Consider the following 121578-nt stretch of genomic DNA (forward strand, 5'->3'; position numbering starts at 1 on the left):
TGAAAGTAACTAGGCTGTTCTATCCTTCTGATAACCATCTCCTTCCAAACACTTCTAACTCCTCATCCTTCTCCAGATTTTAATCCCTTTACCCCTTCCCATTATCCTAGTCCTCAGTCCTTCAGTACCATCAGGAACTTCTCTAACCAGCTTTGTGGGCATGCAGCCTATGCAGTGGCACAGTGCCTGGCACTCTGAAGGGCCCCCTACTTAGTTCAGTGCTCTGTTGTTGCTGTCTTAAAATTATTAATAATTTTATATTTGAACGTGTATTTTGTAAGCAAAGTCTGACCGGACAATGGAGCATGCATGTGAATTAGAGATGTGTGTGATTCATGTGCCCACCATCCCTTGCCGCCCCCTTCCCATAGAGCATTCACAACACTCCATGAACACAGGATTCCAGTGGATCCACAATGCGCAGAAGTTTAATGAGACTCAAAGTAAGTACAAAGTGAGTGTGTCATGTCTATGACTGAGCAAGCACGGTTCCTGACAGCCCCTAGAGGCCATATTTTCCACTGGAACCAGAACTCGTTTTGAATGCAGAAAGATGACAATGGCATTCAAAGAAACACAAATGACCGAGGAACCTCATCATATTGTTTCTTGCTCCTGTTGCTACCCTGTACTAGCCAACCACTTACACTAAATATGATGATATAGAAGGAAAGGGAAAGATAGGGTAACCCATAGTTCTTTTTCCTTTCGGACTTTTCCTATTTATCAGTAAGCAAAGGTAGAGAGTGTTATTAGAATACACACATATCAAGAAGTAAAATAAAGACAGTTGAGTTATCTTTGTGTAGCATTTCCACCATTCTGGTAAGAACGAAATATTAGATGTATGCATGAGCTATGAAATACAAATTATGTAATTTTGGTGATTCTACATATGAATTAAATGCTCTTATATTTGCATTTAAAACTCGCATTGCACAATACAAAGATGAGTGGCAAAATTCATGCCATTATTTAAAATTTTAATTTTTCTTTGCTTAGAATGATACTAAATAGCAAATTAAAAAATACCATGGCAAGTTGAGTGAGAGACCCAGAAGAAAGGAAAAAGCTTTATATTTTAATACCTTTAATAGCACTTTTTTCTTGCTTTATGAATAAGTAGTTCTACATTTTCATCTTGCACTGGGACCCTCAAATTTTATAGACGGCCCTGGCTACTTCTTTCTGTGTGATTCTGAGCAGCGCTTCCTTCCTTCCTTCCTTCCTTCCTTCCTTCCTTCCTTCCTTCCTCCCTCCCTCACTTCCTTATTTCCTTCCTTCCTTCCATCCTTTTAACGCTTTCTGATCATCAGTTTGTCTGTAAAACGGAGATAATGCCAAATCATGCCAACCAGTATCAAGTGGCCTCTGCTGATGGGCAATCATTTTATTCATTTCGTATCTAACTTCCATGGAGAGATCCAGAAAGCATTCTGGAGGGGTCTGTGGATAAATGGGGGAAAAGAAAATCATATAAAGTTGGGGGGCAGACTAAGCCTTTGGCAGTTATTTGGGGGGGAAATCCATTGAACAGTTTTTTGTTTGTTTGTTTGTTTTTTGCGGTACGCGGGCCTCTCACTGTTGTGGCCTCTCCCGTCGCGGAGCACAGGCTCCGGACACACAGGCTCAGCAGCCATGGCTCACGGGCCCAGCCGCTCCGCGGCATGTGGCATCTTCCCGGACCGGGGCACGAACCCGTGTCCCCTGCATCGGCAGGCGGACTCTCAACCACTGCGCCACCAGGGAAGCCCCATTGAACAGTTTTTTGGTGTTTGCCTTTTTTTCTATTAATGGAGACTTTTGCATGTTTGCAGGTAAAAAGAAAGGAGTTGGTAAAGCAGGAGAGATAAGATGCTAGAAAGAATGATCATATGAACTCCTTATATGTTTATATGATTTTCAGTGCTCAGAGTATATCACATTTAAGCATTCCCATGAAGAATCCAAGGCAGGTGTTGCTATCTCCAGGAATTGAAGAAGCCTAGTTCTCAGAAGAGACATAAGATGGGAAGCAGGGGTTTACCTTGGAAAGGTGTTACGGGTTAGCACTGGCCATCAGCACAAATTATTCCAGCCTTCTTGGGATGCTATTAAGTTACTACCAGCAGGTGGCGCTTCAAGCAGGCCTCTGAGCCCGCTGTTGTTTAAGAACTTAAAGTGCACTTGCAAATTAAAGTTTGTTTTTATTGAAGTACAGTTGATTTACAATATTGTGTTACTTTCAGGTATACAGCATAGTGATTCAGTATTTTTGCAGATTATACTCCATTATAGGTTATTACAAGATAAAGGATATAATTCCTTGTGTTATACAGTATATCCTTGCTGCTTATTTATTTTATATGTAGTAGTTTAGGCCCCATATGGAAAGGAACTGAGGCTTCCTGCTCAGAGCCATGTGAGCAAGCCACCATAGAGGTAAATCCTCCAGCCCCAGTCAAGCCTTTAGGTGACTGCAGCCTCAGCTAACAACTTGATTGCAACCTCATGAGATAAACTAAGTGAAAATTACCCAGCTAAGCCATTCCTGAATTCTTGCCATTTCAATAAAACTGTGAAGATAATTGTTTATTTTAAGCCCTTAGGTTTTGGGGTAATTGATTACATAGCAATCGTTAACTTGTACAGTAGAATAGCTGTTTTTCTAAAAATGCAGCTCTCATGAAAGCTCCTGCATTCACTGCCACCACTAATGGGCAATTGCCCATTAGGAATGGCTTAGCTGGGTAATTTTGGCTTGGGTTCGGGTTCTCTCAAGAGTTTGCAATCAAGTGGTTAGTCACCGAAAGGTGTGACTGGGGCTAGGGGATTTACCTCTACAGTGGCCCACTCACATGGCTCTGAGAAGGAGGCCTCAGTTCCTCTCCACATGGGCCTCTCCATAGGCTACTTGTGTGTCCTTACAGCATGGTGGCTGGCCTCCCCCAGAGCAGGAAATCCAAGAGAGAGCAAGGTAGGAAGGGCAATGCCTTGTATGACCTACCCTCTAAGGTCACACACCTCTGCATTTGTTGTATTCTATTGGTCAAATGGGCCAACACTGATACAGTGTGGGAGGGAACCATACAAGGCCATGAATATCAGGACATTGGGGGCCATTTTGGAGTCTGGCTACCACATCCAGCCATTGGATGAGTGGCTGAGTATGGATGCGTTACAGGTATTAGAATTAAATAAGAGAGCTTATGCCGAACAACAAGTAAGATTGTCTGAAAAAGTGTGGGACAGTGAAGCCAAAGAGGGGGTTAATGGGAGAGTGGGCACCTTCTTGTATTTTGTCTCTTTTTGTTTCCTCTGAAGAAACGCGCCTAACTGCATTCCATCACAAACACTTGATTTTCTCTTTGGGCCTTATTATTTTCCACTTCCTCCATATTCTCTCCTCAGAAATCCTCCCCTATTCCATTACTGAGTTAGGAACCTGCAGTGGCCTTTTAGGACGTGCTATTCCAACCCACTACTCTGGTGACTTCCAAGAATAGTTTGAGCAAAAACTTTCTTCTTTATCTTTCTTCAGTTATCATTTGGAACTTAAACATAAAATCATCCATCCTTGGATCTGAACTACCGTGCTCCCTATGACATGACTTATCCAGTTTTTCTTGGCTCTTCCCTCCTCTAGCCCTTTTCAGGTAATCTCCTCAATCTGCCATCTGCCTGGTTGCCTCTCCAGTCAGTCTCAACCCTACACCCTTTGAGGTAGGGAGACCCAGATATAAGTCAGAGTAGTGCTTCACTTATGTCACACCTATTCCCAACTTGTACCTTTGAACCTTCACCTAGAATGTACAGTGGTATCTAAATAAGAATCAAAATGTGTGGACCAGGCTATAAATTCTTAAAGAGTTTACAAAACAGAATCAATCACAGACGAAAGAACTGGAGACTGTCAAAGAGAAAGGAAGACTTCAGCAGGGCTTGGTATCTCTCCCTTCTTTTTCCTACTGATCCCAACACAATCAAATCCCCATCTCTGCAAGTTACTAGATGTGTTTCCTGAGGCAAATCACTATATTTCTCTGAACCCCAGTTTACTCATTGGTCACCTGAGGTCATAACAACTTTCAGAGTGGTTGTGAAGATTAGGGACAGTTTATATAAGTTAATCATTGCAATACCTATGACATGGAGCTAATAATTGGTAGCTATTGTGTTATTATTTGGATGAGCTCTTTAAAGGTTCAGAACATGTTCTTCATGTCTGAATCACATATAGCACCTGGCAAAATGCCATGGCGTTTGTAGGTCTTGTTGAGATGGTGAATTAACATTTATGGCCTTTCTTCTTAATCACTATACTTATTCCTGGAAGTAAGAAAAATGTGTCAAGCAATATCTTTGTTACAGAGAGAAGAGGCTCTTTTTGAGTGTAGACCTTTTATAGCTTATGAGATAAAAGTAGGAGGGTACACATAATCTGCTAATGGCAATCAATGCCATAAACAAGAGGAAAAATAATTGAGTGCCTTCTAAAAAGGATTCCGGTCCATGGGAGCCTTTTTGTGCTCTTTCGCTCACTAAGTTAGAATGTTAGACTCTCAGGAGGTAGCAATTAGCCTCTTAACAGGTCAGTCATCTAATCTCTGACCCTTAATTGACAGCAAACAAACAAACCAGAAAGGAAATAGGGGCAAAATTCGCTGGGCTCAATGATAAAGAGATTCTTTCATCCTGAGAGTCATGAGACTGTTAGTGTTGTGTTCCGCCTGGCTGCTGCCAGGAGGGTCGAGCTACAGTAAATATAGATTGGTATGATCCTATGCACATATACATGTATATATATATATATTTTGCGGTACGCGGGCCTCTCACTGTTGTGGCCTCTCCCGTTGCGGAGCACAGGCTCCGGACGCGCAGGCTCAGTGGCCATGGCTCACGGGCCCAGCCACTCAGCGGCATGTGGGATCTTCCCGGACCGGGGCACGAACCCGTGTCCCCTGCATCGGCAGGTGGACTCTCAACCACTGCGCCACCAGGGAAGCCCCATATACGTGTATTTTTAAAGTAGAAGATCATGACTATGTCTTAAACCAGTAGTAAATAATAGCGACAATTTTCAGGTTCATGCTACGTGCCAAGAGATTTATATATATGTCCTTTCATCCGCCCATCAGCGCCATGAGGTATTATTGTCTTGATTTTATAGATGACAAAACTGATGCTCAAGTTTTGAGTTTTAAGTTGCCCCAAATCACATAGGTTTTTATACAGACACAAGATTTGAATTCAAGCCTGCCTCACTGCAGACCATACTTTCTTTTCAATGAAATATTTCAAACTTTTAGGAAGCTACAGCGACTAACCTCTCAAACACCGATATAACTACCACTAAACTTTACTGAATTATTTGTAAGACATTGCTATACTGGCTTCAGATGTTCCTTTAAAACAAAAGGTAATAGATACAGTGGAAGCATATACCTCTTTCCTATCCCAAATTTCTCCTTCCCTTTGCAGACATAACTACTATTCTGATTTAGTATTTACCTTTCACAATCATATGTTTACGTCGTTATTACTGGTATAAGTGTCTATAGATAATGACATTGCTGTGTATGTTTTTGGTTTTTTTTTTGGCTGCGTTGGGTCTTTGTTGCTGCATGCGAGCTTTCTCTAGTTGTGGCGAGCCGGGGCTACTCTTTGTTGCGGTGCACAGGCTTCTCATTGCGGTGGCTTCTCTTGTTGCGGGCTCTAGGTGCGAGGGCTTCAGTAGTTGCAGCACGCAGGCTTAGTTGCTCCGTGGCATGTGGGATCTTCCCTGACCAGGGATCGAACCCATGTTCCCTGCGTTGGCAAGCAGATTCTTAACCACTGCTCCACCAGGGAAGTCCTGCTGTGTATGCTTTTAAACTTGTGTAAATACAAATGTTATTATGTTTTTTTGTTGGTTTTACCAACCAATACTGCAAGTTGGTTTTGCCAGCCAACATTGCATTCCATGGTATGAATATACAGTAATGTATTTATCATTTTTCTGTTGTTTTAGGTTGCTGCCAAATTTTTGCTATTACAGGTAACACTACAAAGAGCATTCCTATACTAGTGTCTTAGGGAGTTGTGTGAAAGTTTTCTGGGGTATATACCTAGAGTGTCTATTTTCCCATTACCCTCTAACCAGGTTTCCTGCAGTCTGTGGTGAATTCCTGATTTGATGTTGGGATTACAGGGTCTTGGATGTGGGATACAGGTATAAGATTGTAAGAAAAATGGGTCATTTAGAGGGCGTGATGTTGATAGCCCAAGTCACTTGAGAGAGGAATTTTAACACACAGCTAAAGCAGTGGATCTTAGACCCAAGGAGAAAAGAGGCTGGTTTCTCCTTTGGCCTAATCAACAGAGCTGGACTTGGGGATGTTGGAAGAGGGAAATAAGGAATGGACCAAGTGAAACAGGGACACGTGGAAGAGGTTGTTTGGTGCTTTCAGTTAATGGTTTTTAAACCATGTGTCCAGGGACTCTAGGGTCCCTACGGAGCCTCCTTAAGGCCACCTGGGGGTGCATGCTGGCAGAGAGCAGGACCACCCACTCTGTTCACCTGGAGCATCTCTATTCTAACTAGTTTACACATTGGACTTCCCTGTAAGACTTTGTTTCAGTAAACTTATTTTAGCTAAATGTCTTTTTTAATTCATTTAAATATTTAGGAAGAGAAGTAACTAATGAGAGGCATTTACTTATAAGGTTCCATAGCTGGATGTAGTTTATATCCCAAGATTCCCTTTCTCACTGGTGTTATGGGTGAGCACTTAAGTAAATTCTGAGTGAGTTGCATTCTGCAGTGCCAGTAGCAGTAACCCATATATAACCCATGTTTCCAAAGACACACAGAATTGAAGGTATAAATAGGTTAAGAATAATAGTAATAGTATTGGGCTGACTGTTACCCTGCTAGGAGCACTTTTATGTCATGGTGACTTCAGAGAATAAGTAATTCAGCTAATTGGCTGCAGTGAAGAAGAGAAGCATTTGAGGCTGGAGAATCAAGCAGGACTCAGATCAGGAGGGGCCTTGTGAACTAAGTGAAGTCATGTAGGCTTGATCCTGAGGGTTGAATTGAGGTAGCATTAGCAGGCAAGTCGGATGACCACCAAAGTTGCTGCCAGACCTGGATTCTCCTCTTTTAGAGATGGAGTATCTGTATAAAAACCAGATGCCTCCAAAGGTCAACATTTTAAAATGTAAAGAAGAATCCATCTTTGAGCCATGTTTAGAAGGCAGATTAAAAAAGTTTAGTTAAAGACAATTGAGAATCTGTAAGTTGTTGAACTTCAGTTCTATCGAGAACCTTTGAGATCCATCGTTTTTTAAATGTTTTCTATCAGAGAAACATGCCGATGGTTAGTGATTGATATCACTTATCAGTATTGACTCCATAATACAAGCAAATAAGTGTCCTTCACTTCAGATATCATCTATGATCATTTGAGTGTTCTCGCTTTCTCCTAAGTATCTTTTCCCGAAAATGATGGCAAAAGTACTTTGTTTGTTTTAACTTGACCCATCTTTTGTAACCCAGTTTAATTATTTTACAAATTTCCTTCTGAAACAACTAGGTCAGACAATAGTGGCAGATTTTTGCCATTTCAATAACATATGTAGAGACACTGTTAGTGAAATTTGTATATCAAATTTTCCTTTGTGTGCCTTTTTTCCCAATAAACTCAGTACGAAAGTGTTGGTAAAATAGAACCTTATTAATTCAGAAGGATTGCCAATGTGACCGTAAAACATCTGAATTATAGTAAAATGTTTAGAGAAATCTGTTTTACTATTTTAAAATAGAGTACTTATTATATACTAGGCTAGAAATGAGTGCTAGTAAAAGGAAGGTAGTAAATAAAAACTTTCTCGTAAGCATAAAGTATCATAAAAATCTTAAAGATAAAATTTTTATTTCATTCTAAATTAATTACTAGACTCATTTGTCATAGGAAGCTTTGTTTTTCTTGTGCTCTTATATTAAAATAATTTAAAACCTCACTGAAAAGTAAGTTTATTTTTTAGAAAATAAAGATATTCTGTGCCTGAATGAATGCAAATTTTGAATTTGTGCTTTATGAATTAATAGATATTGCAGGATATCCATTCCCCACTAAAAACTAAAGAATTTGATTGGTCATTTATTCCCTAGAGAATGATGCAACATCCTCAACATGATGTTTTCATTGCCAGTCACAATCTTTTCTCTACCTAACATTCAGCTTCTTCTCTAGACTGGGACAGACCAAGGAATTATTCCATAGACTTCCTTTGCAGATCTGTCTTCTCCTTCCACCATTTCCAGTGCCAATGACACTACTGTTCAGGTCTTCTCTAGAAAGACACCTCATAAGCCCTCTCTAAACCAGGCCCATTCTAAAACTACCTCAGTGTGAAACTGAATCCAGGTGGGTCTCCATCTGTATCAGAGGGCCTCCAAAGGCATGCTCACAGATGATAAAACATCAGAGCAATTGCCTGGTTAAGAGATGAAAGGCCAAAGACAATGCAACTTACTGGTTTCTAATTTTGAGCCATTCATTTCAGTGCCAAACTCTTACGTTAGTATCCTTTTATTTGTATTCATCAAAATAAATTATCTAGGTGTAGGACTCTATAAAAAAATCTCCTACTTTTATACCTGGGCATTAAGGGGTGTTTCAGTTCCAATTTTACTTTTCCTACTTAGAAGTCCCTCTTCTTGACATTAATAATTAACCAGTAAACCAATTTACCCAAGTTCTTCAATCTCGGTTTATTTAAAAGGAGAGTAACTTCAGGAGCGTTATATCCATGGTTTACTGCTACCTCCAGCATGGGCCTGTGGGGCATACTTTGTTTTTTAATCTTCGTGGGGAAAAGTTGGGGACAGGAACAAACGTAAGTAAAACAACCCATCTTTATTTTTCAATGCATCTTATTAATGTGATGAGTGAAAAAGTAAATTCAACAGACTGTGTTAATTTGTTTTTTTGTTTGTTTTCTTTTTTTGCGGTACGCGGGCCTCTCACTGTTGTGGCCTCTCCCGTTGCGGAGCACAGGCTCCGAACACGCAGGCTTAGCAGCCATGGCTCACGGGCCCAGTCGCTCCGCGGCACGTGGGATCTTCCCGGACCGGGGCACGAACCCGTGTTCTCTGCATCGGCAGGCGGACTCTCAACCACTGCGCCACCAGGGAAGCCCCAGACTGTGTTAATTTGTAAATAACTTTCTACTTCTGGGAGCACTAAGTGAATAGTCTCACCTCTGAATAAGAAAGTCATGTAGCATTTTGATTTGATGAGTGGCTAACGACATGACAGTTTTAGGGGATTGTTACTTATAAAAATTTACATAAGTGATTATTCAAATTCCTCTTCAAAACAGCACAAACTAAACTCAAGATAATAAACTTTCTTGGTGTTTCTGGCTTGTTTCTATCTGGTGCAGAGTTTTCTTTGTTTTCCGTGTACTGTACATAGTAAAGCAAGGGTTACTTGGGGTTCAATTCTAAGCCTGTGGTTTGAAAAATCTATGGTTATAATTACTTCCAAATTTATGAGCTAATGCTTTATAAATTTTAGTGTTATTATTGAAATAATGTGTATTTTAAACTAAATCTTTAAAATATTGATATCATATCGAGAAATAACATTTTAGTACTGATAAGTAACTGGAGAATATCTAATCAAACCTACTCATTTCCTGTAAGGATAAATCCAGAAAGAGAAAGTAACTTGCCAAAGGTCACACCACTAAGAGAAACAGAAGTAGGACTTGTATTAAGGACTCCTCTTTACCGCTTCAATTTTTTCCCATTTTGTTATAAATGTATACTTTAAATATGTAAAATATATTATAAATATAAATGTATACTTAGGATGTCATAAATTTATAGCACTCTCCCAACCCTAACCTGATTTTCTCACATGGCCACAATCACCCCATTTCCTGGTTAGTTTTCGTTTATTCCTTCTTGAAAGACAGCCGACTGAAGTTCAGAGAAATTGGATTAAATGACTTCAAATTAGTGGTAGAACTAGGACTAGAACCTGGGTCCCATGATACTTAATTTTTTCTACTACACTGTACTGGCCCTTAATAAACATCTTCTCTCTTTCTCTGAAAAAGTGGGAGTATGCCATTTACAACATGGGAATCAATAAATTTAATTGATTGATTCAACAAAAATTTTTTGAGCACCTACTATGTGATAGGCACTGAGGATATAGTAGATGATACAGAGCTTGCATTCAAGTGGGAGAAGAAAATGATGAACCAATGAATGAACCAATGAGTGAATGAGTAAATAAATAAGGTCAGGTAGTTATTGGTACCATGAAGGAAAAAAATAAAGGAGAGTAAGAAGATAAAGAAATGATGGGGCACTATTTAAAAGTGTAGACAGGGAAGGTTCTCTAAGGAGGTGACACTCAAACAGAGCTTGAAGGAAGTAACAGAGCAAACCATGCAAATATCTGGAGAAAGAACATTCCAGGTAGAGACCAAACTAGAATTTGTGCCTCTCTGCAAGCTCAGTGGCCATATTCTCTACAACTATTGAAAGAGAATAAGAAAAGTATGAAATACTTTATAGCTACTAATGTATCAGTAAGGACAAAAGTCTGTATGAATGAGTGGTTCCAGAGCTGTCTTTTAGGGACCTGAAACATGAATTATTTTATATTTCACCACCACCACCACATAGACAATCAAAAGTAAAACAATACTAAACTGAAAAATATAAAACTTCTAACAATACCAAAATTAAAATAGCTTTTTTTTTCTAAATTTCTCTTGCAAAAATTCTTGATAAATTCAGTTTAGCCTAGCAATTGAAAGTGTTAATTCAGGAAACGGGCTGCTCGGGTTCAATTCCTAATTCTGTAATTTAATAGCTATGTGACCTTGGGGAAGTCAATTATCAGTTTCTTCCTCTGCAAAGTCAGAGTAATAGTAAGACTTTTTTCATAGAGGGGTTGTCACAACACAGTGAGTTATATATATATATATATATATATATATATATATATATATATATATATATGTCTTAAAATAGTGCCTAACACTGAGTAAGATTTCAGTAACTGTACCTTATTATCATCAAAGCTGAACATTCCTCATTTTCTGCTGTTCCTGGGTAAGCACATGGGGAATTGAGAAGATGAAATTATCGCAAACCACAAATAAATGTTGATTTAAAAATATCATTTTAAGTTGAGAATATGTGCCTATTTTATTTATTTTTATTTTATTTTATTTTTTGGCTGCATTGGGTCTTCGTTGCTGCGGGTGCACTTTCTCTAGTTGTGGTGAGCAGGGGCTACTCCCCATTATAGCGTGTGAGCTTCTTATTGTGGTGGCCTCTCCTGTTGCAGAGCACGGGCTCTAGGCACATGGGCTTCAGCAGTTGCAGCACGCGGGCTCAGCAGTTGTGGCTCGCGGGCTCTAGAGCGCAGGCTCAGTGGCTGTGCCACATGGGCCTTGTTGCTCTGCGGCATGTGGGATCTTCCCGGACCAGGGCTGGAACCCATGTCCCCTGCATTGGCAGGCGGATTCTTTTTTTTTTTTTTTTGCGGTATGTGGGCCTCTCACTGTTGTGGCCTCTCCCGTTGCGGAGCACAGGCTCCGGACGCGCAGGCTCAGCGGCCATGGCTCACAGGCCCAGCCGCTCTGCGGCATGTGGGATCTTCCCGGACCGGGGCACGAACCCGTGTCCCCTGCATCGGCAGACGGACTCTCAACCACTGCACCACCAGGGAAGCCCTGGCAGGTGGATTCTTAAACACTCTGCCACCAGCGAAGGCCCCAAATGTGCCTATTTTAAATTGAATCTCTCAAGTGAGATTTAAAAAAAAATCAGAAGTATAACAAAAAATGTCATATAAATATACTGTTCCTTCTCTTTTCCTATTTCAACAGGTATGTCATTTCAGCACCAAAAGTATTCTGTGTTGGAGCATCTGAAAATATTGTAATTCAAGTTTATGGATACACTGAAGAATTTGATGCAACAATCTCTATCAAAAGTTATCCTGACAAAAAATTTACTTATTCTTCAGGCCATGTTATTTTATCCACAGTAAATAAATTCCAAAATTCTGCACTCTTAACAGTATGTATTTATCCTTCAGTTTCTTTATATACATAGAATATTCTCAGTAAAATGTGTACCAAGTTTGAGTATTGATAACACAGAGATTTGATCATTTATACCACTCTACCACTGCGTGATTATTAGATGATGTCAGTCACTAATGAGTCATAAGCACAAGAATATTATACTTACTTCTAGGTTTGTACATATTTAAGTAACATTGTACTAAAAATAGTTTTTATTATATTGCAAATAATAAAAAGACAACACTGAGAGTCCTCCAAAACATTTTATCCTTTAAACGGGATCTGTGTATTACTCAGGTTTGAGAAACGCTGATCTAAATAAATTCTAACCAAATGTAGGAATTCTTTGATTAATGTTCTTGATGGTAAATGCTCTAACCTCTTAACAAATACTTCCACTTTTTAGGTTTATTAAGAAATACAATTCAGTTCCTAAAAGTAGACACTCTTATCTGATGCCATTAGCCACACACATGTGACTGTTACCTTTAAATTTAAATCAATCAAATGTAACTAAAATAAAAAATCCAGTTAATCACTCATACTAGCCACCTTTCAAGTGCTTAAATAGCCACAGGTAACTGGTGGCACCATACTGAACAGCTCTCCCTTATCACACAGAGCTCTGTTGAACAGTTCTAACTCAGATGGCTAATTGGAAAAGTAAATTAGGGTGGGGAAATCATAAAATTGATGCATACCTTAAGCATTTAACTTTATCTTAACGTTACAATGTATCTTTATTTGCTAATCATTAAATATTGTGCCCAGGTCTTTTCTTGGGTCCACTGGTTGGAGCAGAGATTCTTATTTATAATGTGTCACAGCCTTAACGAATCATTTGTTCTACAGTTTCTATTTCCTTAAAGTAGAGAAAGAACTTAGATACTTGCAAAGCAATCTGAGTGCAGAATCTTTATAGATTTTTACCGTTTTCCAAATTTTTACAGTACTCTCACATATCTAATTTAACATGGTTTGTTTTAGTGATTAACTTTTATCTCATGTTTTGAAAGACGAAGTTTTCATAAAAACACTTTTCTGGGCTTCCCTGGTGGCGCAGTGGTTGAGAGTCCACCTGCCGATGCAGTGGACACGGGTTCGTGACCTGGTCCGGGAAGATCCCACATGCCGCGGAGCGGCTGGGCCCGTGAGGCATGGCCGCTGAGCCTGCGCGTCCGGAGCCTGTGCTCCGCAACGGGAGAGGCCACAACAGTGAGAGGCCCGCGTACTGCAGAAAAAAAACCAAAAAACACTTTTCTTTCTTCTGTTACTTTCTGTGTATTAAATGTGCATATCATGCAGTGTAAAGTGGATCATTACAATTACATAGACAAATTGGAAAGCACATTGCTCAACCCATGGAAGCAGAAGGATGTAGATAGGATACAAAGTGTCCTGAACATCAGTCAGGATGTTGAACTGAGGGGATGGAGAACATGGGCTAATCCAACAAGCTGATGAAGTGAAAGTTTAAGAGAGCTCCTATAGTAGTAGTTTTTACTAAATGCATGTAAAATTTGGGAAGCACAGAACCAAAAAGATTTTTTTTGTGTGTGGTACGTGGGCCTCTAACTGTTGTGGCCTCTCCCATGCGGAGCACAGGCTCTAGACGCGCAGGCTCAGCGGCCATGGCTCACTGGCCTAGCCACTCCGCAGCATGTGGGATCTTCCCGGATCCGGGCACGAACCCGTGCCCCCTGCATAGGCAGGCAGACTCTCAACCACTGCGCCACCAGGGAAGCCCCCGAAAAACTTTTAATTGCTTAAAGCTAAATGTTGATTATGACATTTGATATTGAAGGGCTTTGGGCAAAATTTATTTACTACTTTGGCTCCTATACTACTTTTTAAATAACATGTTTTATATCCTTAAAATTATTTTACTCTTTTCCATCAACATTGTCTTTTACAGATACAACCCAAACAATTGTCTGGAGGACAAGACCCAGTTTCACATGTGTATTTGGATGTTGTATCAAAGCATTTTTCAAAATCAAAAAAAATGCCAATAACCTATGACAATGGATTCCTCTTCATTCATACAGACAAACCTGTTTACACTCCACACCAGTCAGGTAGATTATAAAATGCTTCTCTCTCTGGGGGCGGGGGAGTGGGATTGGGATTGACACTATACTGTAGAGGTTTTTGGGTTTTTTTCCCCAAGCTTGAGCAGCTGGGTAAATGATGATGGCATTTATTTAAACTGAACTCTGGATGTGGGGAAGAGTTTTTATTTATTTATTTATATTTTATATTGGAGTATAGTTGATTTACAATGTTGTGTTAGTTTCAAGTATACAGCAAAATGATTCAGTTATACATATACATATAACTATTCTTTTTCAAATTCTTTTCCCATTGAGGTTATTACAGAATATTGAGCAGAGGGCCCTGTGCTATACAGTAGGTCCTTGTTGGTTATCTATTTTAAATATAGTAGTGTGAACACTCCCAAACTCATTCTATGAGGCCACCATCACCCTGATACCAAAACCAGACAAAGATACCACAAAAAAAGTAAATTACTGGCCAATATCACTGTAGAGCTTTTTAAAACTTGAATTTAAGTGGAGATAGGTTTCCAACTTGCTCAAAAGAGTCTCAATTCCCAGTGATTTTTACACTTATAAATATCATTTTAATTTTAAATTCATACAGAAATTGTTAAACAATTAAACAGAATTAATTTTAAATTTGATTTTAAATATAAATCTTAAATTCATATGGAAATGGCAAAAATTAACAGTTATATTATCTACCTCATCAGTTATTCCCATGTAGAAAAAAAACTATTTAAGAATTGTGAAATGTAGTGTTAGGTCTTATTATTAAACAAGTTTAAGATGTAACTGCAAATATTATTTTGGCAATGAGAAGATAATTTATTATAAAGCAGTGATCATAAAAAAAGGTCTATTACTTTGGAGCTAATCCTCAAATTCAGAAAACAAATCAAACCCTAAGAATCAGATGTTTCAGCAAAATATAAACTAAATCACAGAAATATATGGATATTAATTTTCTAAAGGGATCTGCCTAAAGAAAGTTCCTATTAGAACATTGTTTTGTATTCTTGGTTTATCTGTTAGAGGGGGAAAGGGCAGGATAGCCAGTCAAAACTCTGGGATTGACAATTGACTGGATTTATTCCTAAGAAACCAACAATAAACACAGAAAAGTGTGAATGCTGACCACATATGTTCATGTGTCTGCAAAACCTTCGATTCCTCCATCACTCCTTGTTACCAGAATTAACTTTTGAGCACATCAGAGATGGAATTATGAGAGAACTGTATGTGGAAGGGGGAGGTTATGGAGTTTCAATAATGACATTATTGGTGAAGGAAAGAGGAAGGGAGGCAGGACCAGCCAGCTTTGTTGAAAACATTTCAGGTAGTAGATACCTGCTGCATATTGGTTGATGTTGATAGTATGGGGTGGAACAGGCCTGCACCACTACCTTTTTAGCAGGAGCTCCTGTTATGACCAGCTCAGAAAGGAAAGGCCTAGAGAGGGTGGGGTATTGCTTTCGGCTTGGACAGAATATCATAGCCAGAATAGTACTCTCTTGACTCCAGGATGACTTGGTGTACATGGAGATAGTCTCTGCCCATAAAGCTTGGGCCCTATTTAAACATCATACCCAGAAACAAATATATCCATGCCCTTGTGTTCCTCCTATGTTAGAGGAAGCTTCATTAATTGGGTCCTGTTGACACTACCTACTATTTAGCATCCTCATCTTTGTCCAACAAGTAGTCTGATACCCAGAGCCTGGGACCTCTCTTAGCTATCAAGGCTTTCCTTAAGAATAGCCTTGGGACTTCCCTGGTGGTACAGTGGTTAAGAATCCACCTTGCAATGCAGGGGATGTGGGTTTGATCCCTGGTCGGGGAGCTAAGATCCCACATGCCTCGTGGCCAAAAGACCAAAACATAAAACAGAAGCGGTATTATAACAGATTCAATGAAGACTTTAAAAATGGTCCACATCAAAAAAGTCTTAAAAAAAAATTAAGAACAGCCTCATATGTTATTTCTTTGTCAGAACTTTAGTGTAAGAAGATGTGGTATCCTCATCTATTCTAATCATAGAGGAGAACTAGAGAACTTTCTTCTAAATTTCTTTTTTTAATATATTTATTTATTTATTTTTGGGTGTGTTGGGTCTTCATTGCTGTGTGCAGGCTTTCTCTAGTTGTGGCAAGTGGGGGCTACTCTTCGTTGCGGTGCACGGTGGCTTCTCATTGCAGAGCATGGGCTCTAGGCACGTAGTTGTGGCACACGGGCTCATTAGTTGTGGCTTGCAGGCTTAGTTGCTCTGCATCATGTGGGATCTTCCTGGACCAGGGCTCGAACCAGTGTCTCCTGCATTGGCAGGCGGATTCTTAACCACTGCGCCACCAGGGAAGCCACTCCTCTAAATATTGACTCATTGGGACTTCCCTGGTGGTCCAGTGGGTAAGACTCTGCGCTCCCAGTGCAGGGGGCCGGGGTTCGATCCCTGGTCAGGGAACAAGATCCTGCATGCATGCCGCAACTAAGAGTTAGCATGCTGCAACTAAAAGATCCCGCATGCCACAACAAAGATCCTGGGTGCCACGACTAAGACCCAGCGCAGCCAAAATAAATAAATAAAATTTAAAAATTAAATAAATCTTTTAAAATAAATAAATAAATATTGACTCATTACTGAGAAGTAGTGAAGTATAGTGGTCAAAAGCAAACTCTGGAGCCAAATTGTTGGGTTCAAATCCCAGCTTGGGCTCTTATTAGCTCTGTGACCCTGTGTGAGTTAATATTTCTGAGCCCCATTTTCCTCATCTGTATAATGGAGATAATAATAGAACTTATAGAGTTGTTGTGAGAGTTAAGTGAATTCATATGTATCAATACTTCAAACACTGCCTACCACAGAGTAAGCACTAGGAAAGTATTTCCCATTATCATTTAATCTGTGGAATAGCGTAAAGCCTTATTTACACAGAAGAAAAAGAATGATTGAGAAGTAATTCTTTTAAAAATTGATTACATCTTGCTGTTTATAGCTCTAATGTCCCAATGCACACATTTAATCTGAAGATCGTTGAGGGATTTTTCTTATAAGCATCTTTAGGATAGAGGCTTAAATCTTCAAGCCTTTATAGGACAAAGGCCTTCAGAGTATTGACCAAAATCCTTCAATTTCACACAGCCTGTGTCCTGCCTTCCCCTCCAACCTTATCACCCACCATGTTCCCCTTCATCGGTGGACACCAGCCAAGCTGACCTCTTTTCAGTTGCTTTCTCACACCATTTTCCTATCCACAGTAAAGCTTGTGTACCTCTTCCTGGTATATTCATGCCCCTTCCTTGCCTTCTTAACTCCTACTCAACCCTTACATGCCATCCCATAAAGGGCAGCCTTCTCTGCTTCAAAGCTCCCTCTTCCACACTCAGAAAGCCAGGGAGTGTCTTTTATAGCACTTCCTACCCCTGGAATTTTACATTTACTTTGTGTCATCTTGTGTTTGCCTCTCTCCCCACTCCATTAGAGGAATTCCATGTCTGATTTGTCACCACCATATCTCTGTGCCTAGCATAGTATCTGCACATAGAAGGCATTCAATATACATTTTTAAATTAATAAGCTATATCTTTGGTACAAAAAAATTATTAATCTTACCTTTGATACACCATTGCTATGAAGACAAGATTAATTTTCTAACCTAACACAAAATGGGTTAGAAAGTGAACAAGTAGTAGCCATAGAAGTAGTATAAAATAAAAATAATAAACATTTATTGATTAGTTATTATGTGCCGGGTTATGCAAAAGCTTTGTCTCATTTAGGCTCACATACTATGAAGCAGATACTAGCAATCCTATTTTACAGATGCAGGAACTAAGGTGTAGAGGGATTAGGTATCCTGCTCTGGGTCACATTAGAAAGTGGCAGAGGCAGGAGTGAAACCCAAGTTTTGAACTCGAGGGCCTGAGCTCTTAACTTTTGTGGGATACTGCCTCTGGCAGCATCCCAGTGATGCTCAGGCCTGGACCAGGTATGTTCATAAAGCAGGAGGGAAGACTCGAGGAGAGAGACAGGGGTGAGGGGACAGCAGAGTGGAGGGATTTACTGAGCATTTTGCTTTGATCTTATGGTATAGTGAAACAAATTTTAGAGCGCTTAACACGTGGCTTCTTGTGTAGAGCTTTGCATAATACCGACCCTTTAAAAGGTTTATGGCATCAGCTCAATTTTATTTTGTGGTTAAATTTTGGCCATGAAATGATTTGAGTATCAGTAAAACCCTAGAGAAATTATAATATGTCATTGGAAGGAACTAGATCAGCAAGTCTCAAGCAGCTATGAGTTAAAAGCTAAGCAGATGCTTTTTTTTAAAAGGTGGGGATCTATTAACTGACAGAAAGAAGTGGAAGAGAACTAATTGTTATTGAGCCCCTGCCATTATTCTTTTAACAATGAGAGAACAATTGTAGGATCTGCCTCAATAAATATAACAAAACCATAGAATTCAGTGCTATCTTTAGTAACAATAAGAGACAATTTGGGGCCTTGTTGTAAGAGTGTATAATGTCTGAAACAAAGTACCTAATTTTCCATTAAAATCTTCAACTTTAATATGAGACAATTTATTATACTCCCATATAACCATATGGTAGACATCACTATTTTGCTACTATGAAATTCTTTTTTTTTTTTTTTTTTTTGGTCCATGCCGTGTGGCATGCGGGATGTGGGATCTTAGTTCCCTGACCAGGGATCAAACCTGTGTCCCCTGCATTGGGAGCGCAGAGTCTTATCCGCTGGACCACCAGGGAAGTCCCTACTATGAAATTCTTTATAAACAGTGGTCTAATTACAGATATAACTAATTTTATACTATATATTTATTCCCAAAAAGATGTATGTAAATATATTTTAATAAAATGAACTGTACTTTAAATTCACTAGAAAGTAGCTCTTTAAAGGAATCCAAAAGGATTCTCTTTAAAAGAAAAAAATCATTGGTATGTATATGTCTACAAACTAACTTTTCCTTTCTTTTAAATATGGATTTTCATGTATGACTGTGTATTGAATTTTTAAAATGAAGCTCATCTCTTTTAAGGGTGACTATTGTAAAAAATCAAAATACTGTGCTTAGCAAAGTTTTTGATGATATCAATTATTCTTACAGTAAAGGTTAGAGTTTATTCACTGAACGATGACTTGAAGCCAGCCAAAAGAGAAACTGTCTTAACTTTCATAGTAAGTATGTTATTTATTTGGATGAGATACTCTGTTCCATAATCCTGCCCTCACACCATACTAACTCATTCAGTGTTCAGGAAATGGTTGTTGAACACCTTCTGTGAGTATAAAATTGTAGGTTTATACCTCTACAATATGTAAAAACCTCATGAAAATGAAATCTCAACAAGTTATGTTTTGAACTAAATCATTTAAATATATCCTTCATGATTTATATCTTGAAGAACACTGATCAATCACTAAGAATTAGTTGAATGCCTATTATGTCTGAGATTTTTTATTTGTACAATACACTTGAGCACTTTAGGCTTTAGTAACTAACATACTAACACATGAAAAATAGTGCTAACCCATGAGATAAAGATCAGCTGTTATCAGCTTTTCATCAGCCATGACATATGTAACAGATGATATGCACATGTGAAATAAACTTCCATGGTCTTCCCAGTTCGTGTCACAACCCTACAAATTTTTGTGGGGAGATAACTGCTCACCTATTAACAGTAGGTGTACTAGTAATTGGTCCTTCACTATAGGTTGCAGTACCTTTCCTCCTACTCAAATAACCAAAAACCCGAAAACCTTAACAGAGCACAAATGAAAAAGAGGATTGTATCGGAATAACCTTGAATCCTTCATAACTTACAAAAATCATAAAACTTTCACAAACTTTAACATCTGACTATTTTATAATGAATTAATTGAGAAGCATCCAGAGTGTTCCAAGATTGTGGTGGATAACTATTGACATAGACTGCAAACTTACAAAATGTCTAGCTAATAAATGCATTTTACAGCATATTTGCTTTGGAAAGCTTCAGATGAACACATACAGAATTTAGATTCAGGTATCTGTAAAGCATGTAAGTTCATATTTCATACATTATAACATCAGTTTTTGTCATACTTCTTTTTTTTCTTTAGTTGTACAATAAAGAGTTGAATCTCTTCTAGATAACTGAGACTAGGATACCCAGGACCCTGATTTACTCCCCCCCCCCCCACCCCCGGTGAGGCAGGAGATGGAAGAGGGTCCAAAAAGAGGGAGGGAAGTGGCTTAAATTAACCATATTTGCATTTCACAACATTTAAATGATTTTCCTCCTTCATATTTAATTTGAAGACATGGATATTTGTTAGTAAATATTTCTGTAGATCAAAGACAATATAATCGGGCTTCCCTGGTGGCGCAGTGGTTGAGAGTCCCCCTGCCGATGCAGGGGACACGGGTTCGTGCCCCGGTCCGGGAAGATCCCACATGCCGTGGAGCGGCTGGGCCCGTGAGCCATGGCCGCCGAGCCTGCGCGTCCGGAGCCTGTGCTCCGCAACGGGAGAGGCCACAGCAGTGAGAGGCCCGCATACCGCAAAAAAAAAAAAAAGAAAAAGACAATATAATCAGTTAATTTTAAAAATGTGATTTGAAGTTGTTTGTTTTTATTCAAAGGATCCTGAAGGATCAGAAGTTGACATGGTAGAAGAAAATGATTATACTGGAATTGTCTCTTTTCCTGACTTCAAGATTCCATCTAATCCTAAGTATTTTAAAGTATTTGTTAATAAAGTTTTCTCTAAAAAGCACATCTGAAACTTTTGGTTGTGAGGTAGATAACCAGTCAAATGGAGCCACCTAGTGTTAACAAAGGGTAGGTGTGAAGGAAATGAGGATATACAAACTCCTTTCAAGTCTAATTAGAAGCTAGGCTCAGGTTCTGGCAAAACAAACAAACCACTCCCAATACTTCTTACCAATCCTCTTTACGTATAGAAATTAAAATTTGGAAGAGGCAAAAAACAGTCCCCAGTCCTTTTTTTTTTCTTCCCATCAAAACCGTCAACCCTCCACCCTTCAAGGAATCTAATAGACTATCAGTCTAAAAGGCTGGTATTATCCCATGCCTAGCTCTGAGAGTTATAAAAATATTGGTCCCCTGTAGTCTTTACTGCACAGAATACCAGAAGACAGATTTCAAGAGGGAGGGTGTTATTAATTTCCTCCATTTGGCCACATGCTAAAGGATTAAGAACAGAACCCAATGTGAAAAAAATTTAGTGAACACATTCCTGGTATACGCAAAGTACAACGAGAATGAGAAATTCAAAACAGAAATAAAGAATCCACAGTCCCTGTCTGCAAGGAACTTAGAGGAGAACAAATAAGATAAGTGCACCTATAAAATGACTACAATATCACTTTAAAGCAAAATCTTTTTATGGTCATTTTTGTCTGCCCTCTAGAATCGAGTTTGCAGTTAATTCACTGTACTGAAGATTTTCTAGAAATTTGGATGAAATTGGGGGATTTAAATAATTTGGATAATTTTTAAATTTTGTACTTCCTTTAAAATATTACACGCTCCATAGCACAGAATTTATCCAGTTATTTTATAATTATTATCATTTCTCCAACTTCATCTTCTGTCATTTGCTCCATGACAGATTATGTCAGCCATGACCAGTATTGTCTTACCCCAGTACATTTGCACATGTTGTCCCTTCTGCTTAGAATGTATTCCACCTTGCTCTTTACAAGGCTGGCTTCCTTTCATTCTTTAGGACACAGGGTAAATGCTCCCTTTTCAAAGAAGTTATCCCTGGATGCATGATCTAATGTAGTCTCTCTCTTCCTTTTACTCTCTTGTTTATTTTCTTCATGGCACTTATCTCAGTTTTGTAAGTAATTATTTATTAATTTACTTGCCTTTTATTCCCCACTAGACTGTAAACTCCTTGAGGACAGGAGTCTTGTCCATATTGGTCACTTTTGAATCACTAGCACCTCAACATAGCAGGCACTTGATAAATTTCTTTGTGTAAATGATGATGATAACCATAATATTAAACTTTATTGATTGCATAACCAGTGTGCAAGATAGATTTTATTTTTCCCATTTCACAAATGAATCTAAGTAATTTGCTCAAGTCCAATCTGCTACTAAACGTAAAAGTGGGGATTTGGACTCCCATGGACTAGTAACTCTGGGAAGACAGGATCTCTTCTATCTTGTTCATTTTTTATCTCCAGTGCTTAATCCAGTTCTCAGTCAATATTTTTGAATGAAGGTTGTGAAACTCAGATCATTTTCCTATTTAAACAAACCATATTTTGTCCCCAACCAAAATTTCATTTATGTGAAGTGTGAATTTTATCATCTGGATAGGCTTGACCTGTATTATATGTTTCTAGAGACATTGTTATGGATTTTCTACTACAGGGTGGATTTTAGTATTATGTTAGTATAATTAAGCTCCAGGATTAGTAAATTTTCAAGTATCATAAGCTCTTCAAATCAAAGCTATTATATTGAGATAAAAATACCTGAAAAAAATCACAATGTATGAAAACTAATTACTAAATAATTTCTATTATCTTGAAAATGCTCAGTTATTTCTGTTTATTGCTTTAAAATCTGTTGTCAAAAAAAAAGTACGTAGGCTATATACATCTTTACCTACCTCTCCCTCTTTAAAATGGGAATTGATTAGATTTTCTTTGGGTGAATTAAAAACATTTGATGACTTCTGTAATTATAAATATTTTGCTTCCATAGATATGGTGTATGGACAGTTCGAGCTAAATATAAAGAAGACTTTTCAACAACTGGAACCGCATATTTTGAAATTAAAGAATATGGTAATTTCTTACAATTAAAAGTTCACCTATAAAGAGTTAGTATTTTTGCAATAATTCTTTTCATGAATGAACTTAATGCAAAATCACTCCCAGATGAAGATGAGGCCACTTGCTGGTATGGTTAGAAGTACTGCTCAAGGGGGTGGGCAGAGTTGTCCAAATGCCTAGGCTCTAGTTCTAGCTGCCCTTGGTAACACTGAACAAGAACACCAGTCTCTCTGGACTTGTCTTCCTCTTTATAGAGCCTCAAGAGACGTAGTCCCCTGAGGAACTTGACTAGTTAAGGTCCTTTCCAGAATTATGATTTTAGGAGAAACTTAAAGAATCAGAGTTGAGGTGAGCAGAACCTGATAAGACTAATAGATGATTTACTGAATTCATTACAACCAGCTAGTGACAGAACAAGAACATTTGGATTTCCTTACCCCTAGTCCAGTGCTATTTTCCTTCTAGCTCACAAATTCCTAATACATTGATCCAAAATTTTAAGATATTCTTATTTTGAAATCAATCATATTAATGGATTAATAATTAACATATAAACAGCTTAACCTTTCCATTTCTTGTGGTTGTTTACTAGAGTATTTGTGTGCTCTGATATCAAATTTAACTTTCTTTTTCTTGAAGTCATTTTTTTATTCCCCAGGAGACTCATAATAATGTGGCAAATAACACGAATTTTAACAATTAACAAACGGTGACAAAGCAAATTTATTATAATGAAACTCAACTTTAAAGATTATAGGCTCTAAGTAACATATAATCCTGACTGATCCCCCTTCCTCCAAGTGTTTTTGCTGCTTCTTGTAGATAACTAAAAATTCATCCACCTCTTATTATCTGCAGCCACACATTGATTTTACCACCAGGCTCCCTCCTGGTCTACTGCAACCCCCACTAATTGCTATCTCTGCTTCAAAGATATTCTCTCTTGGTATTAGCCAAAATAACCTTGAAATGCAAACTTTGTCATGTTATTTCTCTATTGAAAAGTCCCCAGTATCTCCTCATTCCCACCTCTTTTTCAGCCTCATTTATACCACTCCAGGAATGGTGACTTTGCATTTGATGTTCCATCTGCCTGCAACACCCTCCCTCTCCCTCTTGCCTAGCCAACTCCTACTCACCTTTCAAGTCTCAGTTGAAAAGCCATTTATTCAGTGAAGTTTTCCCTAAATTCTTTTTCCTGGGAAGGATTCCCTGTACTTATTTATATCAGTTTTCATAACTGTCATCTGTCATTTAGGTGTTTGTGTAATTCTTTGCTTATGCCTGTCTTCCCTGCTTGACTGTGAGCTCATTAAGGGCAGGGTTTGTGTCCTTTTCATTGGTATATCACTGTTGGCAGGAGTATGCAGGCTACATGGCACCTAGGTACTGGATGAAAGGATGAAATATTTTCCTCTACTTCATATCCTGGGGAGAACACATCTGTCTTGATCTTTAATAACATAGGAATGCAGCCCAGAGCAACAAATTGCATTGCTCTTTTTCTTCTGTTTTTCACCATTTAGAAAACACATAAGCCCTATCTGAAGCCAACTATCTCACTTACTCTCCCGTGTCAGTCTTTGTCTACAATATCAAGGTCATACAATCACCCAATTTTCTACTAACTGTTGTGCAGGTTAATAGAATTAGAATCTGTAAGCCTCAGTACACAGTCTGAGTTAGTATAAAGAGAAGACAGTGCCATTTTGACAGATGAAATTGTTTTCTCTTGGGCAATCAAGATACCAAAGAGAGGAAAAAACCCTCCTTCCTTTCTGCCCTAATTTTTAATTTTTTATGAAGGTTCTTTCTTGTAGCTAATTGTAAGCTCTCTCTTCTTGACTAAAGTGAGAGTTTTATGTTGGAATTTGGAGACTGGATGGATTTTTCTACTAGATAAAAAAAGGAAATATTAAATAAGCAAGAAATTTCTTTTTCCATTTTGAATGTAATAAACATTTGTTGAGCACATACTATATTTGCGATTCATGAGAAGGATGGGAGGGGGAGACATACAAAGATAAAGAGAGAATAGTCTTTTTTGTTTCAAGGAGCCAATACTCTAGTGGAGGAAATAATCGATTGCCTATAATAAGTGCTGAAATCAAAGTATAAGTGAAGTGTTTCCAGTACATAGAGGATGGATTGACCTCTGATTGGCAGAATGGGAGGCTCCCCAAAAATAGTGTTGTTGTTGATGATAATGATGACAAAGTGGATGTTCTGCTGATGTAGCAGCTTATCCAGCTAATCCAGAAATACAGTTGGTTGCTATGATTTAAAGACTACTCTAAATTAAATGGTAATGTTGCCTCTTTGTTTTTATTTTCAGTGTTGCCACACTTTTCTATCTCAATAGAAACAGAAAATAATTTCATTGGTTATAAGGACTTTAATAATTTTGAAATTACTATAAAAGCAAGGTAAGAAAGTTTTTTTTTTTTTTCAGATTATCTAGCTGAACTGAGTTCCAACTCTGGTGACAGTTGCCCAGAGTGAGATGTGTGATCTTTTTCCAGTTTTACTGAGATATAATTGACATATAACATTGTGCAAGTTTAAGGTATACAATGTGTTGAGTTGATAGATTTATATATCGCTGAGATCTGTGATTTAGTGGCAATATCTTCCATTACTTTGAAACCGACTGATTGAGAAGACACTATGCCTATAGTTTATTAGCTCATACTGATTTTAGCTGATTCTGATTTTAGCTTTGTTGGTTATTCACCAGAGGGGGGGTGGGAAATCCTAAAGATTTAAGTTCAATGTGTATGTTTAGGAACCAGCATGACTTAGGATATTGGGACTGAGATATGAAACCTTCACTTCTTGTCATTTTTAATGGCTTAATCAGCCAGCTAATGCTGCATAACTGCTCTAAGATCTAATGCCTTAAAACCATAGCCATTTACGAGTCAGCTGGGCAGTTCTGCTGATCTGGGCCAGGCCAACGTCAGTGGGGCTCGCCCATGTGCCTGCAGTCAGTTGGCAGGTCAGCTGGGGGCCAGCTGGTTTAGGGAGGTCTTACTCACATGCCTGGCAGCTGGCTAGCAGTTGACTGAAGCTACAAGGATGATTGGACCATGTGTGTTTCTCATCAACCAACTGGCTAGCCTGTAGCAGCAGCAATGCTCAAAGAGAGAAAATGAGAGCATAAAAGTCCTCTTGAGGTTTACACTTTGAGACTGGCACACCATCACTTCCAACACATTCTTTTATTTTTTTTCTATACGCGGGCCTCTCACTGTTGTGGCCTCTCCCGTTGCAGAGCACAGGCTCTGGACGCGCAGGCTCAGCGCTATGTCCCCTGCATCGGCAGGCGGACTCTCAACCACTGCGCCACCAGGGAAGCCCCCAACACATTCTTTTGACCAAAGCAAATTACAAGACCAGCACAAAGGAAATAGACTCCCTTCACACCCAAGGAGCTGCAAAAGTGGTGGATACATGGAGAGGTGGAGAATTGGGGTTATTTTTGCAAGCAATCTACCACAAAAGCTTAGGTCATTTAAAAATGACGATATACTGTAGTTATTAATAACATTAACCAATTTATATAACTATATGTGTCAAGCACTTTTGAAAGCACTCTGTACATATTACCTCATTTAAGCTTTACGAAAACTCTATGAGGTAGATACTGTTACTATCCCCACATTACAAATGGAAAAACAGAGGTACATAAATGTTAAGTAATTTGCCCAAGATCATACAACTAGTAAGTCACTTGGCCTGTCTCATTCCAGAATACATGCCCTCAAATGCTACCCTATACTGCCTCTCTTACTAGCATTTATTCCTCAAATAGAGTGTTTGTCCCTTAATCTAAACCAGCATAAAATGCTCACTTGACAGAGAATTGTAGAAATTGACTTCTTTTAATGGAGAGACTTATTTTTTTGTTCAAACTATGAATAAGGAAAGTTAGCTCTTGCTATAGTATTTGCTGTGCAGAAAGTTTTCTTTATTATTACTTTAATTCTAAACTAAAAAAGGAAGTATGCAGTTAGAATTTTTAAAAAGAACATATAACTCTGAGATCGGGCATGCTGCTTTTAAAAACATAAAAGAAGATAAAGAGCAGCTCTCCACTGGTATCAAAATCATTGAGCAAGTGATGTGTCCTGTAAGAAAGGGCCCCAGACCTGACTCTTTTGATCTCCTCAAGATCAGTTTTTTTCATCTAGCACATAGTAATAAAAATCTGTACTTTGGCTTTATTATTGTAGCTTTATGAGGATGAAATATAACAGTGGATGGAAGGCACTTTAAAGTGTATCAAATGCTTTATGTAATTTTGAATTGTTATATTTTATCCAGATTTTATTATTGTAACCCTGTTAGCAAAACAATTTTATGGTATGATTGTTTGACAGATATTTTTATAATAAAGTCGTCAACGAGGCTGACGTTTATATCTTTTTTGGAATAAGAGAAGACTTAAAAGATAATCAAAAAGAAATGATGCAAAAAGCAATGCAAAGCACAGTGGTAAGAGATTCACTTGTACCTAAAGATCCGTCATGAATGCTAGAGATGGAAAGTGACTTAAAATTCATCTAGTCCAATCTCTCATTTTAAATAGGTGTAGAAATTGAAACTTAAAATCCTCTGTTGGTTTCTCACTATCCTTAGGATAAAGTTCACTTTCCTTGGCATCAGCTCCCCTCACCAGCCCATCTCTCCCTTTCTTCTCCCTTGCACTGGTCACTTCAGTTTCTCAAAATTACCCTAGTCTCTCTTGCCTCCAGGTCTTTGCAGAGTTGCTCCTTCTGCTTGGGAATGCTCTTTCCCTTTGTTCCCTCCTGCCTCTTCTTTGCCCAGGTAATTCCTTCTCATTCTTTGTCTCAATGTGGACACACTTTCTACTCCCTCAGACCTTGAGTCGCTCTCAGTGGAGCACGTTTCACACTTCATTGCAGTGGTTCTCAACCAGGGATGACTTTTACCCCCAAGGGGACATTTGGTAATGTCCAGAGACATTTGTGGTTGTCACAACTGGGGAAGAGGATCATACGGGCACTTAGTGGGTAGAGGCCAGGGATGCTGTGAAACTCCTTCAGGACAGTGCCCCACAACAAAGAATTATCCTGTACAAATGAAGTCAATAGTGCTGAGAAACCCTTCTTATTGTATGGTTTATTTACTTCTCTATCATTCTCTACACAAAACTCTTTGGGGGTCTGAATCATTCCCATTGTATGCCCAGAGCCAGCCTCGTTCCTGGCAAAACGTAGGTGCTCTATAAAAATTTATAAGTGAATGAATGAACTCACTGGGAAGTTATTGGTCCATGGTCAAGGGCTAGTGGTTGCTGGAGCTCAGAGTAGAGCCCTGGTCCCCTTTTCTCTAGTTCAGTGTTCTCTACATTATACTGTGGATGGTAAGGGTTCATGTCATTTTGCTCACTGCTGCATATTCACATAGTTTGTATCATCAGTAATTTAGCCTTTGTTCTTTCAAAATACAGTTTTATTTCTTTAAGATATAAATTAAATGCCTCTTTTTAATGCAAGATTCTATGCTAGACACTGAGATTTAAAGCTACATAAGACAAAATCCCTGGCCTCGTAACACTCAATTTCAGAAGAAAAAAGAACGCAAAATCTATTTTACTGTTGTGGTTAATAATTAAATAATATCATGTGACTTAACCCCATATCCCATTACCCATTGTGTGTTTTTAAATTAGCGTTTCAATATGTAAGCAGCAAAGTACAAAGTAAATATCATAAAACCCCATAAACTCTCAGTTAAGAGCAAAAGTAAGCTGAGAGGTCTAGAAAGATGATGACTCAGTGATTGGAAGAAGTCATCTTTGCCAGCTAGTACAAAAAAGGCCTGTGAAATCAAATGATATTTAAGACGCTTCCGTGTCAAAATTCTAAAGAAATAGATTAGAAAATAACATTCTGGGCTTAACTGTGGACTCATTTACTCACTTTAGTGGTGACAATAAAGCATTCCTCTGACATTTGTCTTCAATTGAGAGGCTAGTAAAGACACATTTTGTTCATTTTTTCCTTATAAATTCTTCTGTGGAATAACTCTTTCATTTTCCCCCTTTAAACAGTTGATAAATGGAATTGCTCGAGTCACATTTGACTCTGAAACAGCAATTAAAGAATTGTCCTATGGCAGTCTAGAAGATGTAAACAACAAGTACCTTTATATTGGTGTGACAGTCATAGAGTCTACAGGTGAGCTTGGTTTTTTTTTTTAAACTTTCTCTTGGGAAATATTTAGACAGCATTTTCAAGGTATAAATAATTTCTACAGTTCTTTCACAGTTTACTTCCTTTTATAGTTAAGTTTTATTTTTTACATCATTAAAAACTTGGATTAAAGTATAGCTCTGCCACCCCCTAGTCACTGGGTCTCTATTGCCTCACTGGCAAGAATGGGATAACACCTGCCCATCTGGTATTCCAAGTGGGTCTGCAACTTATTTGGCGTGAACATCTGGCACCCCGATTTTCTCACCCAGTAAGAATCAAAATCAAAGAGATTATGTGTGTAAAAACATTTGATAAATCACCATGCAAATGAAAGTTATTACTACTATCATTGTTTTCGTCCCCTTAGCTGTACAATGATGGAGTTGAACAAAGTGCATCCTAAAGCCCTTTTCTTCTGTAATAGTCAGTAATTCTATTTAAAATTGGAGGTAATGTTTCTAAAATAGATCCAATAGTAGTATATCCCTCATAGGGTTATGGTGAGGATCAAAGAGTCAGTATATGCAAAGCACTTAAAACAGCACCTCTTCTTCCTCCTCCTCCTTGTCCTCCCCCTTCCCCTCCTCCTCGTCCTCCCTCTTCCTCTCCCCCTCCTCCTCCTCCCCCTCCTCCTCCTCCTCCTTCTTTTCTCCACCTACTTCTTTCTTAGCATTCTTAGCACCTTGTCTAGTACTCTTAATCCTCACTCCAATGGTTTTAATAGTTATTAATTATTACTCCAAGTTGGGTTACTTTGTCTTACTTCTGATATGTCTTGATTACTAATGTAACTTATATTTTCAGGTCTATATTGAATCCCCAACCAACCTTGAACAAATAATTTAACCACACTGAGGCCACTTTTTTTTTTTCAATAAAATGACTGTTAGACCAAATTATTCCTAAGTCCCCTTCCACCTCTTTAAATTTTCCTTCTGGGTAGCAGAATGAAGAATTGAGGTAATTATCGAGTTATTAAGCACTTTGTATGCATCTGATGCTCAATAGATGTGGGAGAATGATGATGACTTTATACTCCCTGCCCTGGCTGTGTTTTTGACATTGTTTTAATGTTTCTTTGTTACTTTTATTTTTCTCAATTTATTACAAACAAATTCAGCTTAAGCAGTATTTATTAGATATGCAAAGAGTGCTGCTAAATATGCAGGCTTACAAATATTAATGATGCGTAATCCCAGTACTCAAGTGGCTTACAAACAAGCATCTATAAGACAAGTAAACAAAGAACTCTGAACAAGAAGGCATTCCACATGTGCTCTAAGAAAAGTGCTTAATGCTACTGACCTTCAGAAGAAGATGAGCTCCTAGGTGATTGTTGAGCAACCAAGAATGGTGTCCTGAAGATGATTGGTCTTGTTGTGAAAGATAAGTAGGGTTCTGAGGCAGGGATAACAGCCAGGATGAAGTGGGGCACCCTTCACAGAGTGAACATACCAAGAGTGGGAGGTGAAACTTGATCTTTGAGAGTAGCAGATTATTCCTCTCACTGAAGTATAGGATATATATGTAGGGGTATTAGGGATGTAATACTGGAAAGGAGTTTGGGGATACTAGAACTTTGTATATCATTCTTAATAGTTTAGCTTAAGTTTTAGCTAATGGGTAACAAACACTATTGGGGTCTTGCTAGTAGACCCTCTGGGCTCTCTCTACCTCAAGCTCTCCTTTTATGTCTTCTCCACTTCTCTCCATATCCCTGCTTTCTAAAGGTGAATGCCCTGTAAGGCTTAGTCTCTGGCCTACCCTTTCTTCTCTCCTTAATGCCTTATACATATTTAACTGAAACTCAGGCCACTGGTGAAAAGTGGTGTCCCTTCCTTGAATTCTTCCTCAGTCCAATCCTATTGCTCTACTTCCATAAGGACCACCTCTGCCCACAAGCCTTGTGCGTAAGGCTTTGGAAACTCCTGAGAAGAGTTTAGACTCTTCTCTGCACTGCCCCTCTGAACCAAGACCCATATCCTACTTGCTGTTGGTAAATGAATGAGTGCAGGAATGGAGTGAATGAATGAATGAGTAGGTCTGTGGAGACATATGAACACAAAATAGCTCCCCACACAGATCAGTACACTCCTAATAAAGGTCAACATAATCCTTGTCATTTCTTTAGGTGGATTTTCTGAAGAAGCAGAAATTCCTGGTATCAAATATGTCCTTTCTCCCTACAAACTGAATTTGGTTGCTACTCCTCTTTTTGTGAAGCCTGGGATTCCATTTTCTGTCAAGGTAGATGATGGGGGGAAACTGCTAAATGTGATAACCTTTTTCTAAAAATATGGGGGTGGCAAACAAAAGAAGGATGATGGAGAGGCAAATCACAGAGGGAACTCATTCTGTGTGTGAAATCTGCCCCTCCGACTATGTGGTGGGTGGTGGGAAACTGCAGACCAGCTTCAGCCTTGGGGATGATATCAACCCTTAGGGCAGTATCACTATTTAGTAAGATAGCCTGTGTTAAGCATTGCCTAAATGAGCATTGCATTAAATGATATGTAAATAAAACCCCATAAGTCTATAGTTCAAAAAACACTAAAGTTTAAAATTATTTGGCAACGTGCTCTTTAAAAGTCTTAAGACAGAGATAGCATTCCTTGAAAATAAACCCCTTTCTCTCACCATTTTTTACTTCCTGTGTGTCTCTGAGGGTGCATTTCTGTGCTTTTCACTCTGCATTCTCTTTGTACATAACTGTTGTCTGATCTCATCTCTTTGTATTGTTCTCCATCCTTTCCATCTTGACACTTTCTGTCTGTCCCTGACTCTTTTCTGTATGTTTTTTTTTTCTCCTTTACAATATTTTCTCTCCTTCCTCCACTTTTCCTTTTTAAAATGCTGATAGTATGGAGTTAAAACATTCATTTGACCTTTTAATTATATTTTATTGTAGATTAGTATTCTATATCTTATTATATATAAAACATGCTTTATTACATATATGTTTTATTATATTTATAAAATGGAAATTTTTATTCCCTATCCTTTACAAAGCTAGAGTAGAATTTTTTTATTCTTTGAAGATGTGTTGCTTTTAAAAATCAACTTTAGGATAATTAAAATGGGTTATTTATTACTTACCGTAGGTCACTGGCCTTTAAGAGAAAAAAATTTACTAGACCACAAGCAAGCTTTGGACATGCTTATAACTTCTTAGTATATATACAACATATTTAATAATATATAACATATTACTATATAATGCATATGGTAATTTATAATATATTATGGAGTGTATTAATATATATAATACAAGATCACAAAATATGTCACTATATAGAATTTATTATTTTAAAATATATTTTATATATTTCATATCACATATACAAATAAATAATATAAAATATATCTTTGTGGAAATTCTATATGTCCATATGCATGGCAATGAGAGGTAGAGTTTGAGAAAAAAGAAGATGCACTTATTGTTTCTCATATCCAAGAGAATCATTCCCAGAAGTGATTGCCTCATTTTTTCCTTTATCCAGTTCTCAACCAACTGAACACACACAGAAATTAAATAGCAGAAGACCTTATCACATCTACTTGGCAGACCTAATGTGATGATATTTATATTCTGAGTCTTCTCGATATACAGGGGAATCCATTCAAGAATGATTTAACTAAATAAGATTAAACCTTTCTATATATAAGCTGAGAGCATGCTTCTTTTTCCTGAATTGAATATGAATAATTTATACATTGGTGAGGAGGAGGGAAAATTATTTCAGAATTGTTATGCTTTAAAAGAAGTGATGAGCTCTTGAAATGAATTTGGACTGTTCTGACAAACAGGTGCAGGTTAAGGATTCACTTGACCATGTGGTAGGAGGGGTCCCGGTGACCCTGAGTGCACAAATGCTCGATGTAAACCAGGAGACAACTGACTCGGAGTCAAAGCAAAGTGTAACACGTTCCAGTGATGGAGTAGCTTCTTTTGTGGTGAATCTCCCATCTGAAGTGGTGGTGCTGGAGTTTAAAGTGAGCTGAATTCTTCTGTTAAATTTTCTGGGACAGTGTGTACTTTTGACTGTGTGTTTTGGCCAATGTGCAGAACAAATGCGGCAGATTTTATACATGAGTCCAGTGAACAGTTCCACAATTTTGCATCCAAAAAAATAAAAAAAAAGCACCAGAGGCAATCTGCAAATTCACTGAATGGTCCTTGAGGAAGATAAATCTATCAATTTTTTATTTGGGGTGAATTATATCTGTAAGACTGTATTAGAATCTAGAAGTATCAAAATAGGTATAGCAGTGGAAATCAGTGATAGAAATATTCTCTGTTTCCTACCCCCCAACTTTTTATCTCTTTTCAGGGCCACAAAAGAGCCAAACGTGGAAGCCTCTCTTTTTTCCAGCTGTATGAGTCACTCTACCTTAGAGCTCACTTAATATTCTTCTCTCCTAGCAAATAATATTTAGGTTCCCAATCCCAAATAAAAAATGAGTAAGTTAGTAATGCATGTCAATGACCCCAGCATGCATAGATTCACCATCATCTACTGAGCCCGTACGAAGTGCTAGGCATTGTGCTAACCATTTTGCAGCTGAGGAAACAGAGGCTTTTAACCTTTCTTATGGTTAAATAACTTATCCAGACTTAATAAATGATGGTACTCAAGAGGCAAACCAATGCCTGTCTCACTCCCGAGCATGAGCTATTAACCAACCCCTCTGCTGTCAAAGGCCGATATTGGTGCCATGATATCATTTCTGCCCCACTCTGTTTGTAAGCCCTTCTCTGTGCCACGACTTCGCAATGAAACTGGGCCAGAGAGTCTGTGTGATGTCCATTCACGACTCCTGTCCCCAGTCTCAGGACCTCCCCACTGCTACCCTTCCAACCCATAGGAAAAGGAGTCCCCAACTCACCATGACACTTCAGGAAGGGTGTCAATATTTGTTGCAGGAGCATCTTTCTCTCTTCACTTCACCAGACTTTCCCACCATAGCCTACAATCCCATATTATCCCAATTATTGTCCATAGCCTTTGTAAAGTTACTTGATACCGCAGCTGTACAAACACTTTGGAGTAATGGATTTCTTTTTTCTTTAGAATTTGGTGTTGTGAATTTTAGAAATTTATAAAGCAAAGAAAGGAATTGAAAAGTTATGTTTCACAGAAAACATTAAGTCACAGTCCATGTATCTTTTTTCACTTTTTTCCTTTTCAGGTCAGGACCAAGGACCCAGATCTTCCAGAAGAAAATCAGGCCAGCGAAGATTACCGAGCAATAGCATATTCATCTCTCAGCCAAAGTTATCTTTATATTGACTGGACTGAAAACTATAAACCTTTGCTTGTGGGAGAACATCTGAATATTGTTGTTACCCCCAGAAGTCCATATATTGACAAAATAACTCACTATAATTACTTGGTAAGTATATAATGATAGATTTACATCTATCTATTCCCCCACCTGATTTTCCTTTGCTTATAGAAAAGCGTTAGAATGATCCCTTACATATATTCTTACAAAGCACTTTCAAAAACATCATCTAATTTGATAATCAGTTTTTCAAAAGCCTTTGAGACAGGGAATGATTTTCATGACTACTTCACAGATGAAGAAACTGAGGGACAAAGAGGTTAAAGACTCACTACAGTCACTCAGATGGGAAGAGGAAGGTTGTGATTAGATTAGACCTGGGAACCTCTGACTGTGTTATATGCCTTTCACCAAAGACAGCCTGATTCCTCCATAGAGAGAGCTTGATTAAATTCTCACATTACCTCTGCTCTACTTCATGGCCAAAGATTACACGCCTAGACCCATTTAAAATATGTGCATTTCACTGGAAAAAAGAGGGGACCCAAATCCTGCTCTTAAGGGTTGAGTCATATCATACCTGCTCCAGCAACATCCCTGTTACATCACTTAAATTAATCGGAGGTGTCAGTCAAGGCCGTCAGTGAAAGGTAGGAAAGAATGTAAAAAAAATGTTAAGGGCTTCCTGACAATTACCCAAGAAATGGAATTAATTATTCTGATGATCAGGCCAAACAGGTGATGATGATTTTTTCAACGGTTTTGAAGAAGAAATTAAAAAATAAATGAGGACCATACTGACTGATGAATAATTAGGGGACTTGTTTAGGGACTACGTACCAAAACCACATACACAGTCCTGTTCTCTAAGGACAATTTAAGGGATCTCTGAGGACATTTTGGCTTCATATGATTTTTAGGGTTTTTTTTTTTTTAACCTCACACCTCCAGTTTAGAACCTAACCTCTGGCTTTAAAACTTAAGGCCAGAAATTAGGGAAAAATAAGATGCACTCTACCTCCTCATCTACATTTTTTAATCAACTAAACAAGTAGATGTTAATGACAGTGTGATGACTTTAAACAGATTTGGGGTCAAATTTTAGCTCTCTGAATTCGTAGCTAGGTGGTTTTGAACTGAAATCAGTATGACATTTAATTACTTCCTGAACCTCAGTCCCTTTATCTGCACAATGGAGATAGTATTCCTATCCTTCTGGTTATTACGGGAACTAAAAGAGTTAATTAAATGTACAGTTCCTGGAACATAGTAGGCCCATACAATGTTAACTTTCTTTTTCTTTAACGTAATTTCTACTCCAGCTCCAAGCTCCATCCTGAAGTAAATGTTTTGTTTTTGTAATTACCGTTGCTACTGCTGTTTATTTTTAGATTTTATCCAAGGGCAAAATCGTTCACTTTGGCACAAGGGATAAACTTTCAGATTCAGATTATCAAAGTATAAACATTCCAGTGACACAGAACATGGTTCCTTCAGCTCGTCTCCTGGTCTATTACATTGTAACAGGAGAACAGACCGCAGAATTAGTGTCCGACTCAGTCTGGTTAAATATTGAAGAAAAGTGTGGCAACCAACTCAAGGTAAGCCACAAACTGTAAGTCACAATCCAACTTTCTTCTGAATAAAGGGGCTGTAAATGCAGCTATCTGTGAAGTTTTTGTGTCATACAAATGATATTTTCTTTTTCAAATGACCTTATAGGTTCATCTGTCTCCAAGTACAGATACATATTCCCCTGGCCAACATGTATCTCTTAATATGGCAACTGAGTTGGATTCCTGGGTGGCTTTAATGGCAGTGGACAGTGCTATATATGGGGTGCAAAGGACAGCCAAGAAACCCCTGGAAAGAGTTAAGTAGTGCATGGCCTTGGTTACTGGGGTGGCCCTATGCAGTGCTTCACAAAGTGTGGCCACTAGGGTAAGTCGTGGGGGAAGAATTAAGGGAAGACTAGACCTGCTTTTCTATAGTCTACTCAAAACAGTGACTCTTAGGAAGGTAAGCCATCCTCACATTAGTCTCTAAAGCCCAGGTCTATCCATTTTTACTTTTCCAAGTATGGAATTAAGTACTTTAAAAACATATGCCATGATAGCAATTACATTCATGGGCAAAGTACCATTGATTGGGAGGGTTTGGAGATTTGGGAGCAGGGAGCTTTATAGTAGCAGCAACAGAGAAGAATGAATAGGCAACCACTGGGGGTTTTTTGGGTTTTGTGTCCTTTTTCTTACTCATTAAAATCTGTGGCCCAGAAGAATCTGAAAATGATTCACTTCCCCTAAGTTCCCATTTATCTCCCCTAAGCTCTGCTTCTATTTTTTAGGCTTGAATTTCTTTGAAGGAGGAAGAAAGAACTGAGAAACTATTAAGTTAAAAACATTCAGAAAGGAAAAAATGTTTGGGGTCAAAATTAAAACTGGAAAAAGCCTCCCCCTGCAAACAAGTTCTCACCCACTTATAACCTAGAGCCCTCTTCCTCAAAATACAAGAGATTGTGCTCTTTTTTCTTTTAGCGACTTAAAAATTAGCTTGTTTATTAATTCACTTATTCATATATTCACTCATTTATTCTTTTTTGGACATTATATTGATTGCAGTATGCATTCTGTGTACAAAACAGCATGGGGTCAATTTCGAAGAATCACCTCATCAAAGCTTAAGACTTAGTTCTTGATTTAATTTTGAATAGGTATGTACTTCTAAATACAAAAGGACAAAATAAAGGAATGAAGTTGGGAAATTTGGTCTTTGACCATTTGATAAATGAGTGGGCTGTGCATTTCACAGATTTGTTAGAACCATGTAACAACTTGTACCTTTAGTTTTTCAGAGGAATAATTTCCATATCTGAATAGGCTCACCGTTTTGCCTTTAGTTAATTCCTAAGAATTATTAAATTAACTAACTACCTCTGGACAGGTATTTCAAACTTTAGAGAAGAGTGACCTGGGCTGCGGGGCAGGTGGTGGCCGCAACAATGCAGATGTATTCCACCTGGCTGGACTCACCTTCCTCACCAACGCAAACGCAGATAACTCCCAAGAAAATGGTAAAACACTCAGTACTTTTTGTTTATTCTTCAAATTGATTACTGAAATTTACATGGATGATTTGCCTCCCAGACCTCAGTTTTGTCCCTCCTCCAGAATATTCTCTAAACTGATCTTATAATGGCATGACTAGGTAACTCCTCTGTATAAAATGTTTCATTAGCCTTCAAGATACAGTACAAATTCTTTACTGTAATACTCAAGGCCTTCCACGATCCTCTCTCCAGCTCTTTCCAGCTGTTTCTCATCTCACTCTACATGACCTTATGTCTAAGCCATACAGAACCAAGGTAGTTATGGGTGGCACTATTTTACATCTTTGGGCCTTTCCTTATTAGGACTGCTTTCCCTTTTATTAGCCTGAAGAAGCTAGAAGAAGAATCATCTCCTTGATTTGGCCGCTTCCCCATATAGAATTGATCATTGCCTCCTCCTTTAATAGGGGGAATACTATAGGGAGGACTAGATGTATTTATAGCAGTGCATCATTGTACATTCTTACACTTAATTACACACCTTGTCTCAGTCACTGCACTGGGAGCTCTTTAAGGGCAAGGACCACATCTGAATCATCTTTCTGTGGTTTTAAAATTGTTCATAATTATACATGATACTATTATTTGTAATAATGTAAACACCAAAAATAATTAAAATACCATACCTAACAGAAACATGGCTCACTCTAAAAGCTTAGATATTTCCTTGTAATCAGTGGATCAAAAAGGTTGCAGGATTAAAAACCAAATTCATATCAAACAAGTCAAACTGTGTGACAATAGATTGTGAGCCCCTCTAAAAACAAGTCATACTGAGATGTGTAGTGTGCGGTGCCTAGTCGAAAGCAGGCTCTCAATATTTGTTGAATGAATGACGTGAATGTTTTAAAAAGTTAAATAATTTCACAGAATTTTGTGGTTTTTGAGATTTTATCTCCTTTTCTCCCTTCTTTTTCTTTATCTTTTTAAAACAGATGAACCTTGTAAAGAAATTCTCAGGCCAAAAAGAATGCTGAAAACGAAGATAGAGGAAGAAGGTACTCTAAAAGTTTCATGTGACTGCCAAAAGGTTATGATCGTGTCATTCAAAAGCTGGAGAAAAGTAAACATTATCTAATTTCTCCTAATTCAAATAGAATGGGTGAAAAGAAAGATATGTACAGACATCTAGCTCACCTCCCCTGGAAAGGTTAATCCAAATTAATCGAATAGTTCATTTGCCATAACCTTAATCTGAGGGAAATAAGTCTTTGTTATTTCTATCTCTAAAATATAAAAGATTAACTTTTATTTGTCACAAATATTTCCTCTCTGTAAACTTCATCTAGTAATTAAAATCATATGCTTCCATTTTATTCTAACAAAATCCATGATTTAAGTAACTTTGAGATATACCTGGAAGTCTATCTCTTCTTGCATACACTTAACAGTTAAGAGTATTTTAGATAATTTTGGGTGGGGAAATAATCCCAACAGAAATTATTTTTAAGTATTATTTAAACAGAGATATGATAATTGGCAATGCTACAATAGAAAGAACATTGAGCCAGCAGTCAGTGCCCTGAGCTCAACTAATAAAGATGTTTATAGTAGTACAATAATACTTTCCATCTGTATATGAGTCATTTAAATTCTAACCTTCATTCTAAGTTTTAATGATATGAAAAGAGAGATACTGATTAATCGAAGCACTTATGATGAGGAAAGATGCCACTGGTGAAGAAATGTTTGAAACCACAAACCACAAGAAATGTTTGAATAAAATAGGATTTTTAGCTTGAAGAAGAACATACTTGTATAGTGATGATAACTATCTTCAGATTTGCAGGCTTCTCAGATCATTAACTTATTTTACTCAAAGGGTGCTGAACCCAAGGTGCCAGTTTCAAAAGTCAGTACTCAGCTTAGTTGCAGGAAGCCCTTAACCATTTAGTGCAAATCAGAGTGGACTACCTTATGAGGCCATATTCTCCCATTCCTAGGGTAGTTCCAAAGCGGGCCTGGACAGTCAACTAGCCATGGCTCTTGTGGGGCTGGGGTCCTATGACAGCAGAAATCCAGTATCCCTCAAGAGCCTTTCTAAGCCTGAGATGTTTTGACTCTATGCATAATCAAGGGCACTTGAATTATTACCATTTCAGCTGCTAAATACAAAGATAGAATGTTGAAGAAATGTTGTCGTGATGGAGCCTATCGTAATGATGATGAAAACTGTGAGCAGCGAGCTGCTCGGATTAAGATAGGCCCAAGATGCGTCAAAGTTTTCAAGAACTGTTGTGCCATCGCAAGCCGGATCCGTGCTGAAGAGTCTGGTAAAATTATCCAATTGGGAAGGCTACGTAAGTTTGACATTTTCGATTGGAAAATATGGGGAAATTGATGTAATTTTATGCTTCCAAAAAAGGTGGTTTACATGCTCTATTTAAAATGGGAAGTAGAAAAGATAACTTGCAAATGCTGTTAAGAAAAAAATTTTGTTGTCATTTTTGGGAATCAGAAGAGGTATATATAGTACAGAGCAGAGTGCACTAGTCCGTAGTCAAGACCCAGGCGAGTTTGAAGCTGACTCATTCTATAAACGTGAATGATTATTTATCCTCTCTGAGCCTCAATCTCCTCATTTTTAAAGCAAGAAGCTTGGGCCAGGTGATCTCTAATATGCCTTTGAGTTCTAAAATTCCATGGTTCTGTGATATTACAACCATTAAAAATTCTGTTTATACCTATACTGACCACATATAGCAAAGATTTCTAAATGTAGCATAACCTTAAATGTACTCACATAAAGTTGAAATCTTATTTCAATTTCAACCACAATATACGTTTTCAGAATTTATAGAACTCTCATTAACATGTTTTCAGAACTTTTAGGACTTTCAATTCATTTATATACAGTCAAAACAAACAAAAGCAGAGTGACAGATCCTGTTTGATTGTTTTGCTTAACAGTATGTCTTTTTTTGTTGTTGTTACTTTTTTTCTTTTTTTAAATATTTATTTATTTTTGGCTGCGTTGGGTCTTCGTTGCTGTGCACGGGCTTTCTCTAGTTGCGGTGAGCGGGGGCTATTCTTTTGTTGTGGTGCGCAGGCTTCTCATTGCGGTGGCTTCTCTTGTTGCAGAGCATGGGCTCTAGGCGTGTGGGCTTCAGTAGCTGTGGCACGCGGGCTCAGTAGTTGTGGCTTGCGGGCTCTAGAGTGCAGGCTCGGTAGTTGTGGCGCATGGGCTTAGTTGTTACACGTCATGTGAAATCTTCCCAGACCAGGGCTCAAACCTGTGTCCCCTGCACTGGCAGGCGGATTCTTAATCACTGTGCCACCAGGGAAGCCCTTAACAGTATGTCTTAAATGTCATCATTCTGAGTGGATACATTTCTGCATAAATAAATTCTTGTGGCCATTTATCAAAACCAGGTTATTAGATATATTTAGGTTGTTTTCAGATTTTTGCTTATTACACGCAGTATTTTTTATGAACAATCTAGTACATATCCATTTTTCGTGGTCCAGTTTTTCAACTCTAATCATCTGGGTTGGCATCAGCTGCCTGGAATTCAGCCTCTGTAGCTCCCTCCTCTCTGTCCCTTGTTCTAGACAGCTTGGCCTCCCAAATTCCCATGGGTGGTGTTGCAACTCTGCCAGGGTCTGTATGCGTTTTTCTCCCTGCTCTAAAGCCTGTAAACTGCCTCCAGACAGTAAACCTGGATAATTTTAGGGTTCATCCAATCTGTCTCCCTTTTCTCAGGGATCACTGTCCTGGCTCACTTATGCTCTAATATTTGAAAGCTGTTGTGTCTGGTTTTCTAGTTTTCTTAAGGCAGAGGTGTAACTCCAGTCCCTATCAGTGCATCTTGGACAGAAGCAGACATTCTGTCCATTTTTATTATAGAAAATATAAATAAATTTCTGAGGTAAGGCAGAGAATAATATAAACCTGCCTATTTTACAAAATAAAAACAATTATTGCAATTTTTAAAATGCAAATAACTTTATAGACTAATTCGTATCTTATATAATTTTCCGAACATGAAACATTTAGCAATTTAAAACACAAATTATTAAACATATTTTTATGCTTTATTCATTTTGTCAGTGTCACTAGTGGAGAAATCCTAAGGCCTTTATTGTTCTATTTTGAAATCACTAAACAAAATGTTTCATTGACCTTTCCGAAAATGTTTAAGCTATTGATTAATGTCCATATTTTAAAATTCAGCTCTAAGTAGAATTTGTGTTGTTTTTCCATTATCAAATGTATTTTTCCCCCAGATATAAAGACTCTTTTACCAGTAACCAAACCAGAAATAAGGACTTATTTTCCAGAAAGCTGGTTATGGGAAGTTCATCATGTCCCCAAAAGGTATTATATTTCTTTGACTTTTCTCTGAAAAATATGGGAAAATGCAAATATTCTGACCAAAAATCTGGAAACTACCCATTTCCCAATATTTTATTTAAGAGTTAAGATGATACCACCATTGGGTCAAATTTTATTTTACTTCTTTTTTTTTTAGTGTGTGATTTCTTCTAATAATTGGTTCCAGGTCATGATTAACTCTTGGGGAAGAAGGGTACCATTCCATTCAACTTCATTCCATTTCAGGTAGTCTTTACCGAGCACAACTGTGTGCTTTACACTGTATTATGCAGCTGTTTTCATCCTGAAATATCTGTAACTACAAAACATTGATTAATAGGGAGAAAGGCTCTTTTCTTGTTAAAGTCCTTTATTCAACACATGTTTATAGAATGCCTACTCTGTACCAGGCACTGAAAACAGTGCCCCTTCCCTGAGTGTCATCCTTCCTCAGGTCGTCCGGCGGGGGGAGGGGGGGTTGGGGGGGCTCAAAGCACAGACTTTCCAAGGAGCCATCAAGGCAGTGAGTTCCGGCCCTGACATCTGACTTCTAATGGGTCTCCTGGCCTCTACCCTTGTCCTGCCTGATTCCTCCTCCACAGTGTTGTCCACTTCATCTGACATTGCCCCTTGGCTAGCATTTCCCCTCGCAGACCTTTCCACCGCTGTCCCCCACCCAGTGATTGGATGTACTGCCCCTCTCAATTAACTCTGTTGCACATATCACACAATATAATAATGTCCTGTTTACCTGACTGTCTTCCACATTAAAATGTAAATACTTCCAGGGCAAGGACTAAATTCAGGTTAGTTTTATATTCAGGACCTGGCATAAGGTCCGGCTTCTAGAGGCACTAAAATAAATTTGTTGAATCAATGCATACTGCCTCTGAACTTTTAAAAAGTTTTATTGGTACAGTTATTACAGTGAATCGCAATTTATATACTGAACTATTTCTTCTACTAGACCGTGAACTGCTTGAGAGCAGGACTGTATCTATGAGAGCTGTGTACTCAGTATTTAGTGCTATGCTTGACACAAAGATGGTGCACAATAGCTGTTTGTTGAATGAGTATAAGCTTATCTTAATCAGAAATTTTTAGTTATATCAACTTCGTTATGAGCAGTGTTAAGATGCATTAGTATTTTGCTTCCCTATTTTAGAACATACTACACAATAAACATAATTTTTTTCTTTGAATTGTATGTTTTGAATTTGCAATGTTTCAAAGACATCCTTCTGAATTTGAATTCTCATAATACAAGTGAAATATCTAAAAACATGGAATGAGTATAAGAGTTACTGAATAAACTTCTTGCTTGATTTTTCTTTAATACCTGATGAGATTTTGTTCTGTTGTGATTTTTTTTCTTTATTCTAAAGTAGTATGAAGCAAGAATTCTGTTAATGCAAGCTGTCAATTTGGGTTAATCAATGTTCCTCTGTATTTGAATATATCAACATTTTAACTTTCAGAAACCAGTTGCAGTTTGTGCTACCTGATTCTCTAACTACCTGGGAAATTCAAGGTGTTGGCATTTCAAATAGTGGTAAGCAAATTGAAGTTATATGCTCACGTAAGGAATGATTTGATTTGGCAAAATGCAGTTTTTTGTTATTGTCTTTTTAGTTTACTCAGGACTTAAGTGGTGTCATTTATTAAAACCTATTTTTAATGTATTACAAAGAGACTTAGATGTGCCCACATCATGGACTGTATCAGTTTCTTCTTTTGTTCTTCTATTAGCCATCATTTTATAAATACTGATGTGAAGCCCCCATTTTCCTTTGTATTTTCTCAGTGAGTAGAAGATTCAGTAGAGTTAGAGAAAAATATGTAATTTCTCTCCTGGACTAGTGCCCTTTTGTGGTGATTTAGTGCAGACACTTTATAAATAATTTCAGGCTTGGCTTGTTTGCTCACTATATTTTGTTCTTATAAATCTTGGTTTCCACAATCAAAATTTTATGCCCATTAAACGGAACCAATAATGAATATCTAAAAAAGAGATTTGGTGCTTTAGTTAATAAACATTCTCATGCCTTAAATAGAATTAAATATTTGTTGGACAAATGAAGTTTTCTGTTAATACCAATAATTATTGAATGAAGAACAGTGATAAAAGAATAGATCTTAAAAGTTCTTACCACAAGAAAAGAAATTTGTAATATGTGTGGTGGTGTATGTTAACTAGACTTATGTATACAAATATCGAATCATGTTGTACACCTGAAGCTAATATAATATTATACTTCAATTATAGCTCAATTTAAAAAAATCAGTGAGTAGAAAATTCAAGGACATGGGGTGTTAGGGCAGAGAAAAACATCATCTAACTTTCATTTTTTCCTTGAAGCAAAGCAAATCTGAGACATTTTAGTACTAATAAGGCATTATGGGAATTCCCTAATATGCTTCAACTTTGCTTTCACTTTGGGCTGAAGGTATTTGTGTTGCTGATACTCTCAAGGCAAAGGTGTTCAAAAACGTCTTCCTGGAAATGAATATACCATATTCTGTTGTACGAGGGGAACAGATCCAATTGAGTGGAACTGTTTATAACTATAGAACATCTGGAATTCGGGTAAGTATTTATGGTATGTTCAAATAAATGGAAAAAATGAAGACGTCCCTGATTTTCTGAGAATTCTATTAATGGAATTATCACGTACACAGGCACACAAACTCAACTCAGTGAAGGAAAGAAGAAAAGAAGAAGAGTTAAGATAACTATTCATACAACTCCAATTCAATGAAGAATACAAGTCCTTAAGATAATCAATGTGCTGTGGAGGCTCAGAGAAAGATGAGATTACATTTGGTTCATTCATCACCCTGATCTCCTTACCTCTAACAACCCTTTCCTTTCCTCCATTTTAGCCATTCACACTCTTCACTTTGCAGATCTTGTCTTCCCCCCAGAAAATATGATTTCAAACATCTCACCAACTGACCACCTCCTACCTATCCTTCTGACTCATTAACCTTGTTACTTTGTAGCTACAGTTCTACAGCATCATTGAAACCTCCAGCTCTGTGACTCCATTACTTTTTATTCTTCATTAGCCTTCTTATGCTAAAGTCTTTACTTCACTCCTTGTTCAGGTTAGAATTCATAAGCCATCATTATAGCCTCACTGATTAAAAACATGTCAACTCCCTTGATCCCCTTTTGCTCTGGGGTACACTCTGTGAAAAACTCCAGCCATGGCCAGACCCACCATTTGCCTTCTTTTTGCCAACACATTTCTAAACAGAGTTATACATTAGGCTGTCTGATTTCAGTTGAAAATCACAATCACAAAATTTTATATAGGAACTCAATGCAGTCTGAAAATCTGACTCTTTTTTTTAAAGCTCTAATTTTATTCTTAGACATGAGTATTTCAGTGGTCTCCAAAAATTTCGCTTACAGCTCCCTAAATCTTTTTGGAAAAACTAAGTACCCCATTGGCACATTTTAAAATTGGCATCTAAAATTTTTCATCATAAATTCAAAAAAATATGCAAATTTATAACTCTGGGAATACTTGAGTATTGATATTTTAAAAATAAAACTGTTATATCAAACTTTTAAAGGTATATAGCAGAATCTAAATACCATAGCAATCCATTAAAAAATACCCAAATAAACTCTTGTGAACAACAGATTATATACCATTCCTTTTATCTGTGAACTCATATTTCCATTCCACTCTCCTAGTGTTATATATTTTACACTTGAATGTTTTCTATCGATCAGTCTCTCATACTTTGATGCAACAAAAATATGTACATACACTGAAATTGAATTATTTTTAAGTTTTATGATTATAAGTCTCTAAGTGTCAAATAATTGCTTGCTGATCTAGTTAAAAATGTATTCAGGTTTTGATAGGTATTATCCTGAATTTATAAATTACTGTAAGGGAAACTGACTTGTCTACAATATTGAATTTTTTACATCTCTTCATTCTTTTGCTTTATGTACTAGGTCAGGGGTCAGCAATCTATGGCCATGGGCCAAAACTGGCCTGCTCCCTCTTCTTTTATGGCCTATAAGATAAGAATGTTTTTCACATTTCTAAAAGGTTGAGGAGGAGAAGTAGAAGAAGAATATTTCATGGCACATGAAAGTTATATGAAATTCAAATTTCACTGTCCATAAATAAAGTTTAAAGCCACACCCATTGTGTAGGTATTATCCATGGCAGAGTTGAGTAGTTGTGACATAGACCGTATGTAGTGCTTTCGTTGCATTGCACTGCTGCTCAGAGCACCACAAAGTGCAATGACATAATTATAATTAGACAGTATTTTAAGTGTCACACATCTCATGGTACTGCCATATTTTATTTAATTTTTAAACTATCAGTGCAGTATTCATCATATCAAAACAAGAAACAAGAACATCTGAGATATCTCAGGGTAATTACCGATTAATTACCTTTCCTCTTGAGTACAGATCACACTTTCCTATTTCTTTACATCTAGTAACTTTGCATTGACCCTTGGACTTTCTTAATGAAATGTTATAGAGACTCTGGATTCTATTACTATCCTCTGAAGAGCTTTCATCTTCGTTTGTGTGTTTTAGCAGGCAGTTGGCTGAATCAATCTCAAACTTTGAAATCTCATTTCAGTTCCTTTAGCCTTAGCTGGGATGCTTAGAGTCTGTGCTGTGCGTAGTTCAAGGGTTGACCAGGTTTGAGCGAAGTTTATATGGTGAACCTGGAGGTCCTTCACTTTTCCGCTGTGGTGGCTGCGCCATACTCTGTCCCCTGGTTCTTTAAGCCAATAAGATGGCAGGTTCTACTGGAGGTTTAGCTACTCCTTAAGGGACTAATGGTGACTGCCCTCAGCTTAAAACTGTAAAAAAATAGGACCCTCACACAGTGTCCCTCCTTTCTTCTGAGTGTCACCTTCTCTTCCAATCTCTAGTGCCTTCAGGTAGTTTTTGTTTTTTTTAAAATATGTATTTTGTCTAGAGCTTATAGTTATTATTTACAGAAGAGTTATCCAAGTAGGAGCTACTTGGCTATTTCTGAAAGCAGAACCACTGCCAGAATTTTTGGTTTTTGGGTTTGTTTTTTTTTTTTTGATATTTGATATCAGTTTCAAAAGTTGCTATCTTAATTTACTAAGAGTTTTTATAATGAATTCATGTTGAATTTGATCAAATCACTCTTCTGTATCTAGCCTTACCTACCTTACCCCAGCTCTCCAGGGGGAATCATTGGCCTCCAGTGACCCAAAAGTCTTCTTTAACTCCTGCCTCACCCACCCTAGTTGTTGTGTTTCCCAAGAAGATAGTTAAGAGGGAAAAGGAGCTTACCGTTTTTGAGAAATTCCTCAAAATTAGTTGTTGAATGTTGTTACTCTTCCTTGTTTACCTGCTTGATTTATTCTGGATCTTACAGATTTATTATTTGGGGTATAGTTCTGTCAGTTCACTAGATTTTGGAGAGGAGATGAAAAATATTCACTGTTTGAGCCAGAAGTCAGTAGGTATCATTATTATCCCCATTACAAAGATGAAGAAATGGAGGGTCATGCAATGTGCTCTTGCCACACAGGAAGTGGCAGAGCCAAGATTTGAACCTAGGTCTTTCCGGAGCCAGAGTCTGGCTGTATAATGGGGTACAGGTGGGAAGTTAATAAGAGGCAAGATTGGAAAAGTTGGTCGGGGGCATATTAGGCAGAACCTTACATGCCAAGAGATGGAGTTTCCAGTCTTACATAAAACCATTTATTGAAAACCAAAGGCTGAGCTATAAGATACAAAGTTGAATAAGACACACAGAGTGCCTGAGACTGGGGTCCCACTGCCTAAAATATAAACATGTAGAGAGACAGTGTAACAAATGCTATCATGACAACATGAACAAAGAACTTCAGTAGTGTTGTACCCGATTTAGTAGGTAACAGTCTAAGGAAGGTTAGATGTTTCTGAGCCAGTGTTGAGCTTTCTAGACATCCTGTCACATTGCTAAGCTCTATGGCAACTGGTTGTGTGTTTTAGAAAATCTGAAATGAGCTTTCTCTACAGCCTTGGAATCTAAGGGATTATTTAACGAGTACCAGGGGAGAGTTTTTGTCCAGATGAATGTAATCAGGGCGTGCTTTCCTTATCATAAAATGTTTTGAAATAATTGTTCACTGGTGATATTTCAGTTCTGTGTTAAAATGTCTCCCGTGGAGGGAATCTGTTCATCGGGAAGCCCAGACATTGACCCTCAGGGGAAAAGTTCCTCCAAATGTCTGCCCCAGAGAATAGAGGGCTCCTCCAGCCACTTGGTGACCTTCAGCGTGCTTCCTCTGGAAATCGGCCTCCACAACATCAGCTTCTCACTGGAGACTTCTGTTGGAAACGAAATCTTAATAAAAACATTACGAGTGGTGGTAAGAAAATATGCTTTAAAAAAATTCTTTCAAAAACACTTTTTTCTTTCTGAAAAAAAAAGTTATCAGCAACTCATGCTTAAGTGATTCAGAAAGAGACACACAAAGAGAAAATTATAAAACAAACATAACAAAATGTTAACATTTGGGGGAATCTGGGTGGAGGTTATCTCAGATATTTTTGGACTATTCTTATAACTTTTCTTTAAGTCTGAAATTATGTTTTTAAGGTTTAAGTAAAACAATGATGCTTGCTCATTGTAGAAAGCATGGAATACTGAAAAACCACAGAGAAGAAAATTAAGACCACCAAAAACCCCTACAACCAGAGATACCCGATTTTAACATTTTGGTATATAGTTTTCTGGAGTATTTTTTTCCCCCAACACATTCAGAAAATGTTTTGAAATCTGTGCCAGATATTATGCTAAGTACTGGAGCTACAGCAATAAATAAGATAGGATCCATGCATTTATAGTTTAGAATTTATAGCCTAGAAAATTTTCCATTTTGTAAATGAGTAAACAGGCCAAAAAAGGAAGAAAACTATCATTTCTTAAGTACTGTTTACCCACACAGTCTGTTGAGAGTTTTCATGTTATCTTTTTAAGATTAAGATTCTTGGCAAGAATGTTAATGACAGAACTGGGTCTTCCGAGGTCTTCATTCTCTGAGTTCTGTTTTCAGCCATGAAATTCACTTTGGTAAACATGTATTGACTTATTTTGTGCAAGGCACATTCTATTTTCTATACATCTTTGCATGGTGGTTCCATGCACAGATTCTGGAGCCACACTGCCTGCGTTTGAATCCTGGCTCCACTAGCAGTGTGGCATCAGATAAGTTTCTTGATCTCTCTGGGTGTCAGTTTCCTCGTATGTCACATGGGAGCACTACCCCATAGAGTATTTTTGAGGTTAAATGAGCTAATACATACAAAGCACTTAGATCAATTACCTGGCTTATAATAATTTCTATTTAAGTGTTTGCTCTGATCATCATGCAAATAGCCAGAAAATCTTATTCCTGGAGGTAGGCATATAAGTATTTAAACATACTTTGCCTTCTCCAAAAAAAAAAAGAATTTTTTAATTGGAAAAGTAGTCAAGTTGATTCAAGCATTCAGGTCATATAAATTTAATTATGTTCTTAACTGAATGATTTTTGCCTTTATTTTAGCCGGAAGGTGTCAAAAGGGAAAGTTATGCTGGCACTACTCTGGACCCAAAGGGTATCTACGGTAGGCAAAATGAGTTTGTATTTTATATGTTGTCTTTTGCCCTAGAGAGATGTGTAACCTGAAACACTATTTTTAAAAATGTTAATTGTATAGAATCAGAAATATCCACTTCTTAGTTCACTGCCATTTTTGATAGCATGTGTTATATTATAATCTGGATGGGTTTAGAACAAAGAAAAATAATCCCATTAGGTTTTTGTTTGTTTGTTTTGCTGCATGGCGTGGGTTTCGGGATCTTATTTCCCCACCAGGGATCAAACCCAGGCAGTGAAAGTACCAAGCCCTAACCACTGGACCGCCAGGGAATTCCCAAAGTAACCCCATTAGTTTTAAATACAAAGCATTGAAATAGTAATCATTGCATGACTTCCCTTATAAATTAGTCATTTTACCATTCTATCCATCACAATAATAAGTTATATAATATTTTTTTATAGAACCATCAGTCCAAAGAACACCTAAGAAAAAGTCTTTTACATTCTTATCTAACATGCATTATTTGAAAACACAATAATGCTGATAAATTACTTAACAAAGCCATTCCTCATTGTTCCTGCTTCCTTGCTTTTCCTCCAGTTGAGATATTCTGAATCTTCCTTTTTTTTGGAATCTTCTTAAAGTTAGAATTGTGCAAACATTTGAGCACTTCATCAAGGCCTAAATACCTATATATTTATGAAATTTAGAACGTTTTCAGTTAACAATTCTTTTCACCAAAAAAAGACAGACTACTGTAGTTCTTATTAAATGATTGAAATTTACCTTATTGTTGCATTGTATCATTCTTCTTTTCTTTCAGTGATACAGCAATGGAAAGAAAAAGTTTCCTTACAAATCAAGGCCACTATACTCAGAGTGCTATTTCCTCTAGGAAAGCAAAGAATTAATATTTACATTTCTAATCAGCTGAGTCCCATAAACTGAATAAGGATGACTTCATGCAAACTTTTTTCTCTAATCTTATCTTCACACAGACCTCCTCCCAGCCTGTGAAGGATATATGGGGAGATATATGACAAATTCTGAGGTTTTGGCCTCATGCAGTCACATCACACCTCAGAGCCACTGCTTCCTTTGTCTTCTCTTTCTCTTCCCCCTTATGCCTGCTATACTAACATTATTGCAAACAGCTTTCCAAAACAGCCCTGTCTTACCCATCCCAGGTGTGAACATCAGGCCCACAAGATGGCAATGATCTTTTATCGGGGAATAGATCTCTCCATCAAAAATCTTGGTTAAAAAAAAGAATCTATGCCTCTTTCCAATCTTGTCACATGACTTTTTTCCCTTATCATTTTAGACAACTTAGATTCAGGCAGCTTTGTTACTTTCCAGAGTGCTAAATAGGGTAAAGATGACAACCAATTCTGTCTAGTTTATTTCAGAGATTTTATTAAATACTTCCAATCTGTGTATATTGGAATTGCTATACTGCTATGATACTTTACAGTTTTTTTTAAAAGCCTAAAAAAACATATTTGGAAAAGTAAACAGACAATAATGTTAGAGGAAATCTGAGAAAAATATCAGTGAGGGAGAATGAGGTATCAGAACAAATTGTAAAGTAATAGTAATTAAAATTATGTGACATCAGTTTAAAAAGAGACTAAACACAGAAACTCAATACACGAGACTAGCCCTAGCCTTTGGTTCCTGCTTTCTCTGCCTGACAAGCTCTCTCCCCCACCTCAGTTCTCAGCACATCATCATCATTGGTTTGGGCAGGCCCCTCTCATGTTTTATTTTCTCTCCTCATGCCTGACCTCCACTCCCATTTCCCTTCCTTCAAATGCCCCCAATCTAATATGCTTGAAATATGTCTTAGAGTATGGAGGAAAGGTTGTTTTGTGTGTGTATGTTTTTTTAACATATAAAAGGTATTGTGCTATAGGTCCTGTTCTAGTTCTTAAGTTTTTAAAGACAATACTGTGTTTTAAACAAATATTTCTATTGCTATACATGCATTTAATTCACTGCTTCTACACAGTATTTTATATTCTGTTACCAAACTCAGGTTCGGCTGTTTGCCACTCAAAAGGCAATAATTTGAGAGGCAAATGTCAATAGAAAGGAAAGATGCTTTAATCAGAGAAGCCGGCAATCTGGGGAGAAGGTGGACTCGCATCCCAAGACCAACTCCAAAGTTTCTGCTCAGCCATTACAGTTTTTAAAGGAGAAGGGGGAAGAATTTCAGTGAATCATCTAGGCAGGAGGTTGAATTCTGCATCATTCTCCATTGTGTGCAGACTGGCTGACTCTTCAGATGTTATCTTGCCCACGTGATTTGCCTGCAGGATTTCTGAAGGGGCTGTTGGGGGTAGAGAGCTAGTCATTCATTTTTTTTTTAAATTTATTTTTAGCTGCGTTGGGTCTTCGTTGCTGTGCGGTGGGCTTTCTCTAGTTGCGGTGAGCAGGGGCTACTCTTGGTTGTGGTGCGCAGGCTTCTCATTGCAGTGGCTTCTCTTGTGGAGCACGGGCTCAAAGTGCGCAGGCTTCAGTAGGTGTGGCACGCAGGTTCAGTAGTTGTGGCACATGGGCTTAGCTGCTCTGTGGCATGTGGGTCTTCCCGGACCAGGGATCGAATCCGTGTCCCCTGCATTGGCAGGCAGATTCTTAACCACTGCGCCACCAGGCAAGCCCTTTTCTTAAAAAAAAATTTTATTTTATATTGGAGTATAGTTGATTAACAATATTGTGTTAGTTTCAGGTGTTCAGCAAAGTGATTCATTTATATGTATACATGCATCTATTCTTTTTCAAATTCTTTTCCCATTTAGGTTATTACAGAATATTGAGCAGAGTTCCCTGTAGAGCCAGTCATTCTTTAACTGCTTAATTCTTCATTTTTGCTTCTTTTTATTTAGGTAAAGGATCAACAGGTTCTTTGATTCTTCGCATGGTGTGCATTCAGGAGAGTATAAGTTAGGAGTTAGGTCAAACTGCCTAGTGATCTCATTCCTATAATTAGGTTCTTTTAAGGTTAGAGGGGCCAGAAATGGGCAAACAGGAAAGGGGCAAAAGAGCTGCTTTCATTTCCCCACTGTCAAACATCATTCCATTTCTATGGGATCAGGGGTGAAGCTCCATCTTCTGTAATTTTCTTCATGCTGACATAGGGCACCATATTCTCAGAGTGGAAAATGTCAACATGGGTCTGTAGCATCTTTGCTGACAATTTTAGTTGCCTGCTTACATATATGGGCAGAGTAAGATACAATTATTTTGATGCCCACAAAGATATAGTTTATTATGAGCAATAATGTTAATCCCATTCTCTTGAGGCCAGTTCTTGGAATTGTGATAGCCATAGATTCAGTACTGCTCAAGATGGAGACGCTAATGTCATGGCTATAGTCTTGTCCTCATGCAGTTAGCTTTTTTCCTCTGGTGGCAGTTACAGTATCTGTAAAACAACTCAGGAATGTGCATCAGACACTCAGTCTGTGACTATTGTCCTAATCATTAACTGCTCATTTTTGTACGTGGGGGCCCTGCAGGGTTCTGCTCAGTTCCAATTCCACCACAATTTTACTTACCCATCCCCTAGTGACAGGTTCCCCACTACCATCAACAATGCTGCAATGAACATCCTTATTCATCTCCCTTTACGAATCTGTGTGAGAATTTATCTGGACTATGGTTTTTGGAGTTGAACTGCTGGGTCAAAGGGCATACATATACTGAATATCATTTACTTCCGTCACATTGCTCTTCAGAATGGCTGTACTATTTATACCTCCACCAGCACTGCATAAGGATTCTCCTTATTCCACATCCTCACCAACACTTGGTGTTACTCACCTCTCTAAAATGTGCCATTTTTAGGGGTATAAAGTGACATCTCATTATTGTTTTAATTTGGATTCTTCTGATTACAGTGATTTCTAAACATTTCTTCATATACTTGCTGGCCATTTGGACTTCCATTCTGTGAATTGACTATTCCTATCTTTTGCACTTTTTTCTATTTTCCACCTGGGTTTTCTTGTCTATTTCTTGTTGATTTTGTCTCTCACATACTTCTTTGAGCAGTCGTAGACCTTAGTGGGTTTTGAACAGTAATCTTTTTTTCTGACATAGTCAAATTCATTATAATTTCATTTTATGGTTATATATCTTAGTTCAAAAAGACATTATTGCTTATTTTATCCTGTTGGTTTTAAAGATTTAACTTTTAAATGTTTTAATCTCTCTAGCATCTACCTTTATAAGTGATGCCTTGATGGGTCTTTTTTATGATCTCTGACAAGGAGTAAAATTGACTTCTCTTAGTTTTAGCCTTTTTTTCTGTACATTTTCCATCTAGTAGAAGAGTTGATAATGAGAAATGAAATAGTCAAGGGCAGGTATCAATGGAAAAAAATGGTGGAGGATCAAATTTAGATAATCTCAAACAACTTACTGTCATAAGTACCATATATTGAGCACAAACTGTTTGCCATGCTTTGTCTACATTATTTTTATCTTCACAAAAACCCTTTGAGGAAAATACTATTACCTCTATTTAACTGATGAGCAAACCAAAGCATAGAAAGATTGTGTCTTGCCCAGTGTCACATCCAGAGTAAGTTCTTTCTGAGCTCAGTACTCTTTCATCCACATTGCAAAGCTCTCAAATGTCTTCCACTAAGTTTTATTTTAATATTATATCCTCAGCATTTATCAAAGGTTGATGAGGAAAGAAGAGGAGCATTCCTGTCTCTTCTGCAAAGCCATGTGGTTTGGCCATGCAATTGCAAACTGTCACTAGTTTTTTTTTTTTAGCATCTACCATGTGCCAGGGACTAAGTGCTTGGGACTACAGCGTTCAATAAGAATGGTTTCTGCCCTCAGAGAGCTTTCTTAGCAGGACAATGGGAGGAGGAGTCTCTTTGTGGTGACTACTATGGGTTTGGCAGTAAAGCTTCCTGAGTTCAGATGCAGCTTCATCTGTACTAGCTCTGTGACCTTGAGCAATTTGCTTTCTAAGCCTCAGTTTGCTCATCTATAAAATTAAAATAATAATAGTAGACACAGTGCATAGAGTTGTTGTGAGGATCCAGTGTAACGATGCATTCAAAGAGCTTAGCAGTGTGCTTGGTATTCTATCAGTAGAATGATAAATACTATCATTTTCATGAAATAAACCAATGATTACAGTAGAAAATGCTCCGATACAGCAAGCTTAAACTGTGTTATTGTGCCAAAAGAAAAAGTGTCTAAGTTAGATGGAGAGGAGAAGGTAGAAGGGATTTCAGGGCATGCTTCCCAATGGAGCTAATCTTCACATTTCCTTGACTAAGGAATTACTTGTTCGTTATTTTTAGATTTCAGTTCCGGGAATAATTTTCTGTCTTTGGACAAAACAGCATGCTCCCTTTTACTGATGAATAAGATTTATATAATCTATTTATTTCCTATCGTGTAATGGCCAGGAAGCTTACAGTCAACTTTAATGCTTTATTTAATGAGATTACATAAGCCTAGGGTTTGATAAAAAATCCTTGATTATTTTAAATTTCCCTTTTAAATTTTAATATTGTTGTTATAAAAGAGTCTATTATTTTTTTTTAAATTCCCTGACAGTAGTTATACTATAAATAATCTGCAAATAGTCTTCCCTCAAGAACTCTGTGTAAATCTAATAATTTTCTTTTAAATTTCAGGCGTCATTAGTAGACGAAAGGAGTTCCCATACAGGTTACCATTGGATTTGGTCCCCAAAACAAAAGTCAAAAGGATTGTGAGTGTAAAAGGTAAATTAACAAGTGCCATTTTTATTTCTTATTTCACTTTGTGTTTCAAACAAAAATCAAATATTCTCATGATTATCCTATTTCTCCTCTTCTCTACTCAGTTGCATGTACAATAGGGGACCTCTGGGAGTACCCTATTCCTACTCCCACCTTCAAATCCCTAACCACTCTTCCAACTCTCTTCTTCCAGTGGCCTGATTTGAATGGAGATGCATGCTCCCATGATGGAGGGTGAGGGCTGTCATTGGCCCAAAGACCTCTCTGAAACGAAAGTGCAGCTGCGTCCAGATTTAAAGGACTTTCTATTAGCCTAGTGGCCAGTCCTGTTCCAGAGAAGGCTTTATGACCTGCAAATGGCCCCAAGAAAGCAGCTCTGCTCTTTTAGAGTGCCAGTACATTTGTAGAAGTGGTGTCTTTAGCAGGTTTTATCCCTGGTCTCCAGCCATTAAAAATTCAATGACGCATCATCAGAATAATAGAATGTCCTGACTACATTTTATCTTAGATAAAACCTTGGAATCACAGAATGTTAGTACTGGAAAAGACCTTTTTAATCATGTCCAACTCTGTAGTTAGATATATAAGAAAGTGTTTTTCCCAGGGTCTCACGATGAGTTATAGACAGAGCTCTCATAGCACTCACAGAGTGTTGACAGTTCAGACTCTTAGCTTCGCTTCGTGGATGCGATTGATTCATAGAGTTTACAATATCTAAAGCTTTCAGGTTGAATGGCAACTAATTTGCCATGTCCTCTATGCTGTAATCTGCCCACTGTATTACATCATTTTATCCCCATATTGCAGTGGTATTTTTAAGCCTGCTTTTGGTGTTTCTTTTAAATACATCTTCTAATCAAATTTTTTTCCTCTCCCCAGTTCTGAGAAGTAATTCAGCTGCCTAGATAAAAAGGAAAGGATAGGGATGGTTGCTCTTATCTCCATTTAAAATGTACTGTTACTCAGAAGTTGACAGAAGTTGATTGTACCTATGATTTTTGTTTGTGTGCTTGTTTGTTTGTATCAGGACTTCTTATAGGTGAGGTCATGTCTGCAGTTCTGAGTCAGGAAGGCATTGATATCCTCACCCACCTCCCCAAAGGGAATGCAGAGGCAGAACTGATGAGCATTGTCCCAGTATTCTATGTTTTTCACTACCTGGAAGCAGGAAATAATTGGAACATTTTTTCTGCTAACTCATTAACTCAAAAACAGAACTTGAAGAAAAAATTAAAAGAAGGTAAGAAAAAAACTATTTCACATATTATACATTAAAATCTTGTGATTTTTAAACTAATAGTTTGATTAAACTAATATTTAAGTTATGAATTATACAAAAGCTTATTTGTAAAAGCATTTCAGCTAAAAAAAAAAAATCATGAGGTGGACTCTATTACACAAATAAATACTGTTTGCTGGAGCGCTTTGGCTTAACTTACTAAAACGCCTGGATGAGATACAAGACACCTGCATTCCAAACTCTACAGAGTACTTCCTTCCTTCTTGAATGAGCTCAGAATGTTCTACTTGATAATTCCCAATTCAAGTGATTCATATACTTCCTTTGAGAAGTTCAGTGTTGGCCACAGAGCATGTGCTTGCTGCCCAACACCAAAGGAAGTTCAGTGTTCCCAGGGGCTAATAAAGCACTCTCTGAGTAGAAATGGGGGTCATTGAAGCACTGTGTTCTTTCCCTGGTGCCTCTTAGGGATGGTGAGCATCATGTCCTTCAGAAATGCTGACTGTTCTTACAGCATGTGGAAGAGTGGAAGTGCTAGCACTTGGTAAGTAGAAAGTTTTGACTTGCATTTCCATAAGTTGTTAATTAACTAAAGAATAACAACCTTAGTGGAAACTCTGTCCAGTTGCTCAGGCTAAAAAGCCTAGTCATTCTTCACTGCCCTCTTTCTCTTACAAGCCACACCTGATCTAGCAAATCCTTTTGGCTGCACCTCCGAAATATATCCTGAACTTGACTACTTCTCACCAACCCCAGCCCACGACCCTGGTCCAAGCCATTCTCATCTCATACCTGGATTATGACACTAGCCCCCTCTGGTCTTTCAGCATCAGCCCTTGCCCCTTTTCAGTCTATACTCAACACAGCAGCCAGAGGGACTCTGTTAAAACATGTTAGGTCACGTCCCACAAAACCATTCAGGAGCTTCCCATCTTACCCAGGGTAAAAACCAAACTTCTTACTGTGATCTACAAGACCCTACATGGTCTAGCCCTACCTCACCTCTCCAACTACATCCCCTACTACTCTCTTTCACTCCACTCGAGCCCCACTGGCCTTCTTGCTGTTCCTGGAACATGCCAGCCATGCTTCCACCTCAGGGCCTTTGCATTGACTACTCCCTCTTCCCCCTCTTCCTGTATCAGCATGGCTGACTCAGCTACCTCCTTCAAGTCTTTACCAAAAGTCACCTTCTCAATGAGGCCTCTGTTGATCATTCTATCTAGCATGCCATTCCCATCCCAACACTTCATATTCTTCTCCCCAGCTTTCCTTTACTCTTTAGAATTTATCACTAACATTCTTACTTATCACACTTATTGTCTGTCTCGCCACTAGAATGTAAGCTCTATGTGGGCAGTTTCAAGTATTCCTAGTGCCTGGTATGTACCTGGCATATAGTAGGTGCTCTGTAAGTACTTAATTGGTGAAGCATAATAACTTCTAAAATTCTGATTATTTGAGGGAAAGTCAGTCTGAATTAACAAATCCATATGGCAACTTATTTTCAAAGAATAATATCATGCTTTGCCAAAATATTTACTAAAGACACTGTGACAGGTACTTTGTAGGTTCTACTATATGAAACACTTTTAAGGGGTTTACAATCTAGAATAATTGTCTTTTAAATTATGCCCTTTAACTGTTGAGAGTCCCCAGGATTTTATCCTTGACCCTCATTTTCTAGACTCTCTCCTTGTACAATCTCATCTTTGCCCATGACTTCCATAATTCCTATGCAGATGATTCTCTAATCACGTCTCAAGGCCTATCTTCTTTCCTTAGCTCCAGATCCATATTTCTGTGGACTTGGGAGCCAAAAGCCCTTTGAACACATTCCATGCCAAATTCATTCTTTTGTTCCTCTGTTCCCCTAATCAGTGCACAGCAATACTTTGTCCTCCACTGACCAAGTTTGACTCCTCCCTTTCCTTTTGGCTTTACATCCAACCAGTCACCACGTTTCACAGATTGTACCTTAGAAGTGGGTCTGACCCTGTGTGGGTAGCACATTTGAAAGACACACAGGCCCCTGGAGTATGGCAACCAGAGGATAAAACCCAGGATGCAGGGAGTGGAGATCGATACAGCCTGGAAAACACCACAGCAGGAACTGGCAACTAAATGCCTGGAGAACAGAAATCCCCATGAGAATATGCAATAGCCTCTCAGGAAACCCCCAGAGCCTCTCAAGATTCTGGGCAAGACTGAGTGGATGGTGTTCAGCCAGAAACATAGAAACACTTGGACCCAACCACCCCAGGCCCAACTCCATGAGTTCCTTTGGAGATAAACATACATAGAAGAAAATGGCCAACACCTGAATACTTTCCAAAAAAATTTTTTTTAGAAATACAGAGAAGATACAAAAAGTACTGAGAATAATATTCCTTTAAAAAGGAAAAGGAAAACAAAATTTTAAAGTGAGGGAGAGAGTCAAGTGGTCTGAGTCTCAAGGGCTTCTGCCTCCTGGGCTGCTGAGTGAAGGAATTGGAGGGGAGGAAAGGAGGCATAAGGGGCACATGGGGTCATGAAGTATTTAGACCCCCTCTGATATTCTTTGAGAGACAGTAGAGACTGAAATTGCTTTTTGACTAAGTAATCATAATAATTAGGGCTTCCTTGGGAGGTGGTGAGTTCTGCATCAATAACATGGTTCAAGGGGAAGAGAGATAAACATTCCCACGGATGTTGGGGAAGAGAATTCAGACCTCAGACGGGGATTTAGATCAGATAGCTTGTACAAATTTTACAATCTAGAATTTTATGATTTCGTTCCTCCATATCTCATGTTCATGAGTCAGTGCTTTAACACAAAACTATTTGTTTCAACACTATTGTCTTTAACTTTAGAGAAAGAAGAATTTTTTTATCATCAGGCATCAATTTTCAGCTTGTGTACAAGCTAACAAATTTGCAGTCACAGAAGATGTGCTGCTCACATTTGATCGTTTTTGGAGATCTTCCTGAAATCTTTCCTGCCCTTGTGAAATGGTAACAACTTACTTTGGAATTGTGCGTTTTAAAACATTATTTTTGGGCTTCCCTGGTGGCGCAGTGGTTGAGAGTCCGCCTGCCGATGCAGGGGACGCGGGTTAGTGCCCCGGTCCGGGAAGATCCCACGTGCCGCGGAGCGGCTGGGCCCGTGAGCCATGGCCGCTGAGCCTGTGCGTCCGGAGCCTGTGCTCCACAACGGGAGAGGCCACAAGAGTGAGAGGCCCGCGTACCACAAAAAAAAAAACAAAAAAAACCCACATTATTTTCTTTTCAAGAATAAACACTGTATGAACTAAAACACACTGAAAGTTGAAAGCCAACAGGGATTCAGTGTCTAAATGTTTATTTATTTGATTTTGTCTCAAAGGTTAACAGCTTTTGCTTTAAGAGTACTTGGACAAGTAAGTAAATATGTAGATCAGGAACAAAATTCAATTTGTAATTCTTTACTGTGGCTGGTTGAGAATTGTCAACTAGAAAATGGATCATTCAAGGAAAATTCCGACTATCAACCAATAAAATTACAGGTAAGGAAACCAAATGCACAGATGAGCAATAGTTTTATTTACAAGTTTGAGTTGTGTTCTCATCCATTTTATAAGAATGAAAAAGAGAGGGGAGAATATATGCAATCCTGCAAGAAACTTCTCTTGTGTACAAAGAATTTGAAAGGTCTTCTCATCCTGCTCTTCAGACAATTCAGCATAGGTCAGATGAGTGAGATCTTGGACACCTGGTGTAACAGGCATTAGTGGGTCATAGGGTACAAGTGCTAGTGATCTCAGAACGGGTAAAATGTGCTAATTTGTCCACGTACACTTGGTATGAATCTGAACTTGAGCTTCAGAGCCTTCTTACAGGTCAAGACTGCGAGATGTTGTTGTGAAACATGGAAGGGATCCTATTTACACTCTGTTAGAAAGAGTAGGGTCAATTTATTAAAAGTACAACAAAGTGTTGTTTGAAATTGGAATCCACTTACATGCTTGAATTGCAAAACCTCTACAAGATACTGCTACAACATCTTCTACTCCTAGAATGTATTTTTTAGGATCCAACAGCTTTTATTTATTTATTTATTTTGCCTGCCCCAATCCAATCCCTTTCATATCAGGCACAAGCGGCCTCTTGGCTGACAGGGGTCCCATAATTAGGACCAATTAGGACTCACACAAGAAATGGGGGCAACTGACATCATCTAGGTGCTATTTGAAGAGTAAAATAGTACAACAATTTTTTTTAAGATCCCACCCATCCATCCATCTATTCGCATCCATTCAACAACCATTCACTAAGCACCTAAAACATGCAAGGGCCTATTTGGGGCACCATGGGGGAGGAAGAGTGGGAAGGATGGACCAGAGTATCCCTGCCACAAAGGAGCTCGCACACTGGTAGGGAAAGTGGGGTATAAATGCTAATAACTGTAACCAAGATTGAAGTGTGTGTGTTCATTTATTTATTCAATAAGTATGTATTGTATGTGTACAAAGTGCTACATGGTAGGGACATAACAGTGAACAAAACAGGTGTGGTCACTGAGGCCATGGCAGTTACAGTCTAGCAGAGAAGTCAGACATTGAGTAAGTGATTTCAAGTGTGGGATTCATGTTAAGAAAAGGGAAATACAGTTTCTTTGAAAGCAGGAAACTCTAACCTAGATTGGGGGAGTTGAGAAAATGGGTTGACCAGGTGCCTGGGAGCTAGGTAGGAGAGAGGCAGGCAGAGTGTTGCAAGTGGAGCAAACATCATGCCTGTTATCTTGAAGTAGAGAGAGGGTGGTTCATTAAAAGAGCTGGAGCCGAGAAGTCCAGAGGGTGAGTGGCACAAAATAAAGCTGGAGAAAAAAGTGAAGGTTACTTACTGGAAGGTCTTGGAAGCATTGCATAGGAACGTCACTGCCCTAAGAGGAGAAAATGTGGGAGAACAGAGGCAGAATAGTGCTTCTCAGGGGAGGTGGCATTTTAACAGGGTCTAGAAGGAGAGGGTGAACTTGAACGTGGTAAAGAGGTATGAAGTGGAGCTACAGGGTAGAGAGGTGGAGGAGAGAAAAGCAAGTGAAAGCATGTAAGACTCAGAGCTTTGAAAAAACGCAAGCAGTCCAACTAGAGTGCATGAAGGGAGAGAAGGAGAGTAGGTCCAAAATAAAGATTAGAGCAAGGTCACTTCACTTTAAAGACACCAGTTTGCTCTCCTTTTTAAACATTGCTTACTTTTAGGGTACCTTGCCCATTGAAGCCCGAGAGAAAACTTTGTATCTTACAGCTTTTGCTGTGATTGGAATTAGAAAGGCCTTTGATATATGCCCTCTGGAGGTAAGTAAGAGTTTTCTTTCTCCAACACCCATGGTCTTTTTCCATACCATATTCTTGGGGGGAGGGGGGAAGGTAAGAGGGGGGCTTGAAAATAACTTTAACTCCAGAATTTAAGGATTTCAGAATTATGATAGATACTAGAGAACATCTAGTCCAACCCACTCATTGACAGTTGAGAAAGCTGAGGCCTGTACGAAAGGTGAATTTAATTGTCCCATGTCACAGGCTACTGACTCGTAGAGCTGTGATTAGAACAGATAACTTCTGACTGTGATGAGAAAATGACCCCGTGTCTGCAGCTTCCTACTCTTACCTCTGCTAAATCTTATGCCACGTATGTGACTGTTGTTCTATAACCCGGAATACAGAGTGTTGAGGTACTCTGTATCACAGAACTGTTGAGGATGCCCCATACCACGTTTGCTGCCTTGGGTTGTGCTGTTTCATTTGCTTGGAAGATGAAGGGAGGAAGGAGAGGATCCACTTAAGTGAATCAATATAGAAGATTCCAAAGGTTAACAGAATGGAGACCCTGATCTGGGAAGTAAATTAGACATGTCCTTCAAACCAGCAGACAGAACCAAGATGGAAAAACCCAAGGGGATTGATAGGACTCGAACCACAAAACAAAATAATCGTTTAGTTTAGTTCAAGAGAATTGTTTTATATATATATCCAGCAAGACAAAATAATCAACAAGGAGAAGTTAGCAGTGGTGCTGGGAGAGAATGCACCAGGCAAGATGTCAGCAGCGATGCACCATGCCACCTCCTCATCCACTTATCCAAAATAACTACTTTAGTCGTCTCAGGACAAAGTCGTAAAGACTATTTTCCCAGGAATCCTTAGGATCAAAAAGTACTTTGACAGCTTGGCTCTTTTTCTGCTACTGATGGTTTTAGTTACTAAAACTCCTTTTGAAAATGTGAATCTGTCTCAGCTATGCTGGGGGGGAATGGAGAAAGCTGTGTCTATACTTGGTGCTTCCTCTTCCCAGAGGCTAGGTCTGACATGGGAAGCAGAAATTCAGTGGAAAAACCTCTACCGAGGAGGGGAGGATTCAGAAACTAAAACAACTGGATGTGGACAATCTCGTTTTCACTTTCCAGGTTACACTCTGCTCCTTCTCCCGGAAGGATTTGCTTCAGGGAGACACCATCCATTTCTATTAGGTCATTTCTCTTTCCACCCTTCACCTTGCCTGCCCCAGAGTGGCACCATCTGGGGGCAGGTCCCATCAGTTGATAGGCCGATGCTTGACAAAGAAACTTAGGTATCTTCTGCTCTTGTTTCCAGAAAGTCAGCACAGCTGTAACTAAAGCTGACACCTTTCTGCTTGAAAATACCCTCTCGACCAAGAGTACTTTTACACTGGCCATCGCTGCTTTTGCTCTTTCCCTGGGAGATAAAACACACCCACAGTTTCGTTCAATTGTCTCAGCCCTGAAGAAGGAAGCTTTGGTTAAAGGTATGACTTGTTCCTGACAGGTACTCGGCAAGTGTCTACTAGGCATGTAGCGTCTGCTAATTGGGGAAGGGGTGGTGGCATGCATAGTGGAGTGAGACACCATCCCTGCCCTCAAGAAACAAATCATCACAGTACAAAGGAATAAGCGCTGTTATTCATTTACTTAGTCACTCATTCAGCACATTTTTATCCATTCCTTAATTCAACAAAGGAATGAATGTGTATTGAGTATTGAGTACCTCCTATGCACCAGGCACTGTTCTAGGCTCTGGGGATAAAGCAACAGACCAAAAAAAAAAAAAAATTCAGGCCTTCATGAAGCTTACATTCTAGTTAGGGAGAGACAAACGCAATAAATAGCTAAAACATTTAATATACTGAATAGCTTAGTGATGACTGATGTGAAGAAAAATGAAGCAGGGAAGTGACACAGGGCGAGGGGGTGGGTTGTAATTTTAGATGGGGTTGTCAGGCTTAAGCCTCACTGAGAAGATGGTGTTTGAGTCAAGACGTGAAGGAGGTGAGGAAGCAAGCCAGTGGCTCTCTGGAAGGGTGTTTCCTGGTGGAGAAACAACTTTGCATATTACTGAGGTAGGAGCATGCCTGGTGCTCCAGAAAAGGCCAGGAGGCCAGTATGGCTGGAGAGAAATGAGATGAGGGTAAGAAGTGATGTCAGGGAAGGAAAGCGTGAGGGAGTGCCATGTAGGACCTTGGAGGTCATTACTGGAGCTCTGCAGGACTCCTGTATACAGTTGTGCAATGTTCAAAGCACCCAAGCAAGCAGGTGAATTAAGGCTGAAATCCAGCCTGTGCTCTGCTCCCCCATCCATGCACCCTGGTTTGAGTCAGCTTCTACCCTGAGCAAGGGGTGCCTGAGTCTCATTCACATCAAGGTGCTGTGGGGGCCAGTGTGAGCCCCAGGAGAGTGCATGACCTAGCTTGTATTGTACCAGGTTGACTACAAAGTAAAGATATTGCTTCCTATGGGTCAAGAGTAAAGAAATAGAGAGGAGCTGTGGTCATTGGCCAATGTGCCTAGACCAGCACCGGCATGGTTGGGCACTTCTGAGCCGTCTCCTGACTAAGGTTTTCTAAAAGTTTAATAAATCTTACATGAGGTTTATCATTATCTACAAAATTTGACTTCTGTCATCATTTAAAAATGACTGACTCTTAACATATACCTCGAAACCACCTGTATAATACTTTTCAAATAACACAAAAGAAATGTCTTGGGTATTGTAAGAAATGAATCATAAAATCATAGAATTTAAGAGCTAGAAAGGAACTTAATAATTCAAATAATGTTTGATCTGGAAGTATCTTTAAAAACCAAAACTTTCATTCTAAATACAGCCTCCACAAGTGAGGGAAAACATTTTGTCCAAAGTCATGCAAATCAGGTAATTCTGATGTGTAAATAGATAACATCAAAATTTTGAGGGATGGAGTGGGAGGTTGGGATTAGCAGATGCAACCTATTATATATAGAATGGATAAACAGCCAGGTCCTACTGGATAGCACAGGGAACTATAGTCAATTTTATATATGTACGTAAAATACATATATTTTATATATATAAATATATATACATTCTTTTTTAGATTTTTTCCATTATAGGTTAAAAGAGCCCTGTGTTAAGGGACCTTGTTTGTATTGGTCACCTTGAGAAAGTTCTTCTTAGAAAAGAGTAAAAAATTTCTGGAAACCAGAAGGCCACTACCGGAAGAAACTTCTAGAAACTTGCTAGAATTGTTATGCCAAATTCACACTTTTCATCATATTTACCAGTGTGATTTGTTGATGTTCAGGTAATCCACCAATATATCGTTTTTGGAAAGATGATCTTCAACAGAAAGACGGCTCTGCACGTTATACCAGCACAGCACACATGGTAGAAACCACGGCCTATGCCTTACTTACCAGCCTGAGCTTGAAAGACATGAATTACGTTAATCTAATCATCAAATGGTTATCAGAAGAGCAGAGGTATGGAGGTGGCTTTTATTCGACCCAGGTAATGTTTCTTTCTCAGGGTCCATCCTCCTGGAGATATTTTTAGTGCCTCCCTCACCACACATTCCACACTCCTTCTGACCTCCATGCTTCTGTCACCAAGGGAGCATACCAAAGATATGAATAAAGGACTAGAATCAAGGACCCTAATGGATATGTACATTGACACCCTTCTTATACAGAGGAGCAAGTCAGCCTCAGGAGGTTCATTCAGGGAGTTAGTGGCAGAGCCAAAATCAGAACTCACGTCTCCTGACTCTAAGCCCAGTACTTCCTTTATGATTCTTAATTACCAGGAAGGGCTAGGAGAGTTAATTCCTATGTAAGGAACAGCAGCTGCCCTGCAAAGGCACTGATGTTTCTGTCCACAAAACAAATAAAAGGTGAGAGGAATACTGATTACTAACATGTTTATCTATCTACCTACCAATGTAAACTCATTTAAGTATGTATATTTTACATTATAACTGTATGCAGTTGTTTAGTGTACATCTACATTCAAGTTTATCTCAAATGTTAGCATCTTCCCTGTTCCCTGGATGCTTGGACAATGACAGGGTGTGTGTGTATATGTATATAAAATTTAGAGCTAGAGGGGTCCTTCAGGGTGACATTAGTGATCATCTAATCCGAGGAGGCAAATGGTTTCATCGTGGGTACAACCGGAGGCTTAGAGAAGAGAGGACCCCGCTTATTAGCACTGGCTGCATGGACATGGGCAGAGAGGGTAGCCACAAATTTGCTATCTCTGATCCAGCCACATTTCCTAATTTTGTAGATGAAGAAGATGAAGTCCAGAAAAATTAAGTTCATCCATTTATTCCTTCAACAAATACTTGTTGAATAGCTACCATGTGTGTGTACTTACTAAATGTAATGGATGCCAAGAAAAATATACTACTTGCCCCCATGAATCTTATACTACAGTGGGGGACGCCAATGATAAACTCTACATAAAAATATTACCAATTGAGATGAATGCTCTAAAGGGCAGAAGGGAAGAACATTAAAACAGAATAACGAGAAGGGGGAGCTTCTTCATGGCTTCACTGTGCAGATATTTAAGCTGAGACTTAAGGATGGGAAGGAGATACATTGTCATGCAAGGAGTTGGAGGTATTCTGCAAAGAGTGACTTGCCTGAAGTCACGTGCTCAGGACAGGTAGAGAACCTGGACTTGAGGCCACACTGCCTTTCTGTCCCTGCTAACAGCAGCATCCTTATTGGGGGAGGGGGACGATCTTCCTTCCACCTCCACATGGGGACCCTTAACCAGTTTCACTCAGTCAGCTGGAGTTTCATCTCCAGGCAATGCTGACTCACCTTCTCATAAGAAAGGGTATTTGTAAACAGAGAGTACATAAATAAGTAAACCTATGTTTGTGCCTTGCTGATTGTTGATAGGATACAATTAATGCCATCGAGGGCCTGACAGAGTATTCACTACTGGTTAAAAAACTCCACTTGAATATGGATATCAAAGTTTCTTACAAGCATAAAGGTGACCTCTACTATTATAAGATGACAGAGAAGAATTTCCTTGGGAGGCCAGTAGAGGTAAATAAAGGATTTTTTTATAGTATTTTATAATCGGATGGGACCTTTGAAATCATCTGTTACAGATGCTAATACGTATTTTTCTAATTACCATATTTTAGGTTATTTTAAGGTATATTTAAACATACAAGTAACTGGAAATAGTTCTTACTGTCCACAGCCTACAAATCCGTGTTTGTGCAAAGTAAATAAGCATGAGAAATAATATTGAACGCAAAAATCTTTCCAGGTGCCTTTCAATGATGACCTTGTTGTCCTAAGTACTGGACAAAACAATGGCTTGGCTACAGTGCATGTGAGTATTTCATGGAGAGCCGACTTAATTGGGGTTATGTGTGACTTAATTGGGGTTATGTGTCAGCTTGTACTAAGTAACATAAAAGAAAGTTAGGGACTTTGCCACAAAGTTACAGAAATCTGGGCTTGGGTAACCATGACTGACGTAAGAGTCATTTATCATTCTTTCTAGCTATCTTGGTAGCTGTCCCCACAATTTCTTTTTGAAAATGGTCATATTAATCTTTATATGTATGTAGTCTGTGTATTTGTGGAAATTATATATATATATAATTATATAGAGCGATAAATAATTTTTATGTCTATATATGTATATATACATGTGACTTGTATGTATACACTCATACGTGTATATACATGGATGTGGTGGTTAGTAACGTAGTCTCACCTCATTTGTCCAGCATCATCGGGGATTGATGGATATGTAAGGGCTTAAGTTTCTTCTATTTTTAACCATAGATTGCATGGACACATATAAATAACTTAGAAAAACGTGTAACTGCCAAATGCCTCAAATAAAATAAACTATGTATTCGGAGCATAAGTTAACATTCTGTTGATTATTTAATTGTGTGCTCATCTTTAGTACATTTATTCCTTCAAAGACAGCTTCTAAGATTGCGTGAGGGTGGGGAGATGGATGGTCCACTTTTCTGTCACTTCTGGTCACTCTCACTATACCTACTTCTGGCAGCACCCCTGCCCTTCCATGCATACCTATAATTTGTTGTTACCACAGTGGTTTGTGGGCTGAAGAAAACCATACTTCATGACCTAGTGGTGTTCTCTGTAAAATTAGTGTACAGGCACAAGGATGAAAGTCTTAAAAACTTTCCTGTAGAGTGAGGTGCTCAGATTTGACTGCGTGGGATTTGGACCAAGGTTCTGACTGGACAGAGATCGTTTTTTGCTTACCTTGGGCTTCTCAGCTATGTTTCAAATTGTGGAGTTTGCTGAAAGTCCGGTTGCTGGGAAAATGGTCTTTAACGTACACCATTTGCACTGGGTGGTGAAAATACTTTAAGCATCTCATTTCTAGCCGCAGTACTGTCATAATACCTTTTCCACTCCCCGTTTTAAACAGAATACTCTTGTTTACTTGTCCCAATATAGGTAAAAACTGTGTTTCACAAAACCAGTACCTCTGAGGAAATTTGCAGCTTCCATTTGAAAATTGAAACTCAGCAAATTGAAGGTAAAACATCATGATTTACACTATAATTTTGGTTAAGCATAAAGAATGCCAAAGAGCTTCCCTGATTAGGAAAAACATGCTAAATCAAAAAACAATTTTCTTATTCAAATTCTTTAACAGGTTGACATCTGAGTAAACATAACTGCCATTTATTATAATACAGGTAACTAATAATAGTTGGAATTTGATATTAAATAACAATATCTAAGCTAAATGTATCCGCTATTGATCCAGAAATTGTTTTGACTGAAAATTACTTTAAGAATGTAACTAGCATTAAAAAAAATGTAACTAGCTGTAAAGCCACAGAAGGGTCTAATTTCAGAAACTTGAATTTCTGTTACTTTTGTGTCAGTGTTCCATTCCTGGGCCCTGAATTTCTCTCATCACTCTGTTGGGTTTCCATCCCTTACCCTTTCTGTATCCCAAGGAGTTTGGCAAATGCACATTTCTCTGCCCCCACCTTCAACTTGATCTCTCCAGGACTTATGATCCTTTCTTAATGTGCCTTTTTTTTTAACCTGTGGCCCTCTCATCCCTCTTCTGATGGGTTAGTTCTCCCCTCCCAGTCCAGAAGCAAGGCCACTTGCACACCCCAGTTCTCCTTTACCCTCTGCCCTGATAGCTTCTGTTTGTGGCTCAGAAGCCTGTTCCTGCAGGAAAATTTCCAACTACCAGCAAATCCAGGCGTCGGCTCTTCCTCTCTGCTACCTCCCCCAGACATGTGACCAACACATATTTACCTTAAATGACTCCTTCCTTAAATTATAAGTTCTTGGAGAGCAGAGAACTGTTCTAATGGTTTTAAGACTTCCTGGGATTGTCAGTAGCCACGAATCTCCATTAAAATCATCAAAAGTGATAACTACCAAATCACAAATCATTTTTAAGTGTGTTTAGAGACATGCTCATTAATGATTCTGTTCTGACATGTTGCAAAACAGCTAAAAACGGTTTACTCTTATTTTTGTTTGTTTGTTTGCTTGTTTGTTTGCTGTGTGTACCAGCCCGCAGCTACAGCAACTCGGAATACAAGCGCATAGTGGCATGTGCCAGGTGAGCCTGTTTCCACCAAGGGGAGAGTAGACTTCAGGGTCTCACTTCTGCCAGAGTATTATTTCTTCAAATATTTTTGAATTATAAGAATGTCCAGAAGATGCAAAATTGTTCTCTTTTTTTAATGAGAAGCATAGCAGGTATTCTTTTTTTTTCTCTCGCATCTTTATTGGAGTATAAATTCTTTACAATGTTGTGTTAGTTTCTGCTGTACAACAAAGTGAATCAGCTATATGTATACATATATCCCCATATCCCCTCCCTCTTGAGCCTCCCTCCCACCTTCCCTATCCCATCCCTCTAGGTCGTCACAAAGCATCAAGTTGATCTCCTTGTGCTATGCAGCAGCTTCCCACTAGCCATCCATTTCACATTTGGTAGTGTATACATGTCAGTGCTACTCTCTCACTTCATCCCAGCTTCCTCTTCCCCACCCTCCCTCCCCGTGCCCTCAAGTCTGTTCTCTACGTCTGCGTCTTTATTCCTGCCCTGCCACTAGGTTTATTTGTACCGCTTTTTAAAATTCCATATATATATGTGTTAGCATACGGTATTTGTTTTTCTCTTTCTGACTTACTTAACTCTGTATGACAGATTCTAGGTCCATCCACCTCACTACAAATAACACAATTTTGTTCCTTTTTATGGCTGAGTAATATTCCATTGTATATGTGTCACATTTTCTTTATCCATTCATTTGTTGTTGTTTGTTTTGTTTTTTTTGAATTTTATTTAATTTATTTTTTTACATAGCAGGTTCTTATTAGTTATCCATTTTATACATATTAGTATATATATGTCAATCCCAATCTCCCAATTCATCCCAGCACCACCACCACCACCCCCGCTCCGCCACTTTCCCCCCTTGGTGTCCATACGTTTGTTCTCTACATCTATGTCCCTATTTCTGCCCTGCAAACTGGTTCATCTGTACCACTTTTCTAGGTTCCACATATATGTGTTAATATATGATATTTGTTTTTCTCTTTCTGACTTACTTCACTCTGTATGACAATCTCTAGATTCATCCATGTCTCTATAAATGACCCAATTTCATTCCTTTTTATAGCTAATATTCCATTGTATATATGTACCACATCTTCTTTATCCATTCATCTGTCGATGGGCATTTAGGTTGCTTCCATGTCATGACTATTGTAACTAGTGTTGCAGTGAACAATGTGGTACATGTATCTTTTGGAATTATGGTTTTCTCAGGATATATGCCCAGTAGTGGGATTGCTGGGTCATATGGTAGTTCTAGTTTTAGTTTTTTAAGGAACCTCCATACTGTTTTCCATAGTGGCTGTATCAATTTATTCCATTAAATAGCTACTTACTGTACAGAACAGCTTTGTTTTGCTCATATATAGTTTTCTCTCCCATTTTTGGCCTTTTTCTAATTCAAACACTAAAATATTAATTTGTCTTCCAGAAAGGTAAAGATATATGTAGGTATTAGGAAAAGAAAGAGCAAAAGATTCTCTCAGAAGCAGCTTCCACACTTTTACTTAGAAAAATAATGTTCACCCAGTAAAATCCCTGGCCGTTATCAGCCAGCCGGTGGTTCTCAAGTCAGGTTGCACATTGAATTCAGCTGGAGAGAGTTTAGAACTATGCAAAACTCCATCCAGGCTCACCCCTGGCGGTTCTTCTAACGGTAGCCAGGGCTAAGAACCATGGATGCTGAGCCCTTAGCAAACTAACTCCAAGGCCTGAATTGGCCACTATCTTCATTTCCTATTGCTGCTAGTAACAGTTTACCATAACTGTAATGACTTAAAACAACCCAAATGTATTATCTTATAATTCTGGGGGTCAGACGTCCTAAAATCAAGGCGTTATTGGGGCCACGTTCCTTCTGGAGGCTCTAGGCGAGAATCCACGTCCTAGCCTTTTCCAGATTCCAGAGGCACCTGCTTTCCTTGGCTTGTTGCCCCTCCCTCCATCTTCAAAGCCAGCAACACAGCATCTTCCAGTATCTCTTTCTGACTCAGACCCCTGCTTCCATCACCGTAACCTCCTTCTCTGACTCTCCTGTTTATTTCCCTTATAAAGACCCCTGTGATCACATTGGACCCACGCAGATAATCAATCAGGAGAATCGCTATGGCTCAAGATCCTTAACCTAATCACACCTACAAGTCCCTTTTGCTATGTAAGGTAACAAATTCATAGCTTCAGGGGATTAAGAGGTGGACATCTTTGGAGGCCATTATTCTGCTTACCAAACCACCATCCTAAAACGTTTGTGAAAATATAGGTTTTTGAAAATATGTATATATACTTTAGTGATCACACAGAGTGAATCAGTTAATGGCAGAGCCAGGACTAGAACACAGGCTTCTTCCTTCTTTCCACCACCCCTTAGTACCTCCTGTTCTGTTCTGTTTCCTTAATTCTTCCTATTCTCAACAACTGGCTGGTATTTTGCTGTTTTTACTTATAATCACACATGATGCAAAGCACTGAGTATGGGTAAACTAGAAATTCCATAGACTTGTGTCATAGATTGGAGCTGAAAAGGATTTTAGGGATGATATAGTAATCCTCTTATTTTAGAAGTAAAGAAACTGAGACCCCAAGAGGTGAAGTAACTGGCCAAATTCTCACAGAGTTAGAGGCGGAGCTAGGACCTCAAAGCCCAGACCCTGATGCCCAGTCCAGTTTCTAAACCACATCCTTCAGTTAGTGTAATCTGAGACCACTGACCTTGAGGAATAGCACAGAATTTCTCACCACCTCCTTCCCAGCATTTTGCAGCCCTGTCTGTGGTCCCTAGCTCAGTCACTCTCTTCTCAGGATTCCTTCATCAGCTAGCCCACTCGAAGTCCCTCCTTCCTTCCTTGGCCAGTCTCTGCCATCTGTTCCCCCTCACACACCCTTCCTCATTCCCTAAGGTCCTGTTAAGGTCACCCTTTCCCAGGCAGCTTGCTTCCTGCCATTCCCACTCTTGGGTACCTCTCTTCTAGAGGACAGGGTGTGATCACTGTTTAAACCCATAGCACTTGTCACAGGGAGGTATGAGCAAACTTGTTCTGGGCAAAGCTAGAATCAATGTGTGGGACCTACAGGGAGGTACACTGAGTGGGCACAAGGACTCTATGATAGTGGAGCTGGACACCTGTGGGGCAGCCTCTGCCATGAAATACTCACATGACCTTCAGCAAATCAGCTTACTTCTCTGGGCCTCTTCTGTAAACTAAGGATATTGGACTATCTGATCCCAAATTGCCTTCCGGTAGTTCCACAACTCTGCTATACATTAAAAGGCTCTCATCAAAAACTTGTTCATTTGAATTCATTGACAGGAGGCCTAGTTCCAGATTGTTAATATATAAAAGATAGCAACAGAGATGTAATACTGCATATTCTACCCTTTGGTTTTTATAAACCGGGGACAAAATGTTCAAAAAACCAGGTGGAACATGCTTTTGGCTCTGTGATGCTGAAGCTGGGTTGGATAAATTCCAAATGTAACTGTGCAGTACTTATTCATGTGAGAAATTCTTTGCCTTCAAATATACACTCTCCTGATTTAAAAAATGCCAGCACACAATTTCTATGTTCAGAGGGTCTCTTTCGTGTATTTAGCTTTTTACAACTTCTCTGTTGTATTCATAAGAAAAGAAAAAAGGATTTCATTTCTCTTCTTCTCCTGGAACAAAATGCCTTTGGGAAAGATTGCTGTCCTTGGCAGCAGGCAAAGGGCTTCTTGAAAGGAAGGTTTCTGTTCCACGGTTGAAACAGTCACCATGGCAACCAGTCATCAAGGCTCCAGCAACTTTTCATAGACACTCTTCACTCAGGAGGCCCTTTTCCATCATGTTGACAGAGTATTTGCATCTGTGAGCCAGAGCTCTCTGCTTCTGGTGACACTCACCCATCCAATTAGGGAGATGCTAGATGTCACATTTCAGTTCCAAGTTGCCTTATATTTTGTTCTAAATTGTTAATTTGGTGAAGAATGGGGTTAAATTTTTATAAGCCGGAAATTTTATAATATTGAAATTTTTATGGTAAATATGACATCTAAAACTTCTAGTAGGATCTGCTTTATATATGTTCAATAAGATATGATTGGGGAAAAGAGGTCCCTTGCCACCTCACTAATTCAAATAATACCTCCCATTGCACTCATATTTATTCCTTTGGGTGAGATCAGTTCACTTTCCCCTTTATGAAGCTGTCTCACCAGGCTCTTCCTTTAATCCCAACTGCTCTCCCAAGCTCCACTCTCAAATGTCTGGCTGCCTCTCCCACATCATAAGGTGAGGCTGGAACCTAAAACTCAACCTTTGCAGAACCAGACTCCCATCCAGTCCCTACCCCACCAACCTGCTCCTCCTTTAAGTATTCTAACTTTGCTTAATCATAGAAACAGGCCTCTCTGCCTCTCAAGATGAAGGCTTGGAATTATAAAGATAAATTTAAAACACGAGTTTATACTTCTTCACAGTTAATTTTACAAAAAAGAAAATGAGCTCTAGAAAGGGAAAATAATTTGGGGAAAACCCTCAGCAGAACTGGGATAAAGCCCAAATTTACTGATTTGGGAATTTACTGGGAATTTCAGTATTGGAAATGGGAATTTCAGTAAATGGGAATTTCAGTATTCTTTTCCCTCATACCAGAAAAACAAAAACAAAATAAACCAAATCTCCCATTTTACCCCCTTTGCCTTTCTCCTCAGCTTCCCCACAAGCACAATTCCTAGATGAAGGATGGTCCTTGAAACATTTTTTTAAATAAAATATCTAATATGAAAATTTTAGAAAATACAGAAAAGCACGGAAAAGAGATAATCACTTATAATCTCATCATCCAGAGAAAGTAGCTTCTAACATGTTAGTGTGTTTCCTTCCAGTCTTTTCCGGAACATGCTTATTGAGTTTCTTTCCAATATACAATTAATTTTCTTCTTTGAATATTCTCCGTTAGAAAAAGAACTAGGATGAGAATCAAGAGACTTATGCAGCTCTGAGGTGAGATAGTCATGTGAGCTTGAACAAGTACCTTATCTCATCCTCAGTTTCCTCAACTAGCTAATTAGGAGCTTGGACTGAATGGCTTTTATGATCTCTTCCAACCCCAGAATGGAGGTCCATTGAGATAACCGGTCAAGTGAGTAAAGAGTTGGAATAGATGACTAAGAAATCTCTTGCATCTCTAAAATTCAGAGATTGCAACACATATATTGTAAAGAAGCAAATAACTGGAGACTCACATTAGAAAGTTAAAGCCTACCAAGGAACAGGGGCTTTTCTTAAAGAATCTTATTTATTTATTTATTTCATTTCCTAATCTCTAATTTATTTTAGCTACAAGCTCAGCAGTGAAGAATCATCATCTGGGTCCTCCCATGCAGTGATGGATATCTCTTTGCCTACTGGAGTCAATGCAAACCCAGAAGACTTAAAAGCTGTAAATGTTTTCTTTTAAATGTTGTTATGGATACCTGCTTTTGTTTATTGCATTATTTTACAAACAAAGCTATTTCCATTCCTTCTAATAGACACTTTCATAGAACCAGCCAGAATATTCTTTTCAAACCAACAATCTACCTAAGTTTTTATTTTTCAAAGTGAAATAGGGACATATACTTGCATGGTCTGAAAAATGTGAGTGCATACAATGACGTGTTCAGACTTTTTCAAGAGGAGGAGCTGCTCTTCAATGTCTTTAAATAGTGGATTACATCCCCATGACCTAACATTCCATCAGTGGGTGAATGCATTTAAACAAAAAGTCCATGAAATTAAATTTGAGCTTTCCTCTTTGTTCCCTTAGCTTGTGGAAGGGGTGGATCAACTATTAACTGATTATGAAATCAAAGATGGACATGTTATTCTGCAACTGAATTCGGTAAGTTCCACCTCTCACCATTCTTCATTTATTATTACTATTCAAAATTTGCAGCCTAAAATATTATGGGTCTCTCCTCTCCCATAATTTTCTTAAACCTTGAATTTGTCAAACAGATTCCTTCCAATGAGTTCCTTTGTGTTCGATTCCGGATAGTTGAACTTTTTCAAGTTGGGTTTCTGAGTCCTACTACTTTCACAGTGTATGAGTACCACAGACCAGGTAATCAACTCTACTCTAAAGTTTCTTCAGAGGACTGCTTTGTATTCATTATGTAGAAATGCACTAGAGGCCTACAGATTTTATGTATCGCCTCTCCCAGGGCTCATTCCTCACAAACATTCCCAACTTGGACAAACAACTTCTGTGTGACATTGAACAAATCATCTCACCTCTCTGGTCCTCAGTTTCTTCATGTTTAGAATAACTGGATTAGACTGCTCCCAACTTAAATTCTTTGCCTCAAGTTTATCTTTGGTGTTCAGTTTTACTATTCATTGCATCTCTCCTTTTTAGAGATGCCCACTCGCCCAACTATTTCTTTAATCCTCCCAGAATCAACTTCTCCTCCACCTATAATCTCATCACATTTTGCAGAGAGCTCTATTATAGCAGTTGCCACATTGCATTATTATTATTGGTTTCTCCACAACCCCAGACAGAATGTTTTCATCCTTGTGCCCCTAATCTCTAGCACAGTGTCAGGTACATAATGTGTATTGATAAATGTCAAATGAATGACCCCCACGTTTGATCATTCAGCCACTTCTGAGAATATTAAGTGATTGGAGAGCACTTTGGTTCACAAGACAGAAGACTTCAATTTGGACAGTTCTACTTGTTACAAAATTCTTAAAGTGAACCAAACTCTGAGACCCATTCAATTTAGTTTTACTTCTGAAATCATATAGAACATAGTTAGCCTCTCTTCTCCTTGAGTGACAGAAAAAAAAACCAAAACTATGTAAATATATAGTTTCTTTTCTTCTCCAGCATAAATAATTACCAATTACAATTCTTTCAATAGACTCTCATGTAACATAATTTTTTTCCTCTCATTCACTGAAGCACCAAATATTTTCATTCTAAGAAATGAATATTGAAGAGTAAAATTTCAAGTACAGAAAGGGAGAATATTTTGTGGGTAGAGGGACCCATGTTAGGACAGACAATTCATAATTTAACTTCCTTTGGCCTCAGCTGCAAAAAGAGGGTTTGGAATAGGTGATCTCCAAGGCCCCATGGGAGGGACTCATTGATGGGGTAAATTGTTGTGCGTTCATCAAGCCACCTCTTCTAATTGCACTTTCATTGCTGCAGATAAACAGTGTACCATGTTTTATAGCATGTCCCATACCAAACTTCAGAAAGTCTGTGAAGGAGTAATGTGCAAATGTGTCGAAGGTAAACTTTGTTTAATGTGTTTAGGCTGCGTGCTTGTTTAAAGCAGCCACTCATAATCTGGGACTAATCTTGGGGGAGCTGTTTGACAAACTGTCGTTTCTCAGAAGTAGAAATGTAATCTCATCTGATTGAAAGCTCATTCCTTGAGCACTGTAAAGCTACTTTTCGACAGCTCTGGGACAACCTGATAGTTCCTACTGTACAGAGGCAGAGAAATACCATCCATATGGTTGTTGGATATCCGAAGGATAACATGATGCGAAATTGTTACTTTTCACCTGGTCATTTTAGTGTAATAGGACCACAGCCTAAGAGAACAGAGGCTCCAGACTGAGCCACTAGCTCCTCTTTCTTTCCCCTTGTCCTTCCCAGATAGTGACATTCTCCATTCAGTCTTTCATCTATCAAGGCAGTTTTACTTCTTGTTGGCCAAGGAAAAGACCCAGAACTCACCAATAATCAGCAATGGACTCCATGAGGGTCTGGGTTCTTTTTGGTTTTATTTTGTTTTTCAAAATCCTTAAAATCTATACATTTCTTAGGTACTTATTGCTCCATCTTAGAGCTGTAAATCAGTCAACTCATCAATTTGGTTCCTTCAAGGGATTTTTGATTATACTCAAAATGGAAAAATTTCCTCCTTTCTTCAATGAAGCATATATATTTCTAAAGAGCTGAATGTGGAGTGACTACCCATTCTAAGAATAAGTCTCTTGTTCAAGATTTTGTTTTTGTTTGTTTTGTTTTGTTTTTGCTTTACATACTGTTTTACTTTATGGAAGAGGAGAAAATGGACAGGTCTTAGGAATCTGGTAATTGTAAGATTATTTTAGATTGTCTCAGGGCTGATGAGAAAGAACTATGTTTACTCCCAAAGCTGCCTGTTCCTTACATTAACCTAACTTGTACTGTTTTTCACAAAATCCAGCTGACTGTGGACAAATGCAGACAGAACTGGATCTGACAATCTCTGCAGCTACTAGAAAAGAAACAGCATGTAAACCAGAGATTGCATATGGTAAGTTCAAAAGTTCAATGTATAGTTCCATTAAACATGACATTTTATGAAAACATGATCAGTTAGGAAGATCTACAACTTTACACAGTGATTATATAGATACAACATTCCACATGTTCCCTTGAAGGAAAATGCCATCAATTTTCAGCATTAACATGAAAAGTTATTTATCCTTCAGCAAAGAAATAGGATTTTCATTAAAAATGATAGGAGTGAGGTGCACACGCAGCCAAGACACTTTATTCCACAGACCCCATTGAATTAAAGGTGCTAAAACATATTCAAAGAGAATATTTGAGAAGCCACAGAGGTATAAGATTTCACTACTGCATTCTTCCAGTCAATCAAGCAGAAACAGAGACAAAGACGGTTTAGGGGTCTGGGTACTTTCCAAATCCCTCCAAAGACAAGGTAAAAATATCAGTACTAAATAATTTTTAATATATCCACAGTCACAATCCATGTTTGAGACTCTCTCTATTTCAAAAGGAGCATCTCCTTCTTGTTGTCCAGACCTCAGAGCTAAATCAAATGCCCAAGTACAGTTGTAGTCTTGTCTCAAATTCCTCATAGAATTAGATCCTTTATTTTCTGTCCATAATTCCTAATGTTTATTTCTGGCTTTTTTAATAGAGAAAGAGAGAGAGAGAGCACACAGATTATACACTATTTCAAATCTTTTCTTGAAAATTGGTAGGGGGTTATTTATAAATAAAAAATAAGAACAGTGATGTTCGTGTAGCATTTTGTGTTTACCAACTGCTTTCATATATGGTTTCACACTGGTGTCCCATAAGCCCCCTTGGAGGTAACAGAGAATTATCCTTATTTTACCAATGAAGAAAGTGAGAGTCTGGGAGACTAAATAATTTGCTCAAAGTCATGCCAGAAGTAAGTAATAGAACTAGGATGCATCCTGGTCTCCAATATTATTTCCGTGATATCACGCTGAATTCTCTAAATGGAAATACAGCCATAAGAATGAATTTTGTATGGCTCATGGTCTTTCCTTCAAATTCATATCTTGAGTTTTTAAAAAATGCTAAAAAGTTGCCTAACTCAGCCAAGACCCACTGCCACTTTTAAAATACATTGAAGAGAATACTATATTGTTTTAACAATTTTTTTCTAAAATTTAGAAGAACCAAGTTATTTCTTCCCTCCATAATAGAACTATTTTAACTCTTAAATATAAGAAATCTATTTTAACACAGAGTAAATGCAATCTGGATTTAGTTCATTACATTCAAGAAAAAACTTAGCTGTCTTTTTTGGAGCTACAGGTTAATGCTGGAATAATAGAATAGAAACAAAATTAAATAATTCCCTCTATCCATCTATGGCCACAGTAGGTACATTGCCCATATCCACCATAAGTACTTAAGAATCTGAAATTCAGGACAGTCTTTAAGCTACTAATTTACACAGCCTTTAGTTCTGCCACAATGAGTTCATTCATTCATCTATATGTCTTGCTAACTAGCTAGGATCTCAAAAATAGACAAAAGCTTTTAGGTCATTCACTTCAACCCCATCGAAAGCAAAAATAAGAGGATTTTTTTTCTCAGGCCATATAGAAGAGATGGGTCCCTTCAAGCTGGTCATTTCAGAGCTGAGGTCAAACACACCATAGGTTAAACATTGATGCCTGAATGAAGAGAAAACAGGATTGAGAATGTTTCATGTCAGACAGTTGCCGATACAAGCAAAGACGGGTTGGAAAATGGAGTCCTATCAAAAACCAAAGATCAAAGCCAGTGAAGGTATCTGAAGAATGGAGGCAAGGGAACCAGAGAGTCTCACATGGCAGGCCCTAGTGATAGAGAAGGAAGGGGCTCTTTGAAGTGCCCCGTAGGCATGACTCCATTCATCTCAAAGATCAGAATCTGAACTTTACATCTTTCTAAGGCTTGTTTTGTTTGATTTTGTGTGCTTCTGTCTTTTAATTTAATATTGCTCTTATCCTAACCAGCCTGTTCTATAACAGTGATCAGAGATAGTGATTTTAAGTAGAATGAGTCATTACAGTCATGACCAGTAGAATCACACTGGGAGTATTTGGGAAGGCTTCTTGGAAGAAATGAGATTTACTGCAGGGTGCCCATAAGAGCTTGCCATGCTTCATTTCTCATATGTTTGATGGACTCTGGCTTCTATTGGACACAGCAGTAGTGGTAATAAGCATGAATTATTGTGTATGTGTGTGTTTTTTTTAACCAGCTTATAAAGTTAAGATCATAGCCATCACTGAAGAAAATGCTTTTGTCAAGTATACCTCAACCCTCCTGGATATCTACAAAGCTGGTAAGAATTCATTCATTCATTCTTTCATTCAACAAATACTTAGTCCTTACTATGTGGCAGGCATTATATTAGACACAGAGGATACAATGTGAATAACACAGCCATAGGTCCTGCCTTCATAAAATTTATATTCTATTTGAGGAGACACGTTTTTTAAAAAAGGAGATGGACAAATAAACAATTATAAATCATAAGTATTATAGTTGAAACAGATGTGGAATTAATGGGGGAAACTCCTTTGGAGTGATAGCAGATGGCATCTTTTAGGAGATGATATTAGGAGTTAGCCATTCTTAAAGGGCAGAGTAGAGGGAACCAGATGGGCAGGAGCTGGGTCATACAGGGGTTTATAAGGCATGGTGAGAAATTTGGATTTTATTCTAGAAGTTCAAAGGGAAGCTAATAAACGGTTTTAGGTAGGCAAGAAACATTTTATGATGTATGGTTTTAAAAATCATCCTGGTTTCTATTGGAGGGCACAAGAGTTGAAACAGGGAAACCAGTTAGGAGCATCTATGAAGTGCAAAATGGCTCAGATGCCATGTGAGTTTTGATAGGATAAGTGAGCTTTAGTAACCAATACAAAAAATAAATTCATATGTAAAATAACACATAAAACACTTTAAAATATGTTCCCTTTTATTCTTTAAGTAAACTGAGCTACAAATATTGTGAAACTGCTTGTAATGATATAAATAGTAACACAAATGATTCATTAAATCATGTTTAATCCCAAATAAGTTTTTTTTTTTTTTTTTAAAGAAACTGTCAGTGTTATTTTGCTTGACTCACTCACTTGGATAGGGGACCCTGTTTGTGCTTTGATTTGACAACAAGGAAGCACATCAAATTTTTCCAATTGCATGTCTACTGATAGTCATTACATGACCTGTAGCCTCAATAAGTAATTTCTCCTAATAGCAGCAGTATCGTGCATGGTACTGAACACTTTCTCAGTTGCTGCTGAACTAGCAGTAATTACATTCAAATGTTTCTAGTCCTTATGATACCATCTAACATTTTCATGTATTTACTATATCTCTATTATCAGCTAAATTATAAAAACAATTACTGAAATGTCATATTTAATTTTCCTAATTTTCTTAATTTTTATTCCCCGTCAACCCTCAGTTTTACAAACATCATTGACAAAGTTTCAGAATTCACAGGTTTTACAAAACTTAAAAGTTCATTATATTTTTTGCTCTTGTCACTAAAAACAAAAACACTTTCATACAATTAGTTTTTCTCTTAAATTGATATTTTATTTTGTTTTATATCAAACGACATGTCATTCTTCATTTTGTAACAGCTCTTGCTTCATTTTCATATTTCCTTTACTTATTTTTCTACGATCAGTTTTATCATTCATTCATTAATCTGTCAGCTTATTAAAGCTGAAACATTTTTTTCTTGAATACATATAGTATTGACATAATTGCTAGAATATCATAGGCAAATCACTAAAGCACATATATATTCACTTTCTAAATGTTTACTCCTATATCTGTCAAAGTGAATCTATCAGACTTGATATGATTTATAAACTGCCTTTGGAGTTCTAGCACTACTGGCTGCCTGTCAAAATCCCAATATTTTTCCAATTTTTATTAATGCAATTGTTTGAGGTCTTCACACTATTACTTAATTCTGTCTAGTGTATATTAGCTATGTGGTAGTGAATATCAAATATATGAAAACAATATCTAAAGTGATTTTTGTCTTTGATTGCATTATCCAGAGACACTTGATAGGTGATTCAGTCAAACTGAAACAGCTGGAAATTTCAGGATTTTTACTGAAGCCCCAGACTTCTCCCTGGCATTACATTTGCACCAATAAGGTGTTCATGTAAATATTTCTCATTGACACCTTTTTTCTCAAACAGTTTGATATGCTGTCCCGTTGTTCCTTCCAGTACCTTGAGTTCAACAAAACCCATTAAGCCATCTTCAAAGTCTCTAATTTTTCATTTTAAGTTATTTAAAACACATGTTATATTAAATAGTTGATTTTCTCAATGATTGAAATTTTATTTTATTACCTTATTTATATTTTTCAAAAAGCTGTGTTCTCATTTCAGTAGATATAAATTTTGCAATAAGTAGGACCATAAATCTAAATTGTGGCAATATGTTTACATTGTTTTTTTTGAAATGTTATCAAGTATTTCAACTCTGAAAATGTTTGATTATTTTTAACCATACACTAGAGTTTAAAATTCTAGTAGTTTCCAAATTTTTCTTTGCTTGATCAATACTCTGACAACATTTTTTCTGATTTTTATTATTTCAAATGTTTTACTGTATGAAGTTGATTTGTGATGTTATTTTTTTCTCATTGATGATCACAAGTGTTCCTTATTTGAAACACGATTGCCATTCTGACAAAATAGGTAAGTGTTTAGTACTTTGATCTTTTCACAACCCAATTTTCAAGCACTTTTTGCATACAACGTTCGCATCATAAGCAATAATAAGCCATTCCTATTTTTACTGAAATAATCAAGTGCTTTTCATTCCAGAAATACAAATTACTTATTTTGTATCAATTCTTGCCTACTATCAAAAAACGTTCCAGACTGTTCTGAATTTTCTGCAGCATCAGATGATTCCCAAGCTGCAGTTTTGTTTGTTTTTTAAAAAATTTTTTTGGCTGCATTGGGTCTTCATTGCTGCGTGCAGGCTTTCTCTAGTTGTGGTGAGCGGGGGCTACTCTTCATTGAGTTGCGCTGGCTTCTCATTGCTGTGGCTTCTCTTCTTGCAGACCATGGGCTCGAGGAGCGATGTCTTCAGTAGTTGCAGCACACAGGCTCAGTAGTTGTGACTCACAGGCTCTAGAGCGCAGGCTCAGTAGTTGTGGTGCACGGGCTTACTTGCTCTGTGGCATGTGAGATCTTCCTGGACCAGGATTTGAACCCGTGTCCCCTGCACTGGCAGGTGAATTCTTAACCACTGCGCCACCAGGGAAGTCCCTGCAGTTCTCTTTTTTTATAAATTTATTTCTGGCTGCCTTGGGTCTTCGTTGCTGCATGAGGGCTTTCTCTAGTTATGGCAAGCGGGGCCCACTCCTCGCAGTGGTGCGCAGGCTTCTCATTGCAGTGGCCTCTCTTGCTGTGGAGCACGGACTCTAGGCATGCGGGTTTCAGTAGTTGTGGCACACCGGCCTAGCCGCTCCGCAGCATGTGGGCTCTTACCGGACCAGGGCTCGAACCCATGTCCCCTGCATTGGCAGGCAGATTCTTAACCACTGCGCCACCAGGGAAATCCCTGCAGTTCTTTACTGATATCATTTCTTCTTTGTTCTCCTGTCAATTCAGAAGATTCATATTTATGATAGTTAAAAGGAAATGTTAAGAAAATTTTGCATACTTTGTTATCTAGTCATTCCGGGTGTTAGTTTTTAATATATATAGATTTTGAATTCATATAAATATTAAAACACCACACACTTACCATTTACAAAAGAATTGCTGCTCACTAACAATAAACCAAAATAAAAACTAAACTACTTAGAATCAAGGGCAACTATGTGGTTCAAGGATAATGATGTTATTATCCTATGATTAGTGTTTCTCCTAAAGCACAGGATGCATAGAGTAGGTGAGGGTATAAATGAAAGAAAGATGAGTAATTGTTGAAACTGAGGTTGATTAATTATTCTCCCTTCTGAATATGCTTGAAGTTTCCCGTAACAAAAGGTTTTAAAAAATAATAAGCCCCCCTGCAGCCACACTGCTTACCATGACAGGGGCTGACTTGGCAAATCGTGCTGGGAAGGGTGTTTAGATGTTGCTGCAACAGGAAGTCATGTAATAATGGTCACCGGGAGAGCCTAAGAACATTAGCTTGAACTAACATGAGTACACTAGAATTTATAGTACTAATTAAAGTTTACCATTTATGCATTACTATTATATGCTATTTAGCAACAGGTTCAGAATTTTTTCAGGATTTTAAAAAATGTTTTTCTTTATTTATTTTTGGCTGCATTGGGTCTTCGTTGCTACACGTGGGCTTTCTCTAGTTGCGGTGAGTGGGGCTACTCTTCATTGCGGTACACGGGCTTCTCAATGCGGTGGCTTCTCTTGTTGTGGAGCATGGGCTCTAGGTGCACGGGCTTCAGTAGTTGTGGCACGCAGGCTCAGTAGTTGTGGTGCACGGGCTTAGTTGCTCTGTGGCGTGTGGGATCTTCCCAGACCAGGGCTCAAACCCATGTCCCCTGCATTGGCAGGCAGATTCTTAACCACTGTGCCACCAGGGAAGCCCGAGGATTTAATAATTAGTATGACTCTGCCAGAGTTTAATAACTGGATATCAGTCCTGAATTTATAGCAATGAATTCCCTGTCCTGGACTCAAAAAGTTTCCAGCCTAGCAGAGGAATCAGGCATGTGGAGTGAAACATTATGATAGAAATTCAAGTATAATGGAGTAAGGGGAAGACAGATACTTTTGACAAAGAGCATCAGGGAATGTTTACTGGATACTGTGAGAACTGAAGATGCGTTTAAAGATGGGTAGACATTCAACAGGCCAACACGAAGAGGAATGCATTCCAGGCAGGGAGCCAACTTCTTGGCTACGTACTAGTTCTGTGGGAATCCTAAAGTTATCCTCCTTAAAATTTTCTAGTCTTTCGCATGTCTTGCACTGTTCTACGAAGTTGCCCATTGCCAGCTACCAAATCCTTTTTTATTTTCCTGTGTAACATATGGAGATTAATATTGTTCAACTCTAAAGAGGTTCTTTTAATTCCTGGTTCTACAAGAGTAATAATGAAAAGCGCTTATATATTGCTTACTGTGTTCTAAGCACTTTTCATATAGTAACCCATTTAATCTCACAACAGTTCTGCAGGGTAGGTTTTACTGTGATGCCCATTTTTTGGATGAGGGGTCTGAGCTTCATTTGTCTGGGGTCACACAGCCAGGAAGTGGAAGAGCTGGGGTTTAGCCTGGGGAGCCTAATCCCAGAGTCTGAAGTCTTTTTTTTTTTTCACACACACACACTGTATTTTATTTTTACAAGAGATAAATAAACTGACACCAAGCATTGTAAATGGATGACCACAACTAAAGCAACAATGATTGCAATTACCAAACACAAAACACACTCACACTATGTCATAATATTGCAGAGTCCGAAGTGTTAACCACATGGACATTGCCTATAGCCATTAGCCTGTCAATAGAAATTTACACTGAATAATAAATAGCCGTGAGGAACTGGAATTCTCGAAAGAGTTAATAATTTTGACATTGTGACAAGAATGTGATAACCTTATTTGTGTGTCTCTCAGGAGAAGCTGCTGCTGAGAAAGACTCTGAAATCACCTTCATTAAAAAGACAACCTGTGTTAACGCTGACCTGGAAGAAGGAAAACAGTACTTAATTATGGGTAAAGAGGCCCTGCAGATAAAATACAATTTCCATTTCAAGTAAGTCACCAATATTTTGGAGTCTCTGATCTTCCCTCCAAAACAGAGTGCAATTTATTCTTAAACACACTGCGTGTTCTTACGTGCCCTGCTGTTAATACGCAAACCATTAGGAGCATAAATGAAATAATGTGAGTTTAAAACAAAGAGCTCCTCAAAACCACCAGGGTGGCTAAGGACACACTGAGGATAAACCAATTGAGTGCTCAGGTCTGACAGTGAATCTGGGGGTGCTCATTGACCCCCCTTTACCACATGTGTTCCCTCAGTAAGTTCTCAGGCTGTTGTGTTTTAAAGAGGACAGTGTTTGGATACACGCTTTATTATCTGTTTTTTAAAAATAGACATTGAAACAGATGCTGTTCCTGCCTTTAACCATGGGAGCCCCAAGCAGCTTATGATCCCCAGGGTTTTGTGGACCTTCCTGGGGAGAGACGGGTCCAGAAGTGTTTGGCCGGCAACCTGATCCCTGGGCACCTGAGCAGCCTGGCCTCAGCTGAATTCAGCTCTTCTCTCTCTGTGGCCATCATCACAAATGCTTTGTTTGCATTATTTCTTGGCAGGTACATCTACCCGTTAGATTCCTTGACCTGGATTGAATATTGGCCCACAGACACCGGGTGTCCATCTTGCCAAGCATTTTTAGCGAATCTAGATGAGTTTACTGAAGACATCTTTTTAAATGGCTGTGAAAATGCCTAAAGAAGGTCAGCTGCATCCAGTTTTCACTATAGACTCCTGTTGAAGTTTCTTCCTTTTTATTTTTTTCGAGCGTTCACAGCTGGTCTTATTTGGAGACCTCACTCTACTTAGAATTAGGGACACTTGCTTTTATTAGAGAACAATTTTAAGAGCAGTAACTCTCTGAAATAACATGTCCTTGGGGGGCATGGAGACAGACACTCATTCCAAGGTTATTGGACACCAGAAGCAATAAATTGGAACCCTCCTAAAACCTACCACTCAGGAATGTTTGCTGGGGATGAAAGAATAGCCCCATTGAAATGTAGTATCTTACAAAAACATGGCCTTTGCTTGAAAGAAAATACCAAGGAACAGAAGACTGATCATTAAAGCCTGCCTTTGCTTTCAAAATGTGCGAAAAAGCGTGTTATTTTATGCTAGGTCAGCTTCAACCACACAAAGACAGGCAAATTGAGAGAGGTAGAGAAAGCAGCCCGGGAGATCTGAGAAGGCCTCACCTCAGAGCCCTCAGCAACCTGAGAAGGTAGGAGACTTGCCGTTGCCCCCTCCCCTCCTGTTGCCCTCTCCTTACCCTCATGGGGACCCCTCTACTCCCCTCCCCACCCACCCAGCACATACTCATTTCCCCTGGAACTTGTTCTCCTGGAAGGCAAGCAACCTAATGAAGAGAAATCTAGTGGGAATCAGGAGCCCTAACCAGGTCTCTGAGCCTCCACTGCGGGGTTATAAATGAGGATTTCTAACAGAAGGCTCATTTTTAAGTGACATTTTGCAGCACTTGAGATCCTATGGAAGAATTCTCACATACATTCCCATTTAATGTATCCAGAATCTCACGAGGTACAGAAATTATTATTATCCCCATTTACAGATGAGGACTTTGAGGCTCAGAAAAGTGAAGCAATTTTCCCAGCCTAGTAAGGGGCAGAGTGGGAGACCAAACCCCAAGGCTCACTCACAGTCTAAATACATCCCTCTTCCACCTCTCTGCCCCATCCTATTGCTCGTCGGGTTTAATTTCCTAAGACCAAGTCAGGATGCAGGTGGAGTTTCTTAGATTTAGTTTAACCAGCCCCACTGAAATATTACAAGGAAACATAAACTCTGGGTGAAATGGTAATAGTGACTAAAATGCATTCCCTTTTTGAAAAATCTGCCCCTTACCAGTTAGGTGAAACTACACAAGGCCCTGCAGTGTGCCTCCTAAGTTAAACTAAGATTTTCCACTTCCAGGAACTAAGGATTTATTTTTGTTAATGTCAAAACTCACATTGTAGGCACTCCCTTGGCAAAAACAACCAGTGTGTCCAATATGCCCAAACTCTCTGCCAGCGAGGGATGAAGGGCCCCTCTAGAGCAGGCCTGAAGTGCTTCCTGTCACCTTCTTGCTGAAAGCAGGGTGGGTAGGACCACTGCAGCACCCCCGAGGCACCAGTGTCTCTGAGTCATCACATCACCTTCTCCTTGAGCACTGTTTCAAATAGGTCAGCCACAGCGGCCTAATTAACCCACAATGCAGCTGAGCTTCCAAACATCAAAGCAGGCCTTTGTGAGTGAGCCTGGATCCCTGAGAAATCCACCAGCTCCTCTTCAGCAAACTCCTAAGTACTTAAACATACTTGCTTAGTGAGGCTTTCCTGACCCTCCACACAGCAGGGCCCCTCCTCAACCCTGCAGTTCTCTTCCAAGGCACTTGCAATTATTTACTTACTCATGTATAGTTCTTTGGTGTGCCGCTTCCTGGCTCTCCTGTGAGCTCCATGTGGGCAAGGTCTGGGTCCTTTCTCTTCATCACTGTCTCCTGTTCCTGGCACAATGCCAGACACATTCTAGGGACTCAGCAAGTGCTTGTGGATTCACCAGTGAGTGTGGGGCATCAGGAGACCCGGGTTCTAGTATGGCTGTGCCCCTGGCAGGGGTTTGGGACAAGCCTCTTCACCTTTCTGATGGCCTGTGAAACAAGGGAGTTGAAACAGTCTAATGCCTCTTTTTTTTTTTTTTTTTTTTTTTTTTTTTTTTGCGGTACGCGGGCCTCTCACTGCTGTGGCCTCTCCCGTCGCGGAGCACAGGCTCCGGACGCGCAGGCTCAGCGGCCATGGCTCACGGGCCCAGCCGCTCCGCGGCACGCGGGATCCTCCCGGACCGGGGCACGAACCCGTGTCCCCCGCATCGGCAGGCGGACTCCCAACCACCGCGCCACCAGGGGAGCCCTAATGCCTCTTTTATCTAGAGCTCCAAGAAGAAATTTTACAATCTTATGAAACAGAAAACAAGACTACGTGGCATGTAAGCACCCAGATGTTAGGTATGTATTTCTTCCTATAAATGTGGAGGGAACTCAGAAACGTGAATGAGTATGTGAGTTGGAGGAGCTTCCAAAGGCTTCCTGGAGATGGACAGCAGGATTTGGGTAGGTAGAGAGGGACAGGAGGGTCTTTCTGGTTGAAGGAAAAAGCACAAGGCAGGTTTCCACTGGGGGTAAGCAAGACAGTTTAGGTGGTAAATAGTTATATGCTTATTTTAACATGTATTAGAAAACTATACAACGAGCACAACAAAGCCATGATATAAAATTCTCTTTGAAAATAAATTTATCTGTCAAAAAGTCTATTTAAGGAGTTTTTAAGTAAATAAAAGTATAGGTTGTTCTAAGGGCAAAACTCATGAGGTTGGCATGTACATACTTGAAGTTTAGGAAACCCTGTCTTAAGAAAATATGTGGAATTTACAGCCAGCCAAGCTTAAAGCAGGGAGCTTGACTCCTTATTTCTCAGCGAGGGGTTCTAAGCCAAAGTCATGCTCAGTTTTATTTTCCAGCCCCTGTGATGCTCATTTATTCAGCAACATCCAACAAATATGTTCTGATGGGTCATCGCAGGTCAGGCCCAGTTCTAGGAGCTTGGTACCTAGATCCTTGCCCTTGTGGAACTTAGATTCCAGCGGCCGGAGACGTGCGGTAAATAATAAAGTCAATAATTAGGGGATTGACCTTGAATGTTGGCAGGTCATAAGAGCTGTGGGAAAAAGAAAAAGCCCCAGACTAAGGGAGATTGGGAGTGGTGGAGAGAGGGGTTGCAGCTCAACAGAGTGGTCAGGTCAAGGTGGGCTTCAGTGAGAAGTGAGACTCGAGCAAAGACTTGAAGGTGGTAAGAGTGAGCCATGTGGTGATCTGGGGGGGTGAGTGTTCCGGGCAGAGGGAGCACCTAGTGCCCGAGCTGAAAACAGGAGCACACCTGGTATGTTCCGGGAAGAGCAGGGAGGCTGGCGTAGCAGGTGCAGACTGAGCAGAGGGGAAGTAGGGGGAGACAAGGTCAGAGAGGTCACAAGGACAAGATTGTGCAGGTCATGGACAGGGTGCTGGTTTTACTCAGAGGGAGAGGGGAGTCACTCCAAGGCTCGGAGCAGAGCAGTGACATGGTCTGTCTTACCTGTTAGGAGGATCATGCTACTGCTCCACTGAAAATGAGGCAAGGGTCAGAACAGACCAGTTAGGAGGTTACTGCAGTAAACCAGACAAAAGCTGATGGAAATTCAACAAAGTTGAGTTTATGGAGCTTCTCACTCAATGGATGTTAGAAAGAACTTGTTATAGGATTTGGGCTTGTGATGGATTATTTGGGGAGGGTTCAGGGAGGTGGGCTTTGCTCTGGGATGGATGCTGTCAGGAAGCAGAGGTAATCCTCTGATTGAGCATATTAATTCTTATCTAACTGGGAAGAAAAGAAGAAGCAGTCCCTCACATTAGTCAGGAAAGGGGGATATTTGGTCATTCTTGCATTTCAGATTATATTCTTGTTTTATTCTCTGCTCAAACATGATTATGGAGCATTCTTTTTTTTTGTCTTGATCCATTTTGTCTGATGCCGATGTTCTGTGACATCAGACACAGAGAACACCACAGCTTGGCTCTGAGAACCAGGCCAGCTCCAAGGGACACTACCAAGGGACACTAAGACCCAGCTCCCAGTCTAGCTCCCAGCTGTCAAGGGCTACTCTCCCCTTTCACAGACCCTTCTTCCTAGAAAATGCATACTTGGGACTTCCCTGGCAGTCCAGTGGTTAAGACTCTGCGCTTCCACTGCAGGGGGCACTGGTTCAATCCCTGGTTGGGAAACAAAGATCCCACATGCCACGAGGTGCCGCAAAAAAAAAAAATTAAAAAAAAAAATATGTGCACACAATGGACAAATCTGCATACTATTTCAGAGGCCCCTTGCAAGTGCACACATTGACCTCATGACTGAAAACCTCTGTCTCAGAGCTGGGAATTTAGCAGCCAAATCTGGGAGGTTCTCAGAGATACAAAGAGGAAAACCTGCAGCCTAGGTTTTCCCTACTCCTGAAATCAGACTGATTCTGCGAGTTTAGTGTGATGTGAGAAACGTGTCACCAGGGGCACGATCTTTAACTTTGACTGGAGATTAAAATATCCCTTTATGCTTCTGAATCAGAAAGAAAGGCAGAAAGGAAGACAGGAGGAAGAAAGGAAAAAATGAAGGAGAGAGGGTGGCGGGTGGGAGGAGAGGGGAGGGAAAGAGGGAGGAAGGGACGGGGGTTTGTTTAAAGATGAGAACTCCATTTCTAAGAACCTTCTGGATTCTTCTTGGTTGGCAGGGTCCCCACCCTGACAGACATGTTGGCAGAAACCGATCCATTCCTTGGAACATGGTGTCCACTCCTTCACTGTTTCCATCATTATAATCAGATATGTGTGTATTACGTACACCATCATGAGTTATATAATCCTCAAATGTCCAAACCAGGAAGGACCTGGGAAAACAGGCCCAGAGGAGCGGCTTCCAGTGGTCACAGCTCTGCACAGCGCAAGGGCTGGGACACAAGCCCAGGGCCTCTGACTCTGAGCTCAGTGTTCTTTCCACCACACAGTTGAATGGAGGTTACAGAGAAATCAATTTGGGCTCCCTGCAAAGAAGCATTTCCTTAGAGCCAGAGCTGTTCAAAGATAGACTAGGCTCTCTAGGAGGGACCAGGTTCCCCATCACTACCACTGTCCAGGAATGTTGCAGGAGCTCTCAAGGTAGGAGGTTGGCCCCAATGACATCCAGTGTCCCTGCCACTCTAAGAGGCCATTAACAGAAAGGAAAACATCTCTTTTCCTTCCTTACACCTCCATTTTCACATCTGAAAATAATTCCCACTTCAGAGGATTTCTGTGAGACTTAAATAACACAGGTCATGCACATAAAGTGATGAGCACAGGGCCTGGCACGATAAGTGTAACTTGCCGTTGTTAATAATACAGCCCTGGCACATGCTAAGTGATGAATTCAACAAAGTTCTTGCCTGGCGTCATGCTGATTGCATTTCGTGGAGTATTCTGTTGACATATCACACCCATCCTGTGGTGATTGTCATCATCCTTACTGTTAGGAAGGAAGCAGCTGAGGCCCCGGGAGGCTCAGTAATTTGCCCCAGGTCTCATACCTTCATGAGCAGTAGGGCCACAACTCAAATGTGCATCTTTTGGGCTCTGGCAGCCATGCTTCAGCGTCTGAGCTGACCGCCTTCTCACACACGGGAAGGGTAGGAACATGGTCATCGTGTAATCCTAGCAAAGTCTCCGCCTCCCTGGGCCTCAGCAATGAGTATGTTCATTATATGCTCTCTAAGCTGTCCCTGTGCTAGGTCCACAGGTGAGGCAGAGTGAGGCCGACGAGGGCTCTGGGGACAGGTACTGGGGCAGTGGGAGCACTGACATTGGTGTAGGAAAATGAAGGAAGGTGGCATCAGAGAGAAATTTCATAGATTTGCAAAATGTGTCCTGAAATCGTCTTCCACGTGGATATAACACAATTTGTAAAACTCTGAATTGACAGGTTCTCCTACCTCCCCTCAAAAGACTCTAATTTGCCAGTAGAGTTGAGGTTTTTTTCTTTTGTGAGCCTCCTACATAGAATCATAAAATACTGAAGATAAAGATTCCGTAGAGATCATCTAATCAAACTCTCCCCGTTTCACAGATGAGGAAAAAGGCCAGGAAAGAGCAGGGACTCTCCAAGGGTCCCATGTGGGAATCAGGGATGGAACCAGAGTGCCAAGCTCCTCTTCCCCATATTAGTGCCTGGTGTCTGCTCCCACCAGCTGGGCCTAGGGGCAGACGGGCAGAGACCAGAGCCCAGGGGGTGGGGCCCAGGGCTAACATTGCTAGCAGATGAGATGAGAGAAATCAGACCTGTCCTGGAAAGAGTGATTTTTGTTTGGCTGTAGTTGTGTGTGTGTGTGTGTGTAAAAGACAGACACAGACAAAGGAGTGGTTACTATGGGGAAGTGACAAGGGGAAGAAGTAAGACCTGCCCTGGTTAGGGACCTTGGGAAAGTTCCTGAAGCTCGTCCAGCCTCTCGGTTTGCCTCTCTATCCAGTGAGAGTAGGATGAGCAGCCTTGAAGGGATGTAAGGATTAGAAATAACACCTATGAGCCCACTCAGGGAGTGCAGCCTGTGTAGGCCAGCTGGCTGTGATCTCTAACTCCCACAGCTCCCTGTGCCTCTGTTCTTTCTTTTGGAAATGAGGTAGTAATTTCTCTGGGCCCAACATACAGGGTTGTTGCAGGATGAAATCAGATCAAACAAGTGAAAGAACTCTTAAGCTGTAGAATTTTGAACAAATATGGAAATGGCATTAATAATCAAAAGCATCTTTGTGCTGATACCACAGGCAGAGACTGCCTGGTGTGGTTTTAAAAGATTAGGAAAGTGTCCACTATCTTAAAAAACAATCTCCCCCTAGTGCCTCAAATTTCTCTATTAAAGCTTCATTCCTTTGGTCCTGTAGGCTGGCAGTCTTAGAGCAGTGCTTCACAAAGTGCTGAAATGCACATTCTCAGGCCCCACCTCAGACCTACTGAATCAGAAACTCTAGAATTGGAGCACTGAAATCTATACTCTAAAAAGATCTCCAGGAAAAGCATAGGCACATTAAAATTTAAGAAGTATTGTGTTAGATCTTGTGAAAATGCAGGCTCTGATTCTGTTGGTCTGGGGTGGCCAGAGATTCTGCATCTCCCAGGTGATGCCTATGTTGCTGGTTCTTGGACCTAACAAGGCTCTAGATTGTTCTATAAAGTCAGGGATTCTCACATAAAGGGAAGCAACCCTTTAACAGCCGACACTTTAGTTGAGAGTCGTGCACAAGGCCTTTCAGGAATGGGTCGCAGAAAAGACTGAGGAATTCTGGGGACAAGAGAAACACAGGGCAGCAAAGAGAAAGAGGTCTTAAGAAAAAAAGAGGGGGTAGGAGGTGCTAAAAGAAAACGAAATTGCCTTTGTAGAATGTGGCCCAAGCAGGTCTGGGCATCAATTTATCCTTTTACTTACCAAGTGCTGGCTACATGTTAGGCACTGTGATATGTTCTTTACGTTCATCGGCTCAGTTAATCCACAAAACAGCCCCATGAGTTTCGTACAGAGGAATAAACTGAGGAACACAAGTCACTTACCCAAGTCACTCAGCTAATAAGTGGTGGAGCCGGGATTTAGAACTCAGGCAGCCTGACTCACTAGCACTAATTCCACCTCAAATTTGGCCTCTGCCCTCAGGAAGCTTATAGTCCCATGAGGAATATGGGCGAGGACTGATAATGGCCCACACTTGAATGATGCCCGTCACGTGCCATATTCTGAGCACCTTACATACAGCTGCTGTTTTAGCTCTTGTAGTGGTTCTACAAGACGGGGGCAGGGCGCTGCTGCATGGGCCTGACTGTGTGTGGAAGTGCATAAGACAGGTCTCTCTGTTCCTTTTGGTTTATGTATGGAGGTACTCATATCGCCCAGTGTTCCATGTCCTAAGCAGGAAAGCTTCAGTCCAGAAACAGCCTCTGCAAAGGGGCCTCCAGAACCGGGTCCAAGCCCCACTTTGCATCCTCAGCTTCCCACCCCCTCACCACTTCCCAACACCGCCTCTGGGATGGCCTCCCTGCTGAAGAGCAGGGGCACTGCTCTCTTCTGCCCACCTTGGCTCCTATAGCCAGACCCAAGTTCATGCAACAGAAGGCCCTGTCTGCCTCAGGCAGGCCTGGAAGACCAGGCTGTTGCCCCTCCAGACAGGCGCTGGATGAGGGCCCTGCTGAGCTGGCTAGTCACTACTGCTGCTGCTGCTGCGGGCCCTGACCCACCAGAGGCAGCAGCTCTGACCTGCACCTCCTCCCCTGCCATTTCTAGCACATGCCCTCCCCACCTCCCTCCCCCACATACCAGAAATCACTACCTTGGCACGGGGGATTCAGAAGGTTGCCTAACAGATGAAAACTGACCTAACATGTTTGCAAACCTATTTGACAATACATTTCAAGAGCCAAAATATGTTTATATCCCTTGATCCGGTAATCCTCCTCCTGATGGATTATTTATATAAATTCCCAAAAGCAGAGGGGGCAGGGAAGTTCATACACAAAGATCTTCTGTGCAGGATTAATGATTTATTCAGTAAATATTTATTGAGTTCCTTCTATATGCCAGGCATAGTTCTAGATGGTGTAATCAAGATAAACAAGGTCCCTGCTCTCCTAGGGATTATGGGCAGAAAGACGATAAATATCTACATAAATGAGAAAAATAATCTATTTACTAAATTATCTGCAGGGAATTAAAATAAAGGTCTGCAACTGAGAATAACTGGGTGACTGCTCTTGATGGGGTGGTCAGGGAAGGTCTCTCAGATGTCACTAAATAACATGACATTTAAGCCGAGATGCTCAGGCAAGAAGGGGCAGCCATACCGAGGCCCAGAGGAGAGCGTTCCAGAGGGGAGGCCAGTGGTTCAGGAAACTGCAAGCAGGCTGATGCGCTAGATCAAAGAAAGCAAGTGATGGAAAATGAAGTCGGAGGAGTGGGAGGGGCCAGATTAATAGGATTTTGTAAGCATGGATGAAATGTCTAGATTTGATTCAGTAGGGAGTACTAAGCAAGGCAGGTGAGACCACATTATAGATAAGAAAGGGGCAGGGAGACCAGTTGGGAGCTATTGCAGCTGTCTTGGCAAGAAGTAATTGTAGCTTGAACTAGAATGGTAGAAATGGAGACGAAGAGACATGAATGGATTCAGGATATTTTTGGAGGTAGGGCTGAAAGGCCTTGCTGAAGGAATTGGGATGGGGGTGATGAAGACGAAGGACTCAAGGTTTACTCATGGATTCTTGGCTCGAGCTGCTGCAGGTGCCATTTATACGGCTGGGGAAAGCAGGAGAAGTTGCAAGTTTAGGAAAATAAGAAAGGAAGATGTTATGGTTTGAACTGTGTTCCCCCTAAAAGATATGTTGAAATCCTACCCCCCAGCGTCTCAGAATGTGACCTTATTTGGAAACAGGGTGGTTGCAGGTGTAATTAGTCAAGGTAGGATGAAGTCATACTGGAGTAGGGTGGGTCCTTACTCTAATGTGACTGGTGTCCTTATAAGAAGAGGGACATTTAGACACAGAGACAGAGGCACACAGAGTGAAGAACACAGCCACATGAGAGAAGCCAGCCACATGAAGAATTTGATTCACACAGGAACTAGCAGTAAAGGCACATGGATATTGAGGCCCTTGACCTGTGCATGTGAGGCTCCTTCAAATCCCCGCAAGGTAGGGACCTGAAGCCTGAAGCACAGCTGAACATTCTGGTGATGGTTAAGTGGCTTTAGCTGAGGGGAGCACAGGTACTTAATTACTTCGGAAGAAGTGATCGAAGCAAATAGCACAAATTAGAAAAATATGATGGAAGACAACAACCCATTTTATAATAGCAAATATAATCAATACACTGAGTAAATAAGACTTGAAGTGTATAATCATAAATCAACTTTACTTTGTCTCCCACCCCCCTCTAAAATGTTTTTCAGAGGAAAGGGAGAGAAGCCCTTTTTCTGACCTTTGATGAAAACTCAAGCTTCCTATGACTTTTCTGATCATCTGATCATTCTCAGGACATAAAAACTCCTGTGACCACTTCAGTCACCAAACAAATTCTATTTTATAAATCGGGCCCATACAAAAGCAAAATCCAGGGACTTCCCTGGCAGTCCAATGCTTAAGGCTCTTCGCTCCAACTACAGGGGGCACGGGGTTCCATCCCTGATTGGGGTAAAATCCCACATGCCACACAGCACGGCCCAAGAAAAAAAGCAAAATCCAAACTTGATTTAAAGTTCAATCTTTTTTCCCAACCAGGGCTTGCTGCAGGTGGAACCCCTATAGCTGGAAATGGGGGCATGGACAGCTGCTTTTCCTTCCCCAGACTGCCCTCCCCAGTTTGCTAACTGTGGCCTCTGACCTCTCCAGGGCTAAGTGGTTGGTAGTGAGGAGACAATAAAGGGGAGCAGGAGAACTCTTACTCAACAGCACTGTCGTAAGATGGCTTTAAAGCTTACTTCTGTCTTGGGCACATCTATGGAATTTTCAGACACTGCTCCCAAGCTCTGAGGACCTCTCACCCTTACACAAGCATCACATTACCTTGTATCCCATTGGTAACCCCTTCTGCAGCCCTAGGAATCCAGCGGTACCTTCAGTTTGTCCCCCTGTTGGACAGACCGAAGAGGCCTTCACATCAGTTCTTCCAGTGTGTGGCCCACTTCTCGTCCATGGGAACAGCATCCTTTGCACAAACCAGCTTTGGGAGTTCAGGCTGATCTGAGCAGCGCTATCTCTTCCTTGTCTTATTTGTCTAAGATGACACCCATCTCTCAATCTTTCAGTTTCTCTGGTGGCTGTCAGATGAAAGTCTACTATGTCTCCCCATCTCAAACCACCGTAGACACGAATTATGCTAAGTAGACTCCATGAAGTTCTTTTCTCTTGGTTTGAGAAGGGGGAAGCACAGCAGCTCTCTCCAACACATTCAATCTTTATTCAACCCTAATCTCCTAATGACAGAGCAGAGGGTCTCGGGATCTTTCTATAGCACCCTACTGCCAGGTGGTATAAAGGGTGCGTGCGCGCGCGCACACACACACACACACACACACACACACGCATGTGTGCCCATATAGGGGGATCAATGATGAATCCACTGCTGTTTCTCAAGGGTCTCAATCTGTTAGGGAGACTAACACCTGCATCCATCAGCACAAGGCAGGATGGTTCCTTTTGGGCACAGTGGAGAATGCTCCACGGAGAAGGCAAGTTCTGAGCTGGGTCTTGAAGAATGACTAAGATTTGGACAAGCTGAAATGAAGTCTTTTCAGAGAGAGGTAATAATGAGAGCAAATGCCCAGCATGGGAACAGAGGGAGCTGTGTGGAGACCCCTGGGTGGCTTATTTCAATGAGACGTGTAGAAGATAAGGCTAAGCCAGACCAAAAATGAACAACACCAGGGGTTTGGATTTTTTCCTGCAGGAAGTGAGAAGTTTTGAAGGTTTGGAAAGGGTAGCAGGATGGAGGGCTGGGGAGGGCAGTGACTAATTCTTGGTGAAATGTGTTCTTCATTTCCTTGAATCATTAACCAGGGCCCCATTAAGAAGAAAAACAAAACAAAGACCTTCCAGGACCTGCTTTCTTTTCCAGGAAAACCCTTGCCCTTTGGAACCTCTCACAACTTCAGCTTATAAAGACATCCAATCCTGTTTTTACTGTTAGCTAAGGGGCCTTGGCACAGCTGCCAGGACCCTCCTCCAAGCTATGGGACCCTCAGCTTCAAGCCTGATGGAGCTGTTCGTCCCATCTCCCCATGGTCCCCTGGAAGGGGCTGCCCTCTGGAAGAGGCTGAGGAGAGGGGCTTCCCTTTCTGAGCAGGAGGGCTATGGAAACCTTGCCTTTATGAGCCCAGCCACAAAGGCTCCGCCCTGGGCCCACTGGAGCCAAATGGGAAAAATCCAGGAGGTAGCCAAGCCAAGAAAACAGCAGGTTTGGATTCAATCCCAGCTCTCCCCTTCTTTTCTGATCTTGAGACCTCACTCAGCTTCTATGTCTTAATCTTTAAAATGGAAATAAAGTCATCTACCTCACAAGGTTGCTGTGAAGATTAAATGAGAGTTTGTGATCCTAGCTAGCACATAGCAGATGCTCAATAAATATTCTCCCTCCTTCTTCCCCCAGCATCTCTCTATGTCTCAGTTTCTTTGCCTACTAAATGTGGTGGGGATTCAAGGATAAAGTTGAATCTGACGAAGTTTCCAAACCTCTGCCATCTGTCCCACAAGAGGTCCTGGGGAGAACAGAGGGTCTTTCTCTGCCATGTCTGAGCTCTGGGAGCTATTTCTTCTTTTATTATTTTCAACAATCAAAAAAAAAAAATCACACACAAAAAATCACAAAACCGCTTAGTAGTAGTGCACATTGGCACACACTTGGAATGAGCCCACACCCCCCAACCTCTCCCCAGTACCACCGCCTGACTCAGTTTCCCCATCTGTAAAGCAGTTGTGTCCCTTCCCTCTCTGCAACTGCCCACTAGGTCGGGAGGACGGTGCCCAGCAGAGGGCGCTCTGAGTGTGACCTCCTGGCCACCGCCCTGGGGAAAGGCACCCGGCCAAGGAAAATTCTAGTGAAAAAAACGAAGAAAGGATTCCAGGTTTATGAGTCCCAGACTTTGAAAAACAAAACTGCTGAGTTGTCTCCTGAGTTAGGGAAAAAGAACACCACAGCCGCCTCAAGATTTCCAGGAAACAATTTGTGAAGGCTTTGGGCAAGGCTGGCAGGGGGAGCTGGGGAGGCCTGGCTTGGGATGCTGTGGGAGGTGGGAGATGGGGGTGGGCGTGTGCCTGTGGGAGCTTGAGAGTTGGGATGTTCCTGGGCGGTTCTTGGGGTGGAGTTACGTGACTGTGTGGGTTTACATCTGTATGTGTGTTTGTGTGTCTGTGGGCAATCCCACAGGTATTTATTGAGCACCTTCTATATTCTTTTAGGTGATGGGGATGCAACAGCAAATGAAACACAGCCCCTGAACTCAGGGAACTGAGTTTACTGAGAGATGCAGAGTAGCAGACATTTCAGTTCAGAGTGCAGGCATCCCAGAGGTGAGTGGAGGGCAAATGCTGGCTTTGTGGCCAGGCAGCCTGGGATGTGAGTCCAGCCACCCACCAACTACATGACCCTGGAGATCCCTGATACTCAGTCTCCTTAGCTGGAAAGTGAAAATATTAAAAGGACATCCTAGGAGATAGCAAGCGTGTGTAAATATTTGATGACTGGTCTCTATCAGGTGCACACAAGGTCTAACCCTGGATAAGCATATATGGTGTGTGTAGTCCCAGTGAGCTACGTGCAGGGCATTAGCTCACCTGCTTAGGTCATGTGTGTGACATGCCAGGCTCTACCAGAGGTTGTAAATCGTGGCCATCAGACACAGTTTGTGGGGGTGCTCATTTGGTTAGGGTTTGTTTTTTGGAGCGTTCTAAAAATCAAGACACTGCACATAAAAATCCAGATTTCCAGGTTCTCTTGAAACCTTGGAAGATGTGGCCATCCTGCAAGTATTTGCATGTGTGTGCCTGTATGCCACGGTCTCTGCTTCCCAGAGATGTGTCCTTTCCAGGAGCACCCTCCCTCCTGGCCAGCTTCCAGGCCTGTCCTTGGAGGGACTCCAAGGTGGCTTGGGAGAGCTCATGTGCAAACACATTCTCTGTGAACAGAGAAGCAGGACCAGGCAGGGACTGATGCCAGGGCCCTGGCCTCCCCAGGCAGCTCTGGTTTCAGCAATCAGAGGGGATGGAGACCACTGTGGGCCCTCCCCAAGGCTCTCTGGCTGTGTAGCTGGATGCTGGTTACAGAAGATAGCAACCAAGGATGGCAGCCAGACAGACTAACTTTTCTTGTGTATTTGATTTTGCATTTTAAAAATTCCTGCATCCTAGCTCCAAAATGATTAAGGCAATGATCTCCCAGAAAAAGAAAATTTTTCTAGATGTCTATACTATGGTTCTTCTAAAAATGAGCAAATAGCCTCATGGTAGAAGCTAAAAATATAACTGTTAAACACATTTTGGGAACCCACAGATGTGAAAGGTAGGATGGATGTTTTCCTAATATTCCTGGATCCTCTTGAGATGGCAAATAAGTCTCTCTTAATAGATACTTACTAGTGTGCGAGATGTAGCCTAGGTACGAGGGTACTACAAAGATGAATACACCCTGCTCCCTGGCTCTCGGGAAACTCAGTCTTGTGGAGAGATGTCCAAGAAGAAATGAATGCAGGAACAAGAAAGGACAGGGGTATTATTGAGACATTTGGGGTCAAAAGACACCAGAACATAGAAGAAGATGCCTCTGGACCTCTGATTTACAGTGCAAGCTCTTTCCCCAATCTGAGTTCCCGTTTCCCCTTTTTAGACAAGAAGCTCGGAAGAGATGAACAAACATCAATCCCACGTTCACAACCCCAGCCCCCAGCTTGGGTATTCTTTGAGGGAACACAGGCTGCAGCCCTTTGGTTCTTAGCCTCTTACTCCCTGCCCCACATACTTGCTCCCAAGTCTTGGCTTGTGCTGGGAATTCATCTGGCTTGAGCGCTGAAAAAAATCCATCAGAGGAGGTTTTTCTCATTGCTTTTTCTTGAAAAAAAAAAAAAATCTGGAGTCCAAAAAGACCAGGCATCTAGTGGAAGCTTCCAGCATCCATTATAGGGGGTTCCTGGTCCAGGTGAGGAGAGCAGCCCCTCAACAGGTAGGAGAGTTGTACCCCTTCCCGAGCACCAGGGTTTGAATGGTTAAAGAATTTGCCCTGAAGGATTGTTCTGAGGTCATTCTCCCACTTTTCAGATGGGAAAAAGGAGGCCCAAGGATGGAGTGGACTTTCCCCACAGTCCTGAAGTCAATGTCAGAGGCAGATCTCTTGATTCCTGAGTAAGGGCTCTGTTCACTCACTGATTTTTCTCTCTCAGGCTGAGTCCTCAGGACGGAGGGAGAGGAGGACCCCCAGGATACATTGCTCCTCAGGCAGATATCAACTGCTTTGGGGCTAGAACATCAAGATATTCTTGATCTGATCCAGCAAAAAGCCCGGGAAACCCAACCTCACAAATGTAAGTGTGAAGGAAGAGCAATAATTCTGTAGCCCAGTAAAAGGCATTGGAGGTCCAGGCACCCACCTTCAGAAGAGTCTTTAGGGCTTCCCTGGTGGCACAGTGGCTGAGAGTCTGCCTGCCGATGCAGGGGACGCGGGTTCGTGCCCCGGTCCGGGAAGATCCCACATGCTGCGGAGCAGCTGGGCCCATGAGCCATGGCCGCTGAGCCTGCGAATCCGGAGCCTGTGCTCCGCAACGGGAGAGGCCACAACAGTGAGAGGCCCGCGTACCGCAAAATAAATAAATAAATAAATAAATAAAAATAAGAAGAGTCTTTATTGCCAGAGTCCATGAAAGAAGGAATTTGACACGTAGCAAAAGCAAACTTTTAGAACAAGGCACGCAAGTGGCCAGAGATGGCAAAGAGAAGCAGCAGGTTGACCAGCATTGACCCAAAGTTGTCTGCCTTCCTCATTATTGGCCTCTTAAGAGCTTGTCTTTATCAAAGGGTCCATCTGCCAAGCTCTTTGCCTGGACCACTTTACCATCCCTGTGAGTGTCATTGGTACCTCCATCACAAAGTGAAATCCCCATGGCACTTTCAAAGTGGCCAGCCCCACAAATAATTGGAAAACCCCTAGGGACAGGTCTGGAGCCTACAATTCAAAAAACTTCTGAGGTGCTTTGTTTCTTTCCTTAAAATCTGGAAATCTACTGAGATAGGGAAAATCACCAGACATAGAAACTCCCTTCAAAAAAGAACCCCAGATTTCTTTTCAAATTTTTGTTAGAATGCTATTTCTAACTTCACAACACCCTGAAAAGGGCCAGGCCAAAGATACTTAATAAACATTTTGTGATGATGGTGAAATCATCATTAATGATTATTACCTTAAGTAAAAATGATTATGGATAGTGTCTTGAGTATTAGTCATTCACTGAACAAATGTTTGACAGCCTCCTCTGTGCTAAGTCAGGGGAAAGAACAATGAAGAAATCAGACACAGCTTTACTTTAACACCTTTAATTAACTTAATTTCTCATATTCATATAATCCACATAGTCTAGTGGGGCAGAAAACTAGTTGTAAACAGGCACATTTTAGAAATTGCCAGTTATAATAAGTACAGTAAGAACCAGATGGAGATTAACAGAAGGAAACTTGGGACATTTTAAATCATCACACCAAAGCAGAGAAGGTGTACTATAGGCTACAGTTTTTACAAGATCATTTGGTATATTTCTTTGTTTTATTGTTGATATCAGCTGTGTGTGAGTTACCATGGGGAGGTATTGAATTTGGGTTGAGGAACCCAGGACAATTTGGTCTTCTAATCTACTAGGTGACTGATAACATGTAATCATCTGTTTAATTAAATTTCCTGGTTCGGGAACCAGAAGTTTACAGAGGAGATTTAGATGATGCTAGCAGGAAAGCTGTTCACTAATTGTTTTTACTAAACACAAGCTGTGAGTATGACAGGGACAAAGCCTGCAGCTGGCAATGAAAAGAAGGAATATAGAGGCAAAACGAGGAATGTTTGGTATTTATGAGTAGAGGAAGTAGTAGCCCATTATGGGCTCCACGTTTTAAGGGTTGCTGACAAACAGAAGCAGCCCAAATGGCTGGCATTAGCTGACTGGATATGCTCATCTGGTGCATTCATATCTAGGAGGCAGCTGTCATGAGAACAGGAGCTCGGTCTGCCTCATTTACTGCTATAATCTGGGGCCTGGCTTTTGGAAAGGAGAAAAACAGTTTTCTCATCTCTTCTTGATGATCTTAATAAATGGAGCAAGGCATGTGATGTGCTCCGATTAGAGCAGTGTCACTGTGACTGATATTAAATAAAGTGTAGCCACTATTACTGTCACTGTTATTTTTACCATGACCACTGACCTCAATCCTCTAGATGCTTACGCTCCGATCTGGTCCTGCCCCCTCACCACCTGCAAGGCTAATGACCCAGGCCAATGTAATCTTTCCCTCCTCCAATGCCCATCTGGACTATAACACATGGAAAGTCACAGTTATTGAAGAAAAGGTTGAACGGCTGGGACACTAGAGGCAAGCCAGCCCAGGAGAGAATCCCAGTTTCCACCTCTGGGACCTGGGAGCATCTCATTAGATCCATGATTTTTTTTAACCGTGTCCCTAGAGCCTAGAGGCCCGGACAGGGAGGAGAGAAGCCCAGCGCACAGGCTCCCAGCTGCCTGCTCCGCTTAACAGAAAATCCTTGCTTCTAGCTGGTTTGTACGTTTGGGCTCTATGTGAAAAAGCATTTGAAGACACAGTCCCACAGCTAATACAAATTTTGAAAAAACCCAATGCATTCTATGATCTTTAAGGTCATTTTCCACTAAAAAACAAACAAAAACAAAAAAACTATGGACTATTATTTCTTGAATTATTGCTTAAGCATTCATCTATTTATCTACCGCCCCCCAAATACTTTAGTGGCAGGGAGAAAAAAAAGAGCAGAAGTATCCTGACTCCTAGTCCAGTGCTCATTCCAAAATAGAAATATGTCCTCCAAAATATCACTATGGATTTCAGATGGGGGCAGAGAAGGAAGACACAATCCCTTTCATTCCAGTACTGAACTGTCAGCGCCTTGTCAGTTTTCACCATTTTTCTCTTCTGCATCTCAGAAGGGATGAAAAATCTCTCCTCTAGGAAACAGGGCAGGCCAGGAGGTGGTCAGACACTTACGGGGCTTGTCACACGTGCTCTACCATCTTCAATGCAGAATGGCTCACCAAACTTTAATTTTCCATAGTCCTCCTGGCCACTCAGTCCTTAGTTCCTTGCAGGAATCACAAGCTCAAAAGGCTACAAGGCTAGCAGGCAACTTCAATGTCAAGAGCCTGACAGCTGAAGGATTGGGGCAAAACTGGAGAATGGAAACCTTTTGGTGCTTTGTAGAACAAGCAGAGCAGATTATGGATGTGAGTGGGACTGCTGAGGCTCAAACATTCCCTACTGCCCTGTGTGTGCTTTCTTGTTCCCCAATCATGGCCCCAGGTTCATACCACCAGATCTTAGGCCTTAGCCAGATGGACTACTTTTCTTCTTAAACTTATTTTTGGGAAAAAGAAATTTTTTTTTCTACTGGGTAGAGATGAGTGGTCTCCAAAGGGTTTCGATTCCTTTCTGAGTCAGGTTAAGCATCACTGGGCTCCGCTTTCGATTTCTGCAGGCTTGCCACTTGCTGAGGGCTCAGAGGTCCCCTGGTGATGCCCCCTCTATTTCAAGAGCCCCCAAAAATAAGTCGAGTGACTACAGATAAGTTTTTGGTACTTTCCAAAATTAAACTATTTCCCTTGGTAAATTTCCACCAAATGAGCTCAGTAATCTGAAAACAGGATGTGGCACATGAAGACAGTAAAGTCAGGTTGCCTGCTCACTTACACTGGCCCGGGGCAGGGAGGAAGGGGGCGGGTGGGAGAGAGGTGGGAGCAGAGAAGGGCTTTTAGAGGTCCCACTGCACTGAAAATCAATGAATTTTTAAATCAGAGACTCAAAGCTCTAAATCCTTTTCTCTTAGAATTGAACGTGACCACAGAAGCCACCTCTGGTCAGTGTCCCACAGATTGCCTGTCTTGGAGGCCCCTGAGACCCTCTGCTTGTCTGCAGATAGGCGCCTCCCCTCCAGGTAGGACCGAGGCCCTCCTTTCTCCAGGAGGATTCTATCCTGCAGCATCAGCTCCTCAGGCAGAAGCTGGGAGTTCTGCCCCAGGTGAGTGAGAGGCTTAAATACATCCCAGGTTAAAAACAAACAAAACCAAAGGAGTAAAACACAGTTCCCAACTCCAGTTGGTGTCAAGACAAAAAATGGGACCCTAATACATAGAGAATGTAATGGGTGCCTCTGAGCCACAGAAAGGAAACAAAACCAACAAAGTAGGCAGGCTCACTCCTTCCTCAGCTACCAGTCCTGCAGATGTTAGGTCTTGATGGAGAAGGAGCCTTCATCAAATTCGCAAAAATAACGGTTGTTTGTACCTTTTAGACAAAAATTCTACCCCAACACTAAGTACCATAACTATTTTGATTGATATACACAAAATTCATAGGGAATAAGTGGCTGTGTGTGTGTTTAGACAAAACCAGAAACGGTTCCTGAAAACACCCAGTTCTGTGGAAGCCCCGTGCCTTCAGAACCGCTCTGTACATCTCTTCGCTGAGTGCTCCAACCCAATAAGCTTGGACGAGCCTGACACTGTGCTAGGACCTTGCAGGAATCTAAGAGGGCTAAAACTTGGGTTTTGCTGCTGCTCGCCCCACCCTACGCGGGATTGCAGGCAGGCAGGGGACAGGATGGCGGTTCAAGTCCCAAGTCCGTGTTCGTTTAGTCTGCGAACACTTTGAGTCCCACACACGTGCCAGGAACTCGCGCGGGGAGGAGAACGGAAGGTCAGTCTTCAGTGGAAAAACAGAGCCTGCGACGCCGCGGATGCCCCCCCGGGCCTAGTTTCCCCATTCGGGGAGCGTTCGCCCCGCCCCCGAGGCCGCCTCGGAAAGGCGGCTCCGGCTGCAGGAACCGGCCCCGGGCCTGCTCTCCCCGGTTTCCGCCGCCTGGGCCGAGTCCTCGCGCCACCGGAAGCTCCCGCCGGGCCGCTGGGAAGCGGCGGCGGCGCCAAGGTTGGTTGCACTGCACCCCGCCCCCACCCGCCCCGGGACTGCGCGGGCTCCCGGCCGCCGCCCCAGCGCTCCCCGCCCGGGACAGCCCGGCTCCAGCTCTCTGGGGCGGGGGCGGGGGCTGCCCAAGTGCGGCCCCCCCGCGCCGCGCGCCTCCGGGACCTGGAATCCCGGCTGCAAAGCCCTGCCCCGGACTCGCTGCCCCCGCCCTTCCTGCGGACGCCCGGGGCAGCCCTGCGGGGGCTCATCCTTGAATAGTCGCGGGCGCCGCTCTGCTCCCATCAGTGCGCACGCATCCGGAGATGTGGCGGTGGCGAGACGGCCGTCACCAGCCCGCGCGGGGCGCACGAACGGGGCTGGGGGACACGGACAGGTCATCCGGCATTACTGAGCCGGGCGGGGGGTGATTGTAATCCGGCTGCGGGACGCGGTGGGATCACAAAGCTGGGAGCCCAACCTTATCCTGGGGCGGCCCACCGGGACTCCCAGGGAAAGTGGGGTCTGGTCCAGCTGCGCCCCGAAGTACAAGTGGAAGGCTGGGGAGACGCGGGTGTAACAGTGCAGAGACTCCGCGTCTTCGAGGCCCGCGGCGGGGGGAGGCGCGGAGATGGGGCTGATGGCGGTTCAGAGTGGAAGAGAAGGGGGTCAAGGAGACATAAGGAGGAGCAGCCACAGAAGTGGGGGCGGGGGGGAGCACGGAACGGGTGCAGGAGGCCACAGCAAGGAAGGGAACTGGAAAGGAGGCGCCAAGAGGCGTGTCAGGTGCTGGCCACAGGGCTGGTTGGATTGAAACTGGGACAAGCCCCGGACATTTGGCACCCTCGACCTTGAGAACCTTGGGGAGATGGTTCCATGGAGATTGGAGTGAGGAAGCGGAGCGTCCGTGTAGACAGTATTTTCTAGGAGTTATGTTAAAGTGAGAAGGTGTAGATGTTGGAGAGGAATGTGGAATGAGGGTAAAGGGCGTTTTAAAGCACCATGTGTGGTTAGAACACAGGCTCAGGGCTCCTGAGTCCCCACTCACTATCGGGGAGTCCTTGGGCATGTCACTGAACCTCTTGGTGCCTCAGTTCCCTTTTCCGTAAAACGGGGATGAAGATGACAATACCTGCCTCATAGGGTTCACGTGAAGCTTAGATGAGATGGTGCCTGTAAAAGCACTTAACACGGCACTAAAAGCACCTGTTACTTTTCACTTGTAATTATTAGAGCAGCTTGCGATATTTTGCTGCTGATAGGAAGGAGCTGGGAGGCATTGAAGACAGAGGGGAGAGAAAAGGGAGCAGAGAGAAAGGGACCGAAGAACTTGGATGGAGAGAGAAATCTTGGGTTCCTGTGCCAAACCAAGGGAAGGAGGGAGCAGGTGGGGACGCAGGGAAGTTTGCAGGTTTGGGGTATGTGGTTAAGTGAGTGGCTTTCTGATAGTCTTTCTCCGAAGTAGGCCTCAAGGTCGTTTGCTGAGAGGGCCAGGTCAGGGCTGGCCCAGGTGAGGGTGGAGGTCCTGATTTCCACTGCAGCAGTAGGGTAGGGTGCCATGCCCTCTTTGCCAGCGACCCCAGGCAGACTCGGCATCGCTCCCGGGAAAGTGGACAGTTGAATTTACTAGGGTCAGAGGACAACGTCAGACCTGCCTTGCCCACTTGTGAGGCTCATCTAAAGTTGATGGATGTGAAAACACTATATAAGCATAACTTACCATTTTAGTCTTTCTTCGTGACCTTGAGGAGCTGGAAGGGCTGTGGCCATCATCAATATCAAAGTTTTTCGGGCACTTCACTTGGGCCGTGCACCATGCCATGCTTTCACCCATGATCTCATTTAGTGATTACAAGTCAGGTGAAGTAGGTATTAATATTAACCCCATTTTGCAGATGCAGAAACTGAGGTGCAGAGAAGTTACTGACCTTGTCCCAGGACCCACAGCTAGTAAGTGATGGACTCAGGGTCCCAACTCAGATCTGTCAGACCTCGAAGCCTGTGATTTGAAACTACTATGAAAGTTTGCAAAACCCCTAGTAGCAACCCAGCAGAATAGAAAGATGTGGAGGGATCATCTTTTCCATTTGGTAGGTGAGAAAACAAAGGCTAGAAGCTCTGACCTCCATCCTGGGCTCTGTAGGCTCCACCAAGCTGCCTTGTTTTTGCCTCTCTTGAATGGGAGGAAGAACACAGAGCTTAGAGTCCCACAGACCTGGTGGTCATCGTGCTGTACCACCAGGTGCTGTGTGACTTTGGACCAGGCACCTTGCTCCTCTGTGCCTCCCCATGCCTGCGGAATTCCTAACAGGTTGCTCTAAGGAATAGGAAGGAAAATGTTGCCTGGGGCATGGTAGATGTGCCAGGAGCCATGCTTCCCACACAACCATGGATCTGCGTCCCACTTGGCTGCTGAGACCAACTCCTCGTGACCTTGTATTTATTTAGACCTTTGTTCTCCTCAGGGCCAGGAAGTGGTGGCGCCTGATCCGAGTCTGTGGCCACCTATGACTTCCTGAGTGGGGCCGTGGAGGTAGGGCCCTGAGCAGTCCATGGTCCTGAGGCCTCGGACTTCAGAGGGGAGGGCCAGGTGTCACACATACTGATGAAGAACGCCACGGGCAGGGCTGGGCCATCAGAAGCCTTCCTGCTGGCCTTGGCCATGTGGTCCCAGAATTTTAGACCCCAGAGAAGTCTTGGAGATAATCCTGTTGCAATTCCTTTTTTTTTTTTTTTTTTTTTAATAAACAGATGGGGTAACTGAGACCCGCTGTGCAAAAGTGACTTTTACCTAAGATACTCTGGACAGGGCAGAGCTAATATGCACGGAACTTGCATTTTTGGACCTGACTCCAGAACCCTGGGGATTTCCACCGGGGCAGTGAACACCCACACCGAGTATCCTAGGCTGCTCGGAGGTTCCAGGGAACATAGACAAGTCACCGACTGGGGCTCTCTCTGCTCCTGTCCCCTGGGGAGGAAGTGGGGGAAGCCAGTGGCAGCCTGAGGTCCTCCGACTGGGGAAACTCTAACTGTGGTTCCTGAAAGTCCGTGACACGGTTCTTTTTTCTCTCTGACTTGCTTTCCCCTCCCTCTTGCTCAAAAGAATGACTGGACACTCCTAGAGCCTGCAGTCACCATCCAGGGGATTTTTTTCACCACAAAGGGTAATTCCTGTCTCATCCCTGCTGTGACTCAGCTGTGACGTTGAACCGCACAAGCCAGCGAGAAGATAAAATCATCAGACTCCTGCACATCAGAGAGGGGGGCCCGGCCAGCGCTCACCTCTTCTCCCAGCACAGACTCCACGGAGCTGGTCCCCTCCCCAGAGGAGCTTGAACAGGGGCCCCCCACCAGCCAGCCTGGGACCCTGAGATGGCCTCTGGCTCGGCCAGCAGCCGCCACCCGGCCCCCGATGAGAACGAGTTCCCCTTTGGGTGCCCCCCCACCGTCTGCCAGGACCCACCAGAGCCCAGGCCCCTCTGCTGCGCCGTCTGTCTCTCTGAGAACGTGAGGTGAGGGGTCGGAGGAGAAGAGGCGGGTGGGAAGGAGGTGCCAGGGAGGGACCCCTCACGGGAGGCGGGGGTGAGAGGAGCTGTGGTTTTGGGCAGGTGACTTCACCTCTCTGGCCTCAGCTTCCACACCTGTTCCTCAAGGGTCCCGGACACTGCCCCGTCTGACTGTTGGTGGGAGGAGAAGTAGCCACAGAAAGACGTCAGCTCCCTTAGCAGGAGGCCATCCGGGGTCAGGGGGAGAGCCTCTGGGTCCAGCTGGGCTACTTACTGTGTGGCCTGTGCAAATTGTTTGATGTCTCAGCCTCCTTGTCTGTAAAATGCCTGTAAAGTGATTTTCTACCTCCCAGGATTGTTACAAGGCCCAGTCAATAACATTCCAAAAAATCCTTGTAATAATGAATATAAACTCCCTGGTAAATGACAAACTGCTGTACAAATATATCTTCTTCCACAATATCACCTATCACCTCAGACTGTTTGCTGGGAATGCTTTTAAAGGGGACTAGATATTTTTTGTATTCATATATTATACATTTATGGATGTATATATAAAATATGTATATATTTGCATATAAATATATACAATGCACACATTTTGCATGTGTATAAAATATACGTATATAATTTACATTGTATATTATATATTAAAATATGTGTATATTTATATGTAAAATATAAATAACTCAGAGAGGTGTGACATCAATATGATCGTCAGTATCCCACCTTAAGCAACTATTATGTACCAACTGTGTGCCAAGCACTCTTTCCTTGTGTCTTCAGAAGCTCCTTGGAAAGGTGGATACTATTATTACCCTATTTTACAAATGAGGACAGTGAGGCCTAATGGACAGATGAGGTCAGTTTGCCGCAGGTCAGTTTCCTGGCAGATGTGTTCTTAAACTGCCGTGCACCCCCAGCAAGACTTTTGTTTGGGACTTTACAGTTTAAGAAGGTGGGAAACTTCTCAGGCAAGCTTGAGGAGTTCCAATGCTTTCACAAAGGAGGAGGCCGAGAGAAGGCGGAGAGAGGTGGTGGTGAGAAGGGCAGGTGGGGGGAGGAGCAAAGCTCGACTGGTTTCACCATCCTGACTTCATCTCAGGCTTTTGCAATGGGTCTCTTGGCTTCCTTCGCTGTCCTTCCAAAACCTGGCAGAGGCGGGAGAGGGATCCAGGCCTGAGGCCTGAAGAGCTCTGCCCAGCTCTGCGCCTGCCTCCCTCGACCTTGGTGGATCCATACGTCCTCTGAGGCCTCATTCTCCTTCCTGTAAAATGGGCCTGACCCGTGGCTCTCACTGAGGACCGGATCGCTTGGGAGCTTTGTTAAAGCACATAGGACCATGTGTCACCCCATTCAGAGTCCGGCACCCACTCCTGGTTAAGAACCTCAGGCTAGGTGTTCTCGGAGGCCCCTTCTTATTCTGAGAGGCCATGGTCATCTGTAATTACTAAAAATAAGAGACCAAAATAAAATAGAGGAAGCTGAGAAGAACTAATATAGCTGCACATCCACAATCCTTTATCTGAACCCATGGGGTCAGATGTAGTTTGGAATGGAGAAGTTTTTCAGATTTTAGAAAAGCAAGTCAGTGCATTACTGTGTAATTCTTCCAGCGGGAATTGGGGATGCACCTTATAATCAAGCAATGAATATTTCTGCAAACATAAATATTCACACTAAGTGGGATAAGTAGGGGCTTGAATAGCCTCTAGTCACTTCAGATCAGGTTTGGCTGCCAGAGAAGCTCACTGCAAACTACAGGAAAACATTGGTTGGGGAATGGTGGGTCTGGGATTGTGGAGCTGCACGCTCATTGGTATCAGCTGCCACGCTGGGCAAGGGCTAGGCATTTGGAGCTCTGGGGACGGTGGTTGGTGCCATGGAGTCGTGAATGCCTCACTCAGTGGCATTTGTTCATGTGTCCCCAGGAATGGTGAGGATCAGATCTGTCCCAAATGCAAAGGGGATGACACACCATCTGAAAGGCCAGGAAGCCTTCTGTCTCAGGAGCAGGTAAGTTGGCACTGCCAGGAAAGACTGTCTGTCAGTTGTCTCCGTTGGCAGGGGAAGAGGCCAAGTAGGTATCTGCCCACCTAGTCCCTGCCAGGTGGCTCCTTCCTTGTCTGAGTCTAGACTGAATTCATTTTGTCAGCAGTGAGGAGACTGACATTTGCGGTGGGGAAGCAACTTGCCCCAAGCCACCTGGCCGACCCGTGACAGACTCAGGGTGAGAACAGCATCTAGACAGGGGTCAACACACCACAGCCTGCAGGCCCAACTCAGCCTGCCGCCTGTTTGTACGGCTTACGAGCAAAGAATGGTTTTTACACTTAAAAGGTTTCTAAAAATTGAAAGGAGAATGAGATTTTGTGACACATGAAAATTATAAGGAATTCAAACTTCCAGGTCCCTACATAAAGTTATATTGGTTCACAGCCACAACTCACTCATGTATATATGCCTTGCATGTGGCTGCTTTTTTATTTTTAATATTTATTTATGTATTTATATTTATTTGGTTGTGCCGGGTCTTAGTTGCAGCAGGCAGGCTCCTGAGTTGTGGCTTGCGAACTCTTAGTTGCAGCATGCATGTGGGATCTAGTTTCCTGACCAGGAATCGAACCTGGGCCCGCTGCATTGGGAGCGTGGAGTTTTATCCACTGTGCTACCAAGGAAGTCCCTGTAGCTGCTTATGTCCTGAAACAGCAGAGGTGAATAGTTGCAACAGAGGCCTCACAGCCCAAAATATTCACTATCTGGCTCTTGACAGGAAAAGTTTGCCAACTCTTGACCTAGACAGTTCTTTCTGGCCCTGTTTGCCCTCAGACAGGGACAGGCCATCCTCATCTCACTTCTCCGGCTCTGCCAAACCGTGCTTCCAGGAATAAGATACAACTTTGGTAGTGTGAGGGGCCAAAGAGATACCCTCAGGCATCACTTTAGAACCCCAGCCCTTCTGAGCTGGAGAAGGACCCTCGTAGGTAATCCGTCCAGCCCAGAGGTTCCCACATGTTGACCAGCACTGGTCCATTCCCACCAGTTCATGACAAAAATGATTAAAAAAAAAAAAATAAGGAAATTGTTATGAGTTTTTCTTATAAAAGTAAATTCTTTCCATTTATAGAGTCAACCTTTACTCTGAGATGATGCCCTTCCTATTCATGTCTTTGTATAAAGGAAATGATCATGATAGGTGATAGAATTCGGGGGTAAAGCCTTTATTTAGTAAAATTTTAAAATGACAATCTTTAATCTCCTAATTTAAAAAGCAAACAAACTGGTATTGGTCTGTGAATCCAAAGCTTTAAGAATCCCTGCTGTAAATCTAACCCCCTCTTACACATGGGCCCTGACACCCACAGGGGCATCTCATTGCAAAGCTCCCTCATGACCAGGGTCTCGCCAACTTGGCCACCAGCACTGTCCACACTGTGAGGCACTGGCTCCTTTCAACCAAAGCTCCACCCTTGCCCGAACCATGGCCCAGGGGTCAGGAGACTGGTGTCTGACGATGGCTTTATAATTCAGTGCATGGCTGAGATGACTCCCCTGTCTCCACCTGTAAAGTGAAGATGCTAGGTTGACTGTGCAGGGTCTTTCCAGCATCTGCAATGTCCCGTTGCCAGTCAGTGGCTGGCAGGGCAGCTCTCCCTCCCGCTGTGGAACCAGAGGCAGGCAGGTCTCCACGCCTCCTTACCCCTTCTCCGCTCTGGTCCCTCTCCTGCAGAGAGTTGGAGGAATTTCCTGTCCCACCAGAGCTGGTTTTGAGGGCTTTCCTGTCTTCCTGTCAGCAACCCTCTCCCCCCGCAGGTCCTCAAGGGAATAATAGTAAGGCTCTCGTGCATTTCCCCAGAACTTTGTACTCTACAATGTGGTTAAGAGCTAATAGGATTAACACCCATGGAATAACTTTCCAAGCCTCCCTGTTTGAGATCTTTGTACTCCACCCTCGAAAGAGAGGACATGGGCTAGATGCTTTCTAAGGCACCTGCCTGCCCGAAGGCATCAGGGCTGTTGTTTTGACGTGGTTTATTCTTGCCTCTTAACAAAATGAATACAGATTCATTGTACAAATCTTAGATAACATAAAGATGAGATATTTTAATATCTCTCAACCCAGTAGTCTTAATTTTTCATCTTTGTTAATGTGAAATCAGATGAAAGTAGAAGCGTTCTGATTAAAGGGGAGCCTGGAGCCCTGTCCTTTCGGTTACCCCACTTCCTTCTCCTGTCCCAGCCCCTCAGAGACACTGGGGATTCCTAGGGCCCTGCAGAGCACAGTTTGAAACTTGCTGCCTTAAACCAAATGAAGTGACTCTAATCATGGAATTACAGGCACTGAAACAAGCTACAGAGTGGGAGGAGGGTACACCCCCCAGTGGAAAGCTGGGGGGTGGGGTGAGCCAGTGGTCTGACACCTGCACAAAGCCACAAGTGGAAAGACCAGGGACTCCTTCAGCTTCTGACCCAATGGGAACTTTGGGGGGACTTTTGACCAAAGGAAAGCAGCTGATTATAAATCAACACTTTGTATACGTGGTGATTCTGCAGTTTGTGCATCTGGGGAAACCTGGGAAGTGAAGGTGGGGTGGACAGGCCGGGCCGGAGACCAGCTGAGCTAAGCCCCAAGGTGCCCATTCTTGCAACACTTTCCATGCCATCTGCTTATCAGTTTGTCCTCCTCCTCTGACTTCATTAGATTAATGTCTCTCTAAGAAGTGCTCAAAGCCCGAGACCGATTAGCTCATGTTAAGAAGCAGATATTAAAGGATAACTGTTGACCTGGTTAGAGACTTGGTTCTTGCCTAGAATGACCTTCCTACAGAAGTGACAATGAAGTAGGGGACGACCCGGTGGCTGGGAAATAGCAGTCAATTCTGTCTGCCTGAGACCCTGTGAATGGGATTGTTTCTCTCACTCTCTTGCCTCTGAGGTCACTCAGGAAGGTCAAAAGCAAGCTGGCATCTGCTGCCAGTGGCTTACAAGAGTGCCTTAAATTATTCTAGAATCAGAAAATGATAGGAGGTCAAGCTGTCTAGTCCAATTTCCGTTCTGTACTGGATTCCTGCCAAGTGGCTTTGTGTCCTTCCAGTGATGGGGAGCTCATTACTGCATGAAACCACCACTTCCACCATGGGGAACTAACTGTTGTACCATTTTCCTCTTTGTTGGTACTGAGCTGAAGTCTGTCTCCCTTGGGGCCACAAAAAGTAAGTCAGTCAGCCTCCTGTCCCCTGAGGCGGTCCTGAGTCTGTGGAAGGACGCTGACCACGTCCATCTTGAGTCTGTCCTCAGCCTCTGTGCATATCTGTGTCCTTTGAAATGCAATGCCTGGAAATGAACCCCCTTACACTTCTGAGCTTGACAATTGCATCTGTAACCTTATCGATCCCGTGACATCCTGTGTCATGCGCAGTGGTGATACCCCTATTTCACCAGTGGGTAATATATTGAGGTTCAGTGAAGAGGTGTGCCTGCACCAGTCATACAGCAAAGGGGGGGCAGAGCCAGGCTCCCACTCCTGCCCCTTAGGCTGCTGACATCTTCTCTCTGCTGCCTCCAGATGGTGGATCACCCCCAAATGTTTTACACAGGTTTAAATACACAGTCCGCCTTAAGTGCTGGAATCCACCAAATGCTGTGGAAACAGGAATGGGCAAGACTACTTTCAACTAGGGGAATCAGGCAGGACTTCCTGGAGGAGGTGGCAGTTGAGCCAAGCAGAGATTGCCAGAAAGGAAACTGACTGAGGTACAGAGGTGGGCAGGAACTTGCGAGCGGACCGAGTCCACCCTGTCACTGTCGAGTGCCTCTCCCTCAGCACTAGCTGAGACCCAAGCAAAAACAGCCCCTCCTGGCATCCAAGACCTTGGCCAGCCTCAGTGCCCAGCACAGCAGCGTGGGAAGTGCCTGGCACATTGCAGACCCTCCGCTCTGTGCAGTAGCTTCACGGAGGCAGCTCTCATGCTCCCGGCACCCTCTTGACGCTCACATTCTCGGAGGCCCCCAGGTCCCCAAGTGGGGGCCCTTTGATGGAGCTCTCCTGACCCCGTCACAAAGGGCCTGGGGAAGCAGGGAAGCTGGGAGCACCACACACCCCCAGACTTCTCGGACGTGGACAGAAGGACAAGTGTTCCCTCAGGGCTGGGATTTTGTTTTCTCTGTTTCCTCCTCAGAGGAAATTCCACTGCGAATTTTATTTTTAGCAGTTTGCAAGCAATGAGACCGCTCACACAGGGTCCTCCTGTGGCACCAGACAGGCACAGGCTTGGCTCAGGACAGATGCCCCGTTCCTCCTCTGCGACCCCAGCCCCTTCCCTCTCCAGTCCCCTCGGTCCCTGGACTTCAGATGAGGCTACCCTTTAGTCAAGGTGAGGACTCCTGGTGGGGAGGAAGGACGCTGGCCGTAGATTCCAGGCCCCTGGCCTCTGCCACAGCCTTGCCCCAAACTTGCATCCTGCAAGTCACCGGCCATCTCAGCTTCAGCTTCCTCACCTACACGAGAGGCAGAACCTCCAGTGGGAAAATAGGGTTTTACAGAATTAGTTATTAAGAGTTTGAGATGTGAGGATTAAATGAGACGCGTGTATGTGACAGCCATTAGCAAAAGGAAAAAGATGTCCCAAGGGCAGTGCTTAATCCACAGGAATAATTTTGCTAATAATAGTACTTCTACTAATCATGGGTGACATTTACTGAGCACCACGTCAGGCAGAATGATGCTCCCCAAAGATGTCCACGTGTTAGTCCCTGGAACCTGTGAATATGTTACCTTACATGGCTCTATTAGTCTGCTCGGGCTGCCGTAACTAAGTACCACAGACTGGGTGGTGCGAACAACAGAAATCTGTTTTCTCACAGTTCTGGAGGCAAGAAGTTCTAGACAGAGTTGGTTTCTTCTGAGGCCCCTCTCCTTGGCTTGTGGATACGCTCTTCTCCCAGCATCTTCCCATCATCTTCCCTCTGGATGTCTGTGTCCTAATTTTCTCTTCTTATAAGGACACCAGTCATATTGGAGTAGGGCTCACCCTAATGACCTCCTTTTAACTTAATTACCTCTTTTAAAGACTCTGTCTCCAAATACAGTCATGTTCATGGGAGCTAGGACTTCCCTATATGAATTCAGGGTGGGGAGACACTACTCAGCCCATAACAATGGCAAAAGGGACTTTGCAGATGTGATTAAATTAAGGATTTTGTGATGGAGAGATGACCCTGGCTTATTTGGTGAGCCTATTGTTATCACAAGGGCCCCCAAAAGAGGGAGACAAGAGAATCAGAATCAGAGCGAGATTGGAAGATGCTCTGCTGCTAGCTTTTAATATGGAGGGAGGGACCCTGAGCCAAGGAATGCGGGTGGCTTTCAGAAGCTGGAAAAACAAGAAAACAGGTGCTCACCTTGGACCTCCAGAAGGGGCACAATCCTGCTCAACTTTTAGGACTTCTGATCTCCAGGTCTGTAAGATAATATTGGGCTGGCCAAAAAGTTCGTTCGGGTTTTCCCATGACATGAAAAACCAGAACGAACTTTTTGGCCAACCCAAAAAATGTGGGTTGGCTTTTTGTTGTTGTTTGTTTGTTTATTTATTTGGTTGTGGCAGGTCTTAGTTGCGGCTCGCTGGCTCCTTAGTTGCAGCACGTGGGTGGGCTCCTTAGTTGCGGCATGCATGTGGGATCTAGTTCCCTGGCCAGGGATCGAACCCAGGCTCCCCGCATTGGGAGTGTGGAGTCTTAACCCCTGTGCCACCAGGGAAGTCTCAATGGGGGTTGTTTTAAGCCAATAAGTTTGTGGTATTTTGTTATAGCACAGTAGGTCACTCATGTCAGAATTTACTTATATTATGGCATTTAATCCTCACCATAACTCTATAGGGGGAGTTCTGTTATTATACTCATTTTGAAGACTGGGAAACTGAGACATGGAGAGGTTAATAACTCTCCCAGGGCCACATAGATAGTGTGTGAAGTGACAGAGATGCGCTTTGCACCCTGACAGGCTGGCTCCAGAGCCCACCCCCTTAACCCTGGAAAGCACCCCAAGGAATGAGAGACTGAGTGACTGATGGTGGGACTCTGGGCAGCCTGGCTGGCCACCAGCGGCCTCTCAAGTTACCCCCTGCCCCTCCTCTGCCAGACATGAGAGGCTGGTCCCAGCCCACTCCCATTGTACATGGCAATAAGGATGCCCGCTCCACCCATGTAGCACTTGCCAGCCTGCATGGGCTTTCATTGCACAGACACACCACAGGACTCAGATGCCAAAGGAACATGTGCCTCTCCACCTGTGGGCGATTCTGGACTCCCACCGTTAGTTCTATCACTTTCACGTTTTTACCTCCCTCTGACTCTCACTTCAAGCATATACCCTTAGAACGGCAGAGGATTCGAATCATGGGCTCGTAGGGAGTTTCAGGGCCTGAGAGATGACCCCTTGTGCATTCGCCAGGTTCCTCACTGGCCTCAGGCCCTCCATCCTTCCCTCATGTCGGGAACTACCTTCTGGGAGAGGCTGCATCACAGGGCACTTTCCAAAGCCATTGCAGTCTCCCTGACAAGGCTACCCACCCCTCCCCAGTAAAACATCTGTTTTCTATTCTTTGTTGGGAGCAACTTGTGCTTGAAGCCCGGGGCAATGGGGCAAAGTGGGGGGTGGCCTTTTGCTGGGCTGTGCTCTGTGTCCCAAACCAACTGTACTCATTAAGCCCACAGCTCTCACTTATTTTACTATTAGAAAATAATAACTAGTGTGGCTTTGTATTTGCTCAGCCCAAAAGACCTCTGTCCTCCCCTCCTTTCATCCAAATCTCCCTTCACATCACCCCATGAGGTTATTCTTAAAAACAACAACAAAGCTCTTGGAAAATCAAGATATTATTTACATGTAATAAAATTCACTCATTTTAAGTGTACAGATTGATGAATGCCGGGAAATGTATACAATCGTGTGACCTGCAGTCAGGAGGGTGAATGTTTCTGCACCAGAAAAAGCTTCCTTGTGCCCTTGTTCAGTCAGTCTCCCCCAGCTGCAGCCCAGGAAGCCACTGGTCTATTTTCTGTCACTATAGTTTTGCCTTTTCTAGAATCTTGTAAGAATAGAATCCTCGTATGTAGTCTTTGGTGTTTGACTCTTTCAGTTAGCATGTTTTGAGGTCCCTCCATATTATCGCACATATTAGTAATTCAGTCCATCTGACTGCTGAGTAGTGTCCTGGAGTACGGATATACCACACTTTGTTCATCCATCCACCAGTTGATGGATACTTGGATTGCTGCCAGCGTGGGCCTCTTATGAGTAAAGCTGCCGTGAACATTTACATGTACCCGGACATATTTTCACTTTCTCTTGGGTAAATTCCTAGGAGTGGAATGTGTGGGTTGTCTGATAACTTGATAAAGCACGGTCTTATGTATGTATGATTTAACTTTATGAGATACTTCCATAGATTTTCCCAAAGTAGTTGTACCATTTTGCATTCCCACCAGCAACCTATGAGTGTTTCAGTTCCTCCACGTTCTCACCAAAGCTCGATATTCTCGTTCTTTGTAAATTTTAGCCATTTAGTGAGTGGACAGTGGCATTTCGTTACAATTTGCATTTCTCTGATGACTGGTGATGTTGAACATCTTTACATAGGCTTGTCATTTGTGTATCTTATTTTGTGAAGTATCTGTTCAGTATTTTACCCATTTTGTATTAGGTTGTTTGTCTTATTGAATTGTAAGAGTTCTTTATATATTCGGATATAAGCCCTTTCCAGGTCTATGTTTAGGAAAAAGTGTTCTCCCAGTCTCTCCTGGGCTTACTCTTTTTTTTTTGCGGTACGCGGGCCTCTCACTGTTGTGGCCTCTCCCGTTGCGGAGCACAGGCTTCGGACGCGCAGGCTCAGCGGCCATGGCTCACGGGCCTAGCCGCTCCGCGGCACGCGGGATCTCCCAGACCGGGGCACGAACCTGTGTCCCCTGCATCGGCAGGCGGACTCCCAACCACTGCGCTACCAGGGAAGCCCTGGACTTACTCTTGATAAGAGATAGAGACATGGGGTAGGAAGATCCCTGGAGCCGTGCTGCTTCCTAGCTGTTCCTCCTTGAGTAAATCCCTGCCCCTCTGTGAGCTTCAGTTTCTTCATCAATCAGATGGGAACAAAAAACCTACCCTGCTATCCCCAAGTGTTGTTAGGGGCCCTAGGAAGAATTATGACTATGAAAGCATTTTGTAAACTCCTCAAACTTATACATAGGTTAACAGTATTGTCAAGTTGCTTGTTAGAGGCCCTCACAGAGCCCCCAGACCAGTGGGGGCAACCAAAAAGTAAATGATGATTACAGGACTGAGTGGAACATGTCCCATCAGGAGAGGTGGCAGCGCTTCCCAGGATCACAGCAGGGGCCCTGCTCTTGTTCTGAAGGAGGGTTACAGGACGGCTGAATCAGAAGGAACAGCATGTGCCAAGTTTTGTGGCCCAGCCCAGCTCATGCCTGGTGGATGCTGGTGCTTTGCAGAGAGCCCCAGTGCCACTGGGAGCCCCATAACATCCAGTGACATGGTTCTTATTTCCAGGATCACCCCGAGGTGGCTGAGGCTGGAGTTGGGTGTCCCTTTGCAGGTGTTGGCTGCGCCTTCAAGGTAAGCATCTGAGTGTGAGAGAGGAGATCTATCTGTATACTATAGTCTCAGACCTTCCCATCAGCCCCTCCGGGATGTTCCCACAACATCAAGCTATGCCTCTGGGTGTACCTTACATGACTTTCCCAAGCAACAAAATCACTAGTAAATCATCTTCGTACTCAGGGGAGTTCTTAATGTCTCACCTGGGCATTGTAGCATCACAAAAATGACCACCGCCCACACCCCCAGAAACCCCTTTGCCTCTCTCCATGGTCCTGAATCATCACTGCGCTCAAGGGCATGGCAGAATTGTTGCTCTGGAGGCTGGGATGGACACAGCTCATCATGGGTATGTCTCATGCCAGGGTCCTTCTCCGAATCCCTCTTGCTGTACACTTCCCTTGGCCGGATGAATGGATATGACTTCCCTTGGCAACCTTTGGTGGCAGGACTCTTCACTGCTCCCTGGTCCTCCCTCCCCCTCTGTTTTCACTGATCAGCCCCACTCTCTTGGCAGGGGGGCCCAAAGTTCATGCAGGAGCATGAGGTCACCTCCCAGGCTACCCACCTGAACCTGCTGTTAGGGTTCATGAAACAGTGGAAGGCCCAGCTGGGCTCTGGCCTGGGGTCTGGACCCATGGCCCTGGAGCAGAATCTGTCAGACCTGCAGCTGCAGGGGGCTGTGGAGACAGCTGGGGACCTAGAGGTGGACTGCTACCGGGCCCCCTGCTCCGAGAGCCAGGAGGAGCTGGCCCTGCAGCACTTCATGAAGGAGAAGCTCCTGACTGAGCTGGAGGGGAAGCTGTGCGTGTTTGAGAACATTGTCGCCGTCCTCAACAAGGAGGTGGAGGCCTCCCACCTGGCCCTGGCCGCCTCCATCCACCAGAGCCGGCTGGGCCGTGAGCACATCCTGAGCTTGGAACGGAGGGTGAGCATGGGAGGCACGTTTACCCTCAAGGCAGCTCAGGGCCCCCCCACCCCACCGCCCCATCTTGTCTCCAGAGCAGAGGACCAGCCTTCCTGCTAAGCATTCTCCCTGTGCAGACCAGTCACTCCTCCTTCAAAAATATCTCTCCTGCATCCCACAGCCTTCTAGGAAGAGGACTGAGTCAGAAGTTATAGTCAAGGTCAAACTCCCCCGTCCAGTGCTTCCTTTCCTTTGCTTAAACTTCTGCAATAGACTATTCCCACCCCAAGCATCTCATTCCACAGCTGGACATTTTGCACCACTAGAAAGTTCTCCCTCATACTTAACTAAAATCAGCCTCCTGTGTCTTCCCTGCCCCTCGGGGCCCCCAAAACATCTGACTTCTAGGCCCCATGGAAGCCCTTCAGAGATGAGCATTCGGTAATAATATCCTGAGTGTTTCCTTTTTTAGGCTAAACACCCCCAGTGCCTTCACCACTTCATCAGAGCACATCGTTTCATGCTGTCCTCATATGTGCTGGCTCAGCCTCTAAAGGATTCCACACACTCAGACTGGTGGTGTCAAACCACCAGATAATCCACTTATCTGACAGTTCTTGGTTGCACCAGACTGTCCCCTCCTTTGTTCCAGAGCTTATACTTTTCTTAATGTAACCAGTCACAATGTTAATGTTGCTTTTGGGGGGGGCAGCAACATTACTTCACCATCTCATGTTGAGTTAGGCCTGGATTTTCGTTCCAGGTCCACCATTAACTTGCTGTATAGATCTGGGCAAATCACAGGACTGCAGCTTTCCCATCCGTAAAATTAGGACTTCAGTTTTCTTTAAGGACACTCACTTC

General features: G+C 41.4%; 2 protein-coding genes and 1 long non-coding RNA gene across 4 annotated transcripts in view; 2 read left to right on the plus strand and 1 right to left on the minus strand.

Annotated features, from left to right (window-relative positions):
* The first annotated feature begins 8746 nt into the window (after nt 1–8746).
* Nucleotides 8747–88619, plus strand: C5 (complement C5). 2 transcript variants are annotated; one of them, XM_082843506.1, is made up of 42 exons: nt 8747–8862; nt 11884–12076; nt 14000–14162; nt 19271–19341; nt 20789–20880; nt 22893–22975; nt 25299–25389; nt 27346–27460; nt 29043–29169; nt 31319–31434; nt 32995–33180; nt 34378–34581; nt 35865–36074; nt 36196–36345; nt 37417–37546; nt 38518–38580; nt 39685–39882; nt 41810–41900; nt 43376–43449; nt 44345–44484; nt 48054–48281; nt 49461–49521; nt 55167–55256; nt 56281–56493; nt 56962–57037; nt 59858–60017; nt 61710–61805; nt 63102–63273; nt 65086–65291; nt 66695–66847; nt 67077–67142; nt 68258–68339; nt 69347–69395; nt 74717–74819; nt 75186–75260; nt 75377–75482; nt 76581–76664; nt 77593–77682; nt 79903–79986; nt 85287–85425; nt 85989–86653; nt 88361–88619. In XM_082843506.1, the coding sequence occupies exons 1-41, from the start codon at nt 8798–8800 to the stop codon at nt 86125–86127; spliced, it is 5034 nt and encodes a 1677-aa protein (XP_082699632.1). In that variant the 5' UTR covers nt 8747–8797; the 3' UTR covers nt 86128–86653; nt 88361–88619. The 2 variants fall into 2 exon arrangements, with proteins under 2 accessions (XP_082699632.1, XP_082699633.1); XM_082843507.1 differs by lacking the exons at nt 85989–86653; nt 88361–88619 and adding an exon at nt 85770–85933.
* LOC309964478 lies at nt 86127–88428 on the minus strand. Its single transcript, XR_014326352.1, has 2 exons — nt 88348–88428; nt 86127–88114 (listed from the first exon to the last, which is right to left on the minus strand). It is a non-coding gene; the product is annotated as an uncharacterized lncRNA (long non-coding RNA).
* Nucleotides 88620–108072: 19453 nt separating the features above from the next.
* The window catches only part of TRAF1 (TNF receptor associated factor 1), a 19035-nt gene continuing 5529 nt past the window's right edge, over nt 108073–121578 (plus strand). The window contains exons 1-4 of the mRNA XM_082842108.1: nt 108073–109204; nt 111130–111214; nt 119760–119825; nt 120325–120735. Of these exons, the coding sequence (XP_082698234.1) occupies nt 109065–109204; nt 111130–111214; nt 119760–119825; nt 120325–120735 (702 nt within the window). The 5' untranslated portion in view covers nt 108073–109064. The remainder of the gene's footprint in view (nt 109205–111129; nt 111215–119759; nt 119826–120324; nt 120736–121578) is intronic.

Source organism: Leucopleurus acutus, assembly GCF_964270905.1.
Source record: "Leucopleurus acutus genome assembly, chromosome: 7".
NCBI classification, from domain to species: Eukaryota; Metazoa; Chordata; class Mammalia; order Artiodactyla; family Delphinidae; genus Leucopleurus; species Leucopleurus acutus.

Coding starts and splice junctions, on each gene's coding strand:
- C5 (XM_082843506.1), top strand. CDS start 8,798: ATGGGCCTGTGGGGCATACTTTGTTTTTTAATCTTCGTGGGGAAAAGT. Junction 20,881..22,892: donor AAGATTCCATCTAATCCTAA/GTATTTTAAAGT, acceptor TTGCTTCCATAG/ATATGGTGTATGGACAGTTC. Junction 55,257..56,280: donor AAGGATTGTGAGTGTAAAAG/GTAAATTAACAA, acceptor TGTTTGTATCAG/GACTTCTTATAGGTGAGGTC.